Here is a 144179-nt window from a genome sequence, read left to right as displayed (position 1 = left end):
GCTGGGCGGTCGACTCCCTTCGCTATTACCTCCTGGGGTGCTCATTCACCCTCTGCTCGGACCACGCCCCGCTGCAGTGGCTCCACCGCATGAAGGATGCCAACGCCCGGATCACCCGGTAGTATCTGGCTTTACAGCCCTTTAAGTTCAAGGTGGTCCATAGGCCAGGGGCGCAGATGGCGGTGGCCGATTTCCTGTCTCGCTCGCGGGGGGGGGAGTAGGTTCGGCCGGACGGCTCCCCGGCCTCAGTCGGGCGGTGGGGGTGTGTGGCGGAGGTGTGGTCCCGGGCGCGGCTGCAGGGGAGGAGTGGTGCAGTGGGCTCAACGGGGCGGTGCTGGAGATGCCAGTGTGAACAGCTGATGGCGATTTGGACTGATAATGGTTTCCTTCCCTTTTTATAGTGAGACGGAGAGGAGCGGAGGGGAGGAAATCAGCTGGGACCGACAGCTGTCAGACTGTGTTCAGTCATAACCTGGGAAAACTGTAAATAAATGTGGAACCTGGTGATAAAGACCTGTGTGTGTGTGTACCTGTGTATAGTGCATTTCACAAAGAGTTTGAGCAATGCTCCACCATTTTGAGATCTGATGCTGTCTGCGTACGGTGTCCATCTCCCACGCGTGTGATCATTAAAATCATCGTTTGACTCAACCCGGCCGGACCAGTGTTGTTATTGTGGTTTTTCCTCTTGTATACATCCCCAATATTTGAATCCGTAACAGGTGCCAGTAGAAATCACTGATTAAAATAAACATAAAAAAAGCCTGTCACATATTGAAAGGTTTTACTGTTCAGTTTTCAGCTGTTTTTGTTTTACATTTCAAATATGTGTGCAGCCAGACATCATGTCAGGCTGCCAAAACTGACTCCTAAGAAAAGGGGAGACTGTTGTGTTTCCTCATAGTTTTACACCTGTTGATCCACTTTCTATCATCCACACAAAGAACCTTCAAATCCCTGCAGATCTGTCAGCTGATCATGCCCTCTCCTGTGATTGGCTGAGCTTCATGCCTGGAAAAGTTCTTTCACACTGTTCATCCTGGAGCTGCTTTATGTCCATGATCTGAATGGAAACACATCTGCATCATTGTAGCTACAGTCGATGTTTCAGTGTTAGGACTGAAGGTGGAGCTTTGTGCGTGTTGGGCTGAGGCTGAAGCAGTCCCCCCCAACGGGAGCGCTCAGGCGTGAAACTAGGAGGAAAGCCGACGTCCTCCTCTTCCCTCAAAAGTGATCTGTGGCCGGTCGGACTTCATTCCACAGATGTGCTTTAACAAAGTGTGAAGCTGAACTCTGAGCTGTGACAGTGTGAGCAGTGTGAGAGTGTCAGTAGATGATCAGCAGAGGAAAGTGAAGCTGCTGTGAGCTGATGTCCTGAAGGGCTTTTAAAGAGTCTCTGAGTTTGACAGGAACATGAAGATGTTTGTGGTTTTTGTGATCCTCCTGCACGGTAAGTACACCTTCCTCTCTTTGCTCTCATCATCAGCTTTTCTCTTATCTCGCTCTAAAATGAATGTGTTGAAGTGCAGCAGGTCTTCAGACATGAGAGCCCAGTGAGTTGCGTCAAAGTTCATGACTTGACTGAATCGGTCTGTCACAACGAACGAGCGGACGCAAGAGCAGGACTGTGCTGAAACTAAAAACAAACAATATCATCAGGAGCTATATACAAGGTACAAGTGAAAAGGAACTCCAGGTAATTCAGGGACAAGGGAGGGAAAAACCACACACGCTTATGATCACACTCCAGGGATGAAAACACGGACAGGTCCAGGAAGATCTATATAAAAGAAAACATGACTACAAGTCAGGAAAAGACTAGAGACGAGAATTTACAGGAAATAGCCGGGGCTACACTGACTAGTGTCGTTCAACGATCCAGCAGTCAGAAACACTGAGCTGTCACCTTGAGCAGAGGCTCGAGTGACAAGATAATGAGCAGCAGGTGAGTAATTATTTTCAGGGCACAGGCCTGAGGGTGGAACCCACAACAAGTTCAACCCCTGCAGAGAAGAGTGAGGGAGAGAGAAAGAAGAGAGAAACAACAACAACAGTGCGATCTCAGAGGTGAACGCCAGGGAGACACGGGAAAGCATGACAGTTTCTGTCAAACACTGGATTAGTTTATCTGGCTGTTTGTCACAGGCAGCTGGAAAACACATGGTCCGATAGTCGTTCCTGTTATACTACTTCATAGTCCATGTCAAGTCCTTTGGTTGCTTGAATGTGCAAAGTTCTCTGGAAAACAGTGAAGCTCCATCACCTCCAAACAGTGAGAGCCTCTATGGTTTTTAGATATGCTCTACACTAAAAGATAGAAGATAAAAATATTTCTGTATGGAATATAGATTCCTAATAGCAACAAGATTCCTCCTTGTGAATTAATAAGTAAATATGTCATGTTGCCTTTGTAACATGTTTTGGAGCATTTGTGGACTGTTGGAGTGAAAAACTGTGACTGTCCTGAAGGAGTGTGACTGGTCATCTGTCTTGTCACACAAGATGGAAATTATGGCCTGTGAGGTTTGTTATAATTCTCCAGTTTCTGTGTTACTGACATTGTATCAATAGTTTTTTTGAATTGGGAAAATAATGCTGTGTATAACTGAAGCTGTTATGCGTTCTTGGGCTACATGGTGTTCTGGTGGTTAGCACTGTTGCCTCTGAGCACAAAGGTCCTGAGTCCAACTCCACTGCTTCTCTGGGGTCTTTTTGTGTGGAGTTTGCATGTTCTCCTCATGTTTACGTCGGTTCCCTATAGGTACTCTGGCTTCCTCCAATGTCCAAAGAAATGCAGTTCATGGTATTAGGTTAATTTGTAATTCATTGGTGTGAACATGTGAATGGTTAGCCCTGGGACAAGCTGGTGATCTGTCCAGGGTGTAACCCCTCCCCCCCGTGACCCTGACTAGGATAAGTGGAATAGGATGGATGAAGATAATGTTGGTTGTATTGCATCTTTTAACTCTGGGTCAAACCCACAACATTCATTTGATTTGTGTTTGTGTTTCTGTCCTTCCAGTTTCCCAGCATGCTCTGGCTGTGGTGGTGGTGGAGGTGAATGAGGGGGAAAGGTCTGTCCTACTATCATGTCTGTACTCAGGTTCTATACCTGAGGACAATCCAACAGTGATGTGGACTCGCAGTGACCTTGATCCCAAATCTGTACACCAACAACGAGAAGAAGGAGACGATCTTACAGGACAAAACCAGCGTTACAGCAGACGCACATCAATGAATCGTTACGCTTTGATCATTAAAGACTTCAGTCTCACTCTGAGGAAACCCACAAAGACTGACAGCGGCAACTACACCTGCTCCATCAGTGCTGGAGGGAAAGAACGAAAACTCAGAGACATCCAGCTGCTGGTCAAAGGTCAGCATCAAATTCTAACACCTGCTGTGATTACATGTCGTATTCAGTACTACAGAGAAAGGTCAGAGGTTAAATGAAAGCAAAGTATTTCTTAAACGGTTTCTGAAGGTCTTGATGAGCCCAGCAGGAACGTTTGTAGACTTGACCTCAGTGAAAACAGCAAAACAAGAGAAGCAAAGCAGAAGAAATTCGTTCTGTGCATGTGCAGATGTGTTTATGTTTACCTCCGGGAGGTTCAGCACACACACATCTGTACATACATTAAACACATTAAAATGTTATGCATGGCCCAACACAAAACATTTAGAGGCCTTTTGCTGCCACTTCTATGGTTGACACTTTGGTTTCTTGTCTTCTCAGACCAGCAGGTGGAGGTGAAGGTGAGGGAAGGGTCAGAGTCTGTCATCCTGCCCTGCAACACAACACCTGACCTGCCTGAGGACACCACAGTGGAGTGGACTCGCTCTGACCTCGGACTCATCACAGTCCATGAGTATTCTAACAGAAATGATGACCTTATGACTCAGGACGAAGTTTACAGAGACCGAACGATGATGAGTGAAGACCTGCTGAGAACTGGAGACTTCAGTCTGACCCTGAAACACCCCAAAGTGAAAGACACGGGACGATACATCTGCACCATCTACAGGGACAAAGACATCCTGAGAAAAAAAGTCATGCTGCAGGTCAAAAGTCAGTGCTGGAGATAAAGGTCAAAGGTCAATACTGTAGACACAGGTCAGAGATTAGAAGTCATTTTGTTTTATGTTTCCCCACAGAACCATTTCCATCCTGGGTCAAAGATCTTCTGGTTCTCCTGTTTGTCTTTGTGATTTTTGGAGGTCTTTTATATTATTTACGTCACTATTACATGTCAGGTAAGAGTCTTTCCTACTACACTACCCATAATACCAGTGGTTAACAGGTGGCCTCTTGACTGTGTTCAGACCAGACACATGAGATCTTGAGATCAAAGAACGAGTCAGGAACAAACTGAGACACAATCTGATTGAGACTAGAAGGCAAGGAGGGCGCAGGGAGGTCATGTGACCATCACAGCTGGTGCTGATGTCATCGTGTTGTGCTTTGTTGTCCTCTCAGATTACCAAGTGGAGGTGGATTCAGGGGTGGCGTCTGTCAAGCTGCCCTGCAAAACTATATTTAAATTCCTAAAACACACTAAAGTGGAGTGGAGGGACAGAAACAACAGGAAGGTCCATGTGTATCAGAACGGCTCTGAGCAGCCTGAAAAACAGCACCGGTTTTACAGAAACCGAACAGAGATGAAGAGCACATCTCTGCTGAAACCTGGAGACCTCAGTCTGACCCTGACATATCCCACGGATGACGACAACTTCACCTACACCTGTACCATCTACAGCAGGAAAGGAAACATACTGACAAGGAAAAATGTGCACCTCCATGTCAGAGGTCAGTGCTGCTTATACAGGTCAAAGGTTTTGACACACTAGACTAGACACACTGACATGAGACAAAGACCAAACTAAAACAGGAAACACACCAACTGAACTCTAGACATGAAAACTGAGGAGACAGAAAATAGAGTCCTAAAAAGCAGGACAGAAAGGCACAAAGAAAGCACAAAACATAGTTTTTACCTTGTTTCTCCCCGAATCCCACACAGTGCTCACGTCTGTGGCGTGAATTGTGACAACCCCAACTCCAAATCTGTACAGTGGCTTCTCTCAGTTCCCAATACCTAGTGAGAAAACACATGAATTAAACTGCCAAGCAACACACACACAAAGTTCTCACTAACAAACCCATCGTGAACTCAATGATCCAGCACCGACTGAAGCTCAGCCACTCGCTTAAGTAGAGAGGCAACTGATGAAGGCAATCAGCTGGCTTCAGAGCAGGAACTCTCCTCAGCCTGATGATTCTTGTAATTCTTTCTTCCGGATACACACACTCATGTCCAAACACCTATACACATAAACAGGGACAAGGCTGTGCAGAGATTTTTAGATGGGCGGGTGCTCAAAGTTCAAAAGGGGCACAGAGAAAAGGCCGAATAACAACAACCCGCATTCATCAACAATCTAATATGGAATCACATCATACTATATCACTGTCATCAGGTGGGGACAAGGCAAAGCAAACATATTCCATGTTTACCTGATGGGTACAATGTTGCTCTTGTGGGGTTTCTGCTGCTCCTGCTGTGATAGTGCTGGAGGGCAGGGCTGTGCTGATCCGAGACTGTAGACATTAAATGCAAAGATTGGTGAACGTGCTTGGAACCATAAGGAAACAAAATAAACTCGGCTCTGCCTGTGACTCAGTTTGCCTCTCTTACTCTTTCATCTCCTCATCTCATCTATCACTCTCCACTCGATGTCCATCTGACAACAAGGCACAGTTTGCTATTGCATTAATCTATTATTTAATTATCCACACTTCACAAATCTTGCACCTAATCCATAACAAAGTAATGATAGACAATGTTATAGAACTATTCTTACGAAGCATTTATAGACCGTGTTATATCATGAATAATAATTTTTAAAAATCTATACACATAAAACAAACACTAATATAATCTGTTTCTTAATGTGTTTTCTTTAACATACAGTGTGTCTTTTTTAATATCATAATCATAATAATCCATAATTATGCTAATATGCATATCATCATATTGCATATGCAAGTCCCTCAGAAAGGCAGGAAAAGCCCTGTAACTTACTTTAAAACTAAATATGTTCCCTAAAACCGTGGACAGAGCTACAGACCCATGACAGTTGTCTTTTTAACATGTTTTAATACTTTGTATCTTGTTCCATTTAATTTGAACAAGCCTCTTAAAAAGTCGGTGATCACAGTCGGCCTCTCTCGGTTTTTATTACCACTGTTCATTTTAAAGCTCGGTTTTTAAAACCTTACGATGTAACTACAGCCCAGCCCATGCAGCAGTATAATAATGACTAATAATATATTGGAGTGGGCCTGATACTCATGTCCCATGACAGGCCCATGACAGTGCTGCCATCAAATTGCCTTTCTTTGCTTTGACTCTGTCTCCAACAAGAGGTGAAGCAGATGTTCTTACATTAATGGAATCACTAATACAACAGATCACCTGAAAACGAGTAATGAATTTGCTGAAACAGATGTCTTTATTAATGAATTGTACTGATTAGTCTGCATTTCTCTCAGCTGAGCTGTTTCTGAAAGAAGAACTCGTTCATGTCACAGAACAGACGTCTTTATGACATAATGTATCTGGCATGCAGAGAATCATGTTCATTTAGATGTTGCTGACATTTAAAATTCAGTTTTGCTTTTTATTTTGAAACATTTTTATTTTATTTCAATATTTTTTTAGTCTGAATAAATCAAACTTGCTTGATAGGACAGCTCTCAGGTAACAAGATGGCAAAAAAGTCTTTGACTCTGAAATAAAACAGCAGAGTTCTTTAAGACAGAGCTCTGCTGCTGATTAGACAGAAACCAAATAAGACACCGTTTCTGTTCAGTTGAACATGTTTCAAACTGGAACCAGTCAAACTTGATTTCATTGCAAAGATATAATTTTATCTAATCAAAGAATTCTCAGAGCTGCTTTTGCTGCACAGCTCATGTTGTGTTTTGACTCCTCTCAGTCGCCCAGGTGGAGGTGGATTCAGGGGAGGCATCTGTCCTGCTGCCCTGCAAAACTACTATAAACCTGCCTAAAGATGCTAAAGTGAAGTGGATGACCAGATTCAACAGGAAGGTCCACGTGTATGAGAACGGATCTGACCAGCTTGAAGATCAGGACAACCATTACAGAGACCGAACACAGATGAATAAAGACCTGCTGAAAACTAGAGACCTCAGTCTGACCCTGAAATACCCCACAGACTGGGACGCAGACATCTACACCTGCACCGTCTGCAACAGAGAGGGGGAAAAAATCCTGATGAAACAAGTGGAGCTGAAAGTCAGAGGTCAGTGCTGCTGCTGGGTGTGAGCTGCAGAAGATGAAGAGATGATGAGATCTTCATGAACACAAATCTTAGTTTGTGCTTTAGACTGTTTATGAAATTTGTTGTCCTTCAGTCTGTCAGGTGGAGGTGGAGGAGGGGGCGGAGTCTGTAGAGCTACCTTTCAAAACCACAAAAGAGCTGCCTGCAGATGCTAAGGTGGTGTGGTGGAACAATGATGACAGGAAGGTCCACGTGTATAAGAACGGCTCTGATCAGCCTGGAGAACAGCACCAGCTTTACAGAGACCGAACAAAGATGAAGAGAAGATCTCTGCTGAAGCCTGGAGACCTCAGTCTGACCCTGAAACAGCCCACAGAGAGAGACAGTGGGAGGTACAGCTGTAGAGTCTACGGGGAGATCAAGAGATACAAAAGAGTGCTGCTCAGAGTCAAAGGTTTGTGTGTGTGTGTGTGTGTGTGTGTGTGTGTGTGTGTGTGTGTGTGTGTGTGTGTGTGTGTGTGTGTGTGTGTGTGTGTGTGTGTCTGTCTCTGACTGTCTTGTGTCTCCTCTGCAGGGAGAGTTCAGGTCCAGCATCAAACAGGGGACATCAGGAACAGAAGCAGCTCCATTGATCCGACTCCTCTGATGGCTGATCAATCAGTTTGATCTGTGTGTTCTTTGATTATTGATCAGTGATGTCAGAGTGGAGTCAGTGTGATGTTGTTGTTGTGTGTTTGAGACTTTTAGTGTCCATGAAGGTCTCTGCTGCCGTAGATCCTCTGAACTGTGACAGAGGTCTCACTCTGGAGGAAACTCTCAGCACTTTCCAGCAGCTCCTCCATCATGGAGGACGTTCCCTCACTGTAACAGGTGGAGGAGAGAGGAGAGGAAGCACAGGTGGATCCTCTGAGGAAGACATTATTGTTATTACATGAGCGGAAACACAAACATACCATCATAGTAAAAATCCATCTCCATGTGTACGATCTTTGAGGCTCAAATCAGTCCAGTCAGATCCCGTTTTATCTAGGATGTCCCGTAAAATGAGCAACATAGGTTTCTGCAGTATTCTACCTTAAATGTCCCGTATAATTACCGTTACCTGGAATGTCATTTTCTGACTAACAGCTGGCACTCTAGCAAATACCAAAACTGATTTGACTGCAGTTACATCAGAGGAGTACTTGTGTATAGTCACATCTGTCAGTGATGCCCGTCGCACACATCAGGTGTGAGGAGTAATACACGATTCTTAAAAATAAGGTGTTGTTTGGTCTGCGTAACATAATATACTGGGTAACTGAGACCTGTACTTACAATATTTTCTTTGACTATTTTTCTTTTTTGCTTATTTTTCAAGGTAATGCACATGTGATTTCTGTCATCATTTACTGTATTTTCTTTATTGATTTAGATGAGCTATTGATTGAACTGAATACCAACATTTTACTGCATTTTGACTTTAAGAATATAATCATACAGTTCAGCTGGCTGTGCATTGTGCTTGTGCCACACCAGTGTCCCTTATTTGATAGTTACAAAGTTGGTGACCCTACCTCTACCAGTGTGATTGTTTATATAAGACCTGCCCCGGCACTATAAATGCAAGCAATTTAATTATAATTATAATCAGGGAGGTGTACTTATCTTATTTTTATAATAATGCCCATTAATGTCCCTGTTCAGTCAAGAGAATAAAAATACCCTCTCTGATCCACTGTGGTTTTTCTTCTGTGGTGTTTCTGATGGAGCAGCAGCTCCTGACGTTTGAGGATGAGACCAGAGTTCCTACAGCTTCAGGAAAGTTGGATTTAAAACTTTAACATCAGCTGTGTCCTTGTTAGCAGCAAGCTAACATTTGTAGGCTAACGTGCTTGAACCTGCATTCTTATGTATGAAGTTTGAAACACTTCCTACACAACCTACAACACACTGAGTCAGGATAAAGAGATATCCAGGTAACCTCTGCGCACCTCACTTCTTCAGAGGGTACATCGCCATGGTTACAGAGTCTGCAGACCTAACTTGCACTGGAGCAGATTATTTTTGAGAATAGAGTTCAGCGGGAGCATAACTATCACCTGTGGCCAATCAGATCACTGGAAAACATCATTATTTCTGAAAACCCCCTCAGACCTCAGAATGCTGATGGTCAGAGAGTCTGAAGCTTTCCAAGTGAGCTTCAGCGACAGATTATTACAAACTTTTTTAACCTGATCAGAAAACAGGGAATCTGTATTTCACTTTACTCTCAGAGTATCAGACACCACCACAGCTGAAACAATCAGTCACACACATCTAACCATAAATTTACCGAATTAACAATTATAATCATCTAGTAATAATCATCATTATGCAAATATACTGTTTATAAGCTTGGGGAAACCTGCAGTCAGCTGAGACTGAAGAAGTCACCTGGATGAGTGACGAAATGTTTCTCCCACTGAAAACTGTCTGATTGGTTCAATGCAGATATTATACTTTGTTGTAACAGCATCAGTCTTTACATCCAATCTCAGTAGGTGGGGTCATCACCATGGAGACAGACTGGTCATCTTTCTTATGAAGTTTAAAGTCATATCTGAGGTCATGTCCGGAACTGAAAGTACAGTCATGCAGTAATAAGATGATAAACAATTACCAGATATCTCCAGCAGGGGGCGTGCAGAGCTGACAAACTACCACATAGCTTCCTCTCTTCAGTCGTTACACATGAGCTGAGCAGCTTTCATAGTAAATGCAAATATTTTGGCCAGAGTAAAATAATCTGTTTTATCTGAAGTTTATGTCTTTAAGACATCCCTGCAGTTCAAGTCAACTGGTTGATTTGTGTTTTCTGACATCTATCTTTGTAGACAAACATAACACTTATTCCCTCACTCATAGCAGGTGCAATTCTGTCATATGTACTGTATGTAGTTTCATGAGCTCATAGAGTTACTTTCATTTACTTAACAGAGAGAAACTGTGACAGAAATGTCCTGAAACCTGAAAAGATTTTAAATTAAACCTGTTAAACTGCTAAAACTAAACTAAAGAGAAGAAGAAGAAAAACTATCTGGGATCCAATTTAGTTTTTGTTTCATCACTGCTGAGTCTTGTCCTGTGGAGGTGGCTCTTCTATGTTGTGTCATGCGCTTGTGAAGTGGCTGTTTGGTCTCTCCAATGTAGAGGTCTGGGCATTCCTCGCTTTGAGGATGCCAATGTTCACATTTTGGACAGAGAGGACAGATGGTTTGAAAGAGGAGTGAAAGAAGCCATCTATGTCCACTGTGAGCGACCATCTTTGAACAGAGGCGGGGGTTTACGACACCAACTCTCTGCCATTTATAATCCAGTTTTAAGTTCCCTCCCCAGACGCCTTAACGCCCACTCACATCCTGGGTCATCTGATCTCATGAATTCGCATGATAAGGTGGGGCCAGGTTTCACAATGAACTCACCCGAAACCCTGGCTGATTGGGACCCACACCCAGTTTCACACCTTGGCTCAAGCAATTAGAGGATCATCAGGGGGTCCTTTTGTCCCTCTGTGGGAGGAAACTCCCACTAGGTTTAAATCTGGGACTCTCCACCATTTGACCTTAGAACTGAAGAAGCTTCTCGGATGAAACGTCTTCAAGCTACTTAAAGAAGTCCAGACGCTTTTCTTTGCAAGCTCCTTTGACTACAATGACCTGGATGACTGAGAACCTTCACTGACACTCTTTGATATGGTCTTTACATGACACAAAACATACACAAACTGCAAGATGTTCCGTGTGCCCATCTCAGCCTCATCAGCCACAACAGAGTACGTCTTAGCTTCCTTCATCTCTTTAACTATATTTCCAGTTATTTCATGTTATCTGGTTATCATCTCATTTTGTGCAAAATGAGACAGATAGGTCGTATGTGAGACAGGACTGTGATTTTTCAAAAATGGATCAGTTTTTTTCTGCAGCTTCATGCACTCAAGAAAGTGATTATGACTGGTGGATTCCTGCTGATCATGGCCACAGAATGGTATTCCTTGTTTTCCAAGGAAACCTGTTACAGCTAAGATCCAGTGGAGATACTGTCGTCTTGTTTGCTGATCTAAGTTGCTCAACAACATCACCTTGATTTTTTGTGGTTTTAAAGCTGTGCCAGCAGATCATAAAAGACGAATGGCTGGAACTCTTTTCGTGCTCCTTAAAGGCATCTAAAGCCCTCTTCCAGTTGCAGAACCCTGAATGACTGAGGCCATCTTTTTGTATTTTGCTTCTCACAAATACAACATGAAAAACAGAAAGCAAAGTTCCACACAACAGAATACTCCAACCATTTCAACTTTTAAAACCAACTCTTACTGATTGACCTCCGAACTGGCTCAGTGGCTACTGTGGGAGGACATTTTGTCTTGGATTTAGGAACTCTCCTAAATCATCTCCTGCTGCTCCTTCTAGTAAACCTCCTTCAGCTGTCCTTAACGATCCACCTGCTGCTTCCTGCAGTTGTGTTTTGGCTTTCTCTCACTTTCCTGATTTCCCCTGACCAATCTGAAAGATCACTATTATTTAATGATCCCTCTGTGTTGGTCTTCATGAGTTTGTACCATATTATTTTCTAATTCTACCAAAGTACACTATTTAGATTCAGAACTATATACCTGTATCAACTATATAACTATAACTATGTAACTATTTAGCCTTGTTGTGCAAACAAGCCCGCATAACTTAATAAATATAGAATTTGAAAGTAAAAAATTGTATCTAAAAAGTTCCACTAGGTACTAGACACATGGGTCGTGTCCAAATTCATGGGCTGCATCCTCGGGTAGGGTCAGGTAGGCCGGAAGTAAACGGTCTAGCCTTCTGATTAGCGTCACCGCTGTCTCGGTGGAGTTTAATAAACTCAGTCGTCTGCTCCTTGCTATCTAAAATATAACAGGACACTGGCGTAAATTCTCGACCGTCTCACACTTCTGTTTAATCAGTTTTCTGTTTGACATTTAGTCAGCTGTGTAAAAACTAAGGAGGAACCCACCCGGGGGATTAATAAAGTTTTATCTAATCTAATCTAATAACTTTAATCTCAGCCAAACCGATTTACTCACGAACAAACAAAACACTGAAAAAAGCCCAACAATATCATTTTTAGGTTGTCTAAGTGACTTATATATTACGTTTAACCGGAGTAGCGAAAGTCCACGGTGATCTGAAAATGATGTGCTGGAAGTTGTGCCGTTCTCGGCCGCATCAGTGACCCTCGAGCTCCCGGCTAGCTATCGAGCTGGTGGGTAGCAGATGTCTCCGAAAACGTCGAAGCACTTTTGCAAATATGCGATATCTTGATAAACCGAGCAGATATTTGATGTTTACACAGCTACTTTCTCGCCTGAAAATATGTTAAAAGTTTATTTTGTGACCCAGAAAGATTAGTAAGAGTAATTTTAAAACTTAGTAGCGGTCGCCATTGTTGGAAACTGGAGTTTGGCTGGGCCGCGCTATGAATTCTGGGATATGGTAGGCCACGAAGGACACACCCGACCCATCCTTCAAATTCGGGGAAAAGGAGGACGCATTTGTCGGCTGCATTCGGAGGAGTCTACGAATTTGGACAGCCTTCGGCGCGTCGCTGTGACGTAATCGGTCTACAAATGCGGCCTCAGGAGGATGCAGCCCATGAATTTGGACACGACCATGTTCTGATGAGTTTTGGCAAACAACCATTTGACCAACATGTTTGTCTCACCTGCTATTGTTCCATCTCTGTTCTGCTCCTCTCTCTCCCTCTTTGTGTTGACAATCAAGCCAAACACCAACATCATCAAATATACAGTTGAAACCAGATATTTACATACTCTTACATACTCAAATCAGACTAAATATTTTTTATTGATAAATATAAAAAACATATTTGTTAACTTTAAGAGTAAAGAGAGAAACTCTGTATTTCTTAATTGCAAATGGCACCAAATTGTATTCAAAATTGAGCCACACTTATGGAGCTCCACAATTCTTTTCCTGGTGTTTTGGTTGATATCTCTTGATTTTGCCATGTCAAAGAAACAGGCTCTGTGTTTTGCCTTATATGCATCCACAGCTGTGCCACCAGTTTACTCACACTAACCTATCAGAATCTTCTTCAGCTCAGAATGAATCGTCTGGAGTTTTCTTATTAATTAACAATAAACTTAGTGTACATGTACTCCTAAAGTTGATGAAAGTGATTAAAATAGACAGCTCCCTCTTTTTATTCTGACATTTAACTAATTCAAAAGATATTTCAATATTTATTTATCTAAAACAGAAAAGTTCACTCTAAACTGATGTTTAACAGTAAAAAAATGCTCTTGTTTTTCCCTAAAGTGTATGATAATATCTGGTTTCAACTGTGAGTTATTTAGCTGTGGAGGGTAACAACTGAAAATATGAAACACACATGTAAGCTAAGACTCTAAAGAAACAGCATTGTTGTTGTTCGGCTTTTCATTTCGTCATTTGTTGGTTCAATCGAAGAGCGAGTAACGTAAAGTAAAGTGATCAGTTTGACATCAGTCTTTCGTGATTCACCGTCATATTTACATTATTTGTACAGTACGGATGATTTGCTTGGTACCTGGTCAAACTTAAGCTCTCCTCCGGCTGCACTAGAGCAAACTCGCAGCAGCTTCTCCCCCCTCGCTCACATACGTAAGTGCTGTGCTCAGTCGTGCCTGAGCTCGGATCGTACCAAAATCAGGGGGGGTTTACGACTGTGCGCAATGTGCTTCAAATATTGTGTGTAGTTTTTGTTTTATACAGTTGTCATTCAGGCATCTAACTATGAAACAAATTACACTCCAAAAGACCCCGGGCTTCTGAAAAAATAACCCGGACTTAAGACCAATACGCCCGGCCCCCTTCCCCCGCTCCGCCGATGGGGTTTGGGAAGTTGAATGAAGTTCCGCCCCTAACGTCATTCACATGCGACAAACAAGGAAACAGACTATTTTTCTTCCTCAGTGCAGAGAGACGCACAGACGATCAGACTGAGCTCAGACCAAACTAGCAGCTTCCTCTGAGTGAGTCCAGCTACAGGAGAGAAAAGTGGAAAACTCCAACACTGCTGCTTCAAGCTGCTGACGCTCCACACACTGAATGTGAGTTTGAGCAAAAACACGACTCAAAGCAAGTTTCAGTGAAGGTGGTAGAGGAGGGAGGGGAGCCAGGACTGACTGTACTTCCTGTCTGCTGTTTTCAGCTTCACTCACAGACTCAATGGCTTCCAGATCAGAGGAGGATCTCTGCTGTCCGGTCTGTCAGGAGGTCTTCAGAGATCCTGTTATTCTGTCATGTAGCCACAGCTTCTGTAAAGACTGTCTGAATAGATGGTGGATCAAAAAACAGATACGTGAGTGTCCAGTTTGTAAGAACATATCTTCAAAGGATGATCCACCTTTAAACCGAGCTTTAAAGAACCTGTGTGAGTCGTTCTTACAGGAGAGAGATCAGAGAGCTTCAGAGGCTCTCTGCAGTCTGCACTCTGAGAAACTCAAACTCTTCTGTCTGGACCATCAGCAGCCAGTGTGTGTCGTCTGCAGAGACTCAGAAAATCACACCAGTCACAGATTCAGACCCATCGATGAAGCTGCACAACAACACAAGAAGGAACTTCAGGAAACTCTGGAGCCCTTAAAGAAGAAGTTAAAGGTTTGCAAACGAGTTCAAGTGAAGTTTGATCAAACAGCAGAACACATTAAGGTCCAGGCCCGACACACAGAGAGGCAGATTAAGGAGCAGTTTAAGAAGCTTCACCAGTTTCTAGCAGAGGAAGAGGAGGCCAGGCTGGCTGCACTGAGGGAGGAAGAGGAGCAGAAGAGTGGGATGATGGAGGAGAAGATGGAGGCTCTGAGCAGAGAGATAGCAGCTCTTTCAGACACAGTCAGAGCCACAGAAGAGGAGCTGAGAGCTGAAGACGTCTCATTCCTGCACAACTACAAGGCTGCAGTGGAAAGAGTCCAGCGCTGCCCCCTGCTGGATGATCCACAGCTGCCCTCAGGAGCTCTGATAGACCAGGCCAAACACCTGGGCAACCTGACCTTCAACATCTGGAACAACATGAAGGACATGGTCTCCTACACTCCTCTCATTCTGGACCCAAACACTGCTCATCCAAGCCTCATCCTGTCTGAAGATCTGACCAGTGTGGTAGAAGGAGATGAACAGCAGCTTCCTGATAATCCAGAGAGGATTGATTTTTACTACTCTGTCCTGGGCTCTGAGGGCTTTAACTCAGGGACTCACAGCTGGGATGTCGATGTTGGAGACAGTAAATGGTGGAGACTGGGTGTGTTGGCAGAGTCTGTGCAGAGGAAGGGAATCATACAGTCTGAATTATGGACTATATTGTTATATAAAGGTACATACTCATCATGTTCACCATCAACTGGATCCACTGCTCTCCCAATTGCGAAGAAGCTCCAGAGGATCAGAGTGAATCTGGACTGGAACAGAGGAAAGCTGTCGTTCTCTGATCCTGATACTAACACACACATACACACCTTCACACACACTTTCACTCACAGGATGTTTCCATACATTTGGGCTGATGAAGTGAAGGTGTGTCCGTTGAAGGTGTCAGTGTCAGTGGAGCAGATGAGTTGAGGATGATGATGTTTCTAATGTTGTTTCCTGTCAGTGAATTGAAGCTGTTAAACTGCAGCTGTCCTCCTTAAACATATTGTTGAAACCACAATCCATATTTGGCTTTCATTCACTTTATTCAAGCCAGTACTCGCTATAGGTCATGTTATGTAAATAATCTCCTCATTGAATACAGACTTCAACTGATCATTGCCTTTTCCCTGTTTTGCCTAGATTCTTGTTTTCTAGTTTTTAAGACTTTGTGTTCGAGGATAAAACCAGGGTTGCTACAGCTTAAAGGAAAGTTAGACTTATGAATTTTAATGTCAGCTTTGTTCTTGTTAGGAACAAGCTAATAGCCAACTTGCTCGAATGTGAGCTGGATTTCTTTTTCCATGACACAAAGTTTGAAACAGTTCATACACAACTATTCTTTGTATTTCATGACATGTCTTCATTGTTGTTTTGAATGTGTTGCTGTATGGAATATGCCGTTTTTATGAGCAAAGTTAATATAGTTAATATATTTTAGTATTTATATTTTTTTGTTAAACTTATTGTGTGTATTTAGTAATTTAATAAGTAAATTCATGGATATGATTGAACTAAATTTATTTTTACTCCATTATTGTTGGATTGGTTAAGTAAAACCATGAATACGTGTGCCTTAAAGGCTTGGTTTATAGTTAAAAACCCAGCATTGTGGATTTATGCAAATGATAACATGCGTTGCTAAAGGGGGGAGTGGGAGAGAAAAAAGTATAGCAGAGGCAAGATGCTGCAAGAGAGGAGGACAGAGCCACAGTTCTCCTACCATAGTTTTTTTTGTTGTTGTTGTTCTTGAGGATAACTTAGTCCTGATTATTCCTATAAGAAGATTTACAAGCTGTGGAATAAATTTTTGTTTATATCTTTTCACATCAGAGTCCTGTGGAAGTTTTTTTTTTTCCCCCTCTTCGCATGAAGATTGAATTGATTGAAGTGTAGGAAAACTGGTCTCATGGCTATACACAGTGGGAATGTAAAGCAAGATGATGGTAATAGTTTTGTCCGGGTTCACTTTGCGTTGATCCACTGGTACTGCAGTATAGAATAGAATTCAACTTTATTGTCATTGCACATGCACAGGTACAGGGCAACAAAATGCAGTTTGCATCCATCCAGAAGTGCTTTAGTGATATAGATATATTACAATATATATTAGCAATAATATAGATATGTAAGTATATTACAGAAAGGGGTCTATTATGTTATAATGTAGACGGTATGAAGTATGTTGTGAATATTCTATAACTATAAGTATGTACAGACTGTAGTGAGTACAAGCTATGAACAGGATATAAATATGAAAAACTATACAGAATATGAAATAAATAACTTTACAGAATCTGGGATATACAGCTATACAGAAATGTGAACTATGCAAGTTGTAAACAGTTGTAGGGTTAAAAATTATCGTATGTACAGAATGATTATTTACACAGAGCTATACAGTAGTGCAGTTAAGATAAGTGGGGGTGTGGATAATTTCTACAGAGGCTATATAAAGTGCTAGTGGTTGTGAGTGGTGGTTCAGTCCATGTTATTATTGCGTGTTTGAGGGTACAGTTGTCCATTGTGGGTGTGTGTATGTTCAGTCCATGAGTTTAACGTGGGTCAGATGTCAGGAGGCAGAGTTCAGGAGTCTGACAGCTGTGGGGAAGAAGCTGTTCCGGTACCTGGTGGTCTTAGTCCGGAGGCTCCTGTAGCACCTCCCAGAGGGCAGGAGGGTGAAGAGTCCATGTGATGGGTGACTGGGGTCTTTGATGATTTTCCCAGCCCTTTTCAGACACCGCTTCCTGTAGATGTCTTTTATGGCAGGAAGTGGTGCTCCGGCAATGCGCTGGGCAGTTTTCACGACCCTCTGCAACGCCTTCCGGTCCGAGGCAGAGCAGTTCCCGTACCAGACTGTTATACAGTTGGTCAGGATGCTCTCGATGGTGCAGCGATAGAAGTTCACCAGGATGTCTGAGGACAGGTGGTTCTTCCTCAGAGTCCTCAAGAAGAAGAGGCGCTGGTGAGCCTTCTTGACCAGCTTGGAGCAGTTGGTCGTCCAGGTGAGATCCTCGGAGATGTGGACTCCCAGGAACTTGAAGCTGCTCACACGCTCCACAGCCGTCCCCTTAATGTGGATGGGTGGATGTGGGTCAGCATTCCTCCTGTAGTCCACGATGAGCTCCTTGGTCTTCTCGGTGTTAAGCAGCAGGTTGTTTGTATCCAGTCCCGAACGAGCGGCCATCAGACTGCTGAACATTTCATAGACACCTCACCTTCACTTACCAGAAATTCAACATTATGCACTCCATACTGTACATAAATGCCATTTCCTTTGTACAATATCCAACTAACCTCTGTATATAATTTTTTTTAATTGTATGTATATGTATGTACACTAGAGCTGGGCGATAGAACGATAACGATATGTATCGCGATATAACTTTTACTCGATAGAGAAATTAAACTATCGCGATAGACCTCGCCGCTCTTGTCCTCTTAAAAAAAAAAAAAAAAAAGGTCAGCCAATCCAAATTAAGTAGCGCAGAGCCGAACCAATCACAGCCGCAGCGTCACGTGACTTGTTACGTACAGCACAAGTGCCAAGCCGCACATGTGTATTTGTTTGGGAAGCAGCCAGCGACCGTACTGCCCGGGTAATGGAGGAAATGAGTGTGCCGACAAGAAAAATCAACCGAGCATGACCGAAGGTTACCGAAGAGAAAACAGATGATGGTTCCAATGATTAAGGATTAAGGAGGTCCTCGAAGTATTCCTTCCACCGCCTGACAATTTTAACTACAGGGGGATCACACTCCTCAGCCTCCCTGGGAAAGTCTATGCCAGGGTGCTGGAAAGGAGAGTTCGTCCGCTAGTCGAACCTCGGATACAGGAGGAACAATGCGGTTTTCGTCCTGGTCGCGGAACACTGGACCAGCTCTTTATCCTCTCCAGGATACTTGAGGGTGCATGGGAGTTTGCCCAACCAGTCTACATGTGTTTTGTGGACTTGGAGAAGGCATTCGACCGTGTCCCTCGGGGTGTCCTGTGGGTGGTGTTGCGGGAGTATGGGGTGTCTGGCCCATTGCTACGGGCCATTCGATCCCTATACAACCGTTGCAAGAGCTTGGTTCGCATTGCCGGCAATAAGTCGGACTCGTTCCCGGTGGGTGATGGGCTCCGCCAGGGCTGCCCTTTGTCTCCGGTTCTGTTCATAATTTTTATGGACAGGATTTCTAGGCGCAGCCAAGTGGCGGAGGGCTTTCGCTTTGGTGGCCTCAGAATCTCATCTCTGATTTTTGCAGATGATGTGGTTCTGTTGGCTTCATCGGGTGAGGACCTCCAGCTCGCATTGGAACGGTTCGCAGCCGAGTGTGAAGCAGCGGGAATGAGGATCAGCACCTCCAAATCTGAGGCCATGGTTCTCAGCCGGAAAAGGGTGGAGTGCCCACTCCGGGTCGGGGATGAGTTCCTGCCCCAAGTGGAGGAGTTCAAGTATCTCGGGGTCTTGTTCGCGAGTGATGGGAGAAGGGAGCCGGAGATCGACAGACGGATTGGGGCTGCGGCTGCAGTAATGCGGACGCTGCACCGGTCCGTCGTGGTGAAGAGGGAGCTGAGTGTAAAAGCGAAGCTCTCAATTTACCGGTCGATCTACGTCCCTACCCTCACCTATGGCCACGAGCTGTGGGTAGTGACCGAAAGAACGAGATCGCGGATACAAGCGGCAGAAATGAGCTTCCTCCGAAGGGTGGCTGGCCTCTCCCTTAGAGATAGGGTGAGAAGTTCGGCCATCCGGGAGGGGCTCAGAGTAGAGCAGCTGCTGCTCCACATCGAAAGGAGCCAGCTGAGGTGGTTCGGGCATCTGACAAGGATGCCCCCTGGGCACCTCCTGGGTGAGGTGTTCCAGGCATGTCCCACCGGGAGGAGGCCCCGGGGCAGACCCAGGACACGCTGGAGAGATTATATCTCTCGGCTGGCCTGGGAACGCCTTGGTGTTCCCCCGGATAAGCTGGAGGAGGTGGCTGGGGAGAGGGAGGTGTTAGATTTGTATTGTTGATTGTCATTTATGCTTAGAAATATTTACTCATATATGCTTAGAAGTGTATATAATCATTGGTGGATTGAAAGGATGTTTCATCCTAAAGTAACAGCTCTGTGTGTTAGGGAGTGCATCCGTTCTTCTAGAGTGTCCTTGGTATAAATCACATACTCCCTAGGAGAGTTTCTCTTTTCTTGTTGATTTATGGTATAGCAAGCACACGTATATCTGTTTAAGTATAAGAGCCCTTTGTTCAGATGGACCGCTAGACTCCTGGCACCAGCTTTGGGGAGTCTTCACAGGGTCACATCTGGACCCCACACACACACACACACACACACACACACACACACACACTATTCTTTGTTCACATGTATACCTATGTAAGATGTCATATGTTAATGACCCTATGCATATTCATGTAACCACAATAAAAGGAGTGCTATGGGGAGCCTGGCTGAGAGTCTGACGGAGGCTAGGTGGTGGGACGACACTCGGCCCCAGCCAGATTTCCCTCATGCATGAGTAAACCAGCCTGCTTGTGTCTTGCTTTGCAGTGTAATTATATTGTCTTCAACGTTCCAGCGGATAGGTACAAGCTACAAACCTACAAACCTATCAGGAGGTCTGGGCCTCTTTGCTTAGGCTGCTGCCCCCGCGACCCGGCTCCGGATAAAGCGGATGAAGATGGATGGATGGATGGATGGATGGTTCCAATGCCGGAGAGATTGTCGAACGGAAGAGCCATAGAAGTTCCGTAGTGTGAAGGTATTTCAGCTATTTCAAGTCTGACAAAAAACAGAGTAGCGTGCACTGTAAATTGTGCCGAAAGCAAGTCTGGAAATACAATAAACTGGTGCATGCGTCACACTGCGCCACGTTATTGTTTCGGTGAAATGAATTTCTACAATACTGTTACTGTTAATTCTACTCTCTGCAGTGTTTAAATGCTTACATATACACACAGTTACTGTCCGTCCACACATACGACTCGGTTCTGCTTCTATGCCCCAGCTTTGTTTACTTTTTCCCACCGAGGCTTCTAGACTTCTGATTGGCCAACATTTCTGCACGGTTAGGAATCTAGCTCCACCTGCTGCTTTGGCATGTTCATAGCAGCGTTTTCCTTCATTTCTGCCTTTATGTGTGGACGGGATTATTTTTTAAAACGAAAACGGAAAATCTCCGTTTTTCAAAAATACCCGTGTACGTGTGGACGTAGCCTCAGTCTCTGACTGGAAGCGCTAATTCGTCATTCGGCTTTTGTCAGACTAAAGTAACTGTTAAAACTGTTTGAAAAGCTCAGCTATACAACAAGGAGAGATTGAGAATTTCCTTTTAGTTCTCAGTTTATTTGATATTGACAAAAGTTAGTCAGTTTTGTCTGTTCTTCTGTAAAACAAACTAAGATTTATTTTTAGAATTAATATTTTCTTTCTAAGTGGAATTGACAATTTAGTAGTCTGTTTCGTTTGTTCTATTTTGAAACTTAAACGCTTTAGCGGGTGCCTTTTGTGTAGTTTGCAATATTTATCTGAAAAATGGTAATGGCCTGCATTTGTATAGCGCTTTTCTAGTCCATAGGACCCCAAAGCGCTTTACACTACATTCAGTCATTCACCCATTCACACACTGGCGATGGCAAGCTACATTGTAGCCACAGCTGCCCTGGGGCGCACTGACAGAGGCGAGGCTGCCGGACACAGGCGCCACCGGGCCCTCTGACCACCACCAGTAGGCAAACACGGGGTTAGTATCTTGCCCAAGGATATTTGGCATGCAGCCAGGGTGCAGCCTGGGATCGAACCACCGACCTTCTGATTAGTGGCTGACCTGCTCTGCCACCTGAGCTACAGCCACCCAAAGTCTCATGTTCCTTAAGTAAATCTACCCTGTTGAACTTCATCCATCCATTCGCGTCCGCTTAATGGATGAACTTATTATGGGAAATAAATATTTAAATAAAAACAAGCTGCTGATTATTTCACATTTTACTTGTGAGCAACGGCACATTTAAATCTTACAAATATAGTTATTTGGCTTATATCATGATAGATATCGTTATCGCCTGAAATGAAAAAAACATATCGTGATATGAAAAAGGAGCCAGCTGAGGTGGTTCGGGCATCTGACAAGGATGCCCCCTGGGCGCCTCCTGGGTGGGGTGTTCCAGGCATGTCCCACCGGGAGGAGGCCCCGGGGCAGACCCAGGACACGCTGGAGAGATTATATCTCTCGGCTGGCCTGGGAACGCCTTGGTGTTCCCCCGGATAAGCTGGAGGAGGTGGCTGGGGAGAGGGAGGTCTGGGCCTCTTTGCTTAGGCTGCTGCCCCCGCGACCCGGCCCCGGATAAAGCGGATGAAGATGGATGGATGGATGGATATGAAAAAATCTGATGAGTGTTGTTTTCTCAAGGGGATGAGCTAAAGGAGTGAGAATCAGGCAGATGAACGACATTCCTCTTGAGGTATGTTAACTATTTAGACTTTAGGTAGCTTTGAAATGCACTTTGTTGGCTGTCTCCCATGTAGTTTGTACTCATACTTTATCTGTTTTTTCTTAAATAGCACAATACAACTGAAATACTCTGAGAAGTAGCCATCCGCTGCCCTATCTTGGAGAGAAGGAAGAGGACCTTTTCATGGAGTTTGGTGTAAGTAATTCAGCATCGTGTGTGCGTGTGCGTGTGTGCGCGCGCGCATGCGCTCCACTGATCATCTGAATTCATTAAGATTCAGTAAGTATAAAATTCTAATCTATAATACACTAACCTACTTTTTAAAATTTGCTTTACAAGGACACCGAAGAATTTAAGGCCATACTTGGAAGGCAGGTGATGAAAATGCTCATCATCAGTGTCCGGTACACCCCTGGATATAACCATAAGACTGCAACCATTGTGGGAGGGAACAAAAATCCTGTAGTGCCAGGATTTCCAAAGGTGCTGTGTGTTACTCATGGGCATAATATATGCTCTCAATCTGAGCTATTGCATGGATCTAAAATATACTTTTGAAGTTTTCAGAAGCTGTCCCTTGACCTTGATGACTGAGAGCCAGTCCAAAAGTAATAAGTCCCAAGAACAGTATTTTCTAAAGATGTCACTTGTTTTAGAAAACTAAGAGATTTTATTCAGATTGTGTTGCTTTGTATTTGGAAGTTTTTTTCTATCCAGTTGTTTTTGATATTATATTCAACAAACTGTGTCTTGACAGTTGTTGTACTACCTTTACAACTTTCCTTAAGACCTATCCTGTATTTAATCCTCAGAGAGATTTGCTGATGAATGAACCAGCATTATGTTAAAGATGTTGACTCTGTTTCAAAAATTGTTAACTGTTTTGAATCCTGTATATGTAACATTAATCTTAAAGGTGCACTGTGTAAAAGAAAGATGCTTGATCTTGCAATCTAAATTTCTGGTTATTTTTCACTATGTAAACATAAAGTGTTGAAATGCCAACAGTTAAAAAATAAAATAAAAACTTTCTAAAAAAAAAAATGTTGAATGAATTTATCTCTTAAATCTGTTACAATAACAAAAATAAGAGAAAGCTAAAATTATGATAATAATGAAGAAAATCAGCAACTTAATATTTTAAATGATTAACTTAAAAAATGTTTTTGTAATTGTAGTAATTAATTCCATAACACTTAAAAATCATTGTAAATAATGTGGAAAAGTAATTGGAGGAGCATAATTTTTATGAGTAAATAACTTAAAAACAAGTTTTAAGCTACCAATTATTAAGTAAGTGGTAATTAAAATCACCTTTGATTATGGAGGAAAGGTTAATTCCCCTAAATCAATATAGTTTGTTGGTTCAATATAATTTCAACAGAAGTTATCGTATCTCAAAAAGAGTAATGGGAACTGTTCCGTTAATTTTTTTTGTTGAGCTTAAACAGTAGTTTTGTCACGATGAGTTGTGTGGCTGTCAGTGGCTGGACCCACGTGCAGGACTCGGAGACAAAACATTAACTTAAACGACAGCTTTATTTGCTGGAGAGTCACCCTTGGGCGATACATAAACAACAACTTAAACTAACTAGACAGGAGATGCTGAAGGTAGACGACAATGGATATACATACATACATACATACACACACACACACACACACACACACACACACACACACACACACACACACACACACACACACACACACACACACACACACACACACACACACACACACACACACACAACAAACGTGGAGGAGGCGACAACTTGCAGTGAAAAACACAAGGCTTAAATACATACTGAGGTGATTAGGGAATGTGAAACAGGAGGAGAGCACAGCTGGGACTCATCAGATATGACGAGGCAAAACTCAACACATTGACATAGTACACAGACTTTCAAAGTAAAACAGGAAACTGAACAGACGTGGACTAAACTAGGGGATACGGTGACAGAACAAGAGACACACTGACAGAGACGACTGTATACTAACAGAACACAGAACCACGACCCAAGAAGGAGAACACAAGAAATGCCCAGGACCTAGGGAGTTAGGAATACTAGCGACAGAAATCAAACCCAAGAGAATCAAAACACATCATGAAATCAAAGCTAACTAATACAAACAGAAAAACACTGAGTCCACAGACTCAGGACTGTGACAAGTTTTTAGAGTGTACTGAGATAGCAGTGAACATTTTACATAATATAACTTCAATAACAAGTCACACTGTTGAAACACTCAGTGTTTGTGCATGCCACTGTAACATCATACTACTAAAATACATTATTATTAGTACTATTATAATAGTTATTTTTAGATGTTCTATTTCCAAAAACAGGTCTAAGTTTGCTAGTGGATAAACAGTGTCTGGCTCCCTATGTTGAAAGTTGCAAAAAGGAGAATCATACACATCATATGTGACAGACATCATCTGATAGTTAATGGATTACAGGGATCTACAGGGGTTATGGTGTAGCCATTGCCATAGTCTGATAATGTAACTGTATCCAGTTTACTGACAATGCTAACACGGTGCAATCAGTCTCTCCACTTTAAAAATGACATTTTGTTAAGCCACTAACAGCTTGCTACCAGCACCTATGTTGTCTGTTCCTAGAACTTGTACAAGCTTAATTTAATAGGAAACAAATGGAAATAACTTGATTTTCCTAACGATTTGCATTTTGTTGAGGCAGAGTCACCTTTTGGTCATCTTCACATGTTTCTTTAAGCCCCGAGGCCTATCATTTTTGTTTCAGGGAATCATTGGTAGGGTCACATGACCATTGTTGGTCAATATATCTATTACATTGTACATTCCTGAAGAAAGGACAGAAGTGACATTCAAAAGATAAAATAAGATCCACTGTCTTCAGGCCAGGAAAGGTGTCTCATCCCGTTGTCAGAAAGTAAAGTTGTATTTGTGTTTTAAATAGGGACACCCAAATTCTGCAGAAAGTTCACTCCCTTCAGGTGTCCTAATTTGACAGGGAAATATGTGTGAAGAACAAAGAAAATCCTCTTTGAACGTCAGCTTCAGTCAGCAGATGACAAGATAAGTTGTCGGGTAAGTTGTAATTAATTTATTGCTCTGATTTAAACATTTTGAAATAGACACTCACGTTTTGGGTGTCCAATTGTGTCCAGACTAAAGATTTCTTAATTATAGATTTTAAATATTCAAACAGTATTGCATATAATTAATTTAGACATGTGCACCAAACTTGATACTAAGAAACCTATTATAAGGACAACTTGTTTTACTGGAGATAATGAATGTTAAAATTGGTGATAATAATTATGGTACAATAATAATGTTCACTATATCTGTTATACAGATGCCAAGAATGGAAGAAACCTGTTTACTGCTCATCCTGCTGCTCTCAGGTCTGTGATATTAATATCTTAAACATTTGAAATATAGCTGATCATAATAAGATAAAGTGATGTCATTTGGGTAATCAGATTACATGTTAATTTTTTAATGAAATATTTATTAACACATTTAACACAAGGACAGATAAACTCTTCATTTTCTGATACCACTATGCCTGCATTCATTTTAATTGTAAGTTCTTTATTTTTTTCACATTTAGATTTTTGATTTATTGAAAATCTTTGCAGTTTTTCCTATAAGAGTAACTCTAATAAACTTCATCTTCATTAGGGATCATTATGTATCTGCTTTTAGCTGTTTTTCTCCTGGGATAGGCCGTGTAATTCATAGCACGGCCCAGCCAATTCCAGTTTCCAACAATGGCGGCAGCTACTTATTTTTAATATTACTCTTTCTGGGTCACAAAATAAACTTTTAAGAAATTTTAAGGCGAGAATGTACCATACCATACCATACCAACTTTATTTCTAAAGCACTTTAACATAAAACCAGAGTTTCACAAAGTGCTGTACATGTTAATAGCATACGTAAAGAAAATTAAAATGTAGCTTGTTGGTTTTTGTTTTTTGCCCTTTATCCCCGTCCCTCTCATCTGCTGTTTTTCTTTCCCCCTTTCTTTCTCCCCTTTCTTTTCCCCAGTCAAGTCTGTCCCGTATTTAGCAATTAATTAAATAAATTAATTAAATGTGGCAATAATTAATTAAAATCAGAAATAATTAATTACATAAATATTTACGACACATGTAATTAATTAATTATTTCCACATTTAATTAATTATTTAATGGTGTATTTAATTAATTCATTATGGCAGTCCTGGCGTTCCATAGAGGACAGTGTAACAGTTGCTATTGTAATGCAGTGTATCACCACATGGCGGCGCCTCCTGTCTCACGACTGGTGTCACCTTCTTTTTGTTCTTCTTCGCACTCCTCATGTAATGGATGCTCCCGTGTGTACGCGGACTAGTGTGCTCTTTAGTAATGTGTGGTAGAGGTAGCACTTTTATTTTTGATATTGTAAATAAATGAGTACTTTTTGGAAAGTCAGAAGCTGTTGCCCATTCGCTATCCACCTGCACACCTCCGCGGCTGGCTTCATTTCCACCGCACGTTACAACAGCGATGGCGACGTTTTGAGGGTAAAATGATGGCTGTAGAGCGAACATTGTGGACACAGCAACAGTTTTAAGAAAAGATTTTAAGATAAATTCCCACCCCCCCTCCTCTCACTCTAGCAGTTGAGCTGTCTCAATCTAGCGCCAACATTCCGTCCCATACACACCCATTATAAACTCTGAAACGGCTGAAAAAAAGGATGAAACTTAAACTGGAACTGAAGAAAAAGTATAATAGATATTGAAAAGATAAATACAAGTTGAATAGTTCAATGTCTTGGCTTCGTGTTTGGCTGTGCCGCTGCCTTTGTCCATGTGTTTGTTTTTTTTATATGCTATGCAAGTGTTTTTGTTACAGTTTTTTTTGGTGTCACCTCCCTTCGGATTTATGATCGTCATGCGTTGCTAGCGATCAAATCTGCAATGGATAGCTTTCAGAGTCAACGAAACGAGGCTGTTTTCCTACTGCCGTTAGAGCGCGACGCAGCACCCGGTCTACCTCCACTCTTGCCGGTTAGCAAATTTTTGCTTCAGAGACCTCGTCGGAGCGGGGGAAGCGAGTCGGCCTTCACGTCCTCCTCCATCGTCTTCGGAAAGAGATGGACCTTCGGGGGCTCTATTCCTGGGTTGCTACCTGGGTTTCTACCGGTGAGATTCGGCTGAAACTTGAAACTTGAAACTGAAAGCCAAGCCTCATCGCGGCAGGAACCCTGTTTTGCTGCGCGGCTTACCGCATAGCGCAGACTCTGTCCTTGGAAACTCTACCCCTGTCCTGGTGAGTCGCAGCCTTAAATGGATGTTAATTAATGCCCACTCAATCGCCAATAAGTCTTATATTTTAAATGACTTGTTCTGCTCTGAGAAGCTTGACTTCATGTTTATCTCTGAGACGTGGCAACGTGAGAATGAAGTCTCACAACTTTTAGAGCTTTGTCCCGCTGACTGTTCATTTGTCTGTGCACCTCGGATATCTGGACGAGGAGGTGGAACAGCTGTAATTTTTAAAAAGACTTTTTTTTTATGCCAGATGATTTCTTCAAGCTGCTACAACTCTTTTGAGATGCTTATGATAAAAAACGGAAGAGAACAGCCCATATACGGCATTTTAATGTATCGTCCACCTGGGTCTGCTGCGTCTTTTTTGTCAGACCTACAAGACTTTTTAACTTCCACTATTAAAATGGGCAAGGTTATCATCGTTGGAGATTTCAACATTCACGTGGATGACTCAACAAACAGTACCACTAAGGAGTTCCTGAGCATTATGGACTCTTTCAACTTTGTTCAGCATGTAGCAGGGCCTACTCATAGGGCTGGGCACACTCTGGACTTGGTCTTCACCTGTGGTGTTTCCCTTGACCGCATGAATTTAAATGAAGCTGTTTTTAGTGACCATAAGTCAGTCTTTTACTGTATCTGTTAATTCAGAGTCCCATCCTCAAGGTTCTACTAGGCGCAGGCGCTTTATTGACGACTCTATAATTTCTGAGTTTTACTCTCTTTTTAATTTTAAAAGTTCCTCTAACGAGGTTGAGCTTTTAACTAATTTTTAAATGAACACTGGCTTGCCATTCTAAATCAGGTTGCTCCTTTCAAAACCAGTTATTGCTCTGTTAGTTCCCGCACACCATGGTTAAATAATCAGACTCGTGGTCTTCGACGCTCCTATTGAAAAGCAAAGCGTCTGTGGAAGTCCACTGTTCTGACTGTCCATCGTGAGCACTTTAAAGAACTACTTTACCTATATAATGAGTCAGTCAAAGAGGCCAAATCTTCTTACTTCAATAATCTTATAAATCGTCATAAAAATAATTCAAGAATTCTATTTGATACCATCAACAGTATTGTTTCTCCTCCAACCCAGCATGCTCTGTTGCTTTCTGATGAAGATTGTAACACTTTCCTTAATTACTTTGTAAATAAGGTGATGGACTTGAAATCCAAAATTTCCTCAAGTGCCTCCCCTTATGAAGATACCCCTTGCTGTCTTGGATCATTTACCTCCTTTTCTCCAATCACACCAAATTACTTAATTATAGTTTTAGGTAAAATGAAATCCTCATCATGCTCTGTAGATATATTACCTCACTCTGTCCTGTCCGGGTCTATCACCAGCATTGGTCCTACATTATGTTACGAAATCAGTTTTACCTCGGTTCTTTTTATTCCTCGAGCATCCAGAGATGGCACCGGACTCAGTAGTCATTTTCACAAAATCTTTATTCATCTTTACTCATCTTCATTTAAGCATGCACTTCTAGAAGGGAAGATGAGGCCGGTGTCCCTCTGCAAAAATCTTCACCCCTTTGTTAGTTTCAGCCAGCTTTATAGAAGCGACCCCATCATAAACCCCCTACGATGTGCTGCAAACGCTGTCTGTGTCTATGTGCACGAGCACATGAATGCCTACATGTGCGCGTTCCCATGTGTCTATGTGAGTGCTCGTGTGTGCCTGTGTACGCATACCTGTGTGTATGTGTGTGCACATGAGTGAGTGTGCGTGTGGATGTGTGTGCGTGACAGTTAAAACACTGTGGGTATAGGTAACTCCCTAGAGGTCATAAAACCTTTCCCTTCCAGACCACAGTTATCCAGTTACAAATGTTGAGACCCCTACCCCAAACATCCTCTGGGGAATTTCCACTCAGTGGGGGGAGGTCTCCTACACTCTACTCCTAAGTTCACGACACATTTATTACTTTAAGGGCAGTGTCTCTACAATAGTTCTACATTCTATGTTAACACATTTCTAAACTCTAAAATCAGCTAAACACTCCTACAATTACTATCCATCATTAAGAGTTCACTGAGGCAAGGCTGTGCTCCATCTTATTTTAAACATGCTGAGGTAACTCCTCGGTTAAAAAAAAAACAGAATCTTGATTCTAGCTCTGCTAGTGATTACCAACCTATTTCAAAACTGCCATTTTTAAGTAAATTACTTGAAAAAATTGCTGAAAATCAGTTCAGGTCTCTATTATGTAAATTACACATTCTTGACCCTTTTCAGTCTGGCTTTCAAAGGCAGCACTCTACGGAGACCGCTCTTTTAAGAGTCTATAATGATCTATTAATGGCATCTGACACAGGGAATTGTTCTGTGATCATTTTGCTTGATCTTTATGCGGCCTTTGACACCATCGACCACAAAATCCTACTTAACAGGCTCAAGGTTTTGGCTGGTATATCTGGCTCTGCCCTAGACTGGTTTTCTTCATATTTATCAGACAGGACCTTTTATGTTAGGGCTGACAGGTTCACCTCTGACATTGCTGCCCTGACCTGTGGTGTCCCACAGGGTTCAGTTTTAGGTCCATTACTATTTTCTTTTTACATGCTTCCTTTAGCTGGTATCATTCAATCTTTTAGCGACCTGTCTTATCATTTTTATGCTGATGACATTCAGCTCCATATGTCCTTTAAGCCTCATCAGCTGGATAGGCTGTCCACCCTAGTCCAGTGCTTAACCCAGGTTTCTGATTGGCTTTCAAGCAACTACCTTGTTCTAAATACTAACAAGACCGAGACCATGATCATAGCTCCTCCTAAGCTACATTCTAAAAGCAGTCAGGTTCTTGTATCTTTCTGTCCTTCTGTCAAGTCAAATATTCGAAATCTTGGAGTAATATTTGACTCTTCTCTGGGCCTTGACTCTCATGTAAAATCTTTGTCTCGTTCCTGTTTCTATCATTTAAGAAACATCTCTAAACTGCTACATATGGTTTCCTCAGCGGAACTGGAAAAACTCATTCATGCATTTGTGTCATCACGCTTAGATTACTGTAATTCCCTGTTTACTAGCTTGGATAAATCATCTCTCTCTCGCCTCCAGGCAATACAAAACGCAGCAGCCAGACTACTAACTCATTCTACCAAGCGTGTTCACATCACTCCCATCTTATATTCTTTTTTTTTTTTTTTTGTCTCATTTGGATCTTTAGCCATCAGAATTGTTGTCTTAAGGCCAAGAAAGATGCCAAGCGGATTTATTTTACCAAGTGGATCATCATGGCCTTGCCATATTAGTCCATTTGATTGACCTTTATTATAATTATGTATTTATTTTACTTTCGGTTGCTACAAACGGGACAGACATGACTGGGGGATAGGACAGGGAGAAAGAATGAAAGAAAGAGAGGGAGATAAAGAAAAACAGAGGGGAGAAGAGACGGTGAGAAAGAGGGGAAGAAAGAAAGAAAAACAAACAAATCTTATATTCTTTACATTGGCTCCCGATAGAGTTTAGAATTCGCTTTAAAATTCTTGTTTTAACATACGGAGCACTAAATGGCCCCAGATTATTTATCCAAGCTTCTTATAAAATACACTGCTGCTCATCATCTCCGCTCACAGACTCAGAGTCTCTGAGTTGTTCCCCGTACACGACTGAAGACAAAAGGGGAGAGAGCCTTTCAGTCTGTTGCACCAAGGCTGTGGAACAGTTTACCACTACAATTACGTTTGCTTGACTCTGTGGATTCTTTTAAAAAACAGTTAAAAACTTTTCTGTTCAAACAAGCCTTTTGTTGATCTACATATTTTATATTTTCTACATTATTTACATTTGATCTTTTACATTGTGTATAATGTCTATTGATTTTATTGTTTATTTTAATATTTGTGTACAGCGCTTTGTGACTGTCTGTCTGTGAAAATTGCTTAATAAATAAACTTTACTTACTTACTTACTTACTTACTTACTTACTTCGTTTTAAAGTTTGAATGGTGGCTCTAGGTCAACATATGTGGAAGTAGTTAGAGTTGAAAGAGGAATGAGTTGAAGGAGAATTTGAAGGATCTCCCCATTGAAATACATTATAATTTTTTTGAATAAAGTTGAATAAATTTAAAAATATAAATGTAAAAAAGGGGAAAATAGAAGCACACATGTCCAAAAGAAGAGGAATCTAACGGTGTTTGAATGGTTTTTCTAAGTTGAACGATTTTGAAGTAGTAGAAATCCAAAAAACGTACGGAATAGATAATAAAATTTAAAAATAATAATAATAATAAAGATTAAAAGAACAATACATTCACATTAATTATTATATGTTAGCCACAGAGATGCCAAAACAGTCATATAGTTATTCTGCAGCTAAGTACAAATACAGATACGTATGTTTAAAAATAATCTGGTAAAAGTTGGAGCGGTGATTGAACTACTTTACTCTAGTAAAAGTAAAGAAAATGTTTAGACTCTGACATGTACTCCTAATGTACAGTTTGGAGGACATTTCTACCAGTTTTTGCCTTGTGCTATAATAAAATAATAATAAAATAATATTAGTCTAATATTAATTTTAATTCTAATTAATGTCCTCAGCTTGAACACAAAGCAGAGGAGAGAATTAAAAACAATGCTCTATTTTCTGTTGTCAGTGTGCTTTATATTGTAAAGTAGACCCTACAATAATACACAGACAAAAACCCAACAATCACATGACCCCATATGAGCAAGCGATTTGAATTGAATTGAATTGAAATTTTTATTTCAGTCAACAACAACAACAGATTATAATTTTACATAAAAGTACTCAAACAGAAACCGAAAAAGGAATAGGCTGAAGCCTTATGGCTTATACTTATCCTATCCCTTACCCCCATAGAAATAATCAAATCCTTAACCAAGAAAATAAATAGCATTGATAAATAAGTTGTATAACAGTTTGAAAAGAAATCAATGATAAATCAAGAAATTAAATCAACACAAAAAAATTTTAACAAACCAAATTTCTATAACCTTTTATAATACTAATTTTTAAAATCTTCCTGAAGAATGACAAAGAAAAACACATCTTCAGTTCATCATTAAGTCCATTCCATAATTTCACTCCCAAAACTGACACACCTCTATACTTAACATTGGTTCTCATTTTAGGCATTTCAAACTTATAAGACCCCCTTAAATCACATTTTCCATCTCTTAGTTGAAACATACTTAAAATACAAATTGGAACATTCTTTTTCATCACACGATATATCATTTCTAAAGTTTTAGAATATATAATGTCCATGAATTTTAACATAGATGATCCTACAAAAAACTGGTTGGTGGACTCCCTATATCCAACTTTATTTATTATTCTAATAGCTCTTTTTTGCAATTTAAATATTGAATCCAAATATGTTTTGTATGTGTTCCCCCAAATTTCTGCACAGTAGGTCATATAAGGCAAACAAAGGGAAGTATACAATAAATAAAGGCAGTTCTTATTCAAAAAAATCTTTTGTTTTATAAAGAATAGAAATAGACTTGGATAATTTTTGTTTCACATGTTCTATGTGGGGCTTCCAACAAAGTTTATCATCAATAATTACTCCTAAAAATTTTGTCTCATATACTCTTTCAATTTCAACATTATTTAAATTCAATTTTGCTTTAATATTACTTTTACTACCTCCAAATAACATAAATTTTGTTTTACTTTCATTCAATGATAGTTTATTAAATACAAACCATCTATTTAACTTCATGAGTTCTGTTTCCACTGTTTTCAGTAATTTCTTTATGTCTTTTCCAGAGCCAAATAAGTTTGTATCATCAGCAAACATCACATATTTTAAAGTATCACTGGCTGTACAAATATCATTTATATAAAGTAAAAATAACTTAGGTCCCAAAACAGATCCTTGCGGAACTCCACAAGTTACTTTTCTAAGTTTAGATTTCATGTTATTAATACTCACATATTGGAACCTATTATTCAAGTAACTATTTAACCAAAATTGTACAACACCTTTTAAGCCATACCTTTCACACTTCTGTAAAAGTAAAGAATGATCTATCGTATCAAAGGCTTTACGTAAATCAATAAACACACCTATTCCAAACTGTTTTTCATCCACAGCTGTTGCAATATTTTCAATAAATTCCATCACAGCTAGAGATGCTGAGCGATTTCTTCTGAACCCATACTGATGATCATTCAATAAATCAGACTTATCAATAAAAGAATCTAGTTTGTTTGCAAATAGTTTTTCAAGAATCTTTGAAAACTGAGGCAGTAAAGATACCGGTCTATAGTTTGACACAATCTGTTTATCACCAGTTTTATATAGTGGGATCACTTTGGCAATTTTCATTTTATCTGGAAAAATTCCAGTTTGAAATGATTTGTTACGAATATATGTTAACGGCTGAATTAGTGACATGTCAAGGTCGTCACAATCCATGGATTTTTTACTCTTGAATTTACTCACCACTTCTACAATGTCACTCTCACAGACTCCACCAAGAAACATTGAGTTACATTTACAAGAAGTAGAATCTACTTTATCATAATTTCCTCCTGGTACAGGAGGATGACAGTGTGGGGTAAGCCCTGGTGATAGACACAGCACAGGACTGTCTTTTATGTTTGTAAGTTACCTTGTAACTTCCCACCTCTGGCTAGTCTCCATATAGTTTGACTATTTAAATGGTTATACTTTTTATTTTTGTAAATTTGTCTTTTTCAGTGATTCACCCAGGAGCACAGTTTCCGCAATAAAAACCTTTGTTTTATTTTTCTCAGGGGGACTTTCCACTCTTCCTCCCCACTCCAGAGAATACCACTTTGTGAACCAGAAAATGACCTGGACTGAAGCTCAGAGTTACTGCAGAGAACACTTCACTGACTTGGTCACCATCTACAACAGCAACATCAACCAACTGCTTTTCTCAATGGCACCAAGGATCGATAACTGGGCTTGGTTAGGGCTCTATGATGATCGTTACAGCTGGAAGTGGTCCATGGAGGGAAAACTTTTTTATGTTGGCAGCACACATGAATTTTTGATCTGGGCTAACGGCCAACCAAACTGTGCAAATGCAAAGGAATACTGTGTGGCTCTTCAGGGACAAACACAGATGGATGATAGACCCTGTGGAGCTTCTTACCCTTTCCTGTGTTACAATGGTAGGAAAAAAGGTTTGTTGCCCTACTTATCTCTAGATTTTTATGAGATTTATTTTTTCATATTATGTGCATGTTCTAAAAAAGTTTTTAATCTTTCACAGCCAGCAGTACAAGTTACATCTTAGTGATGGAGAGTCGCTCCTGGTCAGAGGCTCAGTCGTACTGCAGGACATACCACACAGACCTGACCAGTGTAAGAAGCAAAGAGGAGAAATCCAACATCACGCTCACTTTGAAGGGATCAGGGGTTCAGTATGTGTGGATTGGTCTCTACAGGGATCCCTGGTCCCCCTGGTCTGACAACACAACCTCCACATTCACTAACTGGTGGTCTGGTCAGCCTGATAATGGAAATTCAGAGTACTGTGCACCAATGTATTTAATGACAGGGGAATGGGCTGATGGCTCCTGTACCAGCAGACACTTTGTTTTCTGTTTCAGAGGTGAGGTCCAGAATGCAAACACTATAAGATCCTGTCATCATGTAAAACACTAATGTTGGTGTTGTTATATGTGGTTCATTTTTAGCAGTGACAAAGCAAACAGTGGTGAAAATGAAGCTTCAGTCAGAGGCAGACATGCACAGCACAGAGATCCAGCAGCAGGTTTCACAGCAGGTCAGCAGTTCAGTCACCAACACAAACTTGACACAAGTTCAAACTATGCTTCATGTTTTTCATCATCTGCACATTTTGTCCAGCTGTCAGGCCTCATGCTGTCAGAAGGACTGACAGACTTCAGGATTCGTTGGAGGAAAGTCCAGAGTTACCGTGACGACCAGTCAAAGAAGCAGGATGTGGACAGTGGCTGCAAAACTTAAGACTGACTGGACTGAACCACTTCATGTGCGAAGTTAATAACATGCTGTGCTGAGCTGTCTCATCCTTTAAACCTTTCAATATTTCAGAGTGTAAAGTTCCACCAAAAGCTCATTTGTTCAGCTGCAGTTGTAGTTTGGTAGAAATTCTTTAATCAAAGGTCCACTCACTAGTTTTTAGCTTCATCTTGAAGTTTTCCTGATAGGCTCTGGTGTCTTGTTGTTGTTTTTTTGGTTTGCAGTGTGTCTTTTTGATTTATTTATTTATTTATTTTTTCAGTTGTTACAGACGGGACAGACATGACTGAGGGATAGGAAAGCGAGAAAGAAAGATGAAGGAAAAGAAAAACAGAAGGGAAGAGGGACAGTGAGAAAGGGCATTTAAAAAGAGAAAGAAGAGAAAAAAAATCTCCTGGATCACCTGTTGAGAGAAAAAGAATAGAAAACAAGCAAAAACAAACAGAGCAACATACTAAACACAACACCATCACGTTAATCTAGCTAGTGTAAACAGCAGTAAACACTAAATATTGAATGTTGTTGTGTAGCAAGCAGGACCGACAGTGCACAATGTGCTTGGAAATAGCAGCCAATAGAGGTGTAGTTTATGTCTATGAACAGTGAACACTCGTGTACACACCTGCACTGTAAAACCCACACAGCAAAATCTCCAGTGTTAAATTAACACTGGAGAGTGTCTATATGGGTCCACCCCTCTGAGTGTTAAATACAACACTGTTGAGTGTTAAATTAACACTTTTGACAGTGTTATATGTTTAAAAGTAACCTAGTCAGTTTTGAAGATTAACAATGGCTAACACTGAGCAGTGCTGATTTGCTAACACTGGAATATTTCTAACATTTTGAGTTATTTTCCAGTGTTAGAAAATCAGCATTGCTCAGTGTTAGTTAATCTTCAAAACTGACTAGGTTACTTTTAAACATATAACACTGTCAAAAGTGTTAATTTAACACTCAACAGTGTTGTATTTAACACTCAGAGGTGTGGACCCATATAGACACTCTCTAGTGTTAATTTAACACTGGAGATTTTGCTGTGCAATAAGTTAATTTTACTCAAAACTTTTGGTGAAACTGATTACATAAAATATTTTAAGTAACTAAAACTTAAAACTAAAAGTTAAATAAACACACTTTATTTATTAGCTTTAGATAAATATTTTTAAGTACCATTGATAAATGTTTTTATGTTATGTCCACATTTTTGGTTTAGGACTTGAGTTTCAAGTACAAATCTAGCTCAAGTAACTTTAAGGAATTAATTTTTAGTTTCAAAATGTTAACCATTTTAAGCTAATACAACTCAAAAATTTAAAATACAAACGCTTGTAATATCCAAATCTACTGTGTTTTGAATTTGATATTAAAAAAAGTGCCCAAAATAATTACACTTGTAAAAACATAAGATATTTACATAAGATTTGTAAATATATTAGATAATATACACATTCTGTATTTTTCATATGAAAGAAACTATACTGTGGTGGGGCTTGCTAATTTCTTGTTTTTGATTTATGTATGTTATGTTTTGTTTTACTTCATATGTTTCATATGTTGTTTGTTTAATTTAAGACAAAAAAAAATTAAATGAATGAGAGGTAAAACTTGAGGGGGTAGGGACAAATAAGTAAATACTTCAGCCTACTCCTTTTCAAACAAATAATGGAATGATATTTTGTAATGATTGTGAAGGCACATGTTTGAAATGTTTGAAATAAAAATGAACTGAACTGAACATAAGACAGAAAATATAAATTCAAGTTACAAATTTATTGAGTTACTTTAACACATAGCCTTTCTAACAAAAAACCCAAAGACATAAATCCACCACATTTTTTAGGGAATAATGTCGGAAATTTTGGCACAAGGTTACAATATTAGAAATAAAGAATTTCACAACATGTTTTAAGAGTATTCAAATTTGATTAACACATGAGTATGGCCTTTTTATTAAAAAACAAACAAAAGGAAAAGAAAATCCTGCATTATTAGGAGGGAAAACCGAATGAAAGTAATAGTATAGTATAGTGCAGCTAATACACTGAAATATAATTGGTAACCTTTTTAATATGCCAATACTGTGGTTATGCAAAATGCACATTTGTAGAGTGCAATCACAGTCTCAACAACAAAGCAATAAAACTTTAAATAGAAAAATACTTCTTTAGAGACATAAAACAAAGTGTTATAAACCTCCTTGGCGCCTTATGTCAGTTATGAGTAGTTCAGGAGGAACGTTTCTTAAGTGACATTCAAGATCCCACCTAGAAGCCAGAAATGTAGTGAGATTGTCCTTCATTTTCTCTATAGATTTACAGTTATCTGACTAAAAACACAATCAAAATCAACTAAAACACAAGTGATGTTGGGGGGAAAAAATAAATAAATAAAATAAAATCACCCCTTTTACTTTGTATGTGGCTTTTAGATAATGAAGTATGAAACAGAGTCTGCAAAGATTTCTTTATTCTATTCTCTCTTTTTATAAAAAAAACTTATCCAGACTTGGAAACATGATAAACTGAATTACTTGCTTTAACAGGCACTTGAGGGCTGTGGAGGAATCCTGGACATTATTCTGCTGCCAAAAGATCATTTTTAAGACTCAGCACTTTAGGCTTCAACTTCCCACCTCCCAGACCCATCAAAACTTTCTGAATAAAGTCAAAAATGTTGGCCAAACATTTTGGGTAGCTTAGGTGCAGGGCGTCGGTCAGTCCAATATTACTAGAAATGCATCAGCCAGGGTGGTGAAAACAATGATCATGTTACCCTCGACCAAAACTGCAGTCTTCTCAGGGCAGAAGAATGTTGCATCGCTGGAATTGGCTCTGATCAGGAGGAGTCCAAGTGGCACTTCACTAATATCTGGTCTATCAGAATGCATCATCTACAGAAAACAAAATTACTACATGTTAGTGCATTCCTATTTCTCTTAGTTTCATCTATACAAGTCACATTTCTGGATTATTACTAGCCCAGAAATCAATTGTTTGAACAACAAAAAAGCCACAACACACCAAAGATTTGAGAAAACAAACTGACAAAAATAGTACTTTTAGTAAAGCAAAGTCATACCTCTTCGTAGCAATAACAACAGAAAGTCAATAGGAGTTATATATTTTTTTCATTTGTACAGTGATGTATGGTTGGGCTAGGAACATTATAGAAGGTCTACGCACATTAAAAACATGTAGTGTTTCCATTATGTGACATGGACACTGTTGTAGACAGATCCAAGCATGGAGATGCTTCTCAAACTGTCAAAGTGTCATAATGTTTTGAGAAATCTAAACAAGGATGCTACTAAGATATTGTTCACAACTTTGTCCAAAACTTACATCCCATGTTTTGATGAAGGTAGAGGTGTCTTTGTACAAATAGGCAGAGAGGGCATGAAGCACACCAGCACTTTGGGCATGGATATCAGCTTGTTCCTACATCACAAGAAAAATTTTATTTTAAATTATTGGCTAACCTAGTCAAGAATAGTAGTTAAAATTGAAAAATGGATCAAATTAATTAAAGCTCAAAAAACAAGACAAAACCCCACTAACCTGGAGATTATAGCTTCTGAAGAGCTGAGACAGGATATCAGACACGTTCCCTGTGCAAACAGCTTTCTTTCTGAATAAGCTCTGGAGCCGGGGAGCATGTTGGTCCAACACAGCATAAAAGTGGTTCTTCAGGTGAAGGTTTGTAATCCTGTGGAATTCTGCACAGATCTGAACACACAGGATACATTTGTGTTTACAAGTTTCAATTAGTCTATAAATCTTTGCAAAATACATCAAAATCCTTACACTCCAAAGGCATAATTTGTTCAGACAGGCCAGATAACAGGAGTTGATATAAAATACATTTTGTTAGTGTGAGATTATTCTGTTATCATATGTTACCTTATATATGTAATCAAAGTAGTTGAATTATGATAACAGCTGTAGGACATATATTATCCTTTAGTTTAGATGGTGTGCTGTGTATGTAGTTTAGTCCTCATTATACTTTTGGGTTAAAAGAACATAATCATTTTGTAGTTCATTAGATAAGTGTGCATCACTCTGTATCCTTGATCTGCTGTGAATGTCTTACACCGTTTTCTTGACATGCTTTACTGCTGAATCATAAAAAGAAAGGTTGTATGCAGGAGACTTTGTGTCTAGGACAGGGGAGACAGACCACATTCCATACCCCCACCTTACAGAGAGCAGAGGAGCAAGGAGCCGAGGTCATAACTTAGGCGCCGTAAGAGAGAAAGAACGTGAATGTTTAGGCTTTTACGACTAGGTGGGGGCCACTAGGAGCTATAAGAGGCTGTGAAATCCGTCACCATTTAGAGACATGCTGTGACCCTCTGCTGGCATCTCTCCCGTCCGGACATTCTTATGCTCTTAAGTGTTGAATTCTATGGAAATAAATGATTGTTGATTAAGCATTGATACACCGAGTACTGTCCTTCCTTCAGCCCAAAGATTAAAAGAATTGGGAGATTTTCAACAACACACAGCATCCTCTCACACCAAACTCTCTTATTTTAAATTACAAAGACGTCTTATATTTACAACCACTGTCAGATCTGTCAGCTTTATCGCCTAAACAATTTTGACAAATTTAAGTTAACGGTCCAACCGATAAAGTCCAACTTTTTTGTGATCAATTAACCAGTATCTGTCCAACAGCTTCTGGCCTCATCTCTAAAATCCCCAAGTTAATTTAAAAGCATCAACCAACCCAAACCTTGCCTGAAGCTCTATTTTTGGCGTTTCACAGCCAAGGCTTACCCCGAAGTTTAAAGTTAAAGTTACACGCCCGAAGTCCAACTTCTGCTGGCCAAAAAAGCGCAGACTACCGTTCCAAACGGTAAGGAGACTCTAACTCCTAGCTTATTCCAGGATGCCCTGTACCCCACAGTTAAGGCACAGAGATCTAACCCTCTTCGCCGAGAGGTCAATGTCGCGCGTCCACGACAAGGAGGGAGCGTAAACTCCGGGCTATGCGCTTCCTAGCAGCCGCACTGCCGTTCTTGAATAATTTATAATACTTTGACACAACAGTCAATACCCCAAAACAAGTGTATGACTGACGCAGATCTAACCAGATGACCAATGGGGACTTTAACCTACAAAGTGACCAACACATGTCTGATCTGAAGACCAATCGGAACTTTAACCCACAAAATGACCAAATTCCCTAAATCCTACGTGTGCCTCGAACTCACTTTCACTGTTTTCCTTTTTCTTTCTTTAGGGACCCTTTCAAACTTCAACTTTCAACTCTCATGAAATTTTCACCAAAATCAAAGCAGACATTCACCAGTAATTTGAGTGAGTAGACTTTAATTTGTAATGTCCAATTTGGCACCCTTTGGAAATAATTCAACAGGTAGTGCCTTACCTTTGGATAAGCCAGTTTATGCCCACTCACTTCGACCACTGGCACTCGTGTCTGCCCGTCCGATCACCTCAGACCACCGAATTTCTCCGTCTACACCTCCAACTCTCTCCCTCCTCAACCACCGGACGAAGCCCCCAAATGTTAAGGTTCAAATATTGAGGAGGAGAGTACAAACAACCAGGTCCAGAAGAGCTTGGTCAGACAATTGATTTTAATGAAATACACGCGTGGGAAGATCAGCTCCGTTCGCAGACGGCGCTGATCTCCGACTTAATCAAAGCATTAACTGATATTTTATACCATCAGGGCTTAAATTTAATGATGCCCCCTCAATGTCAGATCCATTTCATACATAGGTCAGATCAAAACCACAATGACTTTTAACATAGTTTAAAAAGAACATTGTCTCTGTCTTCAGCAGATGTTTCCTGTCAACCTTCCTGATTAGCGCTTCTTCAAAACCGCAGACAATGATTTTGCAGTGAGCGAGCACTTCTGCAAGCCCACAATTACAAGCAAACATGATATGTCACGACCTTACGTGGCACTCTGTGTCACCTCTCACCTACTAACGCTCACAGTCAAACAGAGGCCACTGTCAGCAATTTACTAAAACTCTAGATGTAATATAAATTGAATAAATGTTTTAACCAACTGATACTACTTAAAACTCAATACAAAAATATGAACATATAAAAGATAATAAAAATGACCTGATATAAGTGCTTTGTAAGCATGTATTGCAATTCCTTCTATGTTCTAGTTTCCCTCAGCATGTATCACCTGGACAGTCACGCCAGTGAAGCTTAAGACCCTTAATGAACCGAACATCAACTCAAAATAAGCACAGATATGCAATATGTATGAAATAGTTATAACTGCATCTGGAATACAAGGTTAATATGATAACAGTATGCATAAACATCTTAAGGCCATCTTAAAGCTATCTGTTACATTGTTAAAGCAATGATCATACTGCAGATTATATTGTGCTGGTAAAATACTTTTGTTCATCCCCACAGGTGGTTAGCACTATAGCTTCACAGCAAAAAGGTCCTATATAACATCCTACAACCAGGTGAATAATGATCCGCCCCTCATGTCACTCAAATGCAACAACCAGGAAAATAAATCTTTTTCTTCCACAGTAAAGAGACACATGGACGATCAGACTGCATTTAATTCAAGAGAGCCAGAGATAACCCTCCCCTCTCTCTCTCTCAAAAGGGAAAGCTTTAAGCCTAATCTTGAAAGTAGAGATAGTGTCTGTCTCCTGAATCCAAACTGGAAGCTGGTTCCACAGAAGAGGGGCCTGAAAACTGAAGGCTCTGCCTCCCATTCTACTTTTAAATACTCTAGGAACAACAAGTAGGCCTGCAGAGCGAGAGCGAAGTGCTCTAATAGGATGTGTAACAGGGCAGCCCTTAGCGGCTGGAAACACAGTGAGATGGTCCAAGGCAAGTGTTGTGGAACAAAAAAAGCATTTCTTTCCTATACAGCTCTCCTTACAACAATTAATTTGTCAAGCTTCTTCACAGCACAAAAATCCACCTCTAATGACAACTGGCAGCCTTAAATATACTCAGCTGTCACAGACTAAACCATTATTCCACTCTCAGGTAAATTCTTAAATCCCAACCTTCCACCACAGTATACCATATATCAATTAGAATAAATAAATACATTTTCACATTTACATATTAATAAATAGTTCACACTTTAATGTTACACCAAACCCAATATTATAAAAACCCAGAAACCCAAGCACAAAAAGATTCACCACTCTCTTTACCAATGGTCTCTCCCGGAACCTTTAAATGGTGTCTGGACCCCCGGGGAAACATTTGCCCAAACACCTTGAAGAGGACACAGGCAAGAAAGGCGAGTAATCATTATCTCACAAACACTTATTTGCACCACTTTTATCCCTAGATTTCAAACGCATATTTGCATTAATTTTCCTTACTGGTAAACCTTAATCACAATCTCAATCACCATTCTTCTCTCCTGACAGACAACCACCACATTCCTTGATGAGGAGCAGCTGTGCAGGATCTGAAATAAGGCTACCAACTGATTCTAAAATTCCCAATAAATAGTCAATAAATATTTAAACTTCTTGTGTGCAAATCCATGCTTAAAGTGCAAAGTGCTTGATAAGGTGCTTTTAATAGAGTGAAAGGTGTGCTCTAAAGTGCTATACAGATAATATAATATAAATACATGCAGTAAGGGAGTCCTCTTCCTTACAGGGTGATATGGTACTACAAGGTCATTAAGATAAGATGGGGCCTGATTATTTAAGACCTTGTATGTGAGGAGCAGGATTTTGAATTCAATTCTTGATTTAACAGGAAGCCAATGAAGGGAAGCCAATAGGTTCAAGGTTCTTTATTTGTCACATGCATAGTTACACATGTATAAGACACAGTGAAATGTAACCTAGGGCCCAGATGGCTTGGGGATAGAAGCTCCTCTTGAGTCTCTCTGTCCTTGCCCGGATGGTGCGGAACCTTCTTTGTAGAAGTTGGAACAGTTTGTTGCCAGGATGGGACGGGTCCTTCAGTATCTGTGCTGCTCTAGTCCGGCACTTCCTGGGTGTAGGTGTCCTGAAGCGGTGGGAGAGCAATCCTGCAGCAGCGTTCTGCTGTACGGATCACTCTCTGGAGAGCTTTTTGGTCCTTAACACAGCTGTTCCCAAACCACAATGTGATGCTCTGTGTGAGGATGCTCTCCACAGTGCCCGTATAGAAAATCATGAGGATCTTTGGAGAGACTCTGAACTTCCTCAGTTGTCGTAGGTGATACAGGCGCTGCCTAGCCTTTTTGGTTGAATGAATGAATGAATGAATGAATGAATGCTTTATTGGCCATATGCAGGTTGCCCCACAGAGGAATAGGACCCCCCCCCCCCCCCCGACTTACACACACAACAAAGACATCACATGGGAATACAGTTGGAGATCGGCAGCGTTGGGAGAATAACACTGAAAAAATTACACAACAATGGGAAAAGTACAAGAGGAAAAAAAGAGACCTCTTCTCACGCTGGGCACCTATGGGAGGACAGCATGAGAACAGGAAACAAAAAAACTCCTCTGCACAGAGAGCACATTAATGTCCACATTACAACATCAGAGCACATGACAAGCCACAGGGGATGGATAGGGTGGTGGGGGGTAATCCGAAGGAACACAGCAGTCGTCCTGCACCATGCTATCATTTCAGCGCGGCACACAGACCTGCTGTCTTCCCCCGCAGGAACAAGCATCGAAGGCGTTTGGAAGGGAGGGGGATGAGTGCGTGCTTATCAGTGTAAGTGTATGTGTGTGCGTGTCCATAGTTCAGCTGAGACAGTGTCCTTCGGCCTATCAGGCTAAGTAAACAGTCCTCCAGCCGATCCAGGTGTCCTTCATGGGATGGGAAGAATAGTCATCACACAGTCGTTATCAGGGAGTTGTTTTGGTAGGCTCCAGCCTTGGGCCTGAGCAGCTGGCGCCATGGTGTCCAAATGTAGAATATTGTTGATTTCTCCTTTATGCGAGCAGTGAATTTAGCACTCTGACACTGGGGCCTCGATTTCCCGTTGGAGCGCTGCGAGCCTCCCCATGATGGTATCAAGCTTCTGTTCCGTGGTGTTGTCATTCTTTTGGTTCTGAGACCCCACAGCTGCAGTGAGCCGTTCTGCGATGTTATCCAACTTCCGCTCAAGGGTGTTATTGTGAGCAGGCCCCTCTCTGATGTATCCCATCATACGCTCAATGGTGTTAGTTTGAGTCTTCACGGCAGCTGTAAGCGTCTCCAAGGTGTTGACCATGCTGCGTTCGGTGTGGGAGGCCGCGCCTCGTCCCATCGCTTCAATTCCAGCGGTCAGCTTAGGGGGGGTTTGAACAGCTGGTTCCGCTCTCTTATTTCTCCGATAAGTCAGGGCCAAGCCAGCTCCGATCAGCAAGAACCCTGTTATCATGGTTCCGAATAGGTAAATATCCTCAGCGTCCTCGATAGACAGTCCCGCTAGGCACAAGATCCTCCAGGTCTGCCACCCATCCATCGTGTATCCGGCAGGGAAAGTCCCTCCAGGGCACTCGGGCTCTCCCGAGCCCAGACTTCTCGTTGAGAAGAGGGTGTCAATAGCATTCAGAGACCAGTTGATCAAATCCATAATTCTCTGTTAGGTTTTAGAGAACGACAGTGAGAGACTGTTCCAGGGAAAAGTAGTGCACACGAGACAAGACAGGACACAAGAGGCTAAGCAGGGAAGATAAGGGGAAGGAGGAGAGGAGAAAAAGTGCGACCGCCTTCACAGAGAGCCAAGTAAGACCTGGACCTGAATGTGGGCAGTCCTTGTCAGGTCTGAGGAGATGTGGACATCAAGATACTTGAAGGACTACATCCTCTCCACTGGAGCTCCATTGATGATAATGGGGGGCTCAGCCCCAGTGCAGGGGACCTCTGGTGCATCGGCCCTACTAGGGGGCTCTCTAACTGGTGGGGAGGTTGTTATATCTTTGCAGGTGGTCTCCTCACTACAGGAGCTCACTCTGCAGGTGGGGGGAGAGATATAGGAGAGGTGGAGAATGAACTCAACCTGGGTGTCTATTGTCTTGTGTAGTTTGGGAGATGATTGGATGATGGGGTGGGTGCAGTTTTCTCTGGGGTGGAGTCGGGTGGGCTGCCCCGGACTCTGTGGGGCTGGGTGGTGCTGCGGGCCCCGGTCCGGATGGGCCTGGGCCCCCTTGCCCTGGTGGGTTCCAGAGTGTGGGGGTGCCTACTGGGGTCAGCGGGGGAGCTGGCCCCAGGGAGGGGCCGCTTGCCCCTCCCTTTCTTCCCTCCCCATCTCCAGCTGCCTCCCTATTCCCGCTCTACCACACCCACCCACACACGCAGGGCTTGGGGTGCAGGTATGTCACCAGGGTGCAGGGGAGGCACTCCCCCTCTGTCCCCTTCTGGCCGCCTGTGCCTCAATTTTATTCTGCAACCTAGACATCCACATTACTCACACTCTCACATAACACATACATATAGGGCCTTGGGGGTGGGAATGTTTTACAGCATCCAGAGGATGGTCGGTGTACTCCAACACACCTCAGGCGCTGGTGCCCTACCCTCAATTTTAAATGCATATAGACACTAAGGGTTTTCGGGAAGAGCCGTGCTGCTCTCTGAGAGGAAGCTCGTACCATGCTCTCCTGAGTTTTAAATGCACTTTAGAACAGCACACAGCAACACTACATATGAGCGGCGTACTGCAGATAAGGAGGTGGTCCGCTTGCCTCCACCCCAGAGAGAAGGGTTACATCTCCTGGGTCTAGGTGCGGCTTGCCCCTCTGAGGGCGGGGGTACCTGGACCTGGGATATAGAGTATGTTTGGAGAGTGCGACTGTCTGTGCAGTGTCTATTTGTGTCTGTCTACACGTTGGGTGAGTGCCGAGTATTTGGTTGTGCATATGGGGTGGGAATGCACGTTTGTGTCCGCGTGCGCCTGTTCGTCTGTGTCTATATGTCAGGTTGGGTCTTAGACTCAACCTCTCTGGGTACATCTCAGGCCCTCTAAAGTACGGAGGCCTATCTCCCCTCACCACACTCCCTGCCGGTGGCTGATGCCCTCAGACGTTGGTGTGTTGGTGGTCCTTGTCGTCTGGGGCTGGGCGCTCATGTATGTACCGGCTCACTCCTGGTGGCCGATTGGCGGGGCCGGGCACCTGTGGCCCGGCTGGGCCCCTTCCTCTCTGGCACAGCTGGCTGCCAGCAGAGCCCGCGGGCACGCCACTGCAACCCCCTCTGGCCTCTGCTCCGTAGCTGCGGGGTGACCTCTCCTTTGGGGCTCTACTCAGCTCTTCCCAGGAGGGTGGCACGGTTCCCCCCCCTTTTTGGTGGTCCTCCTCGGTCCTCGTACTCTGTGGCCTCTGGATATCTGGGGCCTGGATCTCCTCCATAGCTGCTTCATGCCCTGGGGGACGGGGCTGTGGCTCCCCACACTCCCTAGCAGATCGTTACATGGAGAAACCTTTGGAATACAAGCATGCTGATCCACACAGGTGTGCACACAGGTGTACACACGGGTGTTCACAGATGCGGACTACAGCTTTCTTGGCTGCTGCCTCAAAGCACATTGTGCGCTGTCTATCTTGCGTGCTGCACAATATCGTTCATTATTTAGTATCTACTGTTATCTACTGCTAGATAGTTTTTTGTGATGGTGCTGTTTTTTTTTATTATGTTGCTCTTTGTTGTTTGCTTTCTCTTCTGTTTTTTTTCTCCATACAGGTGACCCAGGTGTTTTTTTTGTTTTGTTTTGTTTGTTTGTTTTTGTTTTTTTTTCTTCCCCCCCTTCTCACCGTCTCTTCTCCCCTTTGGTTTTCTTTCTCTCCCTCTCTTTCTTTCATTCTTTCCCCCTGTCCTATCCCCCAGTCATGTCTGTCCCGTTTGTAGCAACTGAAAATAAAATAAATTCATAATTATAATAAAGGTCAATCAAATGGACCAATATGGCAAGGCCATGATGATCCACTTGGTAAAATAAATCTGCTTGGCATCTTTCTTGGCCTTAAGACAACAATTCTGATGGCTAAAGATCCAAACGGGACACAAAAAAAAAGCACCACCAGCTCCTTGGTCTTGATGCCAGATTCTTCACTTTGTCCATGTAGGCCGCCTCATCGTTGTTGGAGAATACAGGAGAAATCTGCTCTCTCTTTCTAGTCCCTGTCAGTACTCTTGCTGCAGCATTTTGGATTAACTGAAGGCTTTTCGGGGAGTTTTTAGGACATCCTGATAATTACAGTAGTTACAATGCATTTGTGTTGCTGTACTTGAACAGGATTTAGTATTACCTCAGAACCTCAGGGCTCAAAAACTCAGTTGTCAGAGGATACATGCATTTGATAGTTAATGGATTACACGGTTCTACAGGGGCTTTGGTGCAGCCATTGCCATAGTCTGATAATGTAACTGCATCCAGTTTACTGACAATGCTAACACAGTGGTAATCTTCTAATGTAGACATTACTATATCTATTACTGTGTAATCAGCCCCTATACTTCAAAGATGACATTTTGTTAAGCCACTAGCACCTTGTTACCATCACCTCTGTTGTCTGTTCCCAGAACCTGCACAAGCTTATTTCCATTTGTTTCCTATTCAACTAACTTGATTTTCCTAATGATTTGCATTTTGGTGAGACGGAGTCACCTTTTGGTCACCTTCACATGTTTCGTTAAGCCCTGAGGCCTATCATTTTTGTTTCAAAGGAACTTTGGTAGGGTCACATGACCCTACAAAGTCAATATATTTATTACATTGTACATTCCTGCAGAAAAAATAGAAGCAATATTAAAGAGATAAAATAAGATTCACCGTCCTTAGGCCAGGAAAGGTGTCTCATTCTCTACTGTCAGAAAGTAAACTTGTATTTTTGTTTTAAATTAATCAGTTAGGGACACACAAATTCTGCAGGAAGTTCACTCCGTACACGTGTCCTAATTTGACAGTAAAATATGTGTGAAGAACAAAGAAAAACCTCTTTGAACATCAGCTTCAGTCAGCAGATGAAAAGATAAGTTGTCAGGTAAGTCGTCATTAATCTATCACTCTGATTTAAACATTTTGAAATAGACAGGCTTTGGGTGTCCAATTGTGTCAAGACTATAGATCTACAGATTATAGATTTTAAATATTCAAAAAATATTGCATGTAATTATTGTAGACATGCGCACCAAACTATGTACTAAGAAACCTTTTTTTTTTTTTTTTTCTTTTTTTTTTTAAGCGCTATACAAGTACAGACCATTTAAATAACAATGTCAAGCTAAGAGGATGCCAAAGAAGATGTACTAAGAAACCTATTATACATTACTTTGTTTTACTGGAGATAATGATAAGATAAGATAAAACTTTATTAATCCCTCGGGTGGGTTCCTCTGGGACATTCGGTTTCCAAAAGCACAGCACCGACAGAAGTTACAGTTACAGAATATTATATATATATATACACACACACACACACACACACACACACGCACACACACACGCACACACACACACACACACACACACACACATATAAATGCAGAGACATATATAAATAAAATATACGAAGGGGATAAATAGAATAAATAGGAATAAAAATAAAAATACAAGTGAATTGCACATTTCAAGTATGGAGTCTATTGCACCGTTGACTATTAACAAAAGGTATTGCACAGTGAGGTGAAGAGGCACTACAGCTTAGTTGTTCCCCCCTCCTTTGTCCTCCTGTCTCCCCTCCCTCTCCCCTCCAGAGAGGAGTTAAACAGTTTGATGGCGTGTGGGACAAAAGAGTTTTTAAGTCTGTTAGTTCTTGTCTTGGGGAGAAGCAACCTGTCACTGAACAGACTCTTCTGGTTGTTAATGGCCGTGTGCAGAGGATGCCTGGCATTGTTCATAATGTCCATCAGTTTTTTTAGTTTTTAATGAATCTTAAATGACAAGAATGGGTGATAATAATTATGGTACAATAATAATCATGATGACTATATCTGTTGTACAGATGCCCAGAATGGAAGAAACCTGTTTACTGCTCATCCTGCTGCTCTCAGGTCAGTAATATTAATATTTTAAACATTTGAATTATAACCCATGATCATAATGGGGAAAAAAACTGATGTTATTTGGGTAATCAGATTGCATGTTAATTTTTTAAAATTAGATATTTATTAACACATCTAACACACAGACAGAGAAAATCTTTATTTTCTCATACCGCAATACCTGCATTCATTTTAAATATAAGTTCTTTATTTTTTCACATTTATATCTTTGATTTATTGAAAATCTTTGCAGTTTTTTCTGTAATATTAAATCTAACAAACTTCATCCTTCGGCTGCATCATTAGGGATCAATATGTTTCTTTTTCTAGTTGTTTTTCTCCTCATTCTAATTAGTACTGATATTAACCGCATCGCGAGGTATTGCTAGTGCTGGTTCCAAGCCCAGATTAAAGGGGAGAGTTGTATCAGGAAGCCACTGTGGTTGCCGTCAATCTCTAAAATGAAAAGACGTTTGAAGTCTGAGTACTCCAATACAGGAGCAGATACCAACTTTAACTTTAGGACCTCAAAACTCTCTTCATGCTCGCATGTCCAGGGAGTGCTCACGACCTCTCCTGATCCCCACTTTGACCTACTTGCCAGCCAAGTAAGCCATCAATTTATGTAGGGGAACAGCCAACATGGCAAACCACCGTACAAAGTGCTCGTAGTAACTAAACAACCGCAGCTTAGACACTTGGCGAGGGTGTTCCCACCTAGCCACTGCCGCAGCCACTGAAAGTGTGCACAAGCTTAGCCTTAACATCAGGTGCACACTGTTTTACTTGCTCAATCGAGGCCATCAGAGCCGAAGAAAACTCCCGCAATATCTCTCCCTCATGCTATTGACTGGAGAAAAAGGCTTGCTGCATGTAACATATGATTGAACATTACCATATAGCTCAGGCGTGTTTCCAATCAACACAACACGAACAGCAGAAAGGGAGATAGAGACAGAGCGGTGGAGTGGGGAGAGTAAGTATTGGGGGGCGCATTTTAATTAGATTTATCTGTTTTATAAAGTGATATTTTCAGTGTGAATTTATACAAACAGGAATTACTTTTGTAAATGCAGGATCAAATTTTTTTAATGGTGCTCTTTAGCCATTGATCTGAAAGATAACTGTTTGTGTTAGAAGCAGCTTCGCTGGATTTGTTTTTAACTTGGTGAAACATAGTGTGAACCTTTTTTTTAAATTCAGTATTTTTACAGGTTTTCACTGTGTCGTCTTTCTGGAAAATGTAGGCCAACTTGTGAAATGAGAGCGTGCACCGCTCTTCAGAACTGTTAGCTTTGCTCCTTTCATGTGTCCTCTGTTGATAAAACTGATTTTTTATGGATCTTAATGTTTAGAGACAATAGCGAGGTACTGACCTGTGTGTCTCAATAAACTGTAGATGTTTAATTCTACATATTATTTGTCTCGCACAGAGTTTGTTTGGCTATAAAGGCTCGGGAACTTTCCAAAATGATGTAGAGGCAGCTTTAGCTTGATCAATTTATTACAATTTCAGTTTCTGGGAAGTTTTCAGCTTTCTCTCCTGTGGCTATGAACAGTATGGCTGGTGCAAGTTTTTTTGTTTACTTCTGAAAATGAACGTGCTTGTGGACAATTCGTGTTGAAGCCCTTTCTTTAATTGTTATTTCTCTGGGAGCAGTGAAGACACAAACTAGGACTTACAACTTTTGCCGTGCCCCAGGGGACAGTGCGAGGTTGTGCTGCAGATCCCAGCATGAAAGCTGAGGGTCAAGCCAGCCGGTGGAAAGACCGGTTGATGCCTGGGCGCGCGTTGGAGCCGATTTTGTTACCCAGACAGAGCGTTTCTGACAGTCGGTTGTTGTTTATGCAAAAGAGAATACCAACAATACAACGTGTTGCTCTGCTCCAAGACATCCGCGGTCCTTTCACACGGTAAGCATGTCTGTTATAGCCTGCGCTTCATAAATGTCTGTCAGCGCTGATTATTCAAACCGCGCTTAAAACGTGACATGTGTGTGTGCATGTGTGAGTGAGATGCTGCATGTGCTACTATGTGAGTGTGTGCTTGCAGAAGGAAGGTCATGGCAGAAGCTTTTTTTGAATGCATTTCCAATCAGCTTTTCTTTTACAAGAAGTGTAGTTCATATATCGAAATAAATGTATTTGTCACAGTTTGCCGAGGCAAACTGCGTGGAGTTTGAAGGCTGGACCCAGGTGCAGACATTCTAACATCTGTTGTGTGGGAGAATATTGAGTTGATTTTTGTCAATCGGGTGGGTTTTCCAGCTTTGTGTTCTGGCCGTTTGCTTTTGTTTTGTGCGTGTTTATTATATCTGAAAACGGGAAAAAGGTAAAATGTCAAAAATCTGCTTCCATAATATAAATATCATTAAATAACTTTAGAAAAACTTCCACTTTACTCTTTACATGTAATGTTGTAAAAATATATATTTTATTGTTTAATTAATCTGAAAATGTTAATCTGCCAAATGTGCAGCAATTTCATTTATTTATTCTCTTTAGCTGATAGTTGATGGGGCCCAGGTAGACTGTAAAACTGCATCTCTACCAGTTTCTGTGCGCTCCAGCCTCCTCTGTTCCATGTGAAGGGATTTCCCTTAAGGCAGGAGAAATTATCTCCATGAAAAGGAACAGGTTCGGCCATCACACACTAGAACAAATTCCCTTCTTAAATAAAAATGGAAAAGGGCTACTTTAAATACATCATGTTTTTAATTTGCAAGTTCATAAGCATTTTCCTTTCCATTTCACAATCAATTCTACCCCCAGGTCAAAAATATGTCTGGGAAAATTTCCCTAATATAATATTATTTATAAATACACCTGTCTAGCGGTTAATTGCACAAGTACAAGGAGGCAGGACCTCAGAGCAGAAGCATACTCCATAATGTGTTGTACATTATTATATGTATATTTTGTGTAATGTGGTATTTTTCAATTATTGTATTTACCAACATCAATAAGTCACAAGCAAAGAAAGACCACACCATGGTGCATGTTTGAACAAGGAGAGTTTACTGGTCAAAATTATTTATTAAACAAATAAACCACATTTTTTTAACCACCAAAGAATACACGTTCAAAGCAACACAACGGAGGCCCAATATCAGACAGAATTCCACTCTGTAGAGTGGGCAATCATAATGAAGCGGTTTTATTTTGTGGATTCAAGTTGCTCTTCATATTTTTGGCCACCAGATGTCACCAGAGAGGACTGTGTTGAAAAGCTTCGAGTAGTGAACTATTTTTCAATACAAGCTTCAGAAAGCTTCATTTGGCCATCACTACTAAACATGGCAATGATGATGGGCATGCATATATATATATATATATATATATATATATATATATATATATATATATATATATATATATATATATATATGAAAACCTGAACGCAGGACTTGGCACGGGAACAACACAGACGATCCAACAAAGACTGAATGAGAACGCACAGACTAAATACACACAGGAGGCTAATGAGAGAAGTGGGAACACATGGGGGACAGCTGACACACATGAACATAACGACGTCACAGTGGAAGAGTAAAACTAAACACGATGAACACAGGAACACCAGACCTCTTCAAAATAAAACAGGAAACATAAGACGCAGACATGACAACCTGAACTACAACGTAAGACACAGACATGAAACACATGAAGTGCAAGGGACACTTAACATGGGTGGAAGACACAAGGGGAATCTAATAACAAAGAACTATAACAACCTAGGCATAATAAAAAATGAACTTAGAAAACCTGAAGGGTTTAAACATAAACTAAAACTCAAAACGCTGGGTCAAAAGACCCAGGATCGTGACAGTATTCTTTTCGATAGTTTATAAATATGAAACTTTTGAGTTCATGCACATTGTGAAACAAGAACCTAATGTTTTTAATAGATGACTCACAACACTAAACTCTAATTTCAGTGGTTTATTTTAGGTTTAAAGAATATAGCATCTGGTAAGACGATGAGTTTTACTTCTCACTGTCCGTGTTATGTTGTAGTATCCATTTATCATATATGCTACTTTCTTCTGTTGACTGTAAAATGTTTCATTGTATTCATGAAATAAATCAGAATTTCACTGTCTGCATCTTTTACTGTTTTGCTGCTTTTGTTCACTCCAAGTTTGACAAAACCTACAGACATCCAAAGTTAACTCACTAGCAACGTGGAGCAGTCTCAGTGTATTTAGCTGCTTTTTTCCCTAAACACAATCAGCTGACTGAGAGAAATGCCTGTAGTCCTCACTTTGGTCATTGTGAACGTTGAAGGAGATTTGTTCCATAGACACTGTATACTAGTGCTTCCTACACTTAATTCAACACAATGTTCTATTTAAATCCAGATTCCTTTTATAGTTTGCAGTGAAATGTGTTAAACCGTTGCTTAACGGGCCAGAAGTACAAGTCACTCTTTACTGAAACATTGTAGCTTTATATTGTAGGGTAGACCCTACAATAATACATTGTAACAAATTTGTGACAAGAACCCAACAATCATATGACTCTCTATGAATGAGCAAGCAATTTGGCAACAGTAGGGGTTGGAAAACTAAATTTTTTAACTCCAACAGAACCAGGATCAGGGAGAGGCGGCCATCTTTCAAGGAAAGTAAAGGTTGAAACCTAATCTTGAAAGTAGAGATAGTGTCTGTCTCCTGAATCCAAACTGAAAGCTGGTTCCACAGAAGAGGGGCCTGAAAGCTGAAGGCTCTCCCTCCCATTCATCATCTATCCCCAATATAAACTACATGTTTTTACCTCTTTCATCTGCTTGTGTGGCGTAAGCCCTGGTGATAAACACAGCACAGAACTATCTTTTATGTTTGTAAGTTACTTTGTAACTTCCCACCTCTAGTTAGTCTCCATATAATATGACTATTTAAATGGTTGTAATTTTTATTTTTGTAAATTTGTCTTTTTCAGTGATTCGCCCAGTTTCCACTATAAAAAACCTTTGTTTTATTTTTCTCAGGAGGACTTTCCACTCTTCCTCCCCACTCCAGAGAATACCACTTTGTGAACCAGCCGATGACCTGGACTGAAGCTCAGAGTTACTGCAGAGAACACTTCACTGACTTGGTCACCATTTACAACAGCGACATCAACCAACTGCTTGTTTCAATTTCACCAAAGACCAATACTTGGGCTTGGATAGGGCTCTATGATGATCCTTACAGCTGGAAGTGGTCCATGGAGGGAAAACTTTTTTATGTTGGCAGCACACATGAATTTTTGATCTGGGCTAACGGCCAACCAAACTGTGTAAATGCAAATCAATACTGTGTGGCTCTTCAGGGACAAACACAGATGGATGATAGACCCTGTGGAGATTCTTACCCTTTCCTGTGTTACAATGGTAGGAAAAAGATTTGTTGCCCTTGATATCCCTACAATTTTATGAGATTCAGAATGTGTGTTTCAATTCATCCTTTTTCGCAGCCAAAAACACAAGTTACATCTTAGTGAAGGAGAGCCGCTCCTGGTCAGCAGCTCAGTCGTACTGCAGGACATACCACACAGACCTGACCAGTATAAGAAGCAAAGAGGAGAAATCCAACATCACGCTCACTTTGAATGGATCAGGGGTTCAGTATGTGTGGATTGGTCTCTACAGGGATCCCTGGGCCTTCTGGTCTGACAACACCACCTCCACATTCACTAACTGGGCGCCTTTTGAGCCTAGAAACTATTATCACACTGAGTACTGTGGAGCATTTTATTTAAAGACCGGGACATGGGAAGATGGCCTCTGCACCACCAGATTCAGTTTTTTCTGTTTCACAGGTGAGGTCCAGAATGCAAACACTGTAAGATCCTGTCATCATGTAAAACACTAATGTTTGTGTTGTTATATGTGGTTCATTTTTAGCAGTGACAAAGCAAACAGTGGTGAAAATGAAGCTTCAGTCAGAGGCAGACATGCACAGCACAGAGATCCAGCAGCAGGTTTCACAGCAGGTCAGCAGTTCAGTCACCAACACAAACTTGACACAAGTTCAAACTATGCTTCATGTTTGTCATCATCTGCACATTTTGTCCAGCTGTCAGGCCTCATGCTGTCAGAAGGACTGACAGACTTCACGATTCGTTGGAGGAAAGTCCAGAGTTACCGTGACGACCAGTTGAAGAAGCAGGATGTGGACGGTGGCTGCAAAACTGAAGACTGACTGGACTGAACCACTTCATGTGTGAAGTTAATAACATGCTGTGCTGAGCTGTCTCATCCTTTAAACCTTTAAATATTTCAGAGTGTAAAGTTCCACCAACAGCTCATTTGTTCAGCTGCAGTTGTAGTTTGGTAGAAATTCTTGAATCAGAGGTCCACTCACTAGTTTTCCTGATAGGCTCTAGTCTCTTGTTTTTGTTCTGCAGTGTCTCTTTTAAAAGCTTTGACACTGTCCTTCTGCTTTTGCTTTGATGGTTGATAACTATAAAAATATCAGCCATAAATAGGTCCATGAGAGCCCCAAACCTTACCTGATTTCAAATTTGATCAGGATATCAGCTGCAATGATTCTGGCTGTTCTCGTATCTGTAAAGTTAACTTCAATTGAACTTTAGTGGCTGGGAGCAAACTCTAGCATATTCAGAGTTATTGTTATGATAATAGTTTTTGCTGTCACGGTTCTGGGTCTTTCTGTTCTTGTGTTTTTTATATTATGGTTTATGTTTTGAGTCCTTTGTTGTACTGTGTTTGTTATTTCCCTAGGTTTTCAGTTATGGTTATCATAGGTTTATTTCTTAGGTTTTGTAATATGGCTTCCCTGTGTTCCATGTTGTGTCTACTGTGCCTTTCTGTACCATGTTTCAGGTCCCTATGTTCTGTCTCCCCAGTTGCTGTTAAGTTTACATGTCTAGAGTTCAGTGTGTTTCCTGTTTTACTTTGAAGGTCCGTGTCTCATGTCAGTGTTTCTAGTTTTGCTTCCCTTGTCTCGTCCAGCCTGATTACTCCCAGCTGTGCTCTCCTTCTCTGTCTCATTACCTCGTTATCCCCCAATATATTTAACCCCTGTGTTTCTCTTTGTCAGTATCATAGTCTCTCTCATGGCTGTGTTTCCCTGTGTGATAGTTATCCTTGTCTCAGTTTAGTTTTGTTATATTTTTTGTGCCGTTCTGCAATAAAGCAGCTTTTTGAGTTTAATTCCTGTGTGGTGAATTTTGCGTTTGGGTCCTTCTCCTGCGTGCACACAGCCGCGTTTTTGCCTTTTACCTTTTCCTCCCATATATGTTGGAAAATGTACCACACACTCCAGGTCTACTTTTGGTATTGTATCTTTCAGCTTCTTTCAAATTATATTTAAAAGGTTATTGATAGTGATGGGCAGATGAAACTTCATGAAGCACTGAAGCTTTTCATCCAATTGGTTCACTCCAGTGCAAAGCTTCTTGAAGCTTCATTTGCTCTAGTAGGACACCTACTGGACGTAAAAATATTAGTTGGCATGAATTTGAAGAGTGTGGCCTTTTGCACACAGCCTGTAAATGTCAACAACAAAAGGAGTGTGTAAAACATGTATATTGTAGTGATGGCAGTACACTGTGTATATTTATACTGGCAGTATGGAAAATGATTATTTGGAAATGCTTAAAATGAAAATGATCATTTACTGTGAGGTGAGGTGTGGTTGGGGTGTGGACAGTGGTTGTGCTTTTGTAACGTTGAGGTATGAACAGCTACACAGTCCTGCCTGTTCAATTTAAATTATGTAAAAACTACATTTTCACTTCTTTTATGACCTTTTTAGTGGGGAAAAAATAGCTAGGATTTAATGATTTAACAAATCTTTTGAATCATTTGTCCTCCACAATGCTAAATGGCTGGGAGTCCTCAATCACCATGCTAACCAGGTCTTCATCTATTTGAGATTGTTCTCTTGAGGAAACACAATAAAGACAAAGCACAAATATAAATATCACACATGTAACTTATAACAGCTGTATAATATTGTTATATCATTTAGTAACATTACTGCATGCTATATTATCATTGCATTTGATGGCTCACCTGGTCTTGCTCCACAATCGGTGCTCCCCTTATTCTCATGCAAAGCTCTGTAGTGCCTAAGCATGGATGAGGTGTTGTTATATCCCAGCTCCCTGGCACATAGCAAACACTTCACCTCCTTTCCTCCACAGTGCTAAATGGCTGGGAGTCCTCAATCACCATGCTGACCAGGTCTTCATCTATTTCAGATTGTTCTCCTGAGGAAAGCACAAATATAAATATCACACACGTAACTTATTACAGTTGTATAATGTTGCTATTAGTGATGGGTCGGTCGCAAACGAAATGGCTATTAGAGCCAGATCTTTGACGTGAACGACGCGAGCCGTGGTTTTTTTTTTTTCTTTCTCTCACCCTCTCTCTCACACTTTTTTCCCGCTTCACTCAGCATGTGAGCCTTGTGCTTTACGCTGGGAAGAGGGGGGAGAGGCGGTAGTTACACTGAGGCTACGTCCACACGTACACGGGTATTTTTGAAAACGAAGATTTTCCGTTTTCATTAATAAAAAAAATCCCGTCCACACATAAAAGCCAAAAACGAAGGAAAACGCTGCTAGGAACATGCCACAGCAGCAGGTGGTGCTATATTCCTATCCGTGTAGAAATGTTGGCCAATCAGAAGTCTCCATCGAAAGCATACTAACGTACTGCATAGGCGTATGGTACGCTAGCTGCACAGTGGCTCAGAGGAAAGCACTCCAGGGAGTAATCAACGCTGCCCAAAGGACAATCGGCTGCCCTCTCCTCAAACTGAAAGACCTACACAGTTCCCGCTGCCTCAAAAGAGCCCATAACATCATAAAGGACACCTCACACCCTGGACACTCCATGTTCGAACTGCTGCCTACAGGTAAACGGTATAGAACAACATACACAAGGACTAACAGACTCAAACACAGTTTCTACCCAATTGCAATATCATGTCTCAATGCTACTAAAAGTAGATGACTTTCATTGCCCCTGTTGTCATTTGTGCCCTTGATGTTGGAATGCTTTCAGACACGTTTTGTTGGATGCGCTAACAAATTGACTGAGTGATTGATTGTTTGAGTGATATATCAACTAGGTCGTATGTTGAGTGTCTGTATGGGGCCTTAGGCCTGGATTGCTTGGGTGTATTTACTGTATGAGAATACTGTATTTTATATGTATTTCTATCTTTTATATCATATCTATTATAGTTTTTAAGTATTTATCTTTCGTGATGTTGCACTGACCGGAGACATCTTTCAATTTAATTGTACTTGTGACAATGACAATAAAGAATATTCTAAATTCTAAATTCTAAAGTCAATAAGTCTGGGTGGGAGTAAACAAAGATGGCGCATAGAAGCAGAACTGAGTCGTATGTGTGGAGGGACAGTAACTGTGTGTGTATATTTAAGCATTTAAACACTGCAGAGAGTAAAATTAACAGTAACAGTATTTTGTCTACGTCCGCCATTGTAGAAATTCATTTCACCGAAACAATAACGTGGCGCACAGTGTGACGTCAAAAAATGAGCACACCTTTAACGCTGCGTTTTCTCTGTTGACCTCATCCACATGTAAACGCAAAAACAGAGTTTTTAAAAATACCCGGGTACGTGTGGACGTAGCCTGAGTAGCACAGGAACAGAGCAGGAGGGAGAGACAGAGAAAGAGCCAGGGACTAGTGATGTGCGGATCGATCATGAAATATCGATTCCTCCCATACCAATCATTTATGTTTGAGAATCGATTCTCACATTAAAATATCGATATATTAGTAATTTAGGGTACACTCAGAAAAATAAAGGTGCCAACTGGAACCAAAAGTGGTTCTTTAGACTGATGCCATAGAAGAACCTTTTTTGGTGCCACAAAGAACCTTTCACCAATGGTTCTTTGAAGAACCTTTTCTTTCAGTGGTTCATTGAAGAACCTTTAAAGGTGCCGCAAAGAACCATCAAGAAATGGTTCTTTGGGGAACCTTTAATGGTTTTCCAAAGAACCTTTTTAAAAACGGTTCTTTAAAGAACCATTTTAAATCTTTCAAAATAAAAATGTATCATAAATTGAATTTGAGTAGGGTAAAATAAACACGAGCACAGCATAGACATATATTAATGGTTTATTGTCATTTTGTAGTTACCAAAAGACAAAAAGGCATTTTAACCCTCAGCACAACATCACTACTAATACATGTCACATATTAGTGTTTTAAACAGTAATAATTAAATATATTTGCTATACTATAAATAAATATATATAAATACTATAAATGGTAAATGGTAAATGGCCTGTATTTATATAGCGCTTTTACTAGTCCCTAAGGACCCCAAAGCGCTTTACATATCCAGTCATCCACCCATTCACACACACATTCACACACTGGTGATGGCAAGCTACATTGTAGCCACAGCCACCCTGGGGCGCACTGACAGAGGCGAGGCTGCCGGACACTGGCGCCACCGGATAACACAACAATTAATACATGTATTGTTTAATTAATAAAACATCAGAAAGTGATAAAACACATTAGAAATAGCAATAGCTTCATAACAGACCAATAAATCAACACATTTTCATCAGCAGATGAAATAAAAATGTTCAATAAAAATATTTCAACAACAAGTTTATGATTAAAATGATCAATGAACTTCAGCCTAACGCTATGTAATGTACGTTTCATGTTGTACTCATGGTCCTTTGTTAGTCCAGTTTAGGATAATGTCTTGCTCCACAATCGGTGTTCCCCGTTTTCTCATGCAAAGCTCTGTAGTGCCTAAGCACAGATGAGGTGTTGTTGTTACAGTGGGGCAAAAAAGTATTTAGTCAGCCACCGATTGTGCAAGTTCCCCCACTTAAAATGATGACAGAGGTCAGTAATTTGCACCAGAGGTACACTTCAACTGTGAGAGACAGAATGTGAAAAAAAAATCCATGAATCCACATGGTAGGATTTGTAAAGAATTTATTCGTAAATCAGGGTGGAAAATAAGTATTTGGTCAATAACAAAAATACAACTCAATACTTTGTAACATAACCTTTGTTGGCAATAACAGAGGTCAAACGTTTACTATAGGTCTTTACCAGGTTTGCACACAGTAGCTGGTATTTTGGCCCATTCCTCCATGCAGATCTTCTCGAGAGCAGTGATGTTTTGGGGCTGTCGCCGAGCAACACGGACTCTCAACTCCCGCCACAGATTTTCTATGGGGTTGAGGTCTGGAGACTGGCTAGGCCACTCCAGGACTTTCAAATGCTTCTTACGGAGCCACTCCTTTGTTGCCCGGGCGGTGTGTTTTGGATCATTGTCATGTTGGAAGGCCCAGCCTCGTTTCATCTTCAAAGTTCTCACTGATGGAAGGAGGTTTTGGCTCACAATCTCACGATACATGGCCCCATTCATTCTGTCCTTAACACGGATCAGTCGTCCTGTCCCCTTGGCAGAAAAACAGCCCCATAGCATGATGTTTCCACCCCCATGCTTCACAGTAGGTATGGTGTTCTTGGGATGCAACTCAGTATTCTTCGTCCTCCAAACACGACGAGTTGAGTTTATACCAAAAAGTTCTACTTTGGTTTCATCTGACCACATGACATTCTCCCAATCCTCTGCTGTATCATCCATGTGCTCTCTGGCAAACTTCAGACGGGCCTGGACATGCACTGGCTTCAGCAGCGGAACACGTCTGGCACTGCGGGATTTGAGTCCCTGCCGTTGTAGTGTGTTACTGATGGTGACCTTTGTTACTTTGGTCCCAGCTCTCTGCAGGTCATTCACCAGGTCCCCCCGTGTGGTTCTGGGATCTTTGCTCACCGTTCTCATGATCATTTTGACCCCACGGGATGAGATCTTGCGTGGAGCCCCAGATCGTGGGAGATTATCAGTGGTCTTGTATGTCTTCCATTTTCTGATGATTGCTCCCACAGTTGATTTTTTCACACCAAGCTGCTTGCCTATTGTAGATTCACTCTTCCCAGTCTGGTGCAGGTCTACAATACTTTTCCTGGTGTCCTTCGAAAGCTCTTTGGTCTTGGCCATGGCGGAGTTTGGAGTCTGACTGTTTGAGGCTGTGGACAGGTGTCTTTTATACAGATGATGAGTTCAAACAGGTGCCATTCATACAGGTAACGAGTGGGGGACAGAAAAGCTTCTTACAGAAGACGTTACAGGTCTGTGAGAGCCAGAGATTTTCCTTGTTTGAGGTGACCAAATACTTATTTTCCACCCTAATTTATGAATAAATTCTTTACAAATCCTACCATGAGAATTCATGGATTTTTTTTTTTCACATTCTGTCTCTCACAGTTGAAGTGTATCTCTGGTGCAAATTACTGACCTCTGTCATCATTTTAAGTGGGGGAACTTGCACAATCGGTGGCTGACTAAATACTTTTTTGCCCCACTGTATATCCCAGCTCCCTGGCACATAGCAAACACTTCACCTTGTACAAAAGTAACGACAGCTTAACATAAATTGTATTGTATCTGCTCCTTTTCTTGTTAGGGCCCGAGCACTAAAAGTGTGAAGGCCCTATTGTATCTGCTCCATTTCTTCTTCTTCTTCTTCTTCTTCTTCTTCTTCTTCTTCTTCTTCTTCTTCTTCTTCTTATTATTATTATTATTATTATTATTATTAGGTCATACCCATTGTGGGTATGACCTACATGTATGAAAGTTGGTACACATATCTAACGTTAGGAGACACACAAAAATGTCTGTTATGGCCATGTCCTAAACCCAACAGGAAGTCCGCCATTGGGACGTGAATATGACATTTTGGCTCTAATTTTGCCATTTCCATGCCTCGAACTTTTTCGAACTCCTCCTTGGAAATTGGTCGTATAAGCTTCATATTTGGTCAGTTTCAACTACACACCTGGGCCATGTTAAATTGCGGAGCTTTTGAGTTTTCACAATATGGTGAGGCCGTGGCGCCATGGCGAATTTCGATGACTCGCCATGAAAATCTTATTGCCTCTCATTCTGTCATACTTTACCAAATTTACCACCATCCCAGCCTTGCTATAATGGTCCAGTTGATTCACCTTTTATTGTTTATTTTATTTTCACTTGCTGAATACGGGACAGACTTGACTGGGGGAAAGAAGGGGAGAAAGAAAGAGGGAAAGAGAAACAGCTGAGAAGAGGGACGGGGGAGAAGGGCAAAAAACAAAAACCAACAGAACGGGCAGAAAAAAAAAGAGAGAAAAAAAATGCATCTATCAATCACCTGGATCACCTGCTGAGAAAGAAAAAAGAAAACAAGCAGAAGCGAACAAGAGTAATAGAATAAACAACATCACAATGATATATGGGAATATGACAGTCAATACTAAATATTAAACATTATTGTGCAGCACATAAGATCAACAGAACACAGTGTGCTTTGAGGTAGGAGCCAAAAAGGGTGTAGTTTGTGTGTGTGATCACCCGTGTGTACACCTGTGAGCATGGACGCGCTTGTTTTTTTAAAAGGTTCCTTCATGTAATGATCTGCTAGAGGGTGTGGGGGGGGCCACAGCCCCGTCCTCCAGGGCATGAAGCAGGTATAGAGGAGATCAAAACTCCAGACATCCAGAGGCCCCCAGAACACAAGAGAGACCAAGGAAGACCAACAGAGGGGCAGCCGCGCCACTGTCCCGGAAAGAGCTGAGGAGAGTCCCAGATGAGGGCTCACTCAGCAGCCGCGGAGCAGAAGCCAGGGGGAGTTGCAGTGACGCGCCCGTGAGCTCCGCCGGCAGCCAGCTGTGCCTGAGTGACCGAGCCCCAGGCCGAGAGGCCGGGGGCACCACACCTCCGAAGTGGCCCGAGCAAGCCCCAGGCTCCAGGCCCCGATAAGCAGCCGCCAAGGAGTGAGCCGGTGTGTACCTGGACGCCCATCCCCGGACACAAAGAACCACCAACGCAACCACCAGTGCAGCAGCGCCTCCTGGCCCCACAGAGCCCGGGACAGTCCACCCAACCCCACCACAGAGAAAACTGCACCCACCCCACCATCCACTCATCTTCCAGACTACATAAGACAATAGACGCCCAGGCTGAGATCTTCCTCCACCTCTCCTGTATCTCCCCCTCCTGGAGAGAGAGTTCCTGAAGAGAGGAAAGCTCCTGCAAGATGTGACAACCTCCCCCACCAGTTGAAGAGCCCCCGAGGTGGCTCGACGCACCGGCGGCACCCTGCTCCAGGGCTGGGCCCCCATGCACCCGCCCGCCCACAACCCCGGCAACACACCAACCAGGACCCAAGCCCCCGAGGCCCGGCCAGGGCCCAAGCCCAGAGACGGAGCGCCCCCAGAACCTCACGCCCATCCCAGACCCACCCAGGGGCAGCCAGGCTACCAGGTCAGTAACCCACGTCCGTCAGCACAGACCCTCCCCTAGCCCCGCTGCACGCAGCCACGAGGAAACAGTCACCTGAGAACCAACAGAGCCTCTAACCGGACATGACCGCTACCCCGGGTTGAGCCCCCCAAGGAAGATGCCTCCGGGGAACCCCCCGACGCCCTAGGCCTGTCCCTACCCCCACACCAATCACAACAGTGAAGGCGGGACCAAACTATGACCCCCCCACCCCCACTAGGTGATGGAGCTGATCAAAGGAGCCCAGAGCAATTGATCTGATGTGGTGGCAGAGGCTGTGTCAAGACTAATGTAATCTAATAGATAATTTCTATATTGGTTAGAATTAAGATTATTTTTATTTTTCCAGTTCATGTTAGCTGGTGCTTAAATGCATGAATTACATCAATGTTACATTACGGATGTGCTGGTTTTAGGTGTTTGGCGTGGCTCGGCGCGCAGGGGTGCGAGGGCCCTCATAACGCTGCTTGCAGCTTTAATTGTTGTTGTCTTCTTTATGTGCTTTCTGCGGTTTAATTCCTGTTTTGTGCTTTGCAAATCAGCAGCTATTTGCTTAAATGGTGCATCAGTGTAGGTAGGTATGCAAAAAGATAGGAAATAGGGAGAGGAGATAAACAACGTGATACAGCACTTTTGTAATTCCAACTCAGCCACTACTGAGTAAATCCAGTGAGACTTTTGTAGTTAGACTATCTCAATTACTCTGCTACAACCAGCATGATTTACATTTGTTTTTAAGGTCAAACAACCTAATTTCAGTGAAAAGCTTTTTTTCATTCAAATAAAAAATTTCCACGCACATTGTTACATAAATTTTATTATTAGCAACTGTACTTTACTTTAGTTAAAATAAATTACACATAGCAATTCCACTTTGATATTAACATTGTTTAATACAAAACCAATGTTCAAAATAGGCCCACTTCAAAAAACTTCAAAGAAAAAATACGTCCATACAAAAAACATTTCCTCTTGAACTTGATTCCAGCTCTGTACTACTGTGGGCTTTACCTTTGGGCTAGCTTTTAGACACTCCAGCTCCAGAAATATCTTTTTAAACACCTCAAATGTGTTTTTCAGTTCTTTGACGTAGCTGAGGTTGAGTGCATAGATTAGCCCTATGAGCAAGACCCAGGCTCTGGGAATATCCGCATGTTTCAGGACTCAGACTTGTTCCTTTTGAAACATTCTCATAAGATATTTAAGTTATACCCACTTAATACTGCTATATTTTTAAGTGAAGGGAAAATGTTTATGTACAGCTGATACATATTTAAGTTCAGCCAATTTTTCTTATTTTGATTTTGAACAACTTCTTAAAATAAGACTTCAACTCATTTTTATCAAAATGTTAAAAATTCTCCTAATTTTACACTTTCCTTACTAACGCTTTGGATATTTCTTTAGAGTTAAGAGACATACATTAAAACAGTAAAAAATAAAATAAAATATGGAAGCATGTTAGTTTATCAGCCTTCTTTTGTTTTGTGTAGCTCCATTTCTTACTTAACAACATGATTTCACATTTGTTTGTTTCTTTAGCTTAACTCAAGTGAACTAGAGATCATTAAATTAACAACTACAGTCCTGATAATTTCATTTTTTTTTCTTCTCTTAAACTTGTATGGTGTAGATCATTTGAGCTTATTTTTCTATTATCTATCAAATGAATGAGTCTTTCTGGGTTATACACTAACTGGTCTTACTGCTGTGAATCAGGTGACATCGCTACAGATCCATGAAATTAAAGCTACTTTTACACTAAAGTTTTTTTATTTGTTTTGTTTTTTCTTTCTATGCAAGTTTGAGGTCCGTGTTATAATCAGAGGTATTCACATGTAAAAGGCCTGAATGTGACTTCCACAATCTAAAAAAGAGCAGCTGTAGTGGAAACAGGAAGGTTTATCACCTCACATGATAAGAGACCTGACTGAAAACTCCAGAAAAAGATATATTTAGCTAAACTGGTATTAGGAAGTAAGTTATACGATAGTGAATATTATATAATTATATTCAACAACAGTAAAAGGTTCAATCCCAATGTCCCTACTCAGATATGGAAGCTCAAAGGTGTCTCAGAGTGAAACTGAAGGATTACATATGGTTAAAATGATTCTAATTCAGTGAGTATACACGTTTCATATCGGTATAGTCTATAACTATATTATTTTCTGTAGCCCACATAATTTCAGTTACATAAAACATGTGAATTTCCTTTTGTATACTGTATAGCCTGAATAATAAATACATATGTACCTTAATGAGTATAAAATCCTGACAACATGGGGCAGTTCATTTACAAACACAAGTCTAACTTAAGTTTCACACTGGTCTGCTTGCATTTATGCAAAATGTCAGAAATCTGCACTGTCATAACAAAAATTAAAGGGTTACTTTGAGGTCCAAAATATAATTGACCATTTCTGACCACCTTTGATTTTACCTTTATTTTTTGATGTTTTGCCTTGTTTTGTATCATTCTTTTCAGTACAATCTCACACTTATTTTTTCATTGACATACTGTATTAACACAATGAAACCATATAAAAAACACAAAATTCAAGGAGTAGTACATTTTTTTACTGTAAAAACCAAAGACATATTTAGAAAAAAATTACAAGTTGAAATGCAAATATAAATTGTAAATTTTGAAAACTTGTGCACAAATTTTGTAAACAACAAAGTTCGGAGTAAAAATACAATGATGCCAGAAAAGAGTATTGCACTTAGTGTTATTGCACTTAGTGTTATAACACTTAGTGTTATTGTGTGGATGTGTGTGTTTGATCAGTTGGAGACTTTGTTGTGGAGTCTGACAGCAGTGGAGAGGAAAGACCTGTGAAATCTCTCCGTCCCACACCGTGGGTGCCGCAGCCACTGAAGGAGCTGCTCAGTGCTGTCACAGTCTGCTGCATGGGGTGGGAGATGTTGTTCAACAGGGATGACAGCTTAGCCACCATTCTCCTGTCACTCATGACCTCCACTGGGTCCAGAGGGCATCCTAGAACAGAGCTGGCCCTTCAGATCAGCCTGTTCAGTCTCTGCCTGTCCCCGGCTGAGATGCTGCCGCCCCAGCAGACCACACTGTAAAAGATAGCTGAGGCCACCACAGAGTCATAGAAGGAGTGGGCCCTCCACTCCAAACGACCTGAGTCTCCACAGCAGGTACAGCCTGCTCTGCCCTTTCCTGTAGAGGGCGTCTGAGTTATGAGTCCAGTCCAGTTTGTTGTTCAGATGAACACCAAGGTACCTGTAGCTGTCCACAGTCTCAATGTCCATACCTTGGATGTTCAGTGGTTCAGTGGAGGATGTTTGTGCCTGCGGAAGTCTACCACCAGCTACTTGGTTTTACTGGTGTTAATCTGGAGGTAGTTCAGCTGGCACCAGTCCACAAAGTCTTGGGTCAGTCCTCTGTACTCTTTGTCATCCCCATTCCCCACATTCACATACTGGTGATGGCAAGCTACATTGTAGCCACAGCCACCCTGGGGCGCACTGACAGAGGCGAGGCTGCCATTACAGTGTTTTGTTTTTTGTTTTTTTATCATAATTCTGGATTTAGTGGCCTGTCATTAAAATCTAAAAACTGGTGTATACTTTGAAGGTTGAATTTTCAACACAAGCTGAAATAGAGACTCAGTGTGGCTGCAGCTTAATGCTATGTCAGCTTAAATCAGTCATGTGATTTGGAAGTGCGGTGTGTCTGTGGACCCAAGAGAGTTAATAACACTCACCTTCATTCCATTTCCAGAATGCAGCAACCAACCACACAAAGTAGAGTTCATTGTACTCTAACTAGCGTTACATCCTTTTAATCCTTTTTTTATGGAGTGAACCACCACTCACAACCACTAGCACTTTATATAGCCTCTGTGGAAATTATCCACACCCTCACTTATCTTAACTGCACTACTGTATAGCTCTGTGTAAATAATCATTCTGTACATACGATAATTTTTAACCCTACAACTGTTTACAACTTGCATAGTTCCCATTTCTGTATAGCTGTATATCTCAGATTCCTGTAAAGTTATTTATTTCATATTCTGTATAGTTTTTCATATTTATATCCTGTTCATAGCCTGTACATAGCTTGTACTCACTACAGCCTGTACATACTTAGTTATAGAATATTCACAACATACTTCATACCGTGTACATTATAACATACCATAATAGACCCATTTCTGTAATATACTTACATATCTATACTATTGCTAATATATATTGTAATATATCTATATCACTAAAGCACTTCTGGATGGATGCAAACTGCATTTCGTTGCCCTGTACCTGTGCATGTGCAACGACAATAAAGTTGAATTCTATTCTATTCTATTCTATTCTATTCTATTCTAATGTAACTCTGAGGTTTAAAGTAATAGTAGTTAAAATTGAGTGTTAAAAAGGTGTGTTTCTATATCTTCTTGAGGTTTTACGATGGAGCCATTATCTCTTGACCTCTTAACTCTGAACTTCTACAGTGCCTATGACAGTAATAGAGTAAATTCACAGACTCCAGCCCCAGCATCACATGTTCTGACCAAGGCTGAAGAGAAGACATTTCTGAACATTTTGCTTACTGAAATGTATTGTTTGCAGCCAAATCCTGTATCGTTAAAAAAAAGAAAGAAAAGAAAGCTTGCATAAAAATATTCAGTAATTTTCTTGCTAACTCAAATACACCTAAAACAATGTTTAGATCATGAAACGTAAGCATAAAGTCATCACTGCTTCACTGCTTGAAGCCTGAAACCTACCCCCCACAAAAACCGAGCAAACAGCAGTAGCAGATGTGCTGACTGGGACCTACAGGTTAAAATTTAGATCCCTTGAGAGTTTTGTGCACACGGTTTAAATAAACATGAAAAAGACTGAGGTTTTAAATTAATTTTGGCATTAACTATTAATAACTGCACAATTTAATTTTATTGAATCTCCACATAGGATATATTTGCGAAAGTGGAATATGGGGGAAAGCAAAAGTAAGTCAAAGTTCCACAAAGTGATGAATGGAGGACGTGCATATTGTACTGAAGGAAAGAGTGATGAGCATGCTGATATTTGCATTGACCAGCTCACCTATATCAGACTCTTTGAGAAACAATATTCTAATAAAAGCAACAGCATTTTTCCATATTGTTACATGTTCTAGAAAATGTTTTGAAATTGTGGTACACAGTTCAAAATAAAGGTTTTTCAGAAAAACATTGCATCTTTTTAATAAATATTTATTTATTAAAGTTCTTAAAGTTCAGAACAGTAAAATTTACACCATTTAGAAATAATTAAAAGATAACTCTTGCGTAGTTAAAATAAAATACTCTATGAGAGTTAATATATAAACTCTTAACATCTAGTTAGCATTAATAGGATGTTAAATTATATGTTTCATATGAAACCGGAGGACTTGGACTTACATCTTATGCCATCAGCTTGCCCTAGGTCATGGTTTCCTTCCACATATAGCTTTGCAAAAACTGCATAAAAAGCGCTTGCAGCAACAAAAACATAATATTCCAGAAACACGCTTTGCCGATCCGATCAGCTGTTCGTAACACTTCCTACGTTGAAATAGACGTCAGCGCAAACTATCGCATGCCCGCCATTACCTGCCCGAAACCGGAAGTGACGTCATTTTGCGGAAATGTAGTTTTTTTTTAATTTCAGGGTCTCATAAGCCTATACTGGTGGTTTTTAAAAGTTATCTTTGACTTTATGACTTTCTGTAACATTTCTGGGATACTTAGAACTCAAATTGCACTGCTGGAAATAGTTTTTCCTGCAGTATATAAAAATTGGTGTATTTCAAAAATAAAACTCGGAAGACACTCAAAATAAATTTCCTGTGGTAGGAAACTATTTTGTGCAACTTTTTTGTATTTACAGTTTTGAGGGATAAGCCTCTTAAATTTCTCTAACTAGAAATATATGTTTAAAAAAACAAAAACGATTTTCAAATTTTTTGTAGTTTATTGCACTTTTGTGCAATTTATGTTGTTACTATGCACTTAATGCATATATATTGTTAAAATTTGGGTTATAATGGTTGTATTGATGTATAGCAACTTGAAATGCTCCCAAAAATGGCTCCACAGCATCTAAAAATATAATATCTGGCGGACTTGGTTCTATGGTAGGTCTTAAAGGGTTAAACAAATAGACATATTTTTTTTTACCCATAAAAATAGATGTTCAAAATAACACAAGGTTTGCCCAGTATCAGACAGAATTGTGAACTCCACTCTGTAGAGTGGACAGTCATAATGAAGAAGTTCATTTTATTTTGCAAATTCAAGCTGTTCTTCATATTTTTGGCCACCAGATGTCACCAGAGATAACTGTGTTGAAAAGCTTTGGGTAATGAACTGTTTTTCTACTCAAGCCTCAGAAAGCTTCATTTGGCCATCACTATCAATATATCACTTGCTTTATTCAGAATTCTACCTGAACCTCATTAGTCTCCACCATTAAGAAATAGGTTAGACCAAACAACACAATCTAAACAAAGAAATGGGAATAAAGGTCATTCATCCAATTGACAAACTTAATAATATAGGTAAATGGTTTGAAAAGTAAAACACTGCATACAGTACAACTCAAAAGCTTACTTTAAAGAAAATAAACAATACTACACAAAAGGAAAAACCCTTCATTTGGTTGTATCCAGGGATGCAATCGAAGATATCATATCCTTATATAAAGAGGAAGTGCTTGGTCGGCCCCTCGCACACATCTGTTTTGGATTTAGGCCTAGAAGGGACAAACAAAGGAGTGTGTAGCCAAAGCAATAAACAAACATAATGTACCAGAAATTTACCTGTCAACAGAAGAAAATTCAAATCACCTGATGGTTGAGTAGTATTTGTTTTAAAAGCGTATGCATGGATGTAAAATGTAATATGATGCTACTACAAACAAACTGAGGATGGTATCTAGAGCAAAGTTACACCAGCAATGTCTAAACTAAAGCATTATAACAACTGTAAAATAACATGAAATAAATTAGAAATATTTTTAAAGGACAAATGGTGAATAAGTTCAAGCCTACCACTTTTTCACAGTTTTATGTAGTGTGATAGTTTGTTTTTACTGCCTTGGAGCAACTGTGACCTCATCGTTTTCTCTGGGATTAATAAAGTATCTTAATACAACCCTGATGTACTCAAACTGCTTGGTTATAGATTTTAGGTACTTACATTTAACAAAAAGGCCTTAATCTTCAGTATACAGTTAGGATCAGCAAAGTTTTGGGCTGTTATCACATTGTTTGATGTGGTGAAAGTAAAGCCCCTAGTTTAGGCTTAAATGTTTCAGACCTTGCCAATAAAATTTTTGTGAGTAAACCTGGAGAAGCGTCAGCTCAAGATATTATTGTTGTCATTGCTGTGGATATTTACCTGATACACTGACTTGGTGAGTAAATGTTTACTCTTATTCAAACTGATTTTGTGGCTTCTCTTAGTTTAGCACCAGGTTTATAATCTTGCTAGCTAGTTAGTGTTAGCCTAGCGGTGCTGCTGCCGCTGGGCTCATGTTACTTAAAAATTAACACCACAGCCTTAAAAACCTTATATAAAAATATGTCTGTGAAATTTTCTGTTGATTGTTTGAAATAAAAAAGTGAGATAGGAGCCCAGACAAAATTCTTCGGGAGGTGCAGCCGTTAGGGGTGGGGTGTATTTTTAATCCATAGCCATAACTAAGTAGCTATATATATCGTGTTTAACCTGAGTAGCAAAAGACCGCAGGGGGGTTGAAAACAATACGCCACGAGTTAGCTGTGCTCGCGGACTCTATCAAGCCTTGACCTCCCGCTCAGCTATCCCGCTGGTGGATAACTCTCCGAAAACGTGGAAGCACTTTTGCAAATATGTGATATTTTGATAAATTAAGTAGATATTTGAGCATTGCACAGCTACATTCTCATCTGAAAATATCTTCAAAGGTTATTTTGTGACCCAGAAAGGGTAGTCTGGGGAAAAGGAAGATCGCATTTGTCGGCCGCGGTTGTCAGAGCCTCTGCGTACTTGTAAGCGCGGCAGTGGCGGAGGAGCGCAGCTAAAAACCCTTTAAATATTACTTTTTCTGGGTCACAAAATAAACTTTTAATATATTTTCAGGCAAAAATGTAGCTGTGTAAAGTTCAAACATTTGTTCGATTTATCAAGACGTCACATATTTGCAAAAATGCTCCAACGTTTTCGGAGAAGTCTATTTTTTTCATGCTTTGTGTCAGGTTTTGAACATCTGTGGCATCTATCAATGTCAAATCTAGCCTTTCTTTAACAACATAAGCAAACTGCTTTTATATTTAACTGACTTTTCTGTTTTATTACATTTTAAATAATAATAATAACAATAGTATTTATTTTGTTAAAAAATGTGTTTAAAAACAAGTTTTGTTGTGAAAGCTATAATCCAGATTTGTAATTAGTAATATAGCTTGTCCTTCTAAAGAATTAAGTTAAATTCCACAGTTGAATCATAAGAAACATGGTGTTACATATAATCCCTGCCATATGTTAGATCTGATCATTTTGCTTATTAGAAACTTTATATATTGGAAGTTAACTTTTAACAAGCATGTAATGATTATATTTAAATTAGGTGGTCTTTTTTCAAACACATATCTCTTCAGGCCTAAACTGACCGTGCCGATACCACACATTCAGACACAGTAGTAGATGGTGTTGTTAATACTGTATGTGTTAGTCTAATTTGGTTGTATGGGGTCTACATTGACCTTCTGTGTTGTAAGTTATAGTGATTGCACAGCCATTAAGGATCAAATCAGCTTCTAAAAAACGTTCTGTGTTTTCTCCTCTGCTTGCTTCTTACTGTCTTTGAGGCTCGGGACCAGCACTTCTGCTGTTGTAAGTATTTTGGTTTTCCAATATATTAGTCACTGTCAGTGACATTTATATTAATCAGGCTGAACTTTAATCATATGGAGAACTTCAAGGCATGTTGAGGATGTCATTTAACCATTTATATCAGTGTTGGATCAAGGACACGTCTAAAACCTGCAGGACACCAGCCCTCGAGGCCTGGAGTTGGACACCCCTGACCTATGTTGTCTGTTCCTAGAACTTGTACAAGCTTAGTTTAATAGGAAACAAATGGAAATAACTTTATTTTCCTAATGATTTGCATTATGATGAGACAGAGTCACCTTTTGGTCACCTTCACGTTTCTTTAAGCCCTGAGGCCTATCATTTTCATTTCAGGGAAACATTGGTAGGGTTACATGATCATTGTTGGTCAGTTGATTGTTGGTGAATGTATCTATTACATTGTACATTCCTGTAGAAAGAACAGAAGCAACATTAAAAAGATAAAATAAAATCCACTGTCCTCGGGCCCAGAAAGGTGTCTCATCCTGTTGTCAGAAAGTAAACTTGTATTTGTGTTTCAAATAGGGACACCCAAATTCTGCAGAAAGCTCACTCCCTTCAGGTGGCCTTATTTGACAGTAAAATATGTGTGAAGAACAAAGGGAAAAACTCTTTGAACATCAGCTTTAATCAGCAGATGAAAAGATATGTTGTCAGGTAAGTCATTATTAATTTATTACTCTGATTTAAACATTTTGAAATAGACACGTTTTGGGTGTCCAATTGTGTCAAGACTAAAGATCTCTAAATTATAGATTTTAAATATTCAAACAGTATTGCATATAATTAATTTAGACATGTGCACCAAACTATGTACTAAGAAACCTATTATAAGGACAACTTGTTTTACTGGAGATAATGAATGTTAAAATTGGTGATAATAATTATGGTACAATAATAATCATGGTGACTATATCTGTTATACAGATGCCAAGAATGGAAGAAACCTGTTTACTGCTCATCCTGCTGCTCTCAGGTCTGTGATTTTAATATTTTAAACATTTGAAATATAGTCCATGATCATAATGAGATAAACTGATGTCATTTGGGTAATCAGATTACATGATAATTTTTTTAATGAGATATTTATTAACACATTTAACACAAGGACAGAGAAAATCTGCATTTTCTGTTACCACAATACCTGCATTCATTTTAAATGTAAGTTCTTTATTTTTTCACATTTAGGTTTTTGATTTATTGAAAATTTGGAAGTTTATTTTTGTAATAATAAATCTAACGAACTTCATGTTTTGGCTGCTTCATTGGGGATCAATATGTATCTGCTTCTAGTTGTTTTTCTCCTCGTTCTAAAAATTACTGATATTAACCACATCCTGATGTATTGCTGGTGCTGGTCCTAAGCCCAGATTAAAGAGGAGAGTTTTATCACGATGTTGTATCAAGATGCCCAAATAGACTGGTTCTTACAGTGGTATAAAATATTGTTTGCGTTCCCTCCGATTTTCTATTTTTATGTTTATCACACTTAAGTGTTTCACGTCATCAAACTAATTTAAATTTTAGACAAAGATAGCACAAGTAAACACAAAATGCAGTTTCTAAAAGGAAGATCTTTATTATTAAGGGGGAAAAAATCCTGTGTGAAAAAATAATGGAACATGAACAACAAAGTAATTAAGATCTCTCAGGGCTCTAACTTTTTGCCACAGTGGTGCATCTAACTTCTTTTCTTAGGTGAACCAGCACAAAAGTTAAGTGCACCCAAATTTTTCAACCGCATTGCTTTACACCGCAGTTTTATGTGTTCACTTTTTTGCAGGGGAAAATTGTTGTCCATACAGACAATATTAATTTGTAAATGATTAACTAACAATCTTGTCAACACAAAGATCTTTATTTGGAGCACAGTTCTACAAGAAAGAGAAGTTACTTAAAAAGTGCTTGTGCTTTAATAATAATAATAGTAATAATGGATTGCATTTATATAGCACTTTTCGAGAACCTCAAAAGCAGTACACAACAAACAGTTCTACTATTCATTCTCTCACATTCACACACTGGTGGAGGCAGCTACAGTTGTAGCCACAGCTGCCCTGGGGCAGACTGACAGAAGCCAGGCTGGCATATCACACCATCGGCCCCTCTGGCCAACACCAGAGTGCTTTGGCACTTTTTGGCAATGTTTTGTAGACAATGTTAAACTTAAACTTAATCATCACATCAGCCTCCTCTGACGACCGGTTTGCTGCTGCCTGCCGCTGAAAAGCAGTGTGGAGAGAGGACATTTGGGCAGTGCATTTATTGCTGCATATAATGTTTTCTGGCTTTACTGTGCTTTTTTAACGTTCAGAGGTTGATGGCTCCATGTCAGAGCACTGGCTATGAATTTCAGACAGATCAGGCCTTAACAGAAAAAGTTATCAAAAGTTCTTTTCATCTTTTCTTATTACCCACAGCTACATCCACTTCAGTTGGGGTTAGGCTACTCACTAGGGCTGGGTATCATCACTCATTTCTATAATCCATTCGATTCGATTCAATTTTGCCTCAGACAGCCAGAAATATTATAATTCTGATCATTTATCAGTACTGACACTTGTGAGACTTGATCAGAGGTGTGAGCATCACAGCAGTTTCTTTTGTGTCAAAGTAACTGAGGATAAAACAGAAAAACATAAAGGAGATTTTCCTGGCCTGGCTTTTCATAGCAGATAACCTTAAAAATATACTGCAGTAGATCAAAAACTGAAGAAAACCATGTATAAAAAAAGAAGAAAGACAGTGGCCGACAGCGCTGTAAACAACGGTAGACTGCTGGGTAATAAGCAAGTGAATAATTCAAAAAACAGAGATTTGAGATGGGAAACTGTTCTTAAAGTACACAGAGAGGGAGAGCTGTGTATGAAGTGTGATTTTCTCATGGTGGAAGCAAAACAGCAAAAGGGAATTAATGACGATGTTTATCAAATGTGAAGCGTAGTTTGGATCTTCTTTTGCCTCTTGTTCAGTGAATTTTGGTTGGAGAGAGACAAAACCTGCAGCATCAGAATCTAGCGCAAAAAGGATGTAAACACAAAGCGCGGTCCCGCCCCTGACCATCTCTGATTGGTTTAGTCCAGAGCTTCCCAAAGTGTGGTCCCGCCCCCTAGGGGGGCGCAGAGCCATTGCAAGGGGGGGGGGGGCACAGTATATAAAGGAAAGAAAAAAAAACACTTGGACACTGCTAGCATAATTGACAGATTTTTGACGGGCACCCACACAAATGCAAAGCAGGAGATGAAGCATCCCTGAATATGAATACGAATACTTTTCTTGTAAAACAAAGAAAAATGTTTAAGTTCGGGAACCACTGGTTTAGACCATGATATGGGCATAATGTGTCTGTTGTTGACCACACGGAGACTTGCAGAATTGCGGAGACTTTTTTTGTTTTCTTTTTACTCAAACAGCTGCTGGTCGCACCGGTACCACCTAGTATTTTTTTTTTTTTTTGAGGCGCCACTGAAAAATTAAGTCGCACTTTAGAGCCCTGTCTTTCAGTCGGGAAAAGGACAAAAGACTAAAGCTGTAGGCCTCCAGCAAACCAAAGTGAGAGCCATTACACACAAATGGTGAAAACACAGAACAGTGATGAATCTTCCCAGGAGTGGCCGGTCGGCCAGAATTATCCCAAGAGCACAGCAACGACTCATCCAAGAGATCCAGTATGTATTCTGAAGGAACGCACTATGTAGCACTATGGAACGCCAGGACTGACATAATGAATTAATTAATACACCATTAAATAATTAATTAAATGTGGCAATGACTAATTAAAATGATAAATAATTAATTAAATAAATATTTATTACGCATTTAATTAATTAATCAATTATTGACATATTTACTTATTATTTAATTGTGTATTAATTTAATTAATTCTGGCAGACCTGAGCTCTCATCATAAATTTATTTTATCTGTCAGCCTCTCCCATCGAACTCAGGAGGTGGGGTTACCGCTGATCTAAACCAATGAAACCATTGCCTTGGCCTGATGGCCTTTTCTTTTGGAAGGTATTTTTGTTTAATAATCAGCGTGACCTGTGTTTAAACTTTATTAAAAGGTGTTTCCGCGAGTTAGTAACTGTTTGCTTTAACTGTGCAAAGGTTGTTCGACACTATGAAACACATACGGACTTCATGATGTTCGGCTAATATTTTTATCCATCCATCCATTCGCTTCCGCTTATCCTTTTCAGGGTCACGGGGGGCGCTGGAGCCTATCATTATTTTAATGAAAATCTTCTCTATTACTGTCAACAATTCCTGTAACATAATACATAATAATAAAATCAATAACATAATACACTGTAACAGAGATGAATGCATCAGTTTGTCACAGGTCAAAGTGGAATGAAATTGATTGGTTGAACAGGTTTTCGTGATCTGTGTTATCTGCATTTTCGTCAGTGTAAGAGACTCAGCAGCAGATTAGAATCAAGTATAATAACTTTTCTTTTTTTTTAAATAATTTACCAAATGAATACACATTGCTCCTGTGACAATACCAGGCACTGTTTGCGCAGAGCTCTTGCAAAAAAAGAAAGAAAGTGAAAACGTGGCATTTCCAGTTGATTTATGACAGAAACGATCAAACCTGCTCAAAACTTTGAGTTTGTATTCCCTCAGCTGCAGACTCGCTGCTGTTTAAATGTTTGAGAGCGAAGATTAGATACAAAACACACGTCAAACACAGACTACGTAGCCTACACATTTGATATGAGGTCAGCACGTATAGTGGCTGCGTCCTGTTTTAAGATCATATATGTAAAATTGTTGTCTGACCTGTGTCGATACAGCCGCTAAGAGTCCGTGGTTACCATGGTTACTGCAAAAGCAGCTGTGAATTAAACAGCTGACACTGCGGAAATAACATGTTTAGTTTTAAAGACGCCTTCCTGCCTTTAGTCTCATTCATGAGCAGTATTAGTTTTCTTCTCGTTTTTTATGTCACAGAAACACAGAGACACAAGACCAGTCGGAAAGAGATGATCGTTCGGTGAAATAAGAATCTGTGTATGCAACATGTGGAACACGGAGAGTGGAATATGTAAACAAACTGGTTAACGTATAAAAAAAACAAACAAACAAACAAACAAACAAAAACTGTTAGGATTGAACACCGGGGCTGTGAGCTTGGTGCACTCTGTCAGCTGACTGTTAGCGGAGATAGTGACATCTCTGAAAACATCTGAGCAATTTTTCAAACATGTTCTATGTTGACAACCTGACCAGACATGTGAAGATTAAGCCACTACATTCGCGGCTAAAACACTATTAAAACTTTATGCCGCCGCCATTGCTACCTGTGATTTGAAATGCATTCTGGGATACCTGGCTGCCCCAAGTCCACACAAGCAATCAATTATCTAGGATCAACTTACTTTTCACGGCAACCAATCAGATGTTAGAGAAGCTGCAGTGGCATATGTCAGTATAACAGGTTGGTAAGAGACATGTAGAACCCATAAAAAGTAGTTTAATTAAAACATAATTGTTTGATTAAATTAAAACCACGGGTAAACCATATGAACTCAAGTGAACCTACAACTCACATGAACGAGCTGTTATCGGGACAGGTGCACACATACACACACGCACATGAACCCACACGGTGGGTGAGGGGGTAAGGTTGAAAGAAACGTTTCTGGCTAGGTAGCACAGCTCAATACCTGGGGTTCCTCCTCCACCTCTAGTTATTCTCCATATAGTTTGACTATTTAAATGGTTGTAATTTTTATTTTTTTTAATTTGTCCTTTTCAGTGATTCTCCCAAGAACCCAGTTTACACAATTGAAAACCTTTGTTTCATTTCTCTCAGGAGGACTTTCCACTCTTCCTCCCCACTCCAGAGAATACCACTTTGTGAGCCAGCTGATGACCTGGACTGAAGCTCAGAGCTACTGCAGAGAACACTTCACTGACTTGGTCACCATCTACAACAGCAACATCAACCAACTGCTTTTCTCAATTTCACCAAGGATCAGTACTGGGGCTTGGATAGGGCTGTATAATGACCGTTACAGCTGGAAGTGGTCCATGGAGGGAAAACTTTTATATGTTGGCAGTACACATGAATTTCTGATCTGGGCTAACGGACAACCAGACTGTGTAAATGCAAAGGAATACTGTGTGGCTCTTCAGGGACAAACACAGATGGATGATAGACCCTGTGGAGATTCTTACCCTTTCCTGTGTTACAATGGTAGGAAAAAAGGTTTGTTGGCCTAGTTATCACTACAATTGTGTGAGATTTATGATGTGTTTTTCAAAATTCATCATTTTTTGAATCTTTCACAGCCAAAAATACAAGTTACATCTTAGTGATGGAGAGCCGCTCCTGGTCAGCGGCTCAGTCGTACTGCAGGACATACCACACAGACCTGACCAGTATAAGAAGCAAAGAGGAGAAATCCAACATCACGCTCACTTTGAATGGATCAGGGGTTCAGTATGTGTGGATTGGCCTCTACAGGGATCCCTGGGCCCCCTGGTCTGACAACACAACCTCCCCATTCACTAACTGGGGGTCTTCTGAGCCTAACAATGGAAATTCAATTGAGTACTGTGGAGATTTGAATTTACTGACAGGGGAATGGTATGATTGCTACTGTGATGTCAGACTCTCTTTTTTCTGTTTCACAGGTGAGGTCCAGAATGCAAACACTGTAAGATCCTGTCATCATGTAAAACACTAATGTTTGTGTTGTTATATGTGGTTCATTTTTAGCAGTGACAAAGCAAACAGTGGTGAAAATGAAGCTTCAGTCAGAGGCAGACATGCACAGCATAGAGATCCAGCAGCAGGTTTCACAGCAGGTCAGCAGTTCAGTCACCAACACAAACTTGACACAAGTTCAAACTATGCTTCATGTTTTTCATCATCTGCACATTTATCCAGCTGTCAGGCCTCATGCTGTCAGAAGGACTGACAGACTTCAGGATTCGTTGGAGGAAAGTCCAGAGTTACCGTGACGACCAGTCGAAGAAGCAGGATGTGGACGGTGACTGCAAAACTGAAGTCTGACTGGACTGAACCACTTCATGTGTGAAGTTAATAACATGCTGTGCTGAGCTGTCTCATCCTTTAAATCTTTCAATATTTCAGAGTGTAAAGTTCCACCAACAGCTCATTTGTTCAGCTGCAGTTGTAGTTTGGTAGAAATTCTTTAATCAGAGGTCCACTCACTAGTTTTCCTGATAGGCTCTAGTCTCTTGTTTTGTTTTGCAGTGTCTCTTTTTGACCACTTTGACACTATCTTTCTGCTTCTGCTTTCACTGTTTGATAACTATAAAAATATCAGCCATAAATGGGACCATGAGAGCCTCAAACTTTACCTGATTTCAAATTTGATCAGGATACCGGCTGTAATGCATGCTGGATGTCCTCGTATCTCTAATTATCTCTATTGACCTTATTTTCCACCCTAATTTACGAATAAATTCTTTACAAATCCTACCATGTGAATTCATGGATTTTTTTGTGAGAGACATTCTGTCTCTCACAGTTGAAGTGTACCTCTGGTGCAAATTACTGACCTCTGTCATCATTTTAGGTGGGGGAACTTGCACAATCGGTGGCTGACTAAATACTGTTTTTGCCCCACTGTAACTGAAGAAAAAAATGGCATTTACTTCCAGGTACATTCTGGTGCTGATACTTCAGGTTTTTGTCCTTTATACCTCTTCCTTGAAGGGCATGAGTCGTAATACACGGTCCAGCTGTGTGCTTCATTTGTATAGTTTACACACTCAGCCAGCGGTGGAACTGTTGCTGCAGCTGTTGGTGCTGATGTCAGAAGGAAGAGGATCTATCTATTTAACATTCATGGTGTGAGTAAGACTAAAAACACACCCTCACATAATAAAAGTATTTCTGCTGCTGTGATATTTTTGTTAGTATATTGCCAGGGAAGCGTGACTGAAAAGTAATGAGTAAATAAGTGCTAGCAGGATATTGTATGGAATGAGAGGAACTAAATGTAAGGCAGAATTCAGTTAAAAAAAAAAGTGAGCTATTTATTTCAGGCTGGGGAAAGTCATTAACAACAAAGTCCAAAAAGGTGAGCAAAGAGAAGACCAATAAAGCATGAGGGAAAAGAGAAACACTTGGAATAAACCAAGAATACTTCTAAGAAACTTAAGCCAAATGCATCATTTGCACAGTGCCAGCTACACTTCCTCATTTTAACCCTCAGCTCCAGGTTCTCTATATATAAAAGAAGTTCAGACGTTGTGGAGCTTTAACCTCAGCTGACGAAAACTAAGAATGCACTTTAAACTGTCGAAGAAAAGGCAACAGTTCAATCAGACTAAATTAGAACTTGTGATTTTTGATTACGTTGAACCCTAAAATGTATCTTCTTTGTCATGTCGTATTATGTTGTAATTTCATTGGCTGTCAGAAACTGCTACACGTACATGATCCTCTGTTGGTTGAGTCTAAGGCTACGTTCACACTGCAGGCGAAAGCGCATCAAATCCAATTTTTTTTACCCTATGCGACCCATATCCGATCATGATGTGACAGTGTGAACGGCACAAATCCGATATTTTCAAATCCATCTGGGTCACTTTCGTATGTGGTACTGAATCCGATACATATCTGATGTTTTAGAAAGCGACTGCTGTTTGATGGTCATGTCGCATTAAATCCGTCTTTTACGTCACTGACACAAGACAGACGCCAATTATCAGCTTTGACAAGATGTAGTGTATACTGTTATTGATGCATCTCGGCTCTTTCTTTATACTTGCACAAAAAAACGTTGACTTCCTGGTTCTTTTAGATTTGTGTATATCTAAATTCTGTTTCATTTGTTGTGCCGTAAACTTAACCAATCTGATCTATTGCAGCCATCGCCTCTCTTACCCCTGTGTTACATATTCACATAATCTTGTGAATATGTAGGTGGCTAATGTTTAACTTGGACGTTTCACTTATTTTTTGGTTTTTGGTTTTTTTGTATGTTATTTTTAAGAGGACCTGTTTTTGTTGTTGTTCACTTTGTTTTTAGCCAGCAATATTTGATCGACATTTTATTTGGTCACTAAACTGCCAATTCAATTTATTTCTAAAGCACCTTAATCACAACAACAGTCACTTCAAGGTGCTTTATATTGTAAGGTAGACACTACAATAATACATACAGAGAAAAACCCAACAATCATATGACCCCCTACGAGCAAGCACTTTGGCGACAGTGGGAAGGAAAAACTCCCTTTTAACAGGAAGAAACCTCCAGCAGCTCAGGGAGGGGCGGGGCCATCTGCTGCAGATGCAAAGACAAACAAGAAGCTCAGCTTCTAAACAACATCACCTTGAAGGCTCAACTTCTTCCTGGTGGTTAATGTTGTGGAGCAGGGAAATTATTTTACTGCTATTGTTAAAGAATAATCATCATCACCATTGCATTAATAATATAATCTGTAGTTTATATTGCATTCAGAGGTTGAACAGTGTGTGTCTTTCAGAAAGACTAAGTCACAGGCTGACAGGAAACAGGCTTGCAGAGAGTTTGCAGAAGTGAAACCAGTCTTAGGTTATTTTGAGCAGCAGGCCAGACGAGGCCATTTGAATTACTAGGTTATTCAAATTGATCATTGCTTTAACAATGTAACAGATAGCTTTAAGATGGCCTTAAGATGTTTATGCATACAAGTTATTATATTAATTTTGTATTCCAGGTGCAGTTATAACTATTTTATACATATTGCATATCTGTGCTTATTTGAGTTGATGTTCAGGTTCATTAATGGTCTAAAGCTTCACTAGTGAGAGTGTCTAGATGATCCATGCTGAGGGAAAACTAGAACATAGAAGGAATTGCAATACATGCTTACACAACAGTTCATTTTAATATCTTTTATATGTTCATATTCTTGTATTAAGCTTTTAGTAGGGGTTCTTGATTAAAACATTTATTTAGTAGATGACACATATATAGTTTCAGTTGTTACATATCTGAGTGTGGCTTCTGCCTCTGTCTGGTTAGGGGTCAGGAGCTAGTCGGCGAGGTGAAACAGGGTGAAATTGTGGTTAGCACACAGACACACACACACTCAGTTAGAGAGAATCATTTATAGGTAAAAGTTTAATTATGTTTTGCTTGGGGTTGCAAAAAGAGCAGTTTGTCGCAGAACTGCTGCTGAGGTGTCAAGATGACAAGCGAGCATCCGGCAGTGACAGGAAGCACCTGTTATGAAGATAGAAGACAATTGTTCTTTCAAATTGTGTCAAAAGTCGTTGTGGTTTTGATATTGACGTATGTGTATATATCCTGTCTGTGACGCATGAAGGGGGCGTCAGTAAATCAAACCCTGATGCTATAAAAATCTGTGTATGCTTTGAGGAAGTTGAAGACCAGTTCCTGTCTGGAAACGGAGCTGTTCTTCCCACACGTGTGTAGTCATTAAAATCATTGTTTGACCAAGAGCTTCTGGACCATGGGTGGTTTGTACTCTCCTTCCTCAATTTTGAACCTTAACAATGTGAAAGAGAAACATTTCTATTTTTTCATCACGATGTCAATTAGACCTGTTTGTCACCTGCAGGTTCACCAGGAGGACAGAGCGAGCACAGAGGAGGCCATACTAAATCTGCTGCACTATCACTTTTTCTTGTGCTGCTTGTTGTTGTCACTGCTGCTCCTGGTGGTTTTTTAATCTACAGAAACCGTAAAGGAGAACGGAGTAAGCCTCCTGCCGAGCAAGGACACAAACTGTCCCAGATGTCTCCTCATTCAGATGTCAGCACCTCCATCTGTTACGGCCGAGACCGTTTCAGACGAGTGATAGGACTCAAACGCAAGACGCCGAACAGCTCGTAAATATATTTTAAGAATAATGTTTAATGTTTACACAAAATATTCATAAACAAAAAGGTGAGCGTAGACGTTAAACTAAATAACGATCTGGTCCGGGTCAAAGAGGACAGCTATTCCGGGGATTGGACTGGAAGGCAAGTCACAAAGGGTCCAGGAAAAAGGTCGGGGTCACTGTAACAGAATGCAGATGTTCAAACATAGATAAGGAGGCATATGAATATGTTGTTTGGCTCAGAATCCTCCTTCGTACTGCGTACTTGCCAACGGAGGTCGGAGATGACATAGAGGGGTGAGTAGTCCGGGTGTGTAAATCCAAAAACTCCTGGCGTGGAGGCAGAGAGGCAGGTAGGTAATTTTGGTAATAGCCTGAGGGACTGCCAGAAGGTCCAGCATCCAAGTAGAAGCTCTTCGCCAGGGGTTGACAGTTAGGTGTAGCTGAAAAAAGGAGGCGCACAAAAAACAAACATACAGTGAGGCAAGGTGATTCAAAAAAACACGTAGGGAATTTATGGTGGTGGCCTGCACTGACTGATGTTTAGCAGAGAATCTGGCGAAGAGAGATTGAGAACGCTGGCCTTATGAGTCCCCGGCTAATTACCCACAGATGTACGCGATCAGCAAAAACACTGAGGCCCCTCCCAGGGGTGGAGACGCCGGCTCGGAGGGAGACACACTGGCACACACCCGGACCATGACAGTACCCCCCCTCAAGGGACGCCACCCGGCGGCCGACCAGCACCCGCCCCACGACGTGACCTAAGAAAATCAGAAACCATCACAGAGTCAAGCATCAAAGAACGAGGAACCCAAGAACGCTCCTCCGGCCCATAACCCTCCCAGTCCACCAAAAACTGCAGCCCCCTACCCCGCCGCCGCACATCCAGAATGCGCCGGACAGAAAACGCAGGGTGCCCGTCAATGAGCCGGGCGGGAGGCGGGGGCACCGGAGGCGGGCACAGACGACTAGACACCACCGGCTTCACCTGAGAAACGTGAAAGACCGGGTGAACCCTCAAGGCAGCAGGCAAACGGAGCTTGACAGCCGTAGGGCTGAGGACCCTGTCCACAGAATAGGGGCCGATGTAACGAGGAGACAACTTGCGGGAGGAAGCCCTGAGAGGGATGTCTTTCGCGGCAAGCCACACCTTCTGTCCAGGTGAGTAAACAGGCGCAGGAGACCGGCGACGGTCGGCACAGCTACGTTGGCGAGCCACAGCTCGCAACAGCGCCTCCCGCGTACGAGACCAGACCCGACGGCAGCGCTGTAGATGATGCTGGACCGAGGGGACAGCAAGATCAGCCTCCTCCTCCGGAAACAGGGGCGGCTGATAACCCAAAGAGGCCTCGAACGGTGACAACCCAGTAGCAGACGAAACCAAGGAGTTGTGGGCATATTCCACCCACGGCAGATACGAGGCCCAAGTCGCAGGGTTATGACAGGTCACACAGCGGAGCGCGGCCTCAAGCTCCTGATTTAAACGTTCCGTCTGGCCGTTCGTCTGAGGATGGTAACCAGAGCTCAGACAAGGCCTAGCCCCCAAAGCAGCGCAAAAAGAACCCCAAACTTGGGACGAGAACTGCGGACCCCTGTCCGAAACTATTTCCACAGGAATGCCATGAAGCCGAAAAACATGGTCCAACAACAACGTAGACGTCTCAGCCGCAGTGGGCAACTTCTCCAAAGCGACGAAATGAGCAGCCTTAGAAAACCGATCCACGACTGAGAGAATAGTGGTCTTCCCAGCCGAAACCGGGAGTCCCGTAACAAAATCCAGGGCGATGTGGGACCAAGGGCGATGAGGCGTAGATAACGGCTGCAACAGCCCAGCAGGACGGTGAGTACGCGACTTACACCTGGCACACACAGGGCACGCAGCCACATATTCCCGAACATCTTTGTCCAGAGTGGCCCACCAAAAATGTCTCTTAACCATAGAAGTCGTCCTGCCCCTGCCCGGGTGACACGCAAACCTCGAAGCGTGCACCCATTCCAGTACCTTGGAGCGAGCAGCCGCGGGAACAAAACGCCGGTTAGTCGGTCCCGTGCCCGGATCCGGTTCCGTCCGGAGGCCCCGGTTGATAGCGTCCTCCACCTCCCAGGTAATAGCTCCCACCGTACAGCCGGCCGGAAGAATGGTGGAAAACTCCGCCGGACCCGTGTCAGAGTCAAACTGCCGAGAGAGGGCATCCGGTTTGGTGTTTCTGGAACCCGGGCGATAGGAAATGGAAAAGTTAAAACGTGCGAAAAACAGCGACCAACGAGCTTGACGTGCATTCAACCTCTTCGCACCGCGTAGGTACGTCAAGTTCTTATGATCCGTCCACACCAGGAACGGTAGCGCCGCGCCTTCCAGATGATGACGCCACTCCTCCAACGCCAACTTAACGGCAAGCAGTTCCCGGTCCCCCACATCATAGTTCCGTTCCGCTGGTGAAAGCCGCCGAGAGAAAAAGGCGCACGGCCGTAGCTTAGAGGAGGGGCCGGCACGTTGTGAAAGCACAGCCCCCACCCCCACATCAGAAGCATCCACCTCCACAATAAAAGCCTTAGACGGATCGGGTTGAGCGAGGATGGGCACAGTAGAAAACAGATGTTTCAGCTTCGTGAACGCGCTGTCTGCTTCGGCGGACCAGCCGAACGGAAGCTTCGTAGAGGTAAGGCGTGTAAGCGGAGCCGCCACCAGACTGTAGTTCCTTATGAACCGACGATAGAAATTTGCAAATCCCAAAAACCCCTGGAGTTGCTTGCGAGTAGAAGGCACAGGCCAGTCTGTGACCGCCTTCACCTTAGCCGGATCCGTCTTCACCTGCCCCCCTGCCAAAATGTATCCCAGGAAAGAGACCGATGTCAAATGAAACTCACATTTCTCAACCTTGGCATACAGTCTGTTTTCCAAGAGGCGTTGAAGGACAGCTCGGACATGTGAATGATGCTCAGCCAAAGTTTTAGAAAAAATAAGAATGTCATCTAAATAGACGAACACAAAACGGTCGAGGAAATCCCGTAGGACATCATTTATTAGGGCCTGAAACACCGCTGGAGCGTTCGTCAAACCGAAAGGCATAACGAGATACTCGAAATGACCCAGGGGGGTGTTAAACGCGGTCTTCCACTCGTCTCCCTGACGGATTCGCACCAAATGATAAGCATTGCGAAGATCTAACTTAGTGAACACCGTGGCACCCTGTAGCGATTCAACAGCGGAGCTAATGAGTGGCAAGGGATACTTATTTTTAATAGTGACGTCATTCAAGCCCCTGAAATCAATACACGGCCGAAGAGACCCATCCTTCTTGTCTACAAAAAAAAACCCAGCCGCCACGGGGGATGAAGACGGACGGATTAACCCAGCCGCTAGTGAATCCCTAATATACTCCTCCATCGCAGCACGTTCAGGCCTAGAGATACTATATAACCGGCTCTTGGGCAGGGACGCTCCGGGGAGCAAATCAATCGCACAGTCATAAGGGCGATGGGGCGGTAGGGACTGCGCTTTGATCTTACTGAATACTTCCCGCAAATCATGATACTCAGGCGGCACCCCTGAGAGATCGGGGACATATTCGTCAGTCCCCGTAGCCTCCCCCGGGCCGGGAAAACGGGCGGAAGTCAGACAATTGGAGTGGCAAAAAGGGCTCCAGCTGACAACCCTTTGCCCCTCCCAATCCAAGTGCGGATTGTGTAAGCACAGCCAGGGATAACCCAAAGTGAGCGGAGTATCAGGTGAATCGAGGACAAAAAAGGTGAGTTTCTCCCTATGATTCCCCGAAGTGCACAGTGACACTGGACCAGTGTGAAAAGAAATTTCAGTGAAAACCTGGTTATTAATCGCTCTAACTGGAATGGGCGGCTCAAGGCGCACGAGCGGAACGCCTAATCGTTCAGCGAGATCGAGACTGATTAAATTCTGTTCAGAACCAGAATCTAATAAGGCTGTGCATGAATGAGTAATCTGTAGCATCTCCAAGGTGACAGGGAGTTGTAAACGGGGTTTCTGACCAGAATTCGAACCGCCCACCCGTATCCCCGATTCTACCGGCGGGCGACACCTTTTCCCTCCTTCGGGCATGCAGCAATCAAGTGTTCCAGCGAGCCACAGTAAAAACAGGCATGAGCCCGACGCCGCCGCTCCCTCTCCTCCGGTGTCAACCGTGACCGGCCAATCTGCATAGGCTCCGGCTCGGGATTAGTGACGTAAGCCGAGGCGACAAACTCATGCGAGTCCACAGTCGGAGGCGGCGACGGTGACGTACCCGGAAACGAGCGCGGTAAACGGCGCTGGGATTTGTAGTTCCTGTCCCTCTCCCTGTCACGCAACCTGTTGTCAATGCGAAGGGAGAGGGACGCCAGTTCCTCAAAAGATTTTGGCTCATCACGGGAGGCAAGCTGGTCTTTCATACCCTCGTTCAATGCCCGGAAAAACACCCCACGCAGAGCGTCGTCAGGCCAACCGGTTTCGGCGGCGGCAGTACGAAAATCAATCAAAAAATCAGCAACCCTCTGACGGCCCTGGCGAAGATCCAGCAGCCTCTGCGCAGAACTACCCTCAGAAATGGGGTGCGCAAACGTTTTCTGGAATTCCCCCAAAAACACCTCATAAGAACAGGTTAACAAAGGATTCTTTGATAGATACGCCTCCGCCCACTTAAGTGCACGATTACGCAGTTTACCCACCAAATAAGATATCTTATTAGAATCCGCAACAAATGTGCGTGGAGAACGACCGAAAACAAGGTCGACCTGAAGCAAAAACCCGCTACAACTCCCTGGATCCCCTGAAAATGGTTCGGGCTCCGGGGACGTAGCATCACGGAAAGCTGATGTAGGTGGAGATGCAACGGCAACAGGTTGAGGCAGAGGAGCTGGTGTACCGGAGTCTTGGCCCGCGGGGCCCGAGGCGGAACCAGCAGCAGTAGAAATACCCGCTTGTAGAGCCTGGAGGGACTCCAGTATTTTACTTTGACCATCTCTAAGAGTCTGCTGCTGGGCTAACAGGAACTGAATAGATTGTTCATGACTTCCTAATATCGCCCCCTGCCTCTGAATGGCTGACCGTTCCGCGTCTGCTGAGTCCATAACTACTGGCCAGATTCTACTGTTACGGCCGAGACCGTTTCAGACGAGTGATAGGACTCAAACGCAAGACGCCGAACAGCTCGTAAATATATTTTAAGAATAATGTTTAATGTTTACACAAAATATTCATAAACAAAAAGGTGAGCGTAGACGTTAAACTAAATAACGATCTGGTCCGGGTCAAAGAGGACAGCTATTCCGGGGATTGGACTGGAAGGCAAGTCACAAAGGGTCCAGGAAAAAGGTCGGGGTCACTGTAACAGAATGCAGATGTTCAAACATAGATAAGGAGGCATATGAATATGTTGTTTGGCTCAGAATCCTCCTTCGTACTACGTACTTGCCAACGGAGGTCGGAGATGACATAGAGGGGTGAGTAGTCCGGGTGTGTAAATCCAAAAACTCCTGGCGTGGAGGCAGAGAGGCAGGTAGGTAATTTTGGTAATAGCCTGAGGGACTGCCAGAAGGTCCAGCATCCAAGTAGAAGCTCTTCGCCAGGGGTTGACAGTTAGGTGTAGCTGAAAAAAGGAGGCGCACAAAAAACAAACATACAGTGAGGCAAGGTGATTCAAAAAAACACGTAGGGAATTTATGGTGGTGGCCTGCACTGACTGATGTTTAGCAGAGAATCTGGCGAAGAGAGATTGAGAACGCTGGCCTTATGAGTCCCCGGCTAATTACCCACAGATGTACGCGATCAGCAAAAACACTGAGGCCCCTCCCAGGGGTGGAGACGCCGGCTCGGAGGGAGACACACTGGCACACACCCGGACCATGACACCATCAGTGAGCTCTGTTATGTGTAACACATATACACTAAGATATACTTCATCACTCCCCAAAGCAACAACAGTAAAGACTATTAAAAAAGAAAACCAGAGTAGAAGAAGCTCTTTTACTGCAGGGGTCGCCACAGCTACACGTGTTTAGCACATGAAACTAAACATGTTTGATTTGGCAAACCAAAAGGATTTGTGTCACTTTGGAGAAGAAACACTCCAGAGAAACTTTAAACAAACTAGTGGAGAATCAGTATTAGAATATGATAGAAATCACTTTAAAAGAACCTGAAGATAAATAAGTAGAACTCTAAATAATATTACTTTGAAAACTGAGTAAAAAGCTAAATAAAACACAAAAGAGTGACATAAGGCTACATTTGCCCAATGTGAACGACTAAAATAAAACTTTATAGATCTGATCAGAAGCCATTGTTGCTTTTGTTCAACAGTGCAGAGTATGTGAGGCATCATCCACAGGAGTCGACTGAACAGTGAAATGCTGTTATGACCTGTTTATAAGTCCTCATTTCTCAGTTTGCACATCCCCGACTCCTCTTCCTCCCTCTCATTAGAGATGAGAGCTAAATAGCTGAGGAAGAAACAGGAAGGAGAGACAACAGATTTTGATCACACTGAGAAATCCTCCGCTCAAAGCTACACTATAAAAGTGATGTCTGGATTTATGATCTAAGATGTTTGGATGCTCATGATATTTTTTTTGCATTAAATATGTTTTTATCATCACTTTAAAGACAGAGAAAAGGTATATGAGTTGCATTACACATTCACTAGAATGCATTATATTTGATTTCTCATTTAAAAAGACTTCAGAGCTCTGTCTGCTTGATCAACGTGGCAGTAAAATGTTGACTTTTATTTCACTTTATTGTCTCCTGTGCTATTGTATACATGTGTTTCTAGTACACATATGTTTGTGTATCTATTTACCAGATCTATCTGTCTGTGTGCTGTAAATAAGTTCACATCATGGCAGCGTGACCGGCATCAGAGTGTCTTTTACTCGCTGATGGAAACAATGACGAGCTGTTTTTTCATTTTATCATCACAGTCAATGTTCACGTGACTCAAACTTGGGTTGGGATGTCATCGATCAGGCCTGATGGTTTGTTTTACACACATCTGGTAGTTTGGCAGCTTAGATTTTTATACTGATGTCTCTAATTATTATTAGGATTGTTGTTTTAATTTTGAAATTTAAAAAAAAAAACATGCTGTGATGGGACAATAGAGAGGAATTGACAAACTCTGCTAAGTAAAACAATCAACCCTAACCTGATCGTCATTCACGAATTAGAAGAGGTGAAAATGTTTTCACATATTTATTATCTCTTAAACTCAGTTGATCTCAGTGAGGTTCTTGGAGATTTGGATAGAAAGGGGTGACATGTTGCAGGAAAGCAGAAAATGTCATAATGTTGGAGTATTTAAAAAACGTTAAATTTTGTGCTGTTAAAATTTTAACTGAAGTTCAATGGCACAGCTGGCCAAATACAATTCTCGCGGAAAACAAAGAAGAGTTCTCAGCTTCCTAGAAGTGAAGATAAAACGCCACGACCCCTTTATTTCAACGAGTGTGTGTATTTACCCAGTCTGACCTCGAGGCGGCGCATTGTCATTGGACAGACGAGCGGTAGTGACAGGAAGCGGAATTGTCGTTGGATCATTGTGCTCTTGGAGCTGGCGGCGGGATAACTGTGCGGCTGCTGGTAGCTGTGACGGGCTTGTTTCTGAGTTTAAAACAACAAATCTCAGGTAAGAAAAACACCTTAAACTCAAAAATACGCACAGATAAAGTAGCGGGGCCGAAGCGGAGGGATACATCTCTGTGAACAGGTTCATCTGGCTCCGGGCTAACGAGCTAATTAGCAGCTGTTAGCTTCGTTAGCTATGAAATGCTATATGCTGCTAATGGTAGCGTTTGATTTGTCTTAGTGAAAACTTTTAAACCCTTAATATTTGCGTCTCCTAACGATCTGGGGCTGCCGGGAGTTTGCGACGAGCCTGTCCTTAAATTAAAAGCTTTTAAAGAACTCACGGACAGGAGCTAGCAGGCTAATTAGCAGCCAATGTATCAGTGAGGAGTCACATAAACAAACAGAGTTTATAATAAATATTTCAAGATAAACTGTGAAAGAGCAGCGGTGTTTAAGCTGATACACACTGCTGCTTATGTGCTTTTATATTAGCAGAAGTGGAAGACGGCATAAGAATGATTGTTAAGCAGAGGGGCGTTTCAGCTAAGGGTGTTTATTTCCTCAGTAATGTTGATTTTCCTATCTCAGTCTTTCTGTGAGAGCAACAGACCGGTCAGGCTCTGTGGTTTCTCATTCAAGATCTCCTGCACGTCTCAGGAAAATTTGTAAAACCTGAAGCTAAAGTAAGAACATTAAACATTGAACCTCTTAGAATTCTACACAACGTGAATTGCATGAAAAGCACGTCAGTGAGTGAAGTAAACATATCAGCGCAGAAGCGGAGTTTGAATTAATATTTATAAATGGTAAATGGCCTGTATTTGTATAGCGCTTTATTTAGTCCCTAAGGACCCCAAAGCGCTTTACACGTCTAGTGTACACCCATTCATGGTAAGCTACATTGTAGCCACAGCCGCCCTGGGGCACATTGACAGAGGCTAGGCTGCCAAACACTGGCGCCACCGGGCCCTCTGACCACCACCAGCAGGCAACGGGTGAAGCGTCTTGTCTTCTTATGACAGCGGAGTTGTGGATATGATGGAGTCTGTCCAGTGCTTTGCTGGAGATTCAGAATATGGTTGAGGGTCTAATACAGAGTCGATGAGTGGTGGCCAAAGTCAAGAGACTAAACTGGATCATTAAATACAATTAAGCAAAATAGAATCAAAATATTTTCTGCTTCAATGCAGCGTTCACATCTGGTGTGAAAGAAAATTAATGCAAATATTGGAAACACAAAGTGACATTCAACAACCTCATTCGACTTTAAAGGAATAGCTGTGAGAGACTGAGGTGACCACCAATCCGAGTGAAGAACTGTTGATTGACATATAACGTGGTTATAATTACACTCACTACTATGTTACATGACAATCAGCTGGATTCTTTACCGTTATTGGTAGAGCTCACTTTTCACTCACTCACCTGAAAGTTTACCATGGGTCCCGCCCACTTCCCATCACCTATAGTTATTTTTCCCCTAATTTCTGGCTTCTGGACAGACTTTCCTCGCTGATAAACACAGTCAGGAACCGTCACAGCAGATGACATTAAAGTAGATCAAAAATCTTCATTCCTGATGTGAAAAATAAAACACAGTTCCTCTGAGTGGCGATGGTTTAGGACATTAAGTGCGTTTATTACCTGCAGCAGAAGGTATTAGGCTACACCCCTGAGAGGATTTCACACACCTTAAGGAGTCAGTGTGGGTTTAGGCGCTTAGAGCGTTAAACCTGCAGGCAGGAGGTGATGGGAGTCAATCTAGTGTGGGAGATTTGTGCTTCTCTTGGTCCTGCGTTGGTGTAAATTTATTGAATTTACAGGTTTTTCAGTCGCCACCTTCAGCCTCACAGAGCCTCTTAATGTGCATTAATTAACTAAACTCTCATAATTCTCTGAATTTATTTAAGGTTTATTTTGACAGTTTGAACAATTATTTATTTAAACACCTTCATACTTGGTGATTTAAAGTTGCTGAATGATGCAGAAAGAATCCCTGATGTCAATATCTGTTTGCTCCTTTAGACCGATGGGAGACAGCGATGACGATTTGGATCGGAGGAGGCGGGACAAGTTCAGGCGGGAACGCAGCGACATGGAAAGGTCACGAGAGCGCGAGGAGAGGAGGAGAGACGACTGGCCCGACAGGTGGGAGCTGGTGACCATTCCGATCGTTAAGTTATTCGTTTTTAATCCGGAGAGAAAGATCTGACGAGCCGACGCATCTGACAGTCAGAGTTCAGCCTAAACCTACAGAGGCTCATTTACTGCATCAAACTGCTGCAGAGCTGCTGTCACAGAGAGGCAGCTGCTGCCATCTAGTGGCATAGATGTAGTAGTGCAGTGATGTGGTCCTTTGTTTAACATTGAAAAGTTTCCCACACAGCTGTATTCTTTATGCACGCCGTACTTATCCCTAATCACATCTGACACATTTGTTTCAGAGTTCATACAGTTTGTTATCCAGCTGTAAACATCTGTCCTAACATCAGCGTATGAATGAGACATGTTATTGGAAACTGAGTCGTCAGGATTTATTATGGCTGAAGAAAGTCGCCGACTTCATCCCGACAGGTTTGTCCACTGTGTGATGTCAGCTCTCTGTTTGTTTCAGGGACTGGGACCGTGGCCGCGAGCGGAGGCGGGATTATGACCGCGGCCGCAGAGAGAGGTTTTCTCCGCCCAGACACATCAGCCCTCAGCACAAACGCATGAGGAGAGAATGGTGAGGCCTGTGTGAGAGAAGCAGCTGCAGACTTCAGGTTCTGCTCCGTGTTCCTGCTGTGGTTAATAATTCTCGTTTCACCCTCAGGGACGACCACAGGGGGGAGCCGTACCGCTACGACCTGCCATACGGAGGCGGCGGGGCTCCATTTCCAGGGGCGGGGCCTCAGGGCTGGCACCCAGATTTTCCTCACCTTCACCCACATCATGGAGGCCACCCTCTGCAGGGCAGGTGAGCTCAGTCAGAATCATTTCTGCCCCCTAGTGGCTCCAACAGTTTTCACCTGGATTATTTATTACCTGAGTTTTGTGTCTCAGGTTGGGGATGGTGGATCCAGACCTCCCTCCTCCCGGTCCTCCTACCATGAGGAGCTTTAAGGTGGGTCTCTGATTTAAAAAAATAAGGAGGCATCAAAGCGTCTGTTTGGCGAGGTTATGACATCACGTCTGTGATGCGTTTGCAGGAGTTCCTGTTGAACATGGAGGACAGCGTGGACGAGACGGAGTCCGTGAAGCGCTACAACCAGTACAAGCTGGACTTCAGGCGGCAGCAGCTGCAGGACTTCTTCCTCCAGCACAAAGAGCAGGAGTGGTTCCGCTCCAAGTACCACCCCGATGACATCGCCACGAGGAAGGCAGAGTCTCTGGCCGCCCTCAAAACCCGACTCGGCGTCTTCCTCTTCCTCATGGACAACAACTGGCTGGACAACGTATCGCTCGACATGGACCACGCCCCTGCCATCATTAAACTCCTCGATGCAGGTAAACTGGACAGGAAGTGAAGTGAAACGGGGTTTGTGTGTAATAAAGTCTTTAACCTGTGTGTCTCTGTGCAGCTGTGATAAAGATGGAGGGAGGAACCGATTTTGACCTGCAGGTCCTCGAGGTTCAGGTGAATGCAGCAGGAGCCGGTGGAGATGCGAGCGGAGGAGGAGGTGTAGGCGAGAAGAGTCAGGCAGATCCCAGCGGAGGAAGCGTGGGTGGTCAGACCAGCTCAGAGGCGACTGTAACTCAGACGAAGGAGACGGCGAGCGGTGACGCGGGCGATAACAAAGACACAGAGAAGGTGACGTCTTCGAATATCCTCAGCATTGTTCCCTCTAAGCTGCGCGCGTGCGCACTGCTGGCATGGTCTCTGCGCACAAAAAAAATCTAACCTGAATTGAAATTAAAATTAAAACGTTAACAATTCTGTTTTGCAGTGTTAGTCAGTGAGTGACTGGCTGCTCCTGTATGGGATTAGAACGATGCCACCTTATCCCATAGTCCAGCTAATGAAGCGATTCACATTCGTATACACGCAGCTAATCAACGTGGTTGACAGGTTATGACAGCGTCCTTATGTGCCGACACTGGTGTTTTAGCAAAGCGGCTGATGTGGAGTGAAGCCACGATAATGACAACGTGAACAACCATTGGAGATGTGAGCAGGACAGACGAACAATAGACGGAAACAGTGTGGACTTTATACCAGTTTTTAAATTGTGTTGATCGGCCACGTAAAACCAGAGTTATGATAAAAATATCTGCAATGTTTGTTTTTCTTCCTGAATACTGTTGTTGTTTATATTTACTGCTGGAAGAAACGGTAAAAACAGCGTTTTATAAGGAAAACGCTGGAAAGCCTGTGAGCAAAAACAAAAACAAAACCCACCCTTTCCTATTGGTGGAAAAATGTACCATGTCGACCAATCAAAAATTGATATGGCAACGTGGCATCTAGTTGTTAAGAAACGGAAGTTTTAGGAGTGACGGCGGTGCTTTGAGATGTGAGAGATTTGAGACGTTTAGCGCAAATCTTGTGTAGTTAGTGTGTAGTGTAGTCAGTAGTTTTGTTGTGTGTCAGAACAATGAGGCGACTGCTGAATGTTACAGGTGTTACAGCAGTGATACATCTGCTGTTGTCAGGCCTGCAGGTATCAGGCTGTTGTTCTCCTTCATCTCATAGTGGACAGAAATAATTTTTTGGAGCGGCACAAATAATTTGTGTGGCATCAGATTTGATGCAGAACAGCTGATTGTTCTGTAAATAGTTTGAAATGTTTATTTAAAAAACGCCTTGGCTGCTTTTTTAGGTAAACAGCTGCAAAAAACTTATTGTTATTGTTGTTATTTGCAAAACTCAGCTACTTTTTTGAAGAAGTAACTATATAATTAATTGCTCAACATTGGTCTTTATTTACTGTATTTTGCAGACAGAGTTACAGACTCTCTCCCAGACTCAGACTCATGATACAAGTCAGAGCTGTAAAAGTTGTGTTTTCAAAATTGGAGTTCAAGTTATTTTTACTTCCAATAGTGTTAACATGCTACACAGGTCATGAACAAGATCTTTTTAAATTTTCATTGTAAGTGGGCTAAAGCAGTTAATTAAAAGTAGTCTATCATAAATGTAAATGTTGTAATTAGATTATTTTAATAAACCAAGTAACTTGGATGGATTCGATGCTGGCGTGACCACAGTGCACATGTCTGCTGTTGCTCACAGTGGTCCAAGGGACGCTCAGGGAGTTTGTGTGTTCGCTCAGACACGTGAAAAATTAGAGGGAACATTGATCCTCAGTTTACTGAACTGGACCCAGTCTCTTCCTGTCTGGGTCACATGACTTTGAATTATTGAATTATTAACTACTGTAGAGAAGAAACAGGTCACGGGTTGAGTGACAGTCTGTTCAGTGTTACGTTAAATAATCACATCCTGACACACAACGGCGTTCAGACTGACCTTAACCATCCTATTTTCTTTCCTCTCTCAGGACTCAGCCGACGCCAAGCGTAACGGGAAGAAGGAGAAGGACGACGACGAGGAGGAGGAGGAGGAGGAAGAGGAGAAGAAAGAAGAAGAAGATGAGGAAGAAGACAAGAAGACCAAGAAAGTGAGTCGTTTGTCTTTTGTCGCTGATGCTGATGTTCCTTAATGTTACATCGCATTGTTAATCCCTCCTTTTTCTCTCAGGGCAGGAAGAGGAAACGCAGCCTCTCTGCTGACAGTGGCGAGGGCAGTGCCTCCGACTCTGACTCCTCCCACTCTGATGGAGAGAAGGATGAGGACGAGGAGAAGGAGGAAGAGGAGGATGACGGAGAGGATGGTATTTATTTTAAACTCTTTTTTTGAACTCTGAAATGTTGAAACACTTCTCAGACTTCAGTCTGAAGTGTTTTGCTGGTTTGTTTCAGAGCGTCGTAAAGAGCGAGGGAAAGAGAGGGAGAAGGAGGCTCCACCCAAGCCCCGCCCCCTCCACCTCACCACCTCCCTATTCATCAGGAGCATCCCGCCAGAGGTGTCCAAGGATGAGATCACAGCTGTAAGAAAACATGCCTTTACAGGGTGAAGCAGTTGTTGCTAAACTCAGACTAACATTTGAGGAACTGCAGCTCATTTTTCAAACCTATAGGTTGGCACTGTTTAGGCTCCTCCCTCCAGAGAGTAGGACGTTATTAAAATAAGTTTGGACAAGTAAATAATGACAAACCAACAAAGGAGGAAGGTTTTTAATTATAGTCGGAATTCAGCAAGAAAAATTAGGCTGTTTTTAATGAACCAGCTCTGCAATGTGTTCATGCTCCCTGGGAGAAATCTGACCATTTAAAACAAAACTGTGCAGAACTATGAAATACTGCACCATGAACTGGTTTATTTATTATTTAACTTATAAATAGTTCGAAGTAAAATATCATTTTTACCCAGAACATTTTTTTTAGCTCAGAAACTTTCTTTGTTTGTGGTGTTGAAGCTGAAAGCTGTGATTTTGACTTACACATATGTGAACATCACATTTTGGGTTATTTAGACTAAAATACTCAATTTTGCTCTACAAGGGCCTGATATCCACTTACGAGGACTTTATACTGCAACTGTTCTATTGAAATTTTAAACGTATATCCTCATACGTGGCTCTTATTGTTCTTAGAAACAAAAATCAGGTAAAAAGAAAATCTGGTAATTCTTTGTTTTTACATTCATCAGGTCCCAATGTGCCCAGATATCAAAGAGGAATTAAAAATGCATGTCATGGAAGAGTTCGGGTCTTAGGAGGTTCAAGTTAGAACACACCTGTGCACATCACCTGGCTCTCTGCTAACCTCCTTCATGTGTTTGCAGCTGTGTCGCAGATACTCAGGCTTCCTGCGGGTGGCGCTGTCGGACCCTCAGCCTGAGAGGAGGTGAGAACAAAAAAGTGCAGTCGCGACACCTGCATCAGCTCCTCCCAGCTTCATCTGCCATTAAAGGACTGATATGTAAAGTGTAGCAGATTGTTTAGTTGTTTATAAATAAACCAGACATATATATATATATGTATATAAGATAGGACATCAAACACCGTGTATTCTTATCAATGCATGAAACATGCAAGTTTATAATCTGTTGTCCTTCAGTAAAACATTCCTAGAAAGCGTCATTTCACTTGCCGTTTGCATTTATACAGGAAGTCAGGTCTTTAGCGGCGTCCTCCAAAGAAAAACGATATTCTTCTCTAAGCAGGACGACGCTGTTACTATAGTTCAGGAATCACATGAAGTTTTGTCCTGAAAGCACCAATTTTAATTATTTCTCCAGTAAAATTAGCATTTTCTAGCATGAATATGAACAACAATACAGTTTCACCACTCAACACTGCGTTGCCTATGGATCGAGACGTATTCACGTGTTTAAGGCGCTTTATCTAAGAACTGCCCCGCACCACGCTTCTTTTTTTTATCGAGCGGTTTTAAAAGCATGGATTTGGAAGCGTTGCTCTTTAAACTGAGCTTCAGTAAATATTTGTGCTTCAGGTTCTTCAGGCGCTGCTGGGTGACCTTTGACCGCAGCGTGAACATCAAGGAGACGTGCTGGAACCTGCAGAACATCCGGGTACACACACACACACACACACACACACACACACACACACACACACACACACACACACACACACTGGTGTGTCATGGGTGATTATAACCTCCTCTATGCTGTCTGCAGCTCAGAGACTGTGAACTCGCTCCGGTGGTGAACAGAGATCTGTGCCGGCGGGTTCGCAGTGTCAACGGTCTGACGCACCACAAACCGGTGGTGAGGAACGACATCCGACTGTCGGCCCGACTCGTCCACAGCCTGGACCAGAGAGGGGAGCTGTGGACCGGACAGGTGCGGACTTTAAATATGTTCAGGCTCAAGGGTTCAGAGTCAGAAGCACCAGTCAGTCAAACACTATCTGGGCACTGCATTACCCATAACCCCCTCAGGACTGACATCATTCCTCTGTGTGTGTGTAGATGGAGACCAACCCCATCCTGAAGAACATCACAGATTACCTGATAGAGGAAGTCAGCGCAGAGGAGGAGGAGCTCATCGGCGCCTCTGGGTGCAACACCGATGACGCCGGTGACGCCAAGGACCCTGCCTCCTCTGACGTCACCTTGGAGACAGATGATAAGCTACTGAAGGTGGGAGGAGCTTCATGTAGATCAGGCGCTGCCTGCTTCATGTAAGCGTGTATTTACACGTGCGTGTGTGTGTACAGGTGCTGGACCGCCTGCTGCTCTACCTGCGTCTGGTTCACTCTGTTGATTATTATAATTTCTGTGAGTATCCCGCCGAGGATGAGATGCCACACCGCTGCGGGCTGATCCACGTTCGAGGACCCCTGCCTGTGGGCAAGATCACCGCAACTGAGGGTACGCACGCGCATACACTGCAGATCAGCCGTTCATGGTATATTTCTAGGAAAACAGGACGTGGTTTCCTAGAAACCAGAGACGCAGGACACAAAGTCCTTCTCACCTGTGAATAAGACACACTTACCTGGTTTGTCACAGCAGCCTTTGAACCTTTATGGAAAATTTCGCGGGTTGATGATCTGTAACTCGAACACATCACAACGTGTTTTTAGTTTATTTAATCTCAAAACACTGAGGCGTTTAGGGAACATCTGCATACTACAGCTCCAAATACACGGCTGCAAAGTTGACGTTAGTGTTGCTGTGCTCTGATTGGACAGTGAGTGAACACCAGCGGATGTGCGAGGAGCGCCTGGCTCCGCTGCTCTCGCCCTCTGAGACTCTGAGTGAGGAAGAAGCGACCAGGCTGGGGAAGAAAGACCCGGAACAAGAGGTACGACACACCGCCTGCCAACAGATGTGTCCCACATGTGCAAAAGAAAAAGAAAAAAGTGCTACTTCCTGTTCCTTTCACAATAAAAGCCCTTCATATTATCCAACTACTGACTTTGAGATTATTAGACGACCTCCTGAGCTGCAGCTTATCACAAAACGATTCAGATCAAGTCTTGTCTTTGATTTTACAAGTTCTAATTTTGTTTTCTTAATCATTCCTCATCAACTACAAGAAAATGTTTTGGAAGAAGGAAGTAAATTCTCATAATTACTCATTAAAACAAGAAAAACACATGCAATGTTACCTTTTTATTATTATTATTATTTATTTTTTTGCTGTCAAAATAAAATTAAACATTGTATTGTCGGTGTGTATATCTCCACTTTAAGTGTCGTTAATTCAGGATTGTATTCATAATTCATTTGGCATTTCAGAAATTAAAAAAAACAATAGAGATTTGCAGCTATAGAAGGAATGACCTTTTAACAGCGTACGACCTTTTCATAGAAACCACCATAAACACAGTGTGTACATGTGAGTGTAAACAGTTGTCCCAATGACGAGCTCTCCTCCCTCCTCTGTGTGTCTCACCTGTGCAGGTGGAGAAGTTCCTGTCCTCCAACACTCAGGAGCTCAGCAAAGACAAGTGGCTGTGTCCTCTGAGCGGGAAGAAGTTCAAGGCTCCCGAGTTTGTGCGCAAACACATTCTCAACAAGCACGGCGAGAAGGTCACCGGTGTCCGGCAGGAGGTTGAGTTCTTCAACAACTTCTTGTTGGACGCTAAAAGACCTGCCCTGCCTGAGAACAAGCCCCTCCCACCGCCTTCACCAGGTTGTGCCCCTGGGACTCTGTTTTGCCTTCTATTCACGTTACTGTTTTTTCTTTTCTGATGCGTTTCCTTCTCTCCGCCTTTAGCCGCTCCTCCGGGTTTACCAGGATTTCCCGGACAGTCGCCGCAGCAGCAGAGCCTTCTGGGATATCCGCCTGGAGTCAGACCACCCATGCCCGGTTTCCCAGGTGTATATAAACACAAACATAATAGAATTTAATTAAGTATTTAAAATGAAAAAATTCAGCTTTGCTTTTTCAGTGCAGTGATGCAGTCTTTTAAGGTGTATGTGTGTGTGGGTGTTTTAGGCGGTGCACTCCACCATCCACCAAACCAGTTTGGAGCTGGGCGGGGTAACTATGACAACTTCAGAGGTCATTTAGGAGGCGGCGGGGGGTTTTCTGGGAAACAGCGAAACAGCAGGTAAAGAACATGCGCCGTGACGACAGCACAGTGGAGTGTATGAATCACATCAGTTATCTCACTGTGTGTGTGTTTGTTTGCAGAGGCATGCGAGGCGACCCTCGCTCCATCATCGAGTACAGAGACCTCGACGCTCCGGACGACCTCGACTTCTTTTAAGCACCAGAAGCCCCAAGACTGTTTTTTTTTTTTTTTTTTTTAGTTTTTAAATAAAACACTTTTTTATTCCTACGTTTCCCATGATGCCGTTCCTCTTCCTCATACCATTATCTTTTTTCCTACATAGGACAAACTGTAGAGCTGTGTGTGTGGGTGTGTGTGTGCGTGGGTGTGTGTCAGCAGGACCAGTGTTACTGTCAGTCATTAGTGATGATGATGATGATGATGCGTGCCACTTTTCCAATAAAGACCAGTACTGAAGGACTGATGAAGGCTCGTGTGCTGCTGTGAGAGGAGCTGCACCCTTTGAAATCTTATTTGGATGTTTCCACAGCAGACAGGCTGATGTAGCTTCAGTGGCTTAAAAGTGAAGATGTAAACACACAAACTTAATAAGTGAGAATTCGTGAAGTTTCTCTCTGTTGCGATGTTACGTTTCAAACCCTTTGAAGTGCCTGTGTGCTCTTGTGTTATGTCCTAGGTCACTGGACAAGGTGCAATACATGGATGATGTCCACACACGGTGACCAACAGCGCACACTCCACTAGTGCAGTTGCATAAGCACAACATGTAGATTATGTGCTCAGAGCACCCTGTATGAAATGGAGAGGTGAGGCGTTAATTGAGAGCTAAAACGAAGTGGTGCTAATCTGCTGTGATCAATGTTTTCTACAGTCACTGGTTGTGATATTCTAGTATGTAGTTTATTTATTATACAGTTGTGATAAGTTGAATGCTTAATTATTTTGGTATAACTGAGGCATAAACGGTCCAGTAAACAAACTCAGTATTATTGATTAAACAATACAGTCACAGTGTAATCTTGTGTAGATCAAAGTGGTTTACAAAGTCAAATGTGTGTACACAGCTCTACAAACACGAACAGGCTTCTGTGACAGGCTGGAAACGGAAAAATTTAAAATTTAAACCGCCTACTTTTAAATTCATGAATATTTAAAGCGATTGGTCTACAGATGTGACAGTTTTTGTTTTCCAAGTGTAAAAATGTTCAGGGGAGAGTTGATGCTTATCTCCAAAAGTCCACGGTGAAATAATGGCAGTGAGTCAGGCTTTGGGCTCAGACTCCTCTCACTTAAATAAGTCTAGATCAAAAAGTAATCACCTGTCCTCTTATGATTCCCATAATTATTTTTAACATGCTACTGTGCATGAGTGGCGATGGTGAGGGGGAAAAAAGCACGATGCACACATACTAGGATGGTGGTGTGGTGACTGCAAGCTTTACAAGGAAAACCCGACATTGCCATCCTGGGAATTTCACCCATATCTAGTTCAAAACTACAATGATTACCAAGGAGGCACCCAGGTCCGTTATACTTCAGACACACGTGGTTCAGAGCGTCTCACCTCTACACACTTTCACTAAGGTGCAGTCAAACCAGGCGTACGTGGATAACCACCGCACACAGAAGGTCCCATCACCAGGGTTCCCAGTCATGCCCACTTTGGGCTTTCAGCTTCTTAATAAGGAAAACATCCAAAACATGAAAAGTCACCCTCTGTAGTTACTGCAAAAACACTGGTTCTCTGCAGCTACAAGAGGACCTCCTGCCAGTGGTGTGACACAAAATTAAGAATTTTCACATTATTCAGAAACAAAATGTACAAAACACAAAATAAACTGCATCTCGAATTTAGAGCAAATGAATGATCTATTTAATCTATTAGTTAAACCGCAGTTGGCAAAAGAATAGATGTTCTGTACTTGAATTAAGGTAAAAAAAAAAAAAAAACACTGTTAAAAAATACTCTAGTAAAAGTTGTAGTACTGGTTCAACTTCTTTACTCAAGTAAAAGTACAAAAGTACAGCTCTGAAATGTACTCAAAAAGTAGCTCTTTAGAGGACGTTTCTATTTTTGTGCAAAGCTAACTGAACCTTGTGCTTTATTGACATGATGATAAAATAAGGAACAGCTGTGGTCCACTCTTTCACTCATCCCTGTTCAAGGTGGCAAAGATCACAGGCTGTTAAGTATTGCAGACTGAATTCATTTCCCCTGGCAATCGCTTACTATGTATATCTGTTAGGGGGTGGTAAGTAGGATCCTCATGTATTATCTACAATTTGGTGTATAGTAGGGTGGACGCTGGATGACTATTTTCCCTCTTGTGTTACAGGCCTACACACTGCACTATCTTGTTGTAGCCTTGTTGTTGCTTTTCAATCATTTATGGACTGGCATTGTTCCTTGTTTTATGGTCTTTTTTTTTTTTTTACTCTTAATTGTTTGTTATATTTTAATCATGCTTTTAAAAGGGGTTGATTTTCCTTTAGTGGAGGCACAGCCGCTTGTTGCGGTGGGCTACGCACTGTCACAGAGAGTAAAATGACTCATCCTACAGAAATTACTATCTCAGGTTTACTAGTACTATCACACCAGTGAACATCCAGGGTTTGGACATTGAAACAGTGGAGTACAACAAATACCTGGATGTTCACCTCTATAACAAACTGGACTGGTCCACAAACACAAATGCATTCTGAAAAAAGGGTCTAAGCTGTCTCCACCTGCTACGACGGCTGAGATCTTTCGGGGTGAACAGGACTCTCCGAAGGACATTTTACGACACTGTGGTGGTGTCTGCTATTTTCTATGCTATGGTCTGCTGGAGTGGTAGAATGGCAGAGAGGGACAGGCTTAGGGCATCGGGGGATTCCCCAGGAGCATCTTCCTTGGAAGGCTCAACCCAGGGTAGCGGTCATGTCCAATAAGGGGCTCTGTTGGCTCTTAGGTGACGGTCTCCTCGCGGCTGCGTGCAGCGGGGCTAGGGGAGAGTCTGTGCTGATGGACGTGGGTTACTGACCTGGTAGCCTGGCTGCCCCTGGGTGGGTTCGGGATGGGCATGAGGTTCTTGGGCACTCCGTCTCTGGGTTGGGGCCCTGGCTGGGTCTTGGGGGCTTGGGTACTGGTTGGTGTGCTGCCGGGGTTACAGGGAGGCTGTTACATCTTGCAGGAGCTTTCCACTCTTCAGGAACTCTCTGCAGGAGGGGGAGATACAGGAGAGGTGAAGGAAGATCTCAGCCTGGGCGTCTATTGTCTTATGTAGTCTGGAAGATGAGTGGATGGCGGGGTGGGTGCAGTTTTCTCTGTGGTGGGGTCAGGTGGGCTGTCCCGGGCTCTGTGGGGCCGGGCGACGCTGCTGCACTGGGCCCCGGTCCGGATGGGCCTGGGCCCCCTTTCCCTGGCGGGTTGCAGAGTATGGGGGTGCCTACTGGGGTCAGCGGGGGAGCTGGCCCCAGGGAGGGGTCACTTGCCCCTCCCTTCCTTCCCTCCCAATCTCCCGCTGCCTCCCTCTTCCCGTTCCACCACAATCACCCACACATGCAAGGCCTTGGGGTAAAGGTGTGTCACCGGGGTGCAGGGGAGGCATCCCCCCCTCTGTCCCCTTCTGGCTGCCTCTGCCTCAATTTTATCCCACAACTTAGACATTCACATTACTCACACTCTCATTACACATACATATAGGATCTTGGGGGTGGGCACGCTACACGGCATCCAGAAGACCATCAGGGTGTACACCTCACCCCTGGTGTCGTTGCCCACCTCTCAATTTTAAATACACGTAGACATTGAGGGCTAGCAGGAGGGACTATGCGCTTACCTGCTGCTCTCTGGCAGGTAGCTCCATGCCCTCCTGGGTTTTAAATGCACCTTAGAACACACATGCATCAACACTACAATGAGCGGGTGGAAGGAGGTTTGGAGTCTTCTCACACCCCCATTCTCTGCGGCCTTTTGGAGCGGGGGGGGGGGGGGCGGGAGGAGGAGTTGGCCATCCGACTGGGGTCTCGAATGTGGGGCCTCCCTGCTGCTGTGGAGTCGGGGCGGTCTGCCTCCCCCCACCGCAGGGAAAAGGGTAACACCACCTGGGTCTGGGTGCAGTTCCCCCCTCCAGGGGCAACGGTACCTAGACCCGGTTTGTAGAGTACGCTTGGGGAGTGTGATTGTGCGTACAGCGTCTCTATGTCTGTCTCCACGTTGGTTGAGTGTGGATTAATTGCATATGAGAGCATGAGGGTGGGAATGGATGTTTGTATCTGTGTGTGCCTGTATGTCTGTGTCTATATGTCAGGTTGGGTATCAGACGCCACCTCTCTGGGGACACCTCAGGCCCTCCAAGGTTTGGAGGCCTATCTCCCCCCACCACCACTTCCCTGCCAGTGGCGGACTCCCTCAGGTGTCGGTGCGTTGGTGGTTCTTTGTGTCTGGGGGTGGGTGTCCAGGTACACACCGGCTCACTCCTTGGTGGCTGCTTATCGTGGCCTGGAGCCTGGGGCTCGGTCATTCTGGCAGAGCTGTTTGCCGGCGGAGCTCCCGGGCGCGTCACTGCAACTCCCCCTGGCTTCTGCTCCGCGGCTGCTGAGTGACCCCTCATCTGGGACTCTCCTCAGCTCTTTCTGGGACAGTGGCGCGGCTGCCCCTCTGTTGGTCTTCCTTGGTCTCTTGTGTTCTGGGGGCCTCTGGATGCCTGGAGCCTTGATCTCCTCCATTCCTGCTTCATGCCCTGGATGACAGGGCTGTGGCCAACTCAGTATTCTTCGTCCTCCAAACACGACGAGTTGAGTTTATACCAAAAAGTTCTACTTTGGTTTCGTCTGACCACATGACATTCTCCCAATCCTCTGCTGTATCATCCATGTGCTCTCTGGCAAACTTCAGACGGGCCTGGACATGCACTGGCTTCAGCAGCGGAACACGTCTGGCACTGCGGGATTTGATTCCCTGCCGTTGTAGTGTGTTACTGATGGTGACCTTTGTTACTTTGGTCCCAGCTCTCTGCAGGTCATTCACCAGCTCCCCCCGTGTGGTTCTGGGATCTTTGCTCACCGTTCTCATGATCATTTTGACCCCACGGGATGAGATCTTGCGTGGAGCCCCAGATCGAGGGAGATTATCAGTGGTCTTGTATGTCTTCCATTTTCTGATGATTGCTCCCACAGTTGATTTTTTCACACCAAGCTGCTTGCCTATTGTAGATTCACTCTTCCCAGTCTGGTGCAGGTCTACAATACTTTTCCTGGTGTCCTTCGAAAGCTCTTTGGTCTTGGCCATGGCGGAGTTTGGATTCTGACTGTTTGAGGCTGTGGACAGGTGTCTTTTATACAGATGATGAGTTCAAACAGGTGCCATTCATACAGGTAACGAGTGGGGGACAGAAAAGCTTCTTACAGAAGACGTTACAGGTCTGTGAGAGCCAGAGATTTTCCTTGTTTGAGGTGACCAAATACTTATTTTCCACCCTGATTTACGAATAAATTCTTTACAAATCCTACCATGTGGATTCATGGATTTTTTTTTCACATTCTGTCTCTCACAGTTGAAGTGTACCTCTGGTGCAAATTACTGACCTCTGTCATCATTTTAAGTGGGGGAACCTGCACAATCGGTGGCTGACTAAATACTTTTTTGCCCCACTGTATCATTGTGATGTTGTTTACTCTATTGCTCTCCTTTTCTTCTGCCTGTTATCTATTGTTAGCTAGTTTATTGTGATGGTGTTGTTTTTATTATGCTGATCTTTGTTGTTTGTTTTCTCTTCTGGTTTTTTATCTCCATACAGGTGATCCAGGTGTTTTGTTTGTCTTTCTTTTTTTTCTTCCCCCGTTTCTCACCATCTCTTCTCCCCTCTATCTTTCCTTCTCTCCCTCTCTGTCTTTCATCCTTTCTCCCTGTCCTATCCCCCAGTCATGTCTGTCTCGTCTTTAAAAAAACGAAAATAAAATAAATACATAATTATAATAAAGGTCATCCATCCATCCATTCGCTTCCGCTTATCCTTTTCAGGGTCGCGGGGGGCGCTGGAGCCTATCCCAGCTGTCATAGGGCGAAAGGCGAGGTACACCCTGGACAGGTCGCCAGTCTGTCAAATGGACCAATATGGACCATGATGATCCACTTGGTAAAGTAAATCCACTTGGCATCTTTCTTGGCCGTCAGACAACAATTCTGATGGCTCAAGATCCAAACGGGACAGGCAAAAAGGAAAAAAAGGAATGGCAGAGAGGGATGGGGATACTTGATAAACTGGTCAGGAGGGCCAGCTCTATCCTGGACTGTCTGCTGCAGTCCACCAAGCAGGTTGGGGAGGAGAGGATGTTGTCTAAGCTAACATGCATCATGGACAACAGCTCCCACCTCCTGCATGAGACTGTATTAAAAATTCATCTAAAAAAATAGATTTAAAAATGTTTTCATTTAAAATTAAATTATTAAAATATAAGTTACTTTAGTAATGTTTGAATACATTAAAATGATTTAAAAAATATTACATACATGAATTTACAAATGCATTATTTATTGTACAAGTCATTATTTATGCACAGAATTCTTTATTTTGATGTGTGTGGCTCGCTAGATTGGCCAGACGGAATGCACTTCTCAGTAAGGAGAACATGACGGCACACCTGGAGTCATAATGTCATAATTCATTTTCCAACAGGACGACAAACTCACATATACAATCAAGATAATAAAGGAATGACTTTAGGACCACTCTGTGAATGTTCTTCAGTGGCCCAACCAGAGCCAACCAGGCTTTAACCCAAATGGGCATCTCTGGAAGGAGCTGTGGACTGACAGTCTGATCCAACCTGATGAGGTTCTGCAAATATGAATGGTAGAAATGGTGGAAAAATACGTGTGTCAAAAAATCTGTATAGTATATAGTTCAACACAGTTGTTGCTACAAAGTGAAAGTTGAGTTGACTGAAACAGCTGTTTTTAAAAGTTAAAAAAAGAGCTTTGTGAAAGTTTAATGTAAAAAAATGGTGAATTTTACAGTAGCCTGAAATATGAATGAAGCAACATTAGTCAAAGGAAAGAAGCTCCACCTCTTACATGATTCAAATGCGACAAACCAGGAAACAGGAAGTTCTTCGTCCTCAGTAAAGAGAGACGCACAGACGATCAGACTGAGCTCAGACCAAACTAGCAGCTTCCTCTGAGTGAGTCCAGCTACAGGAGAGAAACGTGGAAAACTCCAACACTGCTGCTTCAAGCTGCTGACGCTCCACACACTGAATGTGAGTTTGAGCAAAACACGACTCAAAGGAAGTTTCAGTGAAGGTGGTAGAGGAGGGAGGGGAGCCAGAACTGACTGTACTTCCTGTCTGCTGTTTTCAGCTTCACTCACAGACTCAATGGCTTCCAGATCAGAGGAGGATCTCTGCTGTCCGGTCTGTCAGCAGGTCTTCAGAGATCCTGTTCTTCTGTCATGTAGCCACAGCTTCTGTAAAGACTGTCTGAAGAGATGGTGGAGAGAGAGACCAACACACGAGTGTCCAGTTTGTAAGGAATTATCAGTTTATGATCCACCTTTAAACCGAGCTTTGAAGAACCTGTGTGAGTCGTTCTTACAGGAGAGAGATCAGAGAGCTTCAGAGGCTCTCTGCAGTCTGCACTCTGAGAAACTCAAACTCTTCTGTCTGGACCATCAGCAGCCAGTGTGTGTCGTCTGCAGAGACTCAGAAAAACACACCAATCACAGAGTCAGACCCATCGATGAAGCTGCACAACAATACAAGAAGGAACTTCAGGAAACTCTGGAGCCCTTAAAGGAGAAGTTAAAGGTTTGTGAAGAAGTTCAAGTGAAGTTTGATCAAACAGCAGAACACATTAAGGTCCAGGCCCGACACACAGAGAGGCAGATTAAGGAGCAGTTTAAGAAGCTTCACCAGTTTCTAGCAGAGGAAGAGGAGGCCAGGCTGGCTGCACTGAGGGAGGAAGAGGAACAGAAGAGTGGGATGATGAAGGAGAAGATGGAGGCTCTGAGCAGAGAGATAGCAGCTCTTTCAGACACAGTCAGAGCCACAGAGGAGGAGCTGAGAGCTGAAGACGTCTCATTCCTGCACAACTACAAGGCTGCAGTGGAAAGAGTCCAGCGCTGCCCCCTGCTGGATGATCCACAGCTGCCCTCAGGAGCTCTGATAGACCAGGCCAAACACCTGGGCAACCTGACCTTCAACATCTGGAACAACATGAAGGACATGGTCTCCTACACTCCTCTCATTCTGGACCCAAACACTGCAAATCCAAAACTCATCCTGTCTGAAGATCTGACCAGTGTGAGACGAGGAGGAGAGAGGCAGCAGCTTCCTGATAATCCAGAGAGGTTTGAGAGTTATTGCTCTGTCCTGGGCTCTGAGGGCTTTAACTCAGGGACTCACAGCTGGGATGTTGAAGTTGGAGACTGTAAAGGATGGGGACTGGGTGTGTCAGCAGAGTCTGTGCAAAGGAAGCAGCACATATGGGCTGGATTATGGGAAATGGGGCTTGGTTCAGGTAAATATTCAGCATGGTCACCATCATCGTTTACTGATCTCTCAGTAGAGAAGAAGCTCCAGAGGATCAGAGTGAATCTGGACTGGAACAGAGGAAAGCTGTCGTTCTCTGATCCTGATACTAACACACACATACACACCTTCACACACACTTTCACTCACAGGATGTTTCCATTTATTGAAACTGGTGGTAAAGTGAAGGTGTTGCCGTTGAAGGTGTCAGTGTCAGTGCAGCAGATGAGTTGAGGATGATGATGTTTCTAATGTTGTTTCCTGTCAGTGAGTTGAAGCTGTTAAACTGCAGCTGTCCTCCTGCTGCCTCGTTGTTCCAAAGCTCTTTGTTTCTCTTTTAGTTTCACTGTTTCTTTCTGTTTCTGCTGTCCACCTTTTCACATACCATGGTAAGAAAAAAAGTGAAAGTAAGTGAAACAACTTTAAACATAAACTGAAAGGAAGCTGAACTGAAATTAAGAAAAAAAAAACTAACCAGTGCCATAGTTATTCAATAACAGTGATTAAGTATACATCAAAGTACAGAAACTTGACTTTTCAACTCTCACATTACCTTAAATGTCATGCATCCATGGAAGTTTCACTTACTGTTTTTTCCATATTATTTCCAGCTCTGCCATCTTATTTTAGAAATCCTCTATCTTTGCATGATGTACAGTTTAAAATAATCAGTTTGTCTTGTATGGGGCCCTGGTGCCAAGGAAAGGTGGGCAGGAGAAGTGATAACGAACAATGAAAAGAGAAATGTGGTGCACTAAGACTCAACACACCATTGCACTAGTCTCTTCAAAGTGTGATGCCAGATGTTTGACATGTTAAAACTAAAATGTTGAGAAGATGTGCATCTTACTTCACCACTTCTTCTCACCCTATTGTTTCATGTGTGTCATTTAAATAAGAACAGATGTGAAAATTATCTCATCATCACATTTCTTTCCATTGTGTTTTATTAGGTGCTTTATAAATAAAGTTGGATTGGATATTGAATCTGTAATGACCAACATGAATACCACTGTAAAAACGCAGCTATTGATCAACCCATGTTAGTGTCATTCAAGTATCTAGGGTGGAACATGCAGCTCTCCTCTAGATAAATCTGGCACGCCACCTGAGTTTTAATCCTCAGAACCCCGTGCGCAGTAAACTGATAGTAAATTCTATCAGTGTATGTGTTGTACCTTACATCATACGAATTTCCTCCTTCAGGCTCCTTTCACTGATTTGAATTGCCTCACAGTTTACAGAGAGGAACACGTGTGAACATATCAGACCTGACACTCGCTCCTTCCTCAGTTCTGCTGTTAATCTGCTGTTGAGCTGTTAGTTTGCTTCTCTTGCCAGAATTTTGATTCTTTGTGAATAAATTATTGTTGACTGTAGAACATCACCCTGGGATTGAAGCTTCAGAAGCAGTCATTTGCCCCACTCAATCAATAACCTATAAAATTAATTACTTTTTATTTTCTCATATTTTCCTGAAAAATAGTGATACGATCACTCATTTTGTCCACCTTGTTTAGGATTTCTATGAACAAAATAAAATCCTCTCCTTGGATTACTTATCCCAGTGTACCTGAAGTAAATAATAATAACTCATGATAATACTGAAGGCTGCTATACAATAACGAACATTATATGCATTTCTGTGTAAATAAACCATGATTTAATCACACATGCTATGAACATCACCAGAGGTGATTTTAGGTGAACGTGGTGGAAGCCAAAATTCTAAAATCATTCACTGAAGGATTTTCATGCATGTGGACCAGCTTCAAATAAATAACCAACAGACACTGAAAAGCAATGAAAACAAACATCTTGATGCATTCTCAATCATCCAGGTAAGTAAATCTCCAAAAGTTGATTCGGTTCATCTGGACATAGCATAACGTAGCGTTTTGTGGGAGAAAAGTTTCGTCACTCATCCAAGTGACTTCTTCAGTCTCAGCTGACTGCAGGTTTCCCCAAATCTTATAAACAGTTTTATAAACTGTAAACCACAAAACGCTACGTCCAGATGAACAGAATCAACTTTTGGACAATGAAAACAAAAGCTTTTAATTCTCACAGTTCAATTAGTCTGACCGTAGTACTTAGTTTGAACATGCTATCGACCAGTGTTGTTATTGGCAAAAGAGCTGTTTTAAATACAGTGTGGCAAAAAAGTATTTAGTCAGCCACCGATTGTGCAAGTTCCCTCACCTAAAATGATGACAGAGGTCAGTAATTTGCACCAGAGGTACACTTCAACTGTGAGAGACAGAATGTGAAAAAAAAAAAAAATCCATGAATCCACATGGTGGGATTTGTAAAGAATTTATTCGTAAATCAGGGTGGAAAATAAGTATTTGGTCAATAACAAAAACACAACTCAATACTTTGTAACATAACCTTTGTTGGCAATAACAGAGGTCAAACGTTTACTATAGGTCTTTACCAGGTTTGCACACACAGTAGCTGGTATTTTGGCCCATTCCTCCATGCAGATCTTCTCGAGAGCAGTGATGGTTTGGGGCTGTCGCTGAGCAATACGGACTTTCAACTTTCACAGTAGGTATGGTGTTCTTGGGATGCAACTCAGTATTCTTCTTCCTCCAAACACGACGAGTTGAGTTTATACCAAAAAGTTCTACTTTGGTTTCATCTGACCACATGACATTCTCCCAATCCTCTGCTGTATCATCCATGTGCTCTCTGGCAAACTTCAGACGGGCCTGGACATGCACTGGCTTCAGCAGCGGAACACGTCTGGCACTGCGGGATTTGATTCCCTGCCGTTGTAGTGTGTTACTGATGGTGACCTTTGTTACTTTGGTCCCAGCTCTCTGCAGGTCATTCACCAGGTCCCCCCGTGTGGTTCTGGGATCTTTGCTCACCATTCTCATGATCATTTTGACCCCACGGGATGAGATCTTGCGTGGAGCCCCAGATCGTGGGAGATTATCAGTGGTCTTGTATGTCTTCCATTTTCTGATGATTGCTCCCACAGTTGATTTTTTCACACCAAGCTGCTTGCCTATTGTAGATTCACTCTTCCCAGTCTGGTGCAGGTCTACAATACTTTTCCTGGTGTCCTTCGAAAGCTCTTTGGTCTTGGCCATGGCGGAGTTTGGATTCTGACTGTTTGAGGCTGTGGACAGGTGTCTTTTATACAGATGATGAGTTCAAACAGGTGCCATTCATACAGGTAACGAGTGGGGGACAGAAAAGCTTCTTACAGAAGACGTTACAGGTCTGTGAGAGCCAGAGATTTTCCTTGTTTGAGGTGACCAAATACTTATTTTCCACCCTGATTTACGAATAAATTCTTTACAAATCCTACCATGTGGATTCATGGATTTTTTTTTCACATTCTGTCTCTCACAGTTGAAGTGTACCTCTGGTGCAAATTACTGACCTCTGTCATCATTTTAAGTGGGGGAACTTGCACAATCGGTGGCTGACTAAATACTTTTTTGCCCCACTGTATTTGTTTCACACTTACATATTAAAACACATTCAAAACGTAATCAAACAATACATATACAGAGAAGCTGCTACAGAAAGTTTAAAAAGACACATTTATAAACATCTTTGTGTCCAAGTAAAACCTCATGGCAGTATATAAAAGAGGATTCGTCTAGAGCAGGGGTGGGCAATCTCAGTCCACAAGGGCCGGTGTCCCTGCAGGTTTTAGATCTCACCTTGGGTCAACACACCTGAATCACATGATTAGTTCGTTACCAGGCCTCTGGAGAACTTCAGGACCTGTTGAGGAGCTAATTTAGCCATTTCAATCAGCTGTGTTGGTTCGAGGACATATCTAAAACCTGCAGGGACACCGGCCCTCGTGGACTGAGATTGCCCACCCCTGGTCTAGAGTGAGGTCTGAGGTCTGTGCACTCCTGTAGAGTTATATGAGGAACATTATATTTTATTCCATGAATTCCTTGTAATGCTGTGAGTTTCTAGTGAACTAGATTTTTTCCTGTTTCCAGTATTTTCAGTTAACTGAGTCATCTCTACCCACATTACCTGCAGCTGGTCTCTTCCACCTGCTACTAGGTCACCTTCAGCATTGCTTCACTCTTTAAACTTGCTTTTCTAACTTATTGCAATATTTATTGCCTCTGGTATGCTCCCCAAATTAGCAGCGAAGGACACCTCTGTTATACAATAGAAAAGCTGCAGCTTGAAGCTGAGAGAACCCAAAAGCAAACTAACAGTTAAGTGGCTGATGGCTGATACCATCTGAGTCTGCAGACATCTGAGATATTTCAATCTACTACTTTTCAGTTCAGTAGGAGATTAGATTAACTTTTTGTTATACATTTTCTGTATAACATAAAACAAAGTGTGAATGATTTGGACCTCACACATCCACGCTTAAACCAGCGTTCCTCCCTTTCCAGGATGTGTACATTATCATCATTGAAAGAGTGTCCACTGGCCTGTAGGTCTAAAGAGACCACAGAGTTCTGGCCTGACGAGTTAGCTCTTCTGTGTTGTGCCATGAGCACATCCGACAATTCGCATATCAATGATCAAGAAACTGACCTTACAGCCTATTATTTGCCAGTGATACTAGTTTCAGTCATTATGCAAATGTACTCTTTATAAGGTTGGGGAAACCTCGTCACTTGAATGAGTGATTAAAAAGTTTCTCCCACTGAAAACATTACGTCCAGATGAACAGAATCAAATTTTGGGGATTTCCTTATTTGGATGATTGAGCAGAGCATCAAGACATTTATTTAGAGTGTTCTGTGTGACTCTTCTCTTTGACACTGCAGGACCTTTATATTTGGTAAAATTTGGTTATTTTGCTACAATTAAGACAATTGAAAAACAAGCAGGTACATAATAATACAAACAATCAGGGCAGAACTGGTAATCTGGAATACTAGGCGTTTAGATAACATCTTATTTCATAGTGTCATTTTGGCTTGTTTTATCCAAAGCACACTCTCTGTTGATTCACTCACTAATTATAGTCACAGCATTCACTCACTGTGTCTTTTGGGATTTTCTAGTTTAGCATAGCTTATAGCCGACTTGCTAACAGCATGCTTTTCACCTGTCTCTTTCTCTGCACTTTCCTGCTCTTTTATTTCAGATGTTTAGTTACTCCTTGGCCTCCTTCAGTGTAATAAATGTAGTAATAAATGTTTATTTGTTTTTATCTTCTTTGGCTCTCGGAGGAGGCACTTTTTCTCCTCTCCCTTATCTTCCCTTCTTATGTCCTTGTCTTGTCTCATGTTTTTTTTTTTTGTATTCTCCCTGGAACACTCTCTCACAGTCTGTTCTCTAAAACCTAAAAGAGGAATTATGGATTGGATCAACTGGTCCCTAAATGCAATTGACACCCCTTTCTCAACGAGAAGTTTGGGCTCGGGTGAGCCTGAGTGCTGAAGATATCTACCTATTCGGAACCATGGTAACAGGGTTCTGGCTGATCGGAGCTGGCTTGGTCCTGACTTATCGAAGAATTAAGAAAGCGGAACCGGCTGTTCAAACCCCCACAAGGCTGCCCGCTGGGATTGAAACGATGGGAAGAGGCGTGAGTTTGTCAAAATGGGCTCATTGAGTCAGCACGGATAAGATCTTGGAGAGGCTCCGGCTGCTGTGAATACTCAGAATAAGATCTCTGACTGCAGACTGGATACATCTTGGAAGGGCTAGCCCGGAATAACATCTCTGGGTGCAAAATTGGATGACATCTCGGGGAGGCACACTGCCGTGAGTTCTCAGAATTTGGCTCCTTGAGCACAAGAAATGACAACATCAAAGAACGAAAGTATGGCGAAGCTCGCGGATCTCCAACGGGAGATTGAGAGACCAGTGTTGGACGGTAGAACTGCTTTGAAATTCATATGAGCTGTTCACACTAAAGTAAAAAAATAACATCACTTATGCAGATACCCCCTTTGGCGCCAACTGTGGGCTCAAGGCCGGAGCTGAACAAAACTCCCTGATAACGACTGTGTTGAGTCTGTTCCTTCCCATTCCATGCAAGGCCACCTGGGTTGGCTGGAAGACTGTTTACTTAGCCTGGCAGGGCGAAGGACACTGTCTCAGCTGAACTATGGACACGCACACACATACATATACTGATACTGATAAGCACTCACTGACGCATCACCCTCCCTACCCCGGATCCAACGCCACCTCCAACGCTTACCTCCCCCATGATGTGGACATCGGGTCAGCTGGAGGCGCAGTCGAAGATTGCAGCGATCCCAGATCAGATGTACACACTGGAACTCTTTCCCATGTTGCTTGTCTGTGTTTATTGTGCTATGGTGTGTTGATATCTGTGCATTCCTGTATTATCCTTCTGTGTTACACATTTCGATGTTTTTTCCTTGCTACCTAGCCTGACTTGTCTCCCCAATGTGATGTTTGTGTGTTGTATGTACGGTCGGCAAGGTCTGTCATCTCGGTTGTGGGCAAAAGACCTGCAACTGACAAATAAAGGCTATCTCATCTCATCATCTCTCAGGCTATTTGCGGGGGGCCAGGATAATTGAACTGGGGATTTGCACCTTTGAAAAATGGGTACTTAGCCAGGTGCCTATAGCCAGTGAACCGCAGGTAGCGTAGGCTATGTTAACTTTCACACACCAAATTGTCCCACTCGCTGACACATCTACAGGGGGTCAGATAAAACAATTGTTGTGCGTGATTTTAACAGCCATGTAGATACTAAAAAAACCACACCATTTAATTTGTTATTAATAACAGTTATTAACCGTCAATAACAGTTATTATCCGTTATTAAACTCAATCTCAAAATCTAAAAGAACCCACCCACCACTTTAATCACACTCTACACTGTATACTGTAGCTCCTCTGAAAAAGAGAGCCTTAGATCAAGAGAGCCTTGTCTCGCTGGTATAACTCTCAAACAAAAGCTTAAAGCAGATAACTCATAAGCTGGAGAAGAAATGGTGTATTACAAATTTGGAAGATCATCACTAAGCCTGGAAACACCGTTTGCTGCTTTATAAAAAAAAAAAGGCCCAGAACATCTTATTATTCGTCACTGATTGAAGAAAATAAGAACAATCCCAGGTTTCTCTTCAGCACTGTAGCCAGGCTGACAAAAAGTCAGAGCTCTGTTGACCCAACCATCCCTTTAACGTTAACTAGTAATGACTTCATAAACTTCTTTACAAATAAAATGTAACCATTAGAGAAAGAAATACTCATAATCAATGTTCCCTCTAAGCTGCGCGCGTGCGCAATTGCGCACTGCTGCCACGGTCTCTGCGCACAGAAAATCTGCATTGCGCACAAAAAAAACCATTAACCTGAATTGAAATTAAAATGAATACGTTAACAATTCTGTTTTGCAGTGTTAGTCAGTGAGTGACTGGCTGCTCCCGTATGGGATTAGAACGATGCCACCTTATCCCATAGTCCAGCCAGTGATGTGATTCATATTCGTATATACGCAGCTAATCAACGTCGTTGACAGGCTATGACAGCGTCCTTATGTGCCGACACCGGTGTTTTAGCAAAGCGGCTGATGTGGAGTGAAGCCACGTTAATGACAACGTGTACAACCATTGGAGATGTGAGCAGGACAGACGGAACAATTGACGGAAAAGTGTGAACTTTATACCAGTTTTTAAATTGTGTTGATCGGCCACGTAAAACCAGAGTTGTGATAAAAATATCTGCAATGTTTGTTTTTCTTCCTGAATACTGTCGTTGTTTATATTTACTGCGGGAGAAACGGTAAAAACGGCGTTTTATAAGGAAAACGCTGGAAAGCCTGTGAGCAAAAACAACGCCAAAAAACCCAAAAACCCCCAGCCTTTCCTATTGGTGGAAAAAGTACCATGTCGACCAATCAAAAAATGATATGGCAACGTGGCATCTAGTTGTTAAGAAACGGGGGGAAGTTTTAGGAGTGACGGCGGAGTGGCACAAATAATTTGTGTGGCATCAAATTTGATGCAGAACAGTTGATTGTTCTGTAAATAGTTTGAAATGTTTATTTTAAAACGGCTTCGCTGCATTCATAAAAAATAGCTGCAAAAAACTTTGTTGTTTGCCAAACTCAGTAACTTTTTTGAAGAAGTAACTATATAATTAACTGCCCAGCAGGACTAATTCTGTTTACATTATACACTCAACAAAAATATAAACTCAACACTTTTGTTTTTGCTCCCATTTTTCATGAGCTGAACTTAAAGATCTGAAACATTTTCTACATACACAAAGGACCTCTTACTATTAAATATTCTTCACAAATCTGTCTAAATCTGTGTTAGTGGAAACTTCTCGTTTTTGAGATAATCCATCCAACCTCACAGGTGTGGCATGTGCTGATTAGAAAGTATGAATATTGCACAGGTGTGCCTTAGACTGCCCAAAATAAAAGATCTCTCTGAAATATGCAGTTTGATCAAACAGCACAATGCTACAGATGTCACAGCTTTTGAGGGAGCGTGTTATTGACTGCAGGAATGTATACCAGAGCTGTTGCCTGTGAAATGAATGTTCATTTCTCTATACGCCATCTTCAAAGGCGTTTCAGACAATTTGACAGTACATCCAACCGGCCTCACAACCGCAGACCACATGTAACCACACCAGCCAAGGACCCCCACATCCAGCATGTTCTTGTTGGTGAAAAAATGCACCATGTCGATGAATCAAAAAATGATATGGCGACAGGAGATTTGGTTGTTTAGGAAGAGGAGGAAGTTTTAGGAATGATTGCGAGCGAGCGAGAGAGAGAGAGACAGCAGAAAGAGAGAGAGCGAGTTTTGAGATGTGAGAGATTTGTGACGTTTAGCGTGTTTGGAGTGTGTAGTTAATGTGTTGTCTTGTGTAGTTAGTGTTTAGTGTTGTGGGTAGTTTTGTGTTGTGTGTCAGAACAATGAGGCGACTGCTGTCTCCAGGTAGAAACAGGAGTGATACACCTGCTGCTGTCAGACCTGCAGGTATCAGGCTGTGATGTTCTCCTTCATAGTGGACAGAAATTATTTTTTTGGAGAAACTCAAATAATTTGTGTGGCATCTTACTGAATGCAGAACAGCTGATTGTTCTGTAAATAGTTTCAAATGGTTATTTAAAAAAATAAGTAAAAAAAAGGTAAATGGATGCAAATAACTTTGTTGTTTGCAAAATTTGTGCATAGGATTTTAAAATCGACAATTTATATTTGCATTTAAGGTTATTAAATATGATTCATTAAACATGTTTGTGGTTGTTACAGTAAAAATATCATTTTTTCTAGTCGGATATTATGTTTTTTGTCTGATTTTAGATCAATAGTGTTAATACAGTATGTCAAAATTAAAACATAACTGTAAATTCAGACATGTGAGGTTGTGCTGAAAAGAATGAGACCAAACAAGGCAAAGTAAATAGTTTTTAAAGGTAAAATGTGGAGGGAAAATCAAAAGTAGTTAAAATGATCAATTATACCCTGGACCCCAGAGGGTTAAAAAAATTTTTTTTTAAAGTAACGCAATAGTTACTTTTCAAGTGATTAATTACTTTTAGAATATTGTAACTCAGTAACTAACTAAGTTACTTTTTTGAAGAAGTAACTAGTAACTATAAGTAATTACTTTTTCAAAGTAACTTGCCCAACACTGTTGATGACTCCCCCCCCCCCCCGTATTCCAGTCCAGTCCGTTTCCCTCCGAGTGTGTCATTGTTGTAACTGAAGTCGACCCACAGTGGCGGTGTCATCTGAGAACTTCTGGAGATGGCAAGTGTCATTGTTGTAACTGAAGTCCGCAGTGTACAGGGTGAAGAGGAAAGGATTGAGTACTGTTCCTTGTTGGGCCCCTGTGCTACAGAAAACCTCCTCAGACACACAGTCTCACAGCCTCACATACTGGGGTCTCCTGGTAAGATAGTCAGTGGACAACTGATGGTCCACTCCAACTTCTCACTTAGCACTGAGGGCTGCATTGTGTTGAAGGCACTGGAAAAATTGAAACAACAAAACAAAACATGACTTTCACAGTGCACCTGGCACTCTCCAGCTGAGAGAAGGCCCAGTGCAGCAGGTAGATGACAGCGTCATCCACCTCGATGTTCGGCTGGTAGGTAAACTGCAGTGGGTCTAGATCGCTCCCGACTAGTGAACGAAGGTGGTGCAGTATGATCCTCTCCATGGCCTTCATCAGGTGTCAAGTCAGGGCAACAGGTCTGAGGTGGTTCGGCTCGTTGGGGTGTGTTGTCTTTGGGATCGGCACAATGCAGGAGGTTTTCCACAGAATGGGGACCCTCTGCAGACTGAGACTAAGGTTAAAGATGTATGTGATAACCTCACAGAGTTGATCTGCACAGTTCCTCAAAGGTCTGGGGCTAATTCCATCTGGATCTGTAGCCACAAACTGAATCCATCTTAATGCCATCTGTGTTTGAGCGGCTACATTATGTGTGATTCTTACTCTGAATCTGAATAAGTACGCGGACCACTGTGTGCGGTGAGACCAACTCTTTACTCACTGTATTACCATCTCCCGGCATGCATTGCCAGTGTGTAACACGTAATTACACAATCAAACAATGAACACATACTGCCCATACAACAAATATATCAGAGACGATTATGAACACCACATCTCCCCCTTTTAAACAAAAACAGAATGTTACTTTGCTCAGGACAGAACTTTCGACCTTTTGATTCTTTTTTTTCTTTCTTTTTTCTCTCTTTTTCAAAGCCATACAAGAACATCTGGCAAACAATCTGCATTACATTTTTGACCTTTTGTTTTTGTTTCCTTTTTTTCCCCGTCTCTCTCTTCTTCTTTTTTTTTGACAACTCTTTTTAGATTTATTTTACTGTGCTCTACAAAACTATTGTAACACAGTTATATAACAACTTTTTTTTCTCTCACAGATCTAACTTTTTAGGTTTAACTATTGCTCTCCCTGACTTGGTTCTGACCACATCAGTGTTAACAGTTGTAGCAAGGATCACACTGGGTGTTTGAGGCTTCTGCAACACAGGCACATTAGCAGGTTCATGCACTGGTGAACTTAAAGGAATCAAATGCACACAATTACGCCTCACAGTCCCTTGTGGTAACTCCACTGTGTATGATCGGGGTGTAGAGTGATTTTGGATAACAGTGCCTGTAGTTTTGACATCAGTCACCCAAACTTGCTCTCCTGGGGACAGGCTGCATAAAGGTTTTGCGCGGTGGTGCCTGTTGAAGTTTGCCATGTCCATCATCCTCTTCTCCCTTTCCTTTTGAGCGAGCAGTGCGTCGTCCGGCAGTGTAGGCTCCAGCTGCGATGGAAGTATCGGCAGTTTGGTTCGCAGACGTCTGCCCATTAAAAACTCTGCGGGGCTGTATCCGGACTGCAGTGGTGTAGCTCTATAGGCAAGAAGAGCTAAATAAGGATCAGCTGCTTTTTTCAGAAGATTTTTTACAGTCTGCACAGCAAGTTCTGCTTCTCCATTACTTTGTGGAAACTTGGGGCTGCTTGTGATGTGTTTAAAGCCGTACGCTGCTGCGAAGTCTGTAAAGATTTGACCTGAATACTGCGGCCCATTATCAGACACGAGGACCTCTGGGATGCCATGACGGGCAAAGAAAGATTTCAGGTGAGTAATGACGCATCGGTTGATTTTGTTCTGTTTAACAAAGAAATCTCAACAAAGCTAGAGTGATAGTCAACAGCGAGAAGGTAGGTTTTCCCCCAGCTCGAAAAGATCTGTGCCCACTCTCTGCCATGGGTGGGCAGGATATTCTGTTGGCATAAGTGGCTCACTGTTATTGTGTTGTGTCTTTCTTGAATACACGTTTTGCACTTGAGCACCATCTCAGAAATTTGTTGACTCAGCCCGGGCCACCACACTGTTTGGCGTGCACGAGCTTTACATTTTACAACACCTTCGTGTAGTTTTTCCAGTACCTCGTTTCTCATTGCTGAAGGAATAACAAGCCGTGTGTCTTTTAGCAAAAGGCCGTCTTCAACAGTGAGCGTGGCTCGGTCAGGCCAGTAATTTCGCAGTAAAGGCTCTTGTTTTGCATGTTCTGGCCAGCCTTCGGTGCACATGTCCATGACGCGAGCACACACACTGTCGCTTTTCAGTTGTTCCTTCAGTGTTTGCATATATGATGAACTGACAGGCATGTTTGCTACAATACTGTCCACATATATGTCTGTGCTTTCCATTAGCTCTTTGTCTGACAGGTTCATTGGTTTTTTCAGAGGTGAGCGGGACAAAGTATCTGCTGTCCAGAGCGATTTCCCTGGGGCGTACTGCACAGTGTACGAGTAACGCATGAGTCTCATTCTGAATCGCTGGATCCTGGGTGGCAAGAGATCCAGAGCTTGACTTCCCAGTAAGGAAATGAGAGGTTTGTGGTCCGTTTCAAGACAAAAATGTTTACCAATCAGGAAATCACGAAAACGCTCACACGCCCATCTAGACGCCAGTGCCTCTTTTTCCACTTGTGCGTATCGTTGTTCTGTAGGAGAAAGGGACCTCGATGCATACGCCACTGGTCACCATCCTTCTTTCCACAGCTGCAAAAGAACACCTCCGAGACCATAGGATGAAGCATCTGCTGATACTTTAATGTCTCTGTTGGGGTCATACATTGGGAGCACTTGGGGTGAGGTCAGGGCATCTCGTAATGTTTTGAAAGCTCTCGCTTGGTCAGTTCCCCAATACCATGCGTTCTTTTTGGAAAGAAGATCTCGCAGGGCTTTGTCTTTTTCAGCTAAATGGGGATGAACTTGCCTACTTGATTCACCATACCCAGAAAACTGCGCAACTCTGACACATTAGTTGGCTCTGTCATTTCTATAATCGCCTCTGTTTTCTTTGGGTCAGGACTGATTCCTGTATCCGCTGTGATGTGACCCAAGAAAGCAACCTTGCTGTGGGAGAGCTCGCATTTTTCAGCATTCAGCGTTGTGCCTGCTTTTTCCAATCTTTGCAGTGTAGCATGGAGATGGGAATCATGCTCCTGATGGTTACGTCCCCACACCAACACATCATCAATGTGACACACCACTCCTTCGAGACCCTCGATGACCATCATGCGCTCAAAGTGTTCGGGCGATGAGTTGATCCCAAACGGTAGGCGGTTAAAGTGGAACCGCCCAAAGGGTGTGATGAAGGTGGTGAGTTTGGCAGACTCATCGGACAGGGGAATCTGCCAGAAGCCCATTTTGGCATCCAGTTTGCTAAACACTTTGGCTCCTGCGAGCATTCCGAGACTTTGTTCAACCGATGGCAGCACATATTTTTCCCTGCACACATACTCATTTAGTCCGGTAAAGTCTATGCAAAGTCTTAGCCTAGGGCTGTTTTTCTTTGGAACAACAACCATGCCGGCACACCAATCTGTTGGTTCCTCAACTCGGGTAATGACACCAAGCTCTTCCATTCGTTGGAGTACCTCCTTTACCCTTCCCATTAGAGGCAGAGGAAGCCTTCGCGGAGTTTTGAGCGAGTATGGCACAGCGTTCGGTTTGAGTTTAATGTGATAGGCCCGCTGCACTTTCCCTAGACCATTGCAAGTAAGTAGTCTTCAGAGTGTCCATTGAAACCGCGTCAACTCGCACCAGCAGGCCAAGAACTGTAATGGCGGGCAGGCCTAGCAGTGGAGTGCTCAGGTTTCTTACAACATAGACCTTCTCTGTTGTCTGTTTTGCTCCGTAGTTGAGCTGTAGCTTTGTAAAACCAGCAACATCCAGTGGTGTTTTTCCAGGGCCTGACAAAGGTTTTTCTGGCTGCTGGAGAACTGGTCTGTGTTCGTTAGCAAAAATCTTTGATAAGTCCGAGTGAGCTGTTACAGTCACATCTGCTCCAGTATCCAGTTTGAAAGTGATTTTTGCATCTTTCACTTGTATGATGGCTGTCCACGCCTGGCTGTCACTGGAAACTGAGCCTAGGAAGAAACCTTGCTCCTCTTCCTCCTCAATACTTTGCACTGTCTTGCTTTGTCTGCAGACGCGCTGGTAGTGACCTTTTTTTCCACATAAATGACATTTTGCATCATTCGCTGGGCACTCAGGTTTCGGATGTGGAGAGCCTCCGCACTTGTAGCATTTATTACTTTGTCTCTTGCTATACTGCTGTTGTGTTTTGACAGTTTTATTTTTGAACATGTTGAACTTCGTTTTGTCGTGCTTTTGTATCACTCTGTCAACTGTTTTCGCATTTATTTGCATTACATTTGTTTCACTTCTCAAAGCTGACTGTTGCTTTTTGATTTCTTCTGACTGCCTGGCCATATTTATAGCTTTATCCAAGTCCAAGTCTTTTTCCATCTGCATGCGCTCAGACAGCCTCGTGTCGACCAAGCCCACTACTATTCTGTCTCTTATCAGCTCATCGTGGAGCGGTCCGTAGTTACAGTGCTCTGCTAATGCATGCAAGGTAGTCACGAATGCAGTCTCATTTGGCTCTTGTTTGCGCATATTAAAACGTGTGCGCTCATAAACAACATTTTTCCTGACAATGAAAAAGTTGTGGAAGCTATCTCTCACTTTAGCATAGTCCCACTGGTCTACATCACTACATAACTCGAGTCCGCACAGGACGTCATCCGCTTCGTCTCCCATACAATATATGAGAGTGTTCACTTGATTTTGCTCCGAGCTCGCAGACAGATTACTTTCCTGATGGAATCTCTCGAAGCGACGGACCCATCTTGTCCATTCGTGTGGTTTGGAAAAATCAAAGGGCTTCGGTAGTTGGATGCTCAACGTAGCGCTGGGGGTGCTAGCCGCGGTGCTAACTCCTGCCCTCGGACGATCGTCTACGTCGTCATTCAGCATTTCGTTTCCACCTTCCCCTTCTCCTCACACTCGGCAGATGTATGGAGTCTTACAAGTCACACAGCACTTCTGACACCATGTGTGATTCTTACACTGAATCTGAATAAGTACGCGGGACCACTGTGTGCGGTAAGACCAACTCTTTACTCACTGTATTACCATCTCCCGGCATGCATTGCCAGTGTGTAACACGTAATTACACAATCAAACAATGAACACATACTGCCCATACAACAAATGTACCAGAGACGATTATGAACACCACACATTACACAACCAATGCTGGAACCTGACAAATAATCAGATAAAAGTCTGGAAGAAAATCTGCCAAACAGCTGCACGACTGAGTCACAATTTTCTGAGCTTCAGAAAAGGCTTTATGTTGAGACATGTGAAACTGAAATGGAGCAAAACCTGTTTTATACCTTTGATGTAAAAGAAGGATGACAGTTAAACACTGGAATTAACATACCTGAGATTCAGGTGAAAAGAAACATTTAACAGAAAGGTGCCATGAAGATCCACCCATCACCTGACACACCTGGGAAAAACCAGTAAATAGGATGTTATTCAACCTCAGTAAAGAGAGACGCACAGACGATCAGACTGAGCTCAGACCAAACTAGCAGCTTCCTCTGAGTGAGTCCAGCTACAGGAGAGAAAAGTGGAAAACTCCAACACTGCTGCTTCAAGCTGCTGACGCTCCACACACTGAATGTGAGTTTGAGCAAGAACACGACTCAAAGGAAGTTTCAGTGAAGGTGGTAGAGGAGGGAGGGGAGCCAGGACTGACTGTACTTCCTGTCTGCTGTTTTCAGCTTCACTCACAGACTCAATGGCTTCCAGATCAGAGGAGGATCTCTGCTGTCCGGTCTGTCAGCAGGTCTTCAGAGATCCTGTTCTTCTGTCATGTAGCCACAGCTTCTGTAAAGACTGTCTGAATAGATGGTGGAGAGAGCAAATAACACACGAGTGTCCAATTTGTAAAAGAAGATCTTCAAGGGAAGAACCACCTTTAAACCGAGCTTTAAAGAACCTGTGTGAGTCGTTCTTACAGGAGAGAGATCAGAGAGCTTCAGAGGATCTCTGCAGTCTGCACTCTGAGAAACTCAAACTCTTCTGTCTGGACCATCAGCAGCCAGTGTGTGTCGTCTGCTGTGGCTCAGAAAAACACACCAATCACAGATTCAGACCCATCGATGAAGCTGCACAACAACACAAGAAGGAACTTCAGGAAACTCTGGAGCCCTTAAAGAAGAAGTTAAAGGTTTGTGAAGAAGTTCAAGTGAAGTTTGATCAAACAGCAGAACACATTAAGGTCCAGGCCCGACACACAGAGAGGCAGATTAAGGAGCAGTTTAAGAAGCTTCACCAGTTTCTAGCAGAGGAAGAGGAGGCCAGGCTGGCTGCACTGAGGGAGGAAGAGGAGCAGAAGAGTGGGATGATGGAGGAGAAGATGGAGGCTCTGAGCAGAGAGATAGCAGCTCTTTCACACACAGTCAGAGCCACAGAGGAGGAGCTGAGAGCTGAAGACGTCTCATTCCTGCACAACTACAAGGCTGCAGTGGAAAGAGTCCAGCGCTGCCCCCTGCTGGATGATCCACAGCTGCCCTCAGGAGCTCTGATAGACCAGGCCAAACACCTGGGCAACCTGACCTTCAACATCTGGAACAACATGAAGGACATGGTCTCCTACACTCCTCTCATTCTGGACCCAAACACTGCTCATCCAGACCTCATCCTGTCTGAAGATCTGACCAGTGTGAGACGAGGAGGAGAGAAGCAGCAGCTTCCTGATAATCCAGAGAGGTTTGATTTGTTCTGCTCTGTCCTGGGCTCTGAGGGCTTTAACTCAGGGACTCACAGCTGGGATGTTGATGTAGGAGACAGTACAGGGTGGGATCTGGGTGTGTTAGCAGAGTCTGTGCAGAGGAAGGGAGACAAACTGTCTGCATTATGGATAATATGGTTGTATAAAGGTAAATACTTTGCATGGTCATCATCAGCTGGATCCACGACTCTGTCAGTACAGAAGACGTTCCAGAGGATCAGAGTGAATCTGGACTGGAACAGAGGAAAGCTGTCGTTCTCTGATCCTGATACTAACACACACATACACACCTTCACACACACTTTCACTCACAGGATGTTTCCATACATCAGCACTGATGATAAACTGAAGGTGTGTCCGTTGAAGGTGTCAGTGTCAGTGCAGCAGATGAGTTGAGGATGATGATGTTTCTAATGTTGTTTCCTGTCAGTGAGTTGAAGCTGTTAAACTGCAGCTGTCCTCCTGCTGCCTCGTTGTTCCAAAGCTCTTTGTTTCTCTTTTAGTTCTCACTGTTTCTTTCTGTTTCTGCTGTCCACCTTTTCACATGGAAAATCATTTCACTGTTTCTCACTGAATGACTCCCCAAACTAGATTTGAAGTTCTATCAAGTTTCTAATCATTACAAGTGATTCATGTTTCTATTTGATGTGTAAATGGAGATGATTTAGTTTGCTGGGATATGGACTGACATGTGTTGAATGGGAGGAGCAGTTTGTTGTTGTCTTCTTGTCTGTTTATGACAACAATAAATATGTTGTTGAAACAATGATTCATGTTTAACTCCATATATGAAATGTTTCTGATCTTTGAATTCTGTTTGATTAAAGACTTTCTTCATGACACAAATGAGATTTCAGTGTATTAATAGAACTAAATAAGCTCAGAGTTGAAAGGCTGGAGTATTATGTACGTGCTTCACTGTCAGTATCTTCAGGGTGATTTGAAGTCATGAGATAAAGTAGTGAAATCAACCATATTCACACGAAGCATGACACTGGATCAGGTTGTACAGTTTTATACCCGAGCAACAGCAAGTATTATTATGACTATCTTCTCCCAGAAGCGACATGGCAGTCTCCCTACAGGTCTTCTCTCCGTTCACGTCTGACCTTGCCTTGTATCTTCTCTTTTCCCTATAAGAAACAGAAAAAGATAACACCTCCCTTGCCTAGCCTTGATTATTAATATTATCTTACTGATTCTATTTATTTTCTAAGATTGGCATATTCTGTTCAAACTCTCTTGGTCCAGAAAATATCATCATGACCAGTGTGATGTGTAAGCATGTTGCAAAAACTGTCATTCTAGGTTAATCGCAATATTTCAATTCATTCATAGCACTGAATGAAGCTTTTAACCCTCAAAACATGGGATGCCAACACTTTAATAGCACATCAAAATGTGTATATATATATATATATAAAAAAGCTTTATTTAATTATTATTTTCCTAACACATTAGCAGCTTATTTAAACTTTACTAGCCACATACCCACATAGCAGACAGCTCTGGCCCGGATCTGGTGTCAAGCCGGCATTGCTGGCTGACTTTGGTCATGGCAGGGTTTATGTCAACCAGATGTGGGCCAGGTCTGGCAATGATGGCACTGTTTATGTGATGGCATGCCATATCTCGCCCGATTGTGGTTTGGTTTATGTGACCCAGTCTTATAGAAATCAGGTCTTACCCAGATCCGGCATCAAGCTGGCACTTCTGATTGACTGGCGTCATGGCAGGGTGTATGTCAACCTGATGTGATTCACTGGCAAATAATAGGCTGTAAGGTCAGTTTCTTGATCATTAATATGCAAATTGTCAGATGTGCTGATGGCACGACAGAGAAGAGCTAACTTGTCACTGCAACTTTCACTGCTATGCAGATGACACGCAGCTCTATCTGTCCATGAAGCCAGATAACACACACCATTTAGTTAAACTGCAGGAATGTCTTAAAGACATAAAGAGCTGGATGGCCGCTAACTTTCTGCTTCTTAATTCAAAACTGATGTTATTTTACTCGGCCCTGAAAATCTTAGAAATATTGTATCGAACCAGATTCTTACTCTGGATAGCATTACCTTGGCCTCCAGTAATCCTGTGAGGAACCTTGAAGTTATTTTTGAACAAGAAATGTGCTTCAATGCACATATTAGACAAATATGTAAGACTGCGTTCTTCCATTTGCGCAACATCTCTAAAATTAGAAATATCCTGTCTCAGAGTGACGCTGAAAAACTAGTTCATGCATTTATTACTTCCAGGTTGGACGACTGCAATTCATTATTATCAGGATGTCCAAAAAACTCACTGAAAAGCCTTCAGCTAATCCAAAATGCTGCAGCAAGAGTCCTGACAGGGACTAGAAAGAGAGAGCAGATTTCTCCTGTTTTGGCTTCCCTTCATTGGCTTCCTGTTAAATCCAGAATTTAATTCAAAATCCTGCTCCTCACATACAAGGTCTTAAATAATCAGGCCCCATCTTATCTTAATGACCTTGTAGTACCATATCGCCCTATTAGAGCACTTTGCTCTCGCTCTGCAGGCCTACTTGTTGTTCCTAGAGTATTTAAAAGTAGAATGGGAGGCAGAGCCTTCAGTTTTCAGGCCCCTCTTCTGTGGAACCAGCTTCCAGTTTGGATTCAGGAGACAGACACTATCTCTACTTTCAAGATTAGGCTTCAAACTTTCCTTTTTGCTAAAGCATATAGTTAGGGCTGGACCAGGTAACCCTGAATCCTCCCTTAGTTATGCTGCAATAGGCGTAGGCTGCCGGGGGATTCCCATGATGCCCTCTCCGCACTGAATCATATCTGTTATTCATCTCTGTCTCTCTTCCACAGCATGTCTTTATCCTGTCTTCCTTCTCTCACCCCAACCGTTAACAGCAGATGGCCCCACCCCTCCCTGAGCCTGGTTCTGCCGGAGGTTTCTTCCTGTTAAAAGGGAGTTTTTCCTTCCCACTGTCGCCAAAGTGCTTGCTCATAGGGGGTCATATGATTGTTGGGTTTTTCTCTGTATCTATTACTATGGGGTATACTATACAATGCGGCTCGGTTCACTCTGGCACAGCTGACTGCCAACAGAGCCCATGGGCACATCACTGCAGCCCCCTCTGCAGTGCCCCCTCTCTCACACTCTTGGGGCCTCTGGATGCCTGGGGCCTGGATCTCCTTCATGCCCTGGGGGGTGGGGCTATGGCTCCCCGCACCCTCTTACAGATCATTACAAGGAGAAACCTTTTGAATACAAGCCCGCTAATCCACACAGATGTTCACTGTTTATAGGCACAAACTAAACCTTTCTTGGCTGCTACCTCAAAGCACATTGTAAAAACAGTTGTTGGAACCATACTGAATTTAATCAGAGTAAAAAAATACACAGTGCTATCCTCTATGCTGTTGTATGCTGGGGCAGCAGGTTGAGGGTCACAGATGAATTAGATTCAATAAAATTCAATAAATTAGATTAAATAAACTGATACACAACACCCATCCCCCAACCCAAGGATCACCAGAACATAACCTAATAGACCTACACCTTAGTTCACAGATATGCTTTGTCTAGACTTTATTTCTGGGATTTCGCACAACCCACCCTGTTTTTCTTTTCCTTCCTCTCTTTCTTTCCCCCCTTTCCTATCCCTCAGCTATGTCTTTCCCATCTGTAACAACTAACAATAAAATAAATAAATAATAACAACAAAGGTCGATCCACTTGGTAAATTAAATCCATTGGGTATCTTTGTTGGCCTTCAGACAACAATTCTGATGGCTAAAGAGTCAAATGGGACAAGTAAAAAAAAGGAAAGATGATTATTGATCAAAGGCCATGATTACCATTTGGGGAATCACTGCCACCACAGTATTGTAAGATGGTGAAAGATGTACCCTTAGGCCCCCTCCTCGATTCCTTTGTTATTGAAGTTTTCATTTAATAAAGCCTGCAGACAAACTGTGAGCGGTAGCTAACATCCTTTAATAAAGAACAAAACCAAGTTTGGTGAGAGAGCAGCCATAGCAGGGAGCGTGACCGGCAGACTCTCTCTCTCCAAACATTGGTGCCCGGCTTCCTGTGTGAATGTCCCCATTTCCTTACCAGAACCCCACCATCTATCTGACTGCTTGAATAGGGTGTGAGGTAGACACCCCAGTGGCACCAAAGCATTATACAATAAAACATTTTGACCAATACATAAATGAAAGAAATTCCAATACACCCTTTTCACGTAAATGGTGTCCTTGACTTACCACTCAAACCAGTGTTCCTCCCTGTCCAGCATGTGTACATCCTCATCTTTGAAAGAGTGGTGTGGTAGCCGATATCTTTTCTCATGTATTAATCACATATTTTAATCATATCGCTTTAATATAGCAAGATCTCTCCTGAGATCTGACACCTGACACCAAGTGTGTGCATGCATGTCGAATGTCATCACATGTGGGCCTGAGGTTTTATTGCACCTGCACAGAGGGTGTATTATAGATTTGAAGATTTCCAGACAGCCTGTTTTTAGGGAGGTGACGGATGGTCAAACTCTTTTAAAGTGGCAGAGGGGCAAGGATGAGCTAGACTGAAGATGTAGAGATATATGATACCCACATAGCAAAATTGGTATGGTCTGGATCTGGCCCACACAATGTGCTTACACATGGACCACATACTGCAAAGAATGACGACCCTTTGGTGGCCCAGATCTGGTTTGCCAACGGTGGCTTACATGTGGGCCAGCACAAGGCTAGCTGCAGACACACTAGTGGCCCTTTGCTGGCCCATGTGTAGATTACCTCTGGCAAACCCGGTCTGGGCCACCAAAGAGCCATCATTCTTTGCTCTATGTGGGCCATGTGTAAGTTGTGTGCAGCCACGGGCCAGTTGCAGACACACTGCTGGCCCTGTGCTGGCCCAGAACAGTTTAAGCTCTGGCCCCAGATGTCAGCCTAATGTGTACCTTAATTAAGCCATGTAATAAAAACATGTGCATAATAGTGCAAAAGCACATGACAAAACTCTGTTTGAACAGTGAATGGTCTGATTCTTATATAGTATTTTTCAACTCTCCCAGATTACTCAATGTGCTCTATACAACATGCCACATTCACCCAACCACACACTCTTTTATCTGAGTGCTTCCTAACTACATTCATACACACTCACACTGTCGACATGCAGACTGGAGAAGCCATGGATCAAACCACTAACCTTCCATTCAATAGGTGACCTGCTCTAAGGATGAGTAAATCCTCTCTAGGTTTTGGATAAAGTACACTCACAAACCTGTCAAACCTGTATTTGAAATGTTGGCAACCATAGCAGTATAGTATTACAACATGGCATTTGGGTCTTCTAACTAAAATAGTAAAATAGGAACATAAATAGTGCCTCATTGCCAGATTTGGCCTGCATCTGGTTGACATATACTCTGCCATGACACAGTCAGTCAGAAGTGACAGCTTGATGCTGGATCCGGGCCAGACCTGTCATTTAGATAAAATATTAGATATTGTTTACCTGTAAATGCACAAAGTAAATTTAGAAATGTAATTATTGCCAAGAGTGAACAAGCACTGATAGTGTAATCTACAGCTGTGGCCAAACGTTTAGAGAATGAGAAGTGTTGTTTGCTTATTTACAAAGTTTGCTGTTTCAGTGATAGTTGTATATCATATTATATCACTTCAAACAGAGGTGATCCAGTAATGCTGCACTAATGAATTAGACTAACTATTCACTTTAGCTAAAGTTATTAATGATAATGGATTGGATTTATATAGCGCTTTTCAAGGCACCCAAAGCGCTTTACAATACCACTATTCATTCACTCTCACATTCACACACTGGTGGAGGCAAGCTACGGTTGTAGCCACAGCTGCCCTGGGGCAGACTAACAGAAGCGAGGCTGCCATATCGCGCCATCGGCCCCTCTGGCCAACACCAGTAGGCGGTAGGGTAAAGTGTCTTGCCCAAGGACACAACGACCAGGACAGAGAGCCCGGGGATCGAACCGGCAACCTTCCGGTTACAGATACGCTTCCCAACCCCCTGAGCCACGGTCGCCTATTAAGTTAGCTAAAGAGTTGGGATGCTGTGTAAGACATACATAAAGCTAAAATACAAAGGTTTGGACACTGTTTTGCATGTTTCCCTACTGTAGGGGTCTCTGCAAGCATACAGAGGGGGTACTCTGAGAGGGTCCAAGATCACAACTTTGGAATTCTACTAGAAACAGTCGATCATATTTGTTGTCAAAGCTGAATTCAGGGCAAACTACGCTAAATTAGCGTTTTTAGCTAGCAGCTAAAATAAGCATGAAAGTTATCGTACGGCTATGATTTGTTAACATGACGCTTGTTCTTATACATGTAATACATTTATTACCAACTTGAGAGTTTATCCGCTGGTCATTCGACATGACGAATGACTTCTGAAGTCTTAATTCAGCTCAAGATGCTGTAGATTCCCGTCGGTAACACTTTCGGTCCGCTAGTAAAACGTAGTTCTATTAATCTGCGCTTGAACCGGAACCGGATGTAAGTCCCAAAAAACTGAATTTTGGAACTGAAATTGAATTGTAGAACTGAAATTGAATGGTGAGAAGTGAAACTGAAATTATTCGAGAGCTGAATTTTTAAAGGATAAAATGCAGTTTCAAAGCAAATCAATTCATTTTCAAAATATAAAATTCAATTTCAATTTAGTGATGATCATTTTCAAACCATAAATTCAATTTCAAATTAGACTAATTCAAATTCAGTTTTCAAAAGCATTTATTCAAGTTACAATTCAGATTCAATCTGAGCAATTCAAATTCAAATTTAACTTATTCAAATTCAGTTTCTGATGGCACAGATTTCTGCCCATACCTCCACCAGTGTATGAATGTGAGAGTGAATGAATAGTGGTATTGTAAAGCGCTTTGGGTGCCTTGAAAAGCGCTATATAAATCCAATCCATTATTATTATTATTACTAAAATGTGATAAATACATAAAATAAAGAGATTTCAATCATAATCCCATAGAGAGTCACCAGCAAAGGACCCCCACACGATCACACCTTTCACCTTTTCTGTTTTGCACAAAGACACAAAGAACTTTGGTTCCACCAAAGATCTCAAATTTGGACCAGAGCACAGTTTCCACTAGTCTAATATCCATTCCTTGTGTTTCTTGGCCTAAACAAATCTCTTCTGCTTGTTGCTTTTCCCTGGTAGTGGTTTCTTAGCAGGTATTTCCCACATAGCTGAAACAGTTCTGGGCCAGCACAGGACCAGCAGTGTGTCTGCAACTGGTCTTGTGCTGGCCCATGTGTGGGCCACCTCTGGCAAACCATATCTGGGCCACTGGAGGGCCATCATTCTTTGCGGTATGTGGGACTAGATCGTGGCCATACCAATTTTGCTATGTGGGTATCTTCCTGAAAGAATTCCAGCAGAAAGTTTTAAACAACATTAATTAAAAAGCTCAAATTGATTAAACTGTGCTTCAGAAAGTAAAAAGGAGGACAAAGGTTCATCTAGAGCTGTTGTTTGTGTCAGACAGAATTTGATGTTGGTCTGAAAAGTAGCTGCAGTTAAAGTAACTCAGGGGTGGGCAACTCCCGGCCTCAAGGACCGATGTCCTGAAGGTTTTAGACGTATCCTTGATTCAACACAGCTAATTTAAATGGCTAAATTACCTCCTCAAGATGTCTTATAGTTCTCCAGAGGCCTGGTAATGAACTAATCATTTGATTTGTGTGTTGACCCAGGGTGAGATCTAAAACCTGCAGGACAGCAGCCCTTGAGACCTGGAGTTGCCCACCCATGCAATCCATTTAACTTTTACAGGTCTGTAACAAAGTGAATCCACCTTAACACCACCTGTGTTTGTGTGACTGCATTAAACCCCCACTGCTGTGGAATCTGACAAATAACCAGAACAAAGTCTGAGATAAATCTGCCAAAAAGCTGCACCACTGAGTCACATCTGAGCTTTATGCTGTGATCTGTGGACATGAAAAGTCTGTTTTATAAATTGTGAGCAAGAGGCAGGATGACAGTTTAACTCTGGAATGAAACTAAACTATGTTACAGGTAAAGCAACATTTTTCTCCTCCCCTCACGTCACTCAAATGTGACAAACCAGGAAACAGGAAGTTCTTCGTCCTCAGTAAAGAGAGACGCACAGACGATCAGACTGAGCTCAGACCAAACTAGCAGCTTCCTCTGAGTGAGTCCAGCTACAGGAGAGAAAAGTGGAAAACTCCAACACTGCTGCTTCAAGCTGCTGACGCTCCACACACTGAATGTGAGTTTGAGCAAAAACACGACTCAAAGGAAGTTTCAGTGAAGGTCGTAGAGGAGGGAGGGGAACCAGGACTGACTGTACTGCCTGTCTGCTGTTTTCAGCTTCACTCACAGACTCAATGGCTTCCAGATCAGAGGAGGATCTCTGCTGTCCGGTCTGTCAGGAGGTCTTCAGAGATCCTGTTATTCTGTCATGTAGCCACAGCTTCTGTAAAGACTGTCTGAATAGATGGTGGATCAAAAAACAGATACGTGAGTGTCCAGTTTGTAAGAACATATCTTCAAAGGATGATCCACCTTTAAACCTGGCTTTAAAGAACCTGTGTGAGTCGTTCTTACAGGAGAGAGATCAGAGAGCTTCAGAGGCTCTCTGCAGTCTGCACTCCGAGAAACTCAAACTCTTCTGTCTGGACCATCAGCAGCCAGCGTGTCTCATCTGCAGAGACTCAGAAAATCACACCAACCACAGATTCAGACCCATCGATGAAGTTGCACAACAACACAAAAAGGAACTTCAGGAAACTCTGGAGCCCTTAAAGAAGAAGTTAAAGGTTTGTGAGGAAGTTCAAGTGAAGTTTGATCAAACAGCAGAACACATTAAGGTCCAGGCCCGACACACAGAGAGGCAGATTAAGGAGCAGTTTAAGAAGCTTCAGCAATTTCTAGCAGAGGAGGAGGAGGCCAGGCTGGCTGCACTGAGGGAGGAAGAGGAGCAGAAGAGTGGGATGATGAAGGAGAAGATGGAGGCTCTGAGCAGAGAGATAGCAGCTCTTTCAGACACAGTCAGAGCCACAGAGGAGGAGCTGAGAGCTGAAGACGTCTCATTCCTGCACAACTACAAGGCTGCAGTGGAAAGAGTCCAGCGCTGCCCCCTGCTGGATGATCCACAGCTGCCCTCAGGAGCTGTGATAGACCAGGCCAAACACCTGGGCAACCTGACCTTCAACATCTGGAACAAGATGAAGGACATGGTCTCCTACACTCCTCTCATTCTGGATCCAAACACTGCTCATCCAAGCCTCATCCCATCTGACGATCTGACCAGTGTAAGATATGGAGGAGAGAGGCAGCAGCTTCCTGATAATCCAGAGAGGTTTGATTTGTTCTGCTCTGTCCTGGGCTCTGAGGGCTTTAACTCAGGGACTCACAGCTGGGATATCGAGGTTGAAGATAGTACATGGTGGGAACTGGGTGTGTTAGCAGAGTCTGTGCAGAGGAAGGGAGTCAAACAGTCAGGGTTATGGACAATAGGGTTTGATGAAGGCAAATATTCAGCATGGTCACCATCCACTTATACTGATCTCTCAGTAAAGAAAAGGCCCGAGATGATCAGAGTGAATCTGGACTGGAACAGAGGAAAGCTGTCGTTCTCTGATCCTGATACTAACACACACATACACACCTTCACACACACTTTCACTCACAGGATGTTTCCATACATCAACACTGGTGGTAAACTGAAGGTGTGTCCGTTGAAGGTGTCAGTGTCAGTGCAGCAGATGAGTTGAGGATGATGATGTTTCTAATGTTGTTTCCTGTCAGTGAGTTGAAGCTGTTAAACTGCAGCTGTCCTCCTGCTGCCTCGTTGTTCCAAAGCTCTTTGTTTCTCTTTTAGTTTCACTGTTTCTTTCTGTTTCTGCTGTCCACCTTTTCACATGGAAAATCATTTCACTGTTTCTCACTGAATGACTCCCCAAACTAGATTTGAAATTCTATCAAGTTTCTAATCATTACAAGTGATTCATGTTTCTATTTGATGTGTAAATGGAGATGATTTAGTTTGCTGGGATATGGACTGACATGTGTTGAATGGGAGGAGCAGTTTGTTGTTGTCCTCTTGTCTGTTTATGACAACAATAAATATGTTGTTGAACTAAATAAGATCAGAGTTGAAAGGCTGGAGTATTATGTACGTGCTTCACTGTCAGTATCTTCAGGGGGATTCAAAGTCACGAGATAAACTAGTGTAGAGCTTATATCGGAGCTTTATTTTGTATCAAAGCAGAGCGTGTCATCCAGCTGGAGGAACGTCTCCGACTGCTTCACATAGGAACATCAGCAGGAAGTTCGACGGAGCTTGTTTAATCAATTTTTGTTTCATTACAGCAGAAGAAGAACTGAAAGTGTGTGTGTGGATACAGAACGCTCGCTGTCAGGTCGAATAAACAATTTCAAAGTGTCATTAAAACAAACAGTTCAAAGCAGGAAATAAAGTGGCTGTTCACAGCGCCGATAAAGCAACTCTTTACGAATACATTTGCTCCACCATTTTCCTTCATGCTGTCCAACCACTGTCAGAAGATTTAGACCCCACTGTGTCATTTTCAGCTGTGAACACCTTATCACCACATAGACGTTCAACGTGATTTGATAGAAACCTCGATCCACAATGAAATCCCAGCCACAGAATCTCAGCCATCTCTTCTTCCTCCTTTTCTGGGAAAACCATCAAACTCTACATTACACTCTGCATTTTTCAGGGTAAAGTCCTCCACTGATATCGGTGCAAACCTAACACACTGCTGACTGTTTTATGACTACATCCACTTTGACCTTTGACCTACTTCTGTCTGTTTTTGTGGAAAGTATCATAATAATTATTATTTTGACCTTTGGGCCCTTTCATTTGACATGTTATGTGTGAAGAGTATTGTTGACTCCATAATTTTCAATTATTCAGTGTGTTTAACAAGATCAAAGCGAGCAGCTCAGTTATACCAAAGGAACATCTCTTTCTAAACACATCTGAGTGTGTGTGTGTGTGTGTGTGTGTGTGTGTGTGTGTGTGTGTGGTTGTGTGTGTGTGTATACATGTTTAGACATCTTTGTGAGTTCAGAATATTGGCATGCTACTGTACTTGTGGGGACCAACAGTCACTTATGAGGACAAAGTGCCATCCTCACGAGTTTGACAGTACTTTTGAGACTCAAAATATGGTTTTAGTGTCAGGGTTACAGTTAGGGTATAGTTTTGTTTAGGGTTAGATTAGAGAATTAAATGAGTGAAAACTCAGAGCTGGGGCACTACATCATCATTCATCGTATTTATTTGTGGATATTTGCTCCCATCACCTGGACAAATACAGGAAGTAAAAATTGGAGGAGGGTCAGAAACTAAGATCCATCAATTTGAGCAATAAAAATGATCCAAACTAATGTTAGGGCCGTTCATCAATACAGGTGAGAAAATATATTACAGTGATGAAAAATGTAGAAACAAATCAACCTATACACACAATTTTTTTTACATCCAAACCAAAATTAAATGTCTTATCACATTTTGAATCCCAAATAAAACACACCAAAAGAGAAGAAATTATCCTTGAAGAAGATAAAAAAGATGAAAGTGAAAAAATGAACTTTGATTTATTTTCCTCCTGACCTCCACAACCAGAATTTGTCATAAAATGTCACAGGAAAGACCGACTAAAAAAATAACCTAAAAAAACCATAAGTGGGAATAAGAAAAGTAAACAAAAGTACAAACACAGAATAAGAAAATTAATTTAGCTGTAAAATATCAGGGAACAGGGAAAGAAAGGTTCGAGAAAGAAATAAGATAAGGATAAGGGAATGAATGAATTTACCTCTAAAATAAAAGGGAAAAAAGGTTTAAGAAAGAAACAAGAAAAAGGGTTATGGTTGGAAGGAAATAAGAAAAGAAAAGGCTAATTTTGCAAAACTCTTCACACAAATAAGAAAACCTGTCACCCAATCATCAAAACATTGTAGTTCTCTTGCAAAAGCAAACACAGCTAGATTAACTCTTCACACCTTCGTAAAAATCGCGTTTCCGTATCAAACAGTACACACAAGCCATCATCTACTAAGCACACAATGCGCCAACTGCACACTGATGGTATGAATACAAAACACATCTGGCTTTTGCTTTCTCTGTGCACAAGGTAGGCCATGTCAGTTTGAGCTCATACTTCTGTCATAGATCCATAAGCATAGAGGGATCCAAACTTCAAGTACTGGTGTTTATTCAAACACATCAAAACAAACACAAGTGGTTATTTCCAAGTATAGGATTATTTGCAATCGCCATAATGACTATATGGGTTACTTGGTCTGCAGTGAACATGCTTCCTCTGCCCCAGCATCTGGTCATCTAGCAATTCTGTAAAGTAACAATTTCAGTATTTTTACATCAATGGTATTGGTGTGTTTCTCATTGGCATATGGCAGTGCTACAAATCTTTGTGCGAAGTGACTGTACTAACCGATTCTCATTTCAAAATGTCCTTATGATGCTTGCTACAGTGTAGCGGCTCGAGTTAGGCTGGACCCGTTGGCCAGCTACCCTCAGGGTCATTCCACGGTTGATTACATGGTCCACTATTGTAGCTCTGATGTCATCAGCAATTCTATTTCTTACTCTTCTTACCCTTCCTCTCCCCCCTCCTCATCTTCCTCTCCCCCCTCCTCGTCTTCCTCTTGCTCCTCCTTCTCCTTGTCGTCCTCTTCATCCTACTTCTTCACCTCCACGTCCTCTTCCTCGGCCTCCTCTACTTCTCACACTTTCTGCTCCCTCCATTGTACTCCGCACACACAGCTTACCTGTATTATAGTGCTTAGGCTGATTGCAAAGTGAACTAATTATCTAAAGAAGTTTTCACATGTGAAAGTGTGCCAGACAGTTGGCAAATTAGTGTTAATGATAGCCATACATGTGTATACTTTTGCTAGGAGTGTGTTGGAAATTTGGTAATTGAGTGTTGTGCAGTGAATTGTGCCTACAGTTTTGCAAAGTGTGTGTTACAAAATTGCAAACTGAGTGCAAAGCAGTTTTTGTGCTTTTAGTTTTGCAAACTCAGTGAGTGGTTTTGCTATAAGTCTGAATAGTTTTAGAGATTGTGCTACAGGAATCACAGTTAGGGTTTAAGCATTCAGAAAAAACTGTAAGCATTCAGAAAAAACTGTAAAGGGTTAAAGATTTTATCCACTGCCAGTAAGCCCAACCCTGTGTCTATGTTGGTACAGACGGACTCCACATTTATTGTAAAAAGTAAGGTATCATATGGATCATTCACATCTTTCAGTTTGGCAATAAAGTCATATGTATGTTTTCATGTTCTGTGCAATATTTTTGGCTCATGTGCAATTATTTTGGTCTCAGTCTGCTTCAATGTTTTCTACACATACACCATGTATATAGTTCCACTCACCTATGTATACATATACACTGCTTTTTATTTTATTCTATTTATTTAATTAAGTATTTATTTATTTATTTTTCCACCTTCGTTGTATATTGGTTTCTCTTCTTCTTAATTTAGCACCTTTGTGGTCCAGCTACCCAATTTCGCTGTGCAAGAAACTGCACAATGACAATAAAAAGCTGTAAGTCTAAGTCTCTAAGTATCTTTCACATAACTGGCATTTAGAAAAGAGTCTATATATGCTGTGATTCTGTGATTTAGAGTCACAGTCAGTAACAATTGGTCATCCTACAGGGATTTTAAATGCAACATACCTGGAGAAGTCTCTGGAGATTTATGAATCTTTGGTCAAAGAAAAAATAAGCGAGGACGAGGAAAAATTGGAGCAGACATATATTTTTCCTGAAATATAACCCTCTTTTCTTAGCTCCCTCACAATACTTTTGACAAGATTCTGAGTCTCTGGTTTTAATGGAGCTTGTAAACATTTTAATATTTTATGTCTTGTAATTGTCAGTAGACTTCCTGTAAATAATCCTCTTTATCCAGATTACAGATTTGACCAACCTTATCTGCATTTTTTATAACAATGTGCTTTTCTTGTATAAGATTTTTCAAGGCATCCTGTTCCACAGATGTTAAATTATGTAATTTATCGAAAGGTATTGAGGTAATCATGTATGGGATCTGTCCAAGTTTATTTGATCCAACCATTTACTACAGATTTTATCTGCTGTTCTTTTTGTCCAATGTACAGGATCCTGTAAGCAGAAACTGGACACTACAGACTGATCTCTGAGCTGGGCTGCTCTCACTCAGTGTTGCGTGAGGTGGCTTAAAGGCCTCCAAAATACAACAAGGACTTTGTGAATAACTTCGCTGACTTCTTGGCAGAATACAGGTCAAAATGTGACAAAATTTATTGTTGGGGATCGTAATATTCATTGTGTTGTCCTGATATGCCCATGGCAAAGGGTTTTTTAAACCATATTGATTCTTTTCATCTGGTGCAATGTGTGCCCAGTTCCACACATGAACGTGGACACACTTGATCTTTTTTATCTCATGTTTTTTCTGTTTAACGTTGAGATTTGTGATGCTGTTTACTGACCATAGTCCTGTGATGTTTGAGGTTTCTCTTGCCTGTACCTTAGTTAAACCTTGTGCTGCTGCTCAGCACTGTCAGTCATGGTTCTGGGTCAGTTTCGAACCAGTATTTTGAGTTTTGATTGTTAGTTTATTTTTTGAATGATTGTTGTGGTTTTGGGTGCGATGATTATTATTATTGTTAGAGTTCCATGTTTCTGTTTATTTGGGTTTAAGATTTGTGCCCTCATGTTTTGTGTGGGTTTAGTTTCATGTGTCATTTTCTGTCTGTCTCTCTATGTCGAGTCTGCGTCTTAGTGTGATGGTTTCTTGTTCCTGTTTTATTGTGAAGGTCTGCATCTCATGCGAGTGTGTTCAGTTTTACCTCTGTCTCGTCTTGTTGATTATTCCCAGCTGTGTCCACCACCTGTGTGTAATTCCCCTGTGTTTCTCTGTGTGTATTTAAGTCGTGTCCTCTGTCATTGTAGTTGCTGGTCCGTCTGCGTATCCACCATGTTTCATCCGTGTGTTCCCTGCCGTCATCATCATCATGTACCATCGTCTTCCTTCCTTTATGTTCAGGTTCGTGTTCGTGCTCAGTAGTTTAGTTGTCCCAGTATAGTTTAGTTCTCCGTTTTGCCGTTTGCCTCTCTTTTTGTGTTCAATAAATCACCTTTACACCTTCACGACTGCCTGCGTTTGGGTCCTCCTTTTCCTTTTCTACACGGCTCTTTTCACTCGCCGTGACACTGTCGGTTTTTTTTTTAAACTCATTTACTGCCCCACATAGCAGACAGGTCTGGCCTGGATCTGGTGTCAAGTCGGCACTGCTGGCTGACTGCTGGTATGATAAGTGGTATGTCATCCAGATTTGGCCAGGCCTGGCAATGATGGCACTGTTTATGTGATGGCATGTCACATCTGGCCCAATTGTGGTTTAGTGTATGTGGCTCAGGCTCATAGAAAACAGGTCTGGCCCAGATCCGGCATCAAGCTGGCACTTCTGACTGACTGGTGTCATGGCAGGGTATATGTCAACAAGATGTGGGCTAGGCCTGGCAATTATGGCACTATTTATGTTTCTATTTTCCTATTTTAGTTAGAAGACCCAAATGCCATGTTGCAATACTATAATTCTATGGTAACCAATGTTTCAAATGCAGGTTTGACAGGTTTATGAGTGTACACTTTATCCAAAACCTAGTGAGGATTTACTCATGTTTACCACAGGTGGCTTGTTAAGGTTCAAAAATTGAGGAAGGGTACAAGAGGTGATCGAAGAATAACCACACTGGTCCGGCCGGGTGAAGTCAAACGAAGATTTTAATTTACACGTGGGAAGACACTCTGTACGCAGACAGCAAGTGGTCTTCAACTTAATCAAAGCATAAACAGATATTTTATACCGTCAGGGTTTGATTTACTGATGCCCCCTTCATGCGTCACAGATACATTTTATACATAGATCAAATCAAAACCACAATGACTTTTGACACAATTTAAAAAGAACATCATCTTCCATCTTCATAACAGGTGCTTCCTGTCACTGCCGGATGCTCGCTTGTCATCTTGACCCCTCAGCAGCAGTTCTGCTACAAACTGCTCTTTGCAACCCCAGCAAAACATAATTAAACTTTCCCCTATAAATGATTTCCTCTAACTGAGTGTGTGTGTGTGTGTCTGTGTGCTAACCACAATTGCACCCTGTTTCACCTCGCTGACTAGCTCCTGACCTCTAACCAGACAGACAGACAGAAACCACTCTCGTATATGTAATAATCGAACTGAAACTATGGATATATCATCTACTTAAAATAAATGTTTTAATCAAGAACCTCACCTAAAGCTTAATACAAGAATATGAAGCATATAAAAGATACTAAAAATAACCTGATATAAGTGTTTTGTAAGCATGTATTGCAGTTATCCTTCTATGTTCTAGTTTTCCCTCAACATGGATCATCTGAACAGTCACGTCAGTGAAGCTTCAAACCTTTAAAGAACCTGAACATCAACTCAAATAAGCACAGATATGCATTGTGTATGAAATAGTTATAACTGCATCTGGAAATACAAAGTTAACATCATCATAAACATCTTAAGGCCATCTTAAAGCTATCTGTTACATTGTTAAAGCAATGATCATACTGCAGATTATATTATGCTGGTAAAATACTTTTTGTTCATCCCCACAGGCTGTAGCTCAGGCGGTAGAGCAGGTCACCTATTGATCGGAAGGTTAGTGGCTCGGTCCCTGGCTCCACCAGTCCATATGTCAAGAGTGTGAATGTGTATGAATGAAGTTGGGAAGCACTCAGTTTAGAGAAATTGTGTCATGTTGTATTGAGCACTTTGAGTAATCTGCAAGAGTAGCAAAGTATTATAATAGAATTAGTACATTCACTTTCTGAACAGAGTTTTGTCATGTTACTTTTGCACTATTATGTTCCGGTACAGGTTGTTATTACATGGCTTGATTAAGGTACACATAAGGCTGACATCTGGGGCCAGAGCTGAAACTGATCTGGCCCAGCACAGGGCCAGCAGTGTGTCTGCAACTGGCCTTGTGCTGGCCCATGTGTGGGCCACCTCTGGCAAACCAGATCTGGGCCACCAAAGGTTTATCATTCTTTGTTGTATGAGGCCATGTGTAAGCACATTGTGTGGGCCAGATCGGGGCCATACCAATTTTGCTATGTGGGGATGAGCAGTTTTGGAACAGTTTTTAACCAGAACTGTAAAATCCTGGAGTTTTTATGCAGCCAGACTGAGGAAATGTTTTATTCCACTTGTTCCACTTCTTTGGATATTAGGTAGCATAAAACGAAATCTGAGCCCTGGCTGACTGACATGACTTGAGCTGTCAGACGTGAATGCCATTGAGTTAAGCGCAAGTGAAAAAAGGACAACTTACAAGTGTCATTCCAGATGCAAAAGAACTGTTGGCGTCAATATCAAACAGCTGTAAAAGATGCCAAAAGAAAACACTTCACTGACATTATTCTGTCAAACTGTCACAACCCGCATTTTATTTAAGACTATAAACTCTTTTCTTAGTGCACGGCATACTGACTGCATCGAGCCCTCCATTCCAGCCTGTGAACATTTTTTTACTTTTTTATTAAGAAGGTTTCCTCCACCAGGGCTCAAATCTCTAATTCTGCTCATGACCTCTTAGTCTCTATTCCTTGCTCTGTTGTCTTTGATA

General features: G+C 42.1%; 6 protein-coding genes across 7 annotated transcripts in view; all 6 read left to right on the top strand.

Annotated features, from left to right (window-relative positions):
- Positions 1–667, top strand: part of LOC308406221 (uncharacterized protein) — a 5160-nt gene extending 4493 nt beyond the window's left edge. The window contains exon 2 of the mRNA XM_080897093.1: positions 1–667. This exon is cut by the window's left edge and continues 142 nt beyond it. Coding sequence (XP_080753219.1) covers positions 1–122 — 122 coding nt within the window. The 3' untranslated portion in view covers positions 123–667.
- Positions 668–1126: 459 nt separating this feature from the next.
- Positions 1127–5010, top strand: LOC308405832 (uncharacterized protein). Of its 2 annotated transcripts, XM_080896590.1 has the most exons (5): positions 1127–1450; positions 3023–3376; positions 3737–4069; positions 4156–4254; positions 4478–5010. In XM_080896590.1, the coding sequence occupies exons 1-5, from the start codon at positions 1414–1416 to the stop codon at positions 4846–4848; spliced, it is 1194 nt and encodes a 397-aa protein (XP_080752716.1). In that variant the 5' UTR covers positions 1127–1413; the 3' UTR covers positions 4849–5010. The 2 variants fall into 2 exon arrangements, with proteins under 2 accessions (XP_080752716.1, XP_080752715.1); XM_080896589.1 differs by lacking the exon at positions 1127–1450 and having other exon boundaries at positions 2511–3376.
- A 9483-nt stretch (positions 5011–14493) lies between these two features.
- LOC308405241 (nuclear factor 7, ovary-like) lies at positions 14494–16804 on the top strand. The gene has a single exon (XM_080895738.1). The coding sequence runs from the start codon at positions 14529–14531 to the stop codon at positions 15912–15914; it is 1386 nt and encodes a 461-aa protein (XP_080751864.1). The 5' UTR covers positions 14494–14528; the 3' UTR covers positions 15915–16804.
- A 17616-nt stretch (positions 16805–34420) lies between these two features.
- LOC308405010 (putative C-type lectin domain family 20 member A) lies at positions 34421–36324 on the top strand. Its single transcript, XM_080895382.1, has 4 exons — positions 34421–34845; positions 34947–35288; positions 35374–35462; positions 35546–36324. Exons 1-4 carry the CDS (start codon positions 34518–34520, stop codon positions 35663–35665), a joined length of 879 nt encoding a protein of 292 aa, XP_080751508.1. The 5' UTR covers positions 34421–34517; the 3' UTR covers positions 35666–36324.
- A 54917-nt stretch (positions 36325–91241) lies between these two features.
- Positions 91242–101794, top strand: LOC308410512 (serrate RNA effector molecule homolog). The gene is made up of 20 exons (XM_080903881.1): positions 91242–91358; positions 93326–93448; positions 93915–94025; positions 94113–94256; positions 94343–94403; positions 94489–94786; positions 94861–95090; positions 96781–96900; positions 96981–97113; positions 97202–97329; positions 98127–98188; positions 98798–98876; positions 98985–99149; positions 99278–99448; positions 99526–99679; positions 100003–100115; positions 100718–100949; positions 101034–101135; positions 101256–101370; positions 101454–101794. Exons 2-20 carry the CDS (start codon positions 93330–93332, stop codon positions 101527–101529), a joined length of 2613 nt encoding a protein of 870 aa, XP_080760007.1. The 5' UTR covers positions 91242–91358; positions 93326–93329; the 3' UTR covers positions 101530–101794.
- A 6899-nt stretch (positions 101795–108693) lies between these two features.
- LOC308409592 (uncharacterized protein) lies at positions 108694–136228 on the top strand (the record flags this gene model as incomplete). The annotated part of the gene is made up of 3 exons (XM_080902442.1): positions 108694–108936; positions 125463–126828; positions 134823–136228. 3 exons carry the CDS (start codon positions 108694–108696, stop codon positions 136226–136228), a joined length of 3015 nt encoding a protein of 1004 aa, XP_080758568.1.
- Between the last annotated feature and the right edge of the window lie 7951 nt (positions 136229–144179).

Source organism: Rhamphochromis sp. 'chilingali', assembly GCF_963969265.1.
Source record: "Rhamphochromis sp. 'chilingali' genome assembly, chromosome: 1".
In the NCBI taxonomy this organism is placed as follows: Eukaryota; Metazoa; Chordata; class Actinopteri; order Cichliformes; family Cichlidae; genus Rhamphochromis; species Rhamphochromis sp. 'chilingali'.
Note: the sequence above shows the minus strand (reverse complement) of the source record. Positions and strands in the feature narration are given on the sequence as shown.

Coding starts and splice junctions, on each gene's coding strand:
- LOC308405832 (XM_080896589.1), top strand. CDS start 2,932: ATGAAGATAATGTTGGTTGTATTGCATCTTTTAACTCTGGGTCAAACC. Junction 3,377..3,736: donor CATCCAGCTGCTGGTCAAAG/GTCAGCATCAAA, acceptor TTGTCTTCTCAG/ACCAGCAGGTGGAGGTGAAG. Junction 4,070..4,155: donor AGTCATGCTGCAGGTCAAAA/GTCAGTGCTGGA, acceptor GTTTCCCCACAG/AACCATTTCCATCCTGGGTC.
- LOC308405241 (XM_080895738.1), top strand. CDS start 14,529: ATGGCTTCCAGATCAGAGGAGGATCTCTGCTGTCCGGTCTGTCAGGAG.
- LOC308405010 (XM_080895382.1), top strand. CDS start 34,518: ATGACCTGGACTGAAGCTCAGAGTTACTGCAGAGAACACTTCACTGAC. Junction 34,846..34,946: donor CCCTTTCCTGTGTTACAATG/GTAGGAAAAAAG, acceptor AATCTTTCACAG/CCAGCAGTACAAGTTACATC. Junction 35,289..35,373: donor CTTTGTTTTCTGTTTCAGAG/GTGAGGTCCAGA, acceptor GTTCATTTTTAG/CAGTGACAAAGCAAACAGTG.
- LOC308410512 (XM_080903881.1), top strand. CDS start 93,330: ATGGGAGACAGCGATGACGATTTGGATCGGAGGAGGCGGGACAAGTTC. Junction 95,091..96,780: donor ATAACAAAGACACAGAGAAG/GTGACGTCTTCG, acceptor TTCCTCTCTCAG/GACTCAGCCGACGCCAAGCG. Junction 100,950..101,033: donor CCTCCCACCGCCTTCACCAG/GTTGTGCCCCTG, acceptor CTCCGCCTTTAG/CCGCTCCTCCGGGTTTACCA.